Raw genomic sequence first — 144,179 nt, 5'->3', positions numbered from 1 at the left:
CCTGCCTTTTTCGTCGGGTTCTTCATGAATGTGGAGAGCGCTGCAAATGTTGCATTTAATTTACACCTCCAAAGTTGGCGGTCATGCTGTATAGCTGTCATCAATAATTTATCCTTCCCCCCATACCCTCCCCCCCTTCCCAAAGGCATGAGCTGAGATCATTAGGCTGAATCCAGCAGACCTTCTTTGGAGACCGCAAACAGATAAATTTCGAAATCATTCACATTTCTTTTAGAAATCACGTGCTCAAGGTGTTGGGCAGAAAACGCGCGTGCACTACGAGTACTGGCTGACATGGGCACCTCGCTTTAACGTGTGCCATGGTCTCTTGTCAGTGCATGAAAGGTGAACATGCCTATTCATTACAGAATCCCTAAAACATTGATTTCATAAAATTTTGATTCAACGCAATCTTAGAGGCGTGCGTGTATTTTTTTTTATCTCCTCTCTCATCTACAGGCTGTTTTTCAGAAAATTCGGGCGTAAAAATTAGTATAAGTAAGCGAGTGAACAGAGTGCCAAGGAACTTTTCACAGAGGTTTTTTTAAGTTGTGCTTTGATCATACTCGACACCTGTAATTGTAAATGTAGAAACAAATGAAATTAAAAATAAATATAAAAAAAGAAAACTTCATTTGTTTTGTTTTTTTATGCGCGGTAGAAAAATGGAAGGAAACCGTCGCGTTGACGCTGCTACTTACATAGGGCACGACATGATACAAAAATTTTAAATATTTTTAGAGATTAACACTTTAAAGCAGATTCAGAAGATCCGAGCGTGGGTGGTATCATACACGAGTAGCAGCGTCAACCCGACGGTTTGCTTATGTTTCTCCCCCGCGCATAGTGAAAAAAAAAAATAAAAAAATAAAAAAAAAACAGGTTTTTGCTTACTTGAACGTTTTCCCAACAACCTGCACTCACGAACTTTTAGTATGATAAAAGCACCACCCAAAGGCCCCTTTGTGAAAAATTTAATTGCGCTCTGTTCATTGGCTTATTTAAGCGATTTCGTTCGCGACACCCTGTGGTGTAAAATAAAACTCAGTTTATGATCTGTTCTTCTTTCCATTCATCTTAAGGGGTGCTTAGATTGTAGTGTCGCTCATTCAATGAAATCGCGTTAAATAATTTGGAAAAAGCAAATTCTTTATAAACAATCTGCGCGACTGCTGTGCGCTCATCACTGTGCTGCCCTCTCTGGATATAAAACCAGTCGCGGAACATTTTGATCACATCTCGTATAGGTAGTGATCAAATTATCATATACTGAATTGAAATGTATAAGAAATTGTGGGTTTTCGTGGCGCTCTTATGTTGGCACTATAGCTAACCACCTGTCACGTGGTCCCGTGACGTCATAGAGTCGACATTCTGTCAAGTGATGTCACGTCACGTGGCCCCGTGACGTAGTCACGTGCCTCACCGCGTCAAGTAGACTTAAATTGAGAGCGTCACTAGACGTATTAGCGTTGTTAACACCGTGACGTCACATGGCATCACATTTTATCACCGCGAGTCACGTGGCATCGTGACGTACTAGATTGTCATGAGCCTGAGTCGAGTGCTCGGATTCATGACAGTTAGCATCGCCAAACGGTTGGGTAATGGCTCGTGTTCAATCAAAGATGAGAACAGCCGAACTCTAACAACTTCTAAAGCTCTACCCATGGTTGATTTTTTGCCAACCACAGCGCATGACTATGGTAAACTCTGACGGCATACAATTGAGTCAGATCATATCACCGCTTGCTCTAATAGCGAGTTGAGGAGGGGAAAGCTGCTTCTTTCCTTTATTTTTTTTCTGCGTCTGCCATTGAGCGTAGAGGAGAACTAAAGGGTGTTTTTGCAAGTTATCAACGTCAGGGATTAGCTCTTAAGGGTATTTACTGAAAGTACAAAAATTGTTGCACGACCGATTCGACATATACACATCATTGTTTCTGAACTGTCTCGGACAGTTACCCCAAGAATAGAAGAATTTAAAGGACTAAATATGGCTTATTAATGTGACGATAAATAGAAGTACAAGCGTATACGACAGGGATACCTGAAAAGAAAGATTCTAGTGGCCTCAGAGGGGAACGTTGGCAGCCGCTCTAAACCTCGCAGGAGTGTCGCTCTCAAGTTCTTCCCCAAAATTTGACCACCTCCGTATTTTGTTTAAACTTTACAACTTTAGGGTGCAAGAAAAGAAAAGTACGATTATTGTTAAGAAATCACAGAAATACAATTGTCGAATTTACACCTCCAAACGGGGGGAGCGAGTCTTGCAGGGAAGTGTTATCTGGGGAGATGCTTTTAAGAGAATACCTCTGAGATGCTCCCCAAAGAAAAATAGAAAAAAAAAAGAAAAAGGGGGAGAGGGGGGGGGGGAGGGGAGGGTAAAACATACTGCTTTGTAAAGGTTCCTCTGCTCCGCATGTTCGGCACAGACCAAAAACCGTGGCCAAGGAAACTACTCTGTTTGCAAAAACACTCTTGCCAGAGGGCGCGTTTTCGTGGTGCCAGACGCTCGCGCCGTTTCTCACGACGCTGCACCAAGTAAGAACAATGTGTGCCGCTCGAATACATGTCGATCTTGCACTGAGCGTGAACCTTCTGCAGCGTGCATTTTGCACAACCGGATTTGATTTTCTGAGCAAGAACAACTCGCAATGACCATGCGCTAGCTTATAGTGCGATGACGTGAGGTGCAAACCATGCTAGTCCAGCTTTCTACTGCAATACGATGCTCTCAACTCGAGCAAAAGCGGATGTCCAAGTTCTAAAGTAATGCAATATATATACAGTCTCGGGATGATACGCGGCAGCCTAATATAATGATATATAAAGCATTTTTTCATGAGAAAAGTGGCGCCATTCGTTGTTGTGGAAATGCTCGAGACACGTGCCGCGCGCAACTTCTGGGAAGCACATGGCGTCTGAAATCTAGCTCAGTTGATCTTCCCAAGGGCTGCACGTTGCACGTGCCTCGTGCACTGACGCACATTGCGCTGCTTTAAAAGCACGAAGGTGCTTTAATGATAAAGCGCGCACGACTGATAAAGCTCAAAGTATAAAGTGAGGGCCCAATACAAGTGCACGAGGAACCGAATATAGCATTAGCCTCCCGAGACAGTATTTTGCAAAGCTTCGAGCTCGTGCAATCCGATGTCCAAATTTGATCTTTATTAAAATTATATTGTCTGTCCTTCGCGCTATCTACGTGTAATTAGGAATACCAATGCGTGCATCTCTATGTACTTATGTTTGCAGTAAGACGTTGTGCATGGGATTATTTCGAAGAATACCATTTATAATTTCTCTTTCTGCACATTTCGTGTATTTGCCTTCAGATCTTTCATGTGAGCACACACTCCTTTCTGGAATATCCCACGACCAGGTGTTTCACACTGCCAAACAGCGAACAAAAAAAGCACGTTTGCGCAGACTCAACAGCTGGCATTTTCGAGTGTCGTCCTCCCGCGTCGGTTTCAAGCGGTTATGTGAACTTCATACAGTCAAATTTATTGATGGCAATAAAAATATAATGAGTATTTAATTACTGACTGAAGATTTGATAACATCAAAGCGCCGATTACCTCAAAGATATACGTCATAAGTAAAGGCACCCCCAAATTATCTGAAATATATGCTCTGCAAATCTTTTCCGGCGTTTTTATCCTCGATAGACACGTCTATAAGTGATTTGGGAAAGCCTTAAATTTTTTTTTTTATATATTGAAGCTGTTTAAAATTGCTGTGTCCCTGACACATATTTAACTTCTCAAACATATAAAAGTTAGTCATTGCATCTTTTATCTGATGAACCACAATTGTGTGCGTCTTTGGGCCAGTCAAAAACAAAGTATCACAGGGGCGCATGGCGGAACTATGAAGATTGCGCACGCAGACTGCCAGAAAGTGATCAAATAAGTAGCTGCAATGTCGAGTACAGGATGTAATACTGATTTGTTCTTTTTAACAAGAAATCACCAATTAGCAAGGGTGATGCTTATTTGAGAATTAAATTGTTCGGAATTTTGTCAAGAACAAACCTCAAAAGCCAAGTTATGCCGAAAATGTTCACTTGGGTATGCGCTGTTTTAGGCTAGATTCGATCTGAGTACAAGGGTACGTATGGATTAGGGTGAACAATTTTGATCACTCTTTTGTGCATGATTATTCGGCTGCATCACGGTGCTGAGTGTAAACAATGTTGGCCGGGAAGACAAGCGTTGTGATTGCCGCTCAGTGTTTCTATAAAAGCTAGACTGCAAGGAATTGTCACAAAACTTTCGTGACATTTTGAAAATATTATTGCTTTTAGCTCAGTTGCGTCGTCATTATATATATTGGGAAACGTATTTCGTAAACTAGATTTCACGACATATACGGCGAGGAGGTGACCATTCCGTGATTTATGCGCTGTTATCAATTCCTAAGATCAAGAGCACAACTAGGATTCAAATTTCAATACTGCGACGTTAGGTTGTACCACTCACGGGTATTTTAGGTGACCTACCAGACTGATAACCTTTCGATTCAGGTAAAATATATGCGACTGAGGTAAACAAATGTATGATGAGTCGTATAGACACGACGTTTTGTATGTTAATCAATGTATTCTTGTACTGCTTCGTTGCACTTAAATAACGCAATTTTTCTTTTTTTGGTACCTGAAAATAAAAGTGGATTGTACGAATAAAAAAGCTATAAAGTTTCTCGTTTCACGGTTAAAATAGTGCCTATTGTCAAAACAACGCTGAAAATACTATGTTCTCAATTTAGCGGTTCAAATCGGTTCGAACCGTTTCGAACCATTATTTTTGCTCCCCCGAACTGAACCGGAACTGAACTGAAAAACCGTAAACCCGAATCGAAAAAAAAAAAAAAAAATCTCTTCGACACTTTGCCGGGAGGCACTGGTCTAGTGACGATAAACGCGAATCTGGTAGCCTATAAACTGAAGGGGTCTATCGCTCCCAGAGAATCAGAACTCAAGGCTATCCTTATGGCCATGGACAACTCCGATACGCGACCAAATCCGCATTCGAGAAGTGCAGAAACCCATCCACCTGCAATCAAACAGTCAAGGCCATCCAGGCTAAGGCCACGAACAGACAAAGCAAAGTACAGGTGAGGTGGGCCCCGGGCCATTAAGGAATACCTGGGAACGAGGTAGCACACACCGCAGCACGAGGTATCCTTTGCATAACCTCGGCCACAGTGGCCCTTTCCCGCGCTCCTCAGAAAAAAACAAGACACAGCTGCACTCAAGGACGCTGAGCGGACAGCGCACCGGGAGAGACTGCAAGCACTCCGCGAGAACGACTGGCAACCTGTGCCAGAAAGGCACCTACTCCCGCTGGGATAGGGTCTGCCTCAGGAGGCTACGCACAGGGACCGCCGTGGTTCCGAAAAGGATTGCTAAGTACGAGCGCTCCAAGAGAAAAAGAGCGGCTCTCGGGGCAACTGTGTTCAGACAAGAACAGATAAGAGAATCCATATATATGACACAGATGCAGGTCTATGCGAACACTGCAAAGTAGACGCCACAGAAGAACACATCTTGAAATGCAGGCACAACTGCGCCAAGAGAACCGAAGTCCTCGGGCGAATCGAAGAGTTGGAGGACTGGGCAGGACTCTCCGGGCCCTTCAAGCACCGCAAGGAAAGTCTTGACGCCCTCCTTCGCTTCGTGAAGAAGGCTTATCTCACACACCTTATCTAGATCTCATCTCCTACCACAGAATGACCTTCACGTCACGGCTAGACTACAATGAGGCGGAGCAATGACGGTCACGTCAGCTGCCACTGCTCCGTACCATGTTCCTGTGCCCGCACCTTTGGCAGCTTGGTAGAATCGAATCTGTTCTTCTCGACAAGGCTTGCCTAAAAGAACAAATCCGATTGTGCGAAATGTATGCTGCAGAAGGGACGGGCACAGAAGCGTGGTACGGAGCGATGGCGGCTGGTACGGTGCCCATATGACGTCACATGCAAAACCATGTATATACTTTCTTCTCCCTATAAACGCTTTGTTTACACGAGTTCTCGTGCAAGAAAAAGTAAAAATACTTTTGTTTTTCCAAACCGCGCGTTCGCTTTTTATGAACTCCCTTAATCACGTTGTAACACAACTCTTAACTTAGACGGCTAGAATTCCCATAGAAACAGGGCTAAAGGGAGAAAGAGAAAAAGGAAGTAGGTACAATTAGGGAAAGGGGAATACCGCGGGACTCCAGGGAAGTTTGCTCCGTGCCGCAGCGGCATTACATGAACGAGGCAGAGGCGAGCACCGCGAGTGCAGCGCGTTTCAGAGCGTGGCGTCCTGGCACGATCGATTTTCAAGAAGCCCGAACCAGCCTTGAAACGGCGCCAAGTGGCGGGCGTTTCGAGAGAGAGAGAAGGCGGGGGCGAAGGAAAGATGAAACATCCCGAGATTGCGGGAACGCCAAAAAGAAAGACAACGATAAAATGACATAAGTGATGAGGAAGATGCTTTGGGAGGAGACTTCTAATGCACGTGCAAGGAACGACGAATGTACCGCGGCAGGACGGATAGACAGACTGACGGGGTCACAGTCTGAAAACGAAGAATATCTGTGCTTTGCTACAGATATTCTTTGTGTCTTTTTGATAACATACTTTGTGTCTTTTTAATGATGATTTTTTTTTTTTTTTTTTTATGCTGTACCTTAAGTTTGACCTCGTTCTACAGCTGCCATTATGTTTCGGGCGCGGCACCGTTCTCTGCAGTCTAGTGAAGTAGGTTCCTGAAAACGAGGTAAAATAAATTTAAGAAAAAGGGATTTGAAATCAGCGTTCTTTGTCTGACCTTTTTTTTTTTTTTTTTTTTAAGTTTGAACCAAGTTGTGTTCGCTCTTTCGAAGAGTTCCTTCAAATTAAACTATAAATCAAGCCGCATTAGGGGTTTCGACTATAGTGGACCATTTGGGTCCCGTTTCCGTTCCATATACGCGGGTTGCTGGAACAAAGATTTAAGGAAGAAAAGAAAAAAAAAGTACAAAAAAAAAATGAGTCGGATAGTTCTAGAATAGAAGAAATGAAATCGCAAGAAATAAAACGACGAAGCGTCGAGTTGGCCGCCGTCGTCGCAGACACGTACCCTCGAACGGGGAAGATGCGGAGTCTAAATATTGCTTGTTCTTTTTTTTAAGCGATGTCGCTTTGTCGCAGCGGTTAACGAACTCACTCCACAACAACGCTATGCTGGGCGAGTTTTTTTTTATTTATTTATTTATTAACTTTTTTTTTAAATTATAAAACACTGTGTTTGTCTGTGTGTGTGTGAATTGTTGTTTACGGTTTTAATGGTACAAGAGCAACAATGGCAATACTACGCCAAGTCTCTGTGTGTGTCTGTGTGAGAGAGAGAGAGGGTGCGTAGATATAGCTTCTAGGAGAGAGGCAGCAACGAATCATCCCAGCCAATCGAGCATTGAAGAGGGTACCGTCTGACCTATCCGGTCATGCACGGCTACGCGCAAAGATTCAAGTCACGTGGCATCGCTCGCAATATTGAATGGGCTAGAAGCCTAGGGCTGCCCTTCGCGTCCATTACTGCACTTGTTTTATTTGTTTGTTTTTTTTCTTCTTTTTTTTTTATGTGTGCATGAGCAGGCGTCGCAGTGTGGTTCCGTCTTTCTCCATTTTGCGACATAGATGTTGACCGGTGTTGACACTTTTACGACGTGCTTTGCCAGCACGTCGTTCGTTGTTACGATGTCGATACACACACACACTGATTCACACACGTATATTCACATACATCCGTATTTTCTTCTTTTATTTTTACTCATTTTATGTGTTGTTTCTTTAGTCATCGTCGTCGTCGTGCTTTGTATTTTGTTAGGGGCACGTTTGGCGGTTGTTTGTCGTCAGCCTGTTTGCTCACTGCTGACGGAAGTCAAATGATTAGTCTTTCCGCCTCGTTGGACTCACACCTCGAACGCCTTAGCAGTTTGGATAAGACGACGTACCTTATTATTGATTCCTTGATATTATTTGATTAAAATGTACGATCATGACGTAGAGAGGCACGTGTCAAAACATCACAGTACTGTGGATTGGCGATTCGCTGTCACGCGCCTCTCTAGAAGGCTCTGATTGGCTTGCCGAGGCCGTAGCTTTCGGCTTTTGCCAAGTTACACTGAAACCAAGTAAGAAGCCCTACAACCCGTTGGAAGGAAGAGCATATGCCATATAAGGTCGGGTCTTTAAGGGCTATGTTATATATCACCAACAGGTGTAAGAATAAGATTTTATTACAAAAATGGTCAGAAATTATGTTAGATTAAAATCATTGTCGGTTTTTTTAACATTAACGCTTTACGAATTCTTTGAAAAGTCGCTCCTTCAAGATTAATTCATATTTAAAGTGCTACAAGAAAACCACACGTTTTCTGTGTTTTTTTTTCATGCTCACCTTTTAAAGTGCTTTCCTAGGATTTTCTTGTGTTTCAGCACTTTTTCCTCGGAGATAGTGATTATCTCTGCCACTGTATCCCCAACAAAAATGGAGCAATAAGTTGCGCGTGTGCCGTGGAAATCCGTCTTTTTGACCACTGGGCGAAATTTGGAATTCATCTGAAAACGTCGAACTCAAGTTACAAAGGTCGAATCAAATCTTAACACTTTTATTTTTCAATTTCTTTCTTCCCTCGTGCCAGCGCCGGCCATGTTGGTGCTCCACTCGCGTCCCAGCCGTCTGCTGGGCGCCGGCTTCTCCAAAGTGCTGCGCAACTCGATCACCATCAAGATGGTGCTGGGCATCGTGCTCTTCTTCGCCGGTATGAGCAGCCTCTACGTCAACCACCGGCTGGGCCTGTCGCTCGCCGGCGCCGGGCTCGTGCTCGTTTTTGTGCCGGCAGAGTTCCTCTTCGGCCTCTGCATCGACTTCAAGGGTGAGCAATCGACAATTTGAGTCGCATTCCTTCATGCGTGTTCCGAGCTTCGTCATGTGCTAGTATCCTTCTGTTCGCCGTGATTGGCAGCATCCGTGTTCTCAGGCAAGTCAACTCACACTTAATTCTTCTTAGATGGTGTGCCTTCAGAATGATTGGTTCGCAACGGGATTGGGTAAAAAATAGACGCGCTATGTCCCTGACATGATGAGAACGACAGGGAGGGGATTCGGTTGTCCTGCCTCTAGCGAAAGCTACTGACTTTCGACAACGCTCCGGCATATGGTGAGCTTCGAGCGTGCACGTGCAATCAAAGCATGACGAAAGGCAACGAGCACGTGCTGCAGGCCGGACGTTTAAAAAAGACGCCGTTCTTACCTGGTTGGTGGATGAGTACAGAGTTTTCTTAGATCGTAACAGACCTCGCCGTGGGCCTTTTTTCTAATTTTACGCTACAGGCCACAAGGAAACAAGGTCCAGGTCCAACAGTACCAAGTCTGACAGCCAGCTCACCGACGTGACCGTCAAGACCGATAAGACCGGCAGCGTCACCGTCGTCCCTGCCGTCGAAACTGTCGTATCAGACGTCTTGACGGAGGACGACCAGCTGTCTTCAAGCCCCGACATCTTCGAGACCATGTCCACGAGCCGTTACTTCACCAGGAAGGTGTCTCCGCCGGCCACCTCCTCGCCTCAGGAAGACCCCAAGTTCTATCGGACTCGAAGCGCGGTGCTCCGTCTTCAAGACGGCAACGGCGACGACGTGAAGGGCGTTAAGACGGTCGTTTTCAAAGGCCAGTGCAACCAGAGGACGGACCAGGCGTGCAAGTTCCACCGGACTCGGTCCGCCGTGATTCGCAGTGAAGAAGTCGCCAAGGCGGCGGCAGCCCAGATCGTCCGGTTCAACCTTGGCACAGACGCGGATGACCTGCCGGACAGTCCGCCGCGACAGACGACGGTGAGGGGTTATCGTGTCTTCCTATATGGCCCTTTACCATTTCCGAGGAGAGCCAAACGATCCAACCAAACAAAATGAGGGTTCAGATCACACTGAAAGAATAAAAACACAGAAAATACACGAGGGACAGACACACACAGTTCTTTCAACGAGCAACTACATTTAAATGATGCCCATTACACTATGACGAACCACCTTGGATACGGAGAAAATTAAGGTGGTTTATCATAAAGTAATGGGCATCATTTAAATGTAGTTGCTCATTGAAAGAACTGTGTGTGTCTGTCCCTCGTGTATTTTTTGTGTTTTTATTCTTTCAGTGTGATCTGTACTCTATCCAACGCGCTCTGCTATGTGTACAAAATGAGGGTTTTGTCCACTCCAGCAATCTTCCACAGTTTTCACACAAGACTTTTGCGGTCAACCTGTTGCCAGTCGAGCAGAACGGAAGCGGCTAACAAACTACATATTTTACAAGCCTGCAAGCACTTTGCTCTTTGTCATTTTGTAGTAACTGAAAACTCTCAGTGGCTGTGTGGAGCGCAAGTTCGTCTGCTTCTGCGCAGAAGATGCGGTGACGTCAGAACGCCGAGCTCTGATTGGCTCCGATTGGAAGTATAGCGGGTAGACTTCAAGGCAGCTACCTTTGAGGACTACCCACTATTCTTTCAATCAGATCCAATCAGAGCCTGCCGTGCTGACGTCAATGCAATCCCCGCGCAAATAGAAGCAGACGAACTTGAGCTCCGCATAGTCGGACCCACTGAAACCTCCTCACCGGCCGTGATCGCGAAAAAGGGCGCTGGGACACGCTCCATTCTCTAGGGGCAACTACCGAGGCAACATTTTTGTGGCGTACTTCATTAGGGTCTAAGAAAGTTTCTTATACCTTAGTTTTGACTCTTTTTGTGGACGGTGTACCAACTGACTTTAGGATACGGCTTGATGACGTGATTGCGTGATCTGAAAACGGGGCATGAAAGAAACATGCATGATGCTGAAAGAAACCAATAGTATAACTGAAAGAATAAAACACTAAAGATGAAGTATACATCCTTGTCAGAAAAGTCAGAATCAGTGGAACCTTGGGAAAAACAGAGAACAATCTTGACCACGAAGACAGTTATTGGTAATATGCAGGGTTCCGTGTTTTCGGATAAATCGCAAAAGAATCCGAAAGAGACTTCCTTGTAAAATATTGCTCAATTCTGATTTAGCCTAAAATCTCCGGATTTCAATGTCCCGATGCGAAAAGAGAAAAAAAAGAAAAGAAAAGATGGTATTCTACAATTAAGTTTGATCAGATAGTATCTATGTCATGGTCATGGGAAAATCCCGCCCAGATTTCTTTTCAAATCTCGAATCATTGCCATGCAAAAAGGTCTTACCTTTCATCTCGTCAAGGTTTATTCAGGAAGACAGGTCATATGTACTTCTGGATCACGACAAATGCCACTTTTCCGGTGTCTTTGTGCTTTTTAGACGAAGGAGAGGTTCTGTTTTTTATAACTGCGAAGGCTATGAACGATAGGGATTTCATAGAAGGGAAAGGGGGTTGGGCAGTTCTACGCGCACTACCCCACGCAGTCGCGGGGGAGGGTGATGGCATAGGATGGAATGAAAGCGAGTTTTCCAGTGACTAACTCCAGCAGTTTAGTGATTTTAAGGTATCGACGTTGATCAAAGCAACACGTGCAAGTTTTGTCGTGGAACAGATTAGTATTACCAGTGGCATTGACACACGTTTATACACGGATATTATTTATTTTTATTTCGGAAAAATAAGAAACACTCTAAAACTAAACTCTGAATTTCAAATAATTGGCGTTCTAACAAAAATACATTCAGAAAAACTAAAAATTGTACGAAAAATAATCGTCGAAAATTGCTATTACCTATATATAAAATTCCGTGTTTTCTGAGTTTTTTCTGGTGATATTTGGTAGGGTGTTTCTCGAACTTATTTTATTCGCTCAAATTCGGGATTTATCATCTATTTTTGTTAGATTCCCAATTCATTGAAATTCGGACTTCAAAGGGGCGATGCAACTATTCTTGTACTTAGACGAATCCCTGGCGTTTATGACCAATAAAACACGCGTTTGTCTTTCACCCCACGCAAAAAAAAAAAAAAAAAGTAACGAGCAGCTTTACTTTTTTTTACTTCGCAGCCAGAAGCCGATGGGGATCATAGCTAGGGTGCTAATCATAGCCACCCGCTGGGGTTGGCAAAGCACAGGACACGCGCTGAGTTCCAGACATCGTTAGGGTTCGGCTATTGTCGTCATTGCAGCGAATGGACACGAGCCACTACCCGAGTGCTTGCCGGTCTATCGATTATCACGAGCCGAAATCGAGTGCTTACTAGTCTTGTGCGAATAGTGGATTCTGAGTTCGAAGCGAATTGGAAGCGAATAGTGGTTTTGGCCGAATATTTTCGAATCGAATATCCAATAGATTTTCCACGCCTTTCACTACCATAACATAATGCTTAGACAAAACCCCAGCGAAACTGGCGAAGGTTGTTCCACCTGTTCATTTATAAGCCAAGTTTAATCTATCTATGTTTATAAACTGTGACCTCAGAAGGTCTGATGTCTTGGGATCGTAAGTAAACAACAAGTTTGACATAAAATGAATCCAATGGAAAAGGCCAGCTATACCCAATTGAGTGAATTTACAAATCTTAAATATTCTTTCTTTAATTTCGAGTTAAAAAAGAATGACTCGCGCATGATGAACGCAGGCTGTAAGGGCATGTCTGCCCAACATATACTCTTGCAAAACAGTCGGTTTAATTTTAAAACTTTAACTACAATGTAGATACTGTAAAACCCCCAATGTTCGCGAGCCCTTAATTTTCGCAAATATAGCGAATTAAAAAATTCGCGAAACTTAATGGTACGCGAAAATTTCGGTCTTCAAGAATTTCAATGCAGGTCTCTGGAATTCGCGAACTTTAGTGGCCGTAATATGTCCCGTGACCGATCCGCGAAAAATAGGGGCCCCGAAAATAAAGGGCTTTACAGTATACACATTCACAAAGTTTCCATTTATTTTCATATGCAGCTGGCACACGTGCACCATCCCGCTTTTAAAGGAGCTGTGCAACGATATTCAATTGGAATGTTTTTCTCTCTACACGAGCTTACTGGCACACCTGGGACTCAAGGATACTCACACGCAACGCCATTGGCCAAGAAACTCCTTTGTTGCGGTGTAATTTCAAGGACAAAAGCGATCATTTTCATTCAATCTCTCCTTTGCAAAATTTGATGACGTAACTCGGGGATCGCAGTACACCCAAGTGACGATATTTGAATGCGGTTCATAGATTGGACCCGAGCATTGCGTGGGCACTCGACTTGGGCTCGTGAAAATTGCTAGCTCGAGAAGCATTCGGATTGTGACCCGTGTCCAATCGCTGCAACGACGACAACAGCCGAGCCATAACAATGTCTGGAACTCAGCGCGTGTCCTGTGCTTTGCCAACCCCAGCGCGTGGCTATGATCAACACTGGCGGCATATAATCGGCTCCAGATCACGTGGCCGCTTGTTCTGGCTGCGAGTTGAGGGAGTGAACGCTGCTCGTTTTTGTTAAATTTTTTTCTGGGACTTCTATTGCGTGGGGTGAAAAACGAACGCGTGTTTCATAGGTCATTAACGTTAGGAATCCGTTTTAAGCGGTATTTGTGCACAGTACAAAAATTGTTGCATCGCTCCTTTAATGTATGGTTTTCGTCTAAGCACGCAACTGCGATATTCATACTTTTCCAAATGTTTATCGCGGCGGGTTACTCCGTTGAGTGCGCTTCTACCGGGCACCGATGTAATGCGGAGAAGCAACACCCGCGGAGCTGGCTTTTGCGGGTATTGCTTCTCCGCAGTGCACCGGTGCTCGGTAAGAAGCGCTCTCAACAGGGCTAACCCACCGCTATCAACACTTCGAAAAACGCGAACAGTGAAGTTCTTCTCGAAGCGAATATCGAATAGTGTATTATTCGGAACTACTATTCGAAATTTCGAATATTCGCACAACCCTAGTTGCTTACGCAATGCTCGGGTTCAATCTATGAGCCACATTCAAGTATCATCACTGGGGGACTATGCTGACACTGCGACCCTTACACTACGTCATCAAGTTTTGCGAAGGAGAGATTGAAAGAAAACGCCCTCTTTTGTCCTTGAAATTATAGCGCAACAAAGGAGTTTCTTGGACCGTGGCGTTGCGTGCAAGTATACTAAGGTTTCATAGTGCGAGTAAGCTCGCGTAAAGTGAAAAAAAAGAACATTCCAAGCGAATATTGTTTCACGGTCCCTTTAATTTTACTTTGTTCCCAATTTTTATCAAAATTGAGCAGTTCGAGATTCTAAAGGAAACTGAAGCGGTCTCTTTTCAGGGCCACTGACCCTCTGTTCTTATAAAATTTAGATGTGAAACACCGTATTTTTTATTTCTATTTTTCCGTCGTGGCCTCAAAATTCGGAGTTTTTCGGATAACTTTGAATTGAAGGAAATGTTACCGGCGAGTGTTTTTCGTAATTTTTTAGATTTATCCGAAAACAGGGAACCGATATATAGTCATTGAATTCTACCGCTTTGAGCACTGCGGTGAACAACGGAAATAACCTTTCAGGGATGAAACAGAGCGAAGGTTACGGCGCACTGTCAAAGCTTTCAGTGGTCCCGCGTGCTATGTCGTGGGTTGCAAGCGGCTTTTAGTGCTAAGAGCTCACACTCCTGGCACTCGCAGTGTACCATTCCAATAATGTTTTCATTTACTCTATGATCGCAATATAACCCCCCCGTGACCTACCGGATCCAGCGGCCAAACAAGCCCACGTGTGTCTACACGATTTACTGCGGTGGTTGAACCCCGCAGAAGAGATGAAATAGAAACCACGTCGTTATTGAGCACTAAAGGGCAGACAACAAGAACAGAATTAGGGTTCAGATACTTTGTGTAAGAACGGAGTGGCGCGACATGCTTTTGATGTTTCCGACATCGCAGGCAAGTCCAAGCAAACCCAAAAGCGCATCCATTCCGTCCGGTCCTCCAGCCGCACGAAGCGGTTCAGCGTCTGGCGCAGTGCTAGCAAGGGGAGCGAGCGTCGACGCCAGTCAGCAGTCCAACTTCCACCGGAGCAAGTCGGCGGTGATGCACCGTAGCAGCGTGTCCAACGAAGAGGCCTCGTCGACAAAGTCTTCACCGACCAGGACCGCAAAGGCGACGTCGCAGAGTGCCAACACGTCTCCGTACAGAGAGCGCTCGACGGTGACCTACACGACGACGGCGCGTGTTCAGCAAATTCAGCAGATTCAGCAGCAGCAGCAGCAAGTCCCCGCGCCTCGTGGTGCGAGGGCGTGGGGCTCCGACGGTCGGCCTGGAGTCGCGACGCAGATTCAGCAAGAACCCGCGATGGTGAAGACCTCCTTTTCTGACCTGTCCAACGAGCACTACACGCGCTTCCATCGGATCCGGGCCGCGGCCCAACTCCAGCAGGCCGCTGCGACCGCCACCTCCAACCCGGCGCTGGCCAATCGGAAGAAGGAACTTACGGTGACGCCAACGACACTGACCAGGTGGGAGTTATCCTCAACCTTGTGGGATTATTTTAGCTGTGAAGTCATTGTGAAGTTACTGTCTACGTTTTTGTTTAAAATATTCATTGTTTTATTTAGGTTTAGGTGGGAGGAGGGAGGGAGGGGGAGGAAAAGGTAGGAGGAGTGGACGAAAATGAGGGGAGGTAGGAGGAGAAGGAGAGGATGAGGGAGAAGAAGAAAAGGGGGGAGGAGGAGGGAAGACATACCCTTCTCTCCGTACCATCCCCTCCTCCTCCTCAAGAGCTGCGTTCTAATTCGGCGTCACAGGGAGTTGTAAACGGCTTTCATTTTTTTAATTTAAGCCGTTATTGATTGTTAACTTGAAAATCATAGCTTTTTTTTTAATTTTTCACAGGACAAGATCTATGACGTCGAGGTCGTCGGGTAACTCGAGCCAGCAGCAAGACAACGCCAAATCGAGTCGGAAATCCGACAAGGACAAAAAGTCGAGTTCTATCAGCGGCGCCAAAGAGAACTCGGCGACCACAGGTTCTTCCGATCAAGAGCTCGATGAGACGAGCCCCAAGCTTCGGCGGACTTCGTCGGGACCTTCGCGAAGACCTGCAAGGACCCCGAAAGAACTCACTCCCTGGACCTCCCTCGCTGTGCAGACGACGACCGGTGTGATTGCCATCCTGTGCAGAGCTCGGGGTTCCGATCTAGAGGCTTCTTCGTCCACGTCACTGCGAGAGAGTCGGATTGTGGAACGCTCAGAAACTGCCCTGGTACGCGACGAGGGACCGTGTCTGGGCGCAGAAATGGGACTGCCATGACAGGGTGGCTCTTGAAGCGTATAGCTCAATCTTCGTCCAAGCCAAAGCGGTACGGAGAACAGGGAAGGAGGCAATTCCAGCTCGGTTTCAATAAGCCTAGACACTTACTATTCCATTGCTTTTCTGGAGGAAGCTCCTTGACCAGACCAGACCCTAAAGCGCCGTTCACATATTTGCGACTGAGTAAGACCGAGAAAGACCAAACCGGTTTTTAAGCCCCTTGCGACGCCTTAGGACCGGATGCGCTGCAGCGGAGCTGGTCCTAAGACGTCGCAAGACTTAAAAACCGGTCTGGTCTCTCTCGGTCTTACTCGGTCGCAAGAGTGTGAGCGGGCCTTAAGCGTTATAGATGTGTTGCTAGCGCAAACAGCTGAAGTGAAAAAAAAAGTTGGCTAACAAAAGCGAATGACTTGTCGTTAAGAAGGTAAGTTTCTCTTCGGATCAAATCAAGCTGCGTTCTGCTGACTGCAGCCGCGTTAGCCGGCTAGTAAGGCAAGGCAGCACCATCTTCCAAGATCTTGGATGATGCAAAAGTCTACACAGTCCTGCAAGGAAAATATTGTATTTCTGCGATCAAGGATGAAAAAAAAAAAAAAAAAAAAGATTCCGAATGAGTTTACAACTTACGTGAGCTTCGGTACAGCGGTTCAGCTTACAGTAAACCCAAAGTCCAGAACAACGACGTTCTAAAAAAACAGATTCTTTTTTTTTTCTTTTGACAACGTGCAGTCTTTGTAGCCAATGGAGCATAAGCTTCCTGACAAATGCTTTGAAATTTAAGTGCGTCCGTTACAAAAAAAAAAAAAAGAAAAAAAAAAGAAAAGAAAGTACGGACAGATAAAAAAGTGCTTTACAAAGAGGTTTAGGAAGCCTTAAAAATAACAGTCGACTGATCCAAACAGGCACTTTAGACTACAGCATTTCTGTATTATCTACGGGAAAGTAGTGCTCGCTGCGCGAGGGCTGAACGACGTGCATCTTTTTACACTACAAAACATTGTAGGTGGACATCTGGCTGCCCCTCTTTCGGACCCTTTTTTGGGTCTCACTTTAGGTCTCACATGAACCTTCAGAGAGCAAGAGAGTTGTGAACTCTTTTATGCCTTAGAAGAAGCTAGTCTTGATGTGTCCTTTAGAAACAACAACGTTCCTTAGGTGTCGATGCAAACTTGTCTATCTTTAAGACTGTTCTGTACAGCAACAAAATATTTTCGCTATTTTTGCTCCCGCAAGAGTTTGGAGATCTAAAAAAAAAGTTCAAGCAGCGGAAAAAGAAAAAAGAGGAGACGAAGTTGTACCCTTTTCTAGAGTGTAGGCGTAGAATTTTTGCACCGCAATATGGCTAGTTCAAAACAATTACGGGCGCGAAAAGCATCGAGGCTTCAGTCCCTCGTGTACGTGTACAGTTTGAAGCCATGCGGTGAAGCACTCACCAACTTCACTATGCATTTTAGGGTGATCGCCAAGTGTTTTGCATGCGTCGGGTATTCGTGCATGTGGGAACAATGATGTCATGTATGGTTTGTGTATGTTTGAGCAAACCTTTCACCTCCTCCGAGATAACTGTAGCCACTGAGAACTTAACGCTAGACGTTTTTAAACTAAATGATGTATATACCGGCCAAAGGCTATTGTAACGGTCTATATACGTAACGGATCCTTATACGTAACGGTCTATAAACCTGCAGATCATAAATAAAATGAAATTCGAAAGCGGATGCTTGAATACTGAGAAAAAAAAAAAAAAAGACGGTGAAACCTGGAATGTTATTCACCGTCTGATTTGTTTCATAGTTTTGGTTGAGCATTACATATGAGTTAACGATATTCATCGCGCATGTAATGGTTGTCGTTTTTACCCACCCGCACAAGACGCACGTCCGCACCGCTAATATACATCATTCAAAAGACGGTCTGCATTTATAACGAAGTCAACGTGACGGCAAAAAACATTCGATATAAGCAGTAATTCGATATAAGTGATAAAGCCAGTGACTGCCTGAGGCAATTTTGTTTTCTTGTATGGCATTCGTGTTACATTGGTTGCACAAAAAAAAAAAAAAAACGTCTGCCGACATGTTTGCAGCACGTACAAATGCAAGAAGCCAACTACGCACTAGTTGGGGCGTATCGGTGCCCGCAGCGCACACCGTGGCTTTCGTACAATATACATGAGCAGTAAGTATGACTAAGCGGCCTATAACAAAACGCAGTTCACGCTTCTTACTTCAAGATTCGTCTTTCGGCGAAATCACTCATTGGCTATATATACGAGCAAGCTCACGGAGTCGCCACGCCCCGCGTTTCTTAAATTGACAGCGAATATATTATATACGCCGAAAAGTAGCTATGACGTCACGCCGCCGTGGTGGCGCTGTCGTCGGCACTGCGCACGCGCAGACGCTTGACTCCACTCGAATCTGATTTCGACGCATGCGCAGTGGCCATACCTCACGTGGGAAAACGCAGGCTTGTTTGTAAACAGCGTGTTGGTCTATATGCGGAGCGCAAGTTGGTCTGCTTCTTTTGCGAGGGGTTGTGGTGACGTCAGAACGCCGAGCTCTGATTGAAAGATAGTGGGCAGACCTCGAAGCAAGCTGCCTCGAGGTCTATACCCACTATCCTTCATGACAGCCAATCAAAGCTATAGGCGTTCTGACGACACCACAACCCCCCGCATACGAAGCGGACAAACTTGCCCTCCACGTAGAAGTTGAATGAAAACTGTTGCCACTGAATGACTTGTACGCGCTAGTGCGAAAGATCTCAAATCAGCTAAGGGTAAGTCTCGGTATATATACGTACGCGCAAAGAGCCGCGCACGCCGTACATCGCTCAAATAAAGGCTACCTCTCGACGCCTCAAGGATTCGTAGATGTATATCCAGCGCTTCACGTGAGTCTCAAGAGACACTCCGCGAGCAATAAAATACAAATATGCAACAAGATTCGTTCATCGGGTATTTTTTATAAGCAGCGAGTAATATTTTTTTAAGCCTTGGCAACAGACCCGTTACAAGCAATCTATAACGTTGAGAATGCAATGTTTGGAGTTTACACAAGTACTATTAATTCTTTTTCGGAATACAAAGCAGCCAATCACTGCGAACATTGGAGCATTGTGTTACATTTTTCAGATGCTCATGATATGCTGTGCTTGGTCAACGGTCGTGATCATGCAGTGGCGGAGACCGGAGAGGGGGTTTGGCATATGGGGCTTCAGCCCCCCTTTCCTCTCCACACCCCAAGTCATGGTCATTCCTTGCACCTCAGCGCCTCAGCACCCCCCCCCCTCCCCCCCCCCCCCCCTTCCCCCGGAAAATATTCCTGGCTACGCCACTGATTGGGATACGTCCATTGATCACAGTAATTGTCTGCTTAAATATTTAAAAAATATACATTGAGTTTTTTTTTTTTTTTTTGTCATGTAGAGAATAGTTTTTCGTTCTTGTTTTCAACATAGGAAACGTTCATAAAAAAAAGTACAAATTGTGGAGCCCTTGAATTCTGAAAGAAGCAGAGAAAACCGCCGATTGCTTGTTGTTCGTGCTAGCATTGCTGTGCTGCTTATCATACTCGTTTAATTATGAGTAGTGCTTGTGTAAAATGTTTCGCTTATGCTGGGCAACCAAACTTCTGTGCTGACATGTCCTGACATGCACTTTAATAAAAGAAATTGGCAGCGGTATTTATCTTCAAACTCTTATAATATATGATATGCAGTATTTGAGGAGCGGTCGTTTAAAATCATTTAAAAGACATTAAACCGACGTTTTGGGGAAGTGAAAATCCTTTTTTTTTTTTTATCAAGTACCCCCGGTACCTTAACGAGGAAACTGGGTGTACAAGTCACGTGGCGTCAATGTCCCCGCTAAATTTAGCGAAAAAACTGGGGGTATTCAGGTAACGTGAAATTTATTTCCCCGCCAAATATAACTGGGAAACTGAATTGATGTAAAGGTCACGTGACGTCAGGTCATGCGACATAAATTTCCCGCTACATTTAGCGGGGAAAGTGAATTGACGTCAAGTAACCTAAACACCAATATAGTTTCCCCGCCAAGTTCAGCGTCTAGAGGAACGGGCGGAAGGACGAAAAATATTTTGGGATTGGTGGTTCCGTTAAAAAGCATTTCATGCCTTCAAAAGTTTAGTTCAGTTTTGTGCAGAACACGCAGACAGCCAATCACGGCGAACGATAGAGGGATCCCAACGAATGAGAAAGCCAAGAGTGTCTATTTCCGCCTGATGACGTCATAGAAATGTCACGCTGTCGCCGGCCGCGATCCTGGCGGTGTTTCAGCAGCGGTGGTGGACGCGGCGGAGGCCTATTCTGCTGCAGGTTGCTTTCCAGCTTGACAGTCCTTGGAAGCTTCGGCAGCCAGGAGTCGGGACGCCGCGACGACAACGACCCTCACGTTTGCTCGTGCTTTTCGCCAGAACTTGTACGACCAACCGCCAGGATCGCGACGTTCGACAGCATGACACTTCGACTTCTGTGACCTCATCTGTTGCCACAATAAGCCTGTATATGTCAGCCAAAGGGGGCGTCGTAGTGTCCACGAGATGCGAGACACGACCATGTAATACTGACGTGAAGCGGCGTCTACCGAGTCCCATCATGCAGGATCCACGGGAGTAATGTAACGTCAGTCCAAGGGCACTAACAGCGTTTTAAAATGATACAACGCGACCGAAAAATATCTTGCCAGGGGTGCTGCTCAAAACTTGAGGGCTAGAGGTCTTTCGATGGGTGGGCGGTTTATGACGCTAAACAGTCGGAGACCCGTTCCAGGCGCGCGCGCGCACGCGCACACACACACACGCACACGTACGCACTCACACGCACACACACGCACACACACACACACGCACACATACATATAACTGAGAAGAAAAAAAAACCTTGGTGAAAACAGCAACAACGGACGATTTATTCTTTCACGTTTCGGCCGGAGTCCGGCCGGAGTCAGGAAATGTAACAAAAAATGTACGGCAGTTTGCACGACACCTGGAACGCCCAGAATGCAGCGCAACTTGTATGGCCTTAAGTTATTAAAAATGAAAACAAGGACAAAAACAGGTGAAATACATGCGACCGCGCAGTTCAGGGATTGGTCTCGAGCCCCACACATAAACACATCGCGGCAATCAAAAGAAAGAAAAAAAAAAAAAAAAACGCATACGAGAAACAGCAGCGACGAACAATGGCCAGGCAGCGAAGCTACGCGGTAAGGAATTGGAAGCCAATTAGCCGGACAGGCTGGGAAGGCATGTCGGAAGGAAGGTATGGGGCGTTCAAGGCGAAGCGCATGCCGGAAATTCCAGACTTCGTGTCTCGCTTGGATGCCATCCGGCGCGACCTTCTTTCGAGTATACGCAGCCAGTCGAGACGCGCTGGTGTATATGCCCTTTCTACGAGCGCTCTCTCGGAAGCGACAACTCAGGAAACGCCCAGTCCCGATCGAGCACCTTGATTGCGTTCCGCAGCCAGCGAAACTGCGGCAATAGAGAGTTACCGTGTTTGCACCTCCGATACGGGCCCCTCCGGTACGAAGTGCGCATGCGCAGTTCATACCGGAGGGCCCATCGTTACCGTACGGGATGTGCAAACACGGTTCCCTAAAACTTTCTATTAACGACTGTTAGCAAATTGTTATCGTGTTCCGCGTACCGCATTACCGGATCTTTTGAAGCACGTTCAAAGGCTGATACCGTGACACGAAAAGCATGCTTCAAAGGCTCCGGTAGTGCGGTACGCGGAACACGGAAACGGTTTGCTAAAAGTCCCTAACAGTATACGGTGCCTGCGACGTCTCTACCGATGCCTGCAACGTGTCTCTCTCTCTCTCTCTCTCGCTATATATATATATATATATATATATATATATATATATATATATATATATACAGGGTGCTTTTTTTTAAGCTTAACAGATTTGTTTAAAAAAAGCAATGAAAGTTACACTTTTGCCGCTTCTGGGGGTGAGTTATACGGCCAGGGTCTACATATTATAGGCGGCTAATCGCAACGATCAGTCGACTAATTAATTAAAATATGTTAATTAACTTTTTAAATAATGAAAATAGACATATGGTTCCAATTAGAATTTTGCTCAGTGTCATCTTAAACCACTAAATCAGTCATTTTCAGAAAGACTTTCGGTGCGTAAGTAGTGTAGTATTGTACTAAAGTTGCCACTCGTGGAGCAGGTACAAGGCTGGGGCTAGATAAGAGACGGAAAAATCGCGCAAACCACTAGCTTCGTACCTGCTCCACGGGTGGTAACTTTAGTGCACTACTACGCTTCTCACGCGCTCAAAGTCTTCTTGAAAATTACTGATTTAGTGGTTTTCGATGACGCTGAGCAAGTTTCTAATTGAAACCATATGTCTATTTTCATTAATTAAAAAGTTAATTAACGATTTCTAATTATTTAGTCGACTGATCGCTACGATTAGCCCCCTATAATATGTCCCCCTGGCCGTATAACTCACCTCCACAAGCGGCATAACTGTAACTTTCACTGCTTTTTTAAACAAATCTGTTAAGCCAAAAAAAAAAAAACAACAAAAAAAACCTGTATATAAATATATATATTTATATATATATATCTTCAGATCTAAAAGAAATCAGTCTATGCGATGACGTCAGACTTGTGCGGTACGCAAGTAATCCAACATTGTTGGATTTAGAAGATAAATAGTTCAAAATTTGATGTTTGGTTACATGCTAGTTTTATTGTTATTTGAATCCTTTTTTTTTTAAGGATTGCTGAGCACGTTCTACATATGCACAACCATTTCACTGTGCCACCATTGCAGACCATTAATGAATAACGGTGAGGAGTTGAGCGTGTTAATACATACTTGAAAAAAAAAAAAAAAAAAAAAAAAACGCCTGAGATTGGGGAAGAAACGTAGAGAGAAAACAGGAGCAATCTCTCCTGTTTTCTCCCTACGTTTCTTTTCCAAGTTCGGCGGTTTTTTCGGACCGTTATCAGTTGTTTATTCGCACAAATAAAGGCTTGATGATGATGATGATGATGATGATGATGATTTAATAATCCTAATCCGATAAAATGGACACTACGAACAAGCCGTTTTCAAAATTGGCAGAAACATCTGTCCTTTCGAAAATCTGAAGTTAATCAGAAAAGTAAAAGCTACTTTTCCTCAAGTAACGGCCAATTACTATATTTTTTGCAGGTAATCGAGTGATCTTATTGAATACTTTTTTTAAAGTATAATTGCAACTGTAATCGATTTCTTTCTTCGGGTAACGTGAATACAAGACTTGGTGACATTGAGCAATGTCGTTTACATGGTGGACAATAAAGATCAACGCGACTTAAATTAAATCGGACCAGTTTTATTACGTACAATAAACTCAGTCAAACTCTTCCCGCAAAAAAAAGAAAAAAAAAATCTCGGGAAGGTGTTTTTCTGAGTAAATCGGAGCGCGTTGAGCTACATTCCTACCTTGCACTCCGTTCGTCAGCTACGTAACCTCGAATTGCAACAAAAATCAGAACGAAGAAAGAAGAAACAAAAACTAGAAATGTAATGCCTTATTGTAATCAAGTCTAAAAACTAATTGAGCTTATTTTTCATTTACCTAAAAAAACTTCAAGCTGTTTTTGTACTAATATGGCCGGGATTACAGCAACAAAAAGTTGGTCACCGCAACGCACAGGGTTTGCGGTGACGTCAGAACGACCCCGAGCTCTGATTGGCTAGAAAGGATAGTGGGTAGACCTCAAGGCTACATGCCTCGAGGTCTACCCACTATTTTTTTCAATCAGCCAATAAGAGCTCGGCGTTCTGACATCATCGCAACCCCTGTGCAAGAAGCTGACGAACTTGCGTTCCGCGTCGCTTACCTCGAAAAAATAGGCTCAGCTGTCCAACTACACGCTTATTATGTTATAAGGAAAACATATTTAAAACTAAAATACACGTTGCTCCTTTCGACTGTTCGTAGGGTAGGAACTGAATTCGTATACCATTAGACAATAATGCGGAGCCTCCCCCTAGCGTTGCTACGCGAGCGACGAGCAGCAGTAATAGCGACGTTGTGGGCGCCCTACATTGCAGAGGGTGGCGTTCTTTCGGGCGAGATTAAACGCTCCAATGAGCGGCCAGGACTGGATCTCCGGCGGCCCGGAGATTTCGTGCCGTGCCCTGCTCATGCCTGCTCTGCGTGCAGGGAGCGCTCTCGTGAAATCTCCTCAAATAAACCGTAATGTCGTTTTTTTTTTTTTCTGGTTGAAATAAGAAAGAAAATAACTAGAAAGCGATGGAACCAAAAAAAAAGAAAGAAAAAAAAAAGGAAAATGATATGAAGGGAATACACAAGAGCAAGAAAGAAAGACAAGGCCCATTCGAGCGCAATCAACATTCAAGAGGCTCGTGAGTTGGTATTTTTACGGCGAACACTCAGTCTACGTACTCCAAGGCCGCGTGTCGCACTGCTCAAATACTTTCATCAGACAACAGAGCGTTTTAGGGAACCGTGTTTACACATCCGATAGCGCATGCCCAGTTCATACCGTAGGGCCCTGAGAACCAGATTGGACCATCTCAACTTAACAACTGTTTATTGAAGGTACACACTGAAAGTTACATTGCTATGAAAACAATTTCAAGCTGAAGACCCGTTAGCCGCGTCCTTCCTTTAAGAGGACCCCTGTTTCTCTCTCTCTCCTGGTCAGAAAGAATTAACACCCCACCGACCACGTAGACTAAACCCGCTCCGAAAAACTCTCCGTCCCTGAGTCGAGTTTCCAAACTCCGTTGCCCCCTGGCCCCAGCTCAAGTGATTTGTGGTACACGAGCCAGTAGACCGAGGTGGCGCGTGAAACTCTATCCGCAGCAGGCCCATCCGCAGCAGGCCCATGCCATGGGCCTGCAATCCGCAGCAGGCCCATGGCAGGCCACGAAAACGGTTCCCTAAATCTATTTGTGCGACGATCATGACAGGACCTACAAACAGGGGAGAAACAAACTTAAGAAAGTGCGTTCAAATTGTCTCTTGTACAGTTGTGGTGCGACCGAGGCTTAATTAAGCGTTCTCTCCACAATTGCGACCCTGTGCGACTATGTTATATTAACAAACGTAACTAACAAATCGTATCACGGCCTCTTTCATTCAAGAAAAAAAAAGTTGTTTATAGGATTCGTGTTTTTAGAAAAGAAAAAAAAAAATGGAAGCGACCTTTAAAGTCCTATGACGTATGAAATGCATTATAGGACCTTCAAATTTTCGATTTTTCCCGGCGAATTTAGCGAGGAAACTGAATCGGTGTGTAGGTCGAGCGGCGTCAATCTTTTCGCTAAATTTAGCGGAGAAACTGAACTGGTCTGTTGTTCCCGTGACGTGAGGTCATGTGACATCAATTTCCCCTCCAAATTTAGCGGGTAATGCACGGACGGAAGGACGGACACAACTTTGGGATTGGGGGCGGCGCTAAGAAGAATTCCACGCTGTAATGAGTTTCGATCAATCTCTGTCGACACCAAAACCAAACTTCATAAAATGAACAAACAATGAAGGACGAAGAGAGAGAGAAAGCGAAATACTGAAGGGCCTACAAATTATATACTCGTTAATTTTGTCGCGGGTCAGTATCAAAACGCAATGCAAGTTCGTCAGTTCCTTGAGCAGGGGGTTGCACTGAAGTCAGAACGCCGAGCCCCGATTGGCTCTGATAAAAGTATAGTGGGTAGACCTCAATGCTACCTCCCTCGATGTTTGCCCACTATCCTAAATAGAAATTTAAGAAATGGCAGCCTGCAAACAAGAATTAAAGGGAGAAAAGATTTAAAAAAAAATCTTGGCAGCTTACTGTAAAACTGGGTGTCTACCTCGACTGTTTCTAATCCCGACCAAGAGCGGCGCCGTAACCGTCCAACGTCGGGAGCCTCAAGGTCTGTCCGTCTCATCGCGGATACTACATCCTTGGTTGCGTCAAGTGCCGTCAGTCAGTCGTGTCGAAGCCGCTATGTAAATGGGCTTCGGGCGACAAGCTCGCACCGAGACGCGCAGAAACAAAAACACCGATGAGGCGACAAAATGGCCGAGTTGTCACTGTACCCTGCAGAATGAGCGCTGGGGTGAATTGATCAACATCGAAGAGGAAGACGCGTAGAATTACCAGCAGAAAGGAGCTTGGCGACGAAATAAATTCGAAAAAAGAGCTCTACATTTTTTTGTTCTTAAATATTACGCGAACCTTAGCAGAATACGAGTATTATTTGTTCATTCAATTTAAGATGTAGTGCCAAAGGGGCGATGCAGAGTCCAAAGGAACGCTACAGGAAAGTGACAAAGACGCAGATGTTAAAATGCACACGAATATACGCAGAAATGTGAGCGGCAATATGCGTATACACAAATTTACACAGAAATACATACACAGAAGTATACACAAAAGTATACACAAAAATACACAAACAAATATGCATTCATTTATATAAAAAAAAAAAAAGCTTTGGACAGAAAAGAGGGACGCTTGTTCAGTCGTTGTATCGAATTCCTGCGATACCGTAAAATATAACGCAGACACACACACAAAAAAAGAAAAGAGAAAAAAAGTTCAATATGGTTATAATTTATGACTATCGAAAACAAACTCAGCTTTGTCAATAGAAACCCATCATGCTTGAAGTGCACCATCCTCCCTCGCAAAACACAAATACCGAAAGAAAATAAAAATGAACAAAAAAAAATATCCGTCTCTCGTCCCGGTAGTTCCCGTCTCCACACCCACGAACAGTGAGCAGGAAACAAAATAATGGCTGACGCCTAGAAAAATTACACGCACATACGAAAATAGAAACCACGACAAACAAAACAGCGGTGGCAAGGGGAAAAAAAAAACAGGAGCGGATATCCGGTTGCTTCGTCGACCGTCCCGCCCCTAGCGTCCGTCACCGCAACTCAGTTACAGCGCGACACGCTTGAGTGAAAGCGCGCGCGCTGTAGCGGACGAGAAGTCGGCAGACGCCAAAAAGGCGTTGTCTGCTTCGCAGCCTCTCGGCCGTTTCATTGAATTGCAGTGGTCCGAGTGGCCGACATGTCACGCGCATTCGAGACGCTTCACTGGATCCCATTTCTATCGTTCTGAGACTTGTCATTTGGTCATTTGTTGGGGATTTCCCAAGAGGAGGAACCCCGGCGTGTCTGGATTTGGATGTCACCCATCTCGAGTCGCCTTCACTTCTTCTGGGAGGTGAGTCACACTTCATGCTTCTACCTTTCGGCATTAAAAATAGGCGAAAAAAAAAGTAACTAAAAAAATCGCAGTGCACTAGAAAGCCCGTAGAACGCAGCTCTCTGCATACGGATATCTAGCAGCTGCTAGCATGATCGCTGGTGTCTACATTGCATGGACTATAGTGTGAACACTGGCGCCAAGCAGGTCTCTACATACTAAATACGTAGCAGCATATTGTATGAGCGCAGGAGTCTACATATATAGTACGAATCGCCATGAACACAGGTGTCTGCATGCATGCGACATATATACTATGAACACAGGTGCCTGCATATTACGTACATAGCAGGAAGTATACGAACACGGGTGTCTACTAGCTCTACTATAGCATACCGGTGTTTATATAAGCACCGGCCCTGTAAATGCCACACACAATTAATCACGGATATAAAATATTATTGAAGGCCCAAAATGGTTAGCAAATATCAAATGCATATGATTTAATAAATACCTGGAAACCACCGTTGTTGCGAATGATTCCCGGACACTGTTGACCTTGTCGGAACGCGTCATCTCAAAATAGTATTACAGAAATTAAAAAAAAAACAAAAAAACTTGGGGTGTGTGTATGTTTATACAGCCTAGAACTTAGTCTGCCTCAACGGGCGACTTGTCTCCCAGCTGTAGATGAGCAATTTAGCCAGTGCAGTACAACCGCTAGCCGTGGGATCTTTAACGTGCATCACGCAGTAGTGATCCACGACCGCACGCCGGTACGATGCTTATCCAGATCGAAACGGGCAGGGGTGGGACATTGCACCCAGGATGCTGGGTTCTGCAACGCGAGCTTTCGCTCCACGTGCTCCGAGCTGGTCTGCGCTAGACCATTCTGCCAGACGCTTGCGTGAGAAGCAGGCTGCGTTATGTGCACTCACTTGCTGTTCAAGAGCAGAAGATCGAGAAACTTTCGCTACCCCAAGCTTCTCAGGACGTCTTATAATGCATGGATTCGGAATACAGTATGTAAGGAGCGGTTGCTTTATTTGTTTAGACGACATTAAACGTCAGATGTGGCGTCACGTGCCGTGGGGCATGGACGCGGACACACGGGCGGATACATATCTGGGGCGGGCTGTTCCCGCTATAAAGCGTTTCATGCTTTCAAAATGTTCCTATTCTAAACTGACACCGATTAGCACGGCTTCAACGTTAGACGTTAAAGATCGACAGGGAACTTCACGTCATACAGGGTGGATCTGGGGCGGGATCCCTCCAGAAATTCGACTGGAATAAACACGGAAAGCTGAATTCTCTTCCTTCAAATGCTGTACAGCACGGCCCACTTGAAACCACATAGTATACACCTTATCGTTGTCGAGTTTATAAAATAAGGTTGCACCACTTTCATCTCCCTGCCATATACTCAGGAAAGCAACAATACACAAAAAAGGTTCAGGGAACGCTAGAGAACCACATATCGTATTGCTCGCACTGCCAAGTGTGGAATTCATAAAAGTGACTCAGATCCTTGCAGGTTTTGACTCAAACGGTTGTTCCAGTGGCTCGCTTTTTTAATTTTTTTATAATTGCTGCTTGTAAAAAGCAAAAAAGAAAAAAAGTCAGCTCTTTCATTTTGGTGAAGAAGCAATAAAAGTGAAGCTGTACTATGGTGGGTATGAAGTAATGGCCGGCCGCAAGTCGGCAAGACAGAGTGGAAAGGCTCGAAAAGTTCCCGCCATCTATAAGCGACGGCAGCAACCAGACAACAGGCAATCCAGTTGTCTGGTTGCCGCCGTCGCTCAGAGATGGCGGTAGCTGTCCGGAGTGTTGTGTCGACATGTATTTGCCGGCGGACACGATCCTGGGAAAACTGGCCTTTAACAACTCCGCTGTATAAAAAAAAAAACAAAAAAAAAACAGAAACAGTTAGGTGGTTGAATCGCGGGTTGCCACTTTTTGGCCGAGCAAAATCCGTCGCTAATAAGGGATTCACATGGTGCACCCTTGGGATTTATCAATTGCAACGTCGCTCGTACGACAAAAAAAAAAAAAAAAAAAAGAAGAAGAAGCGTAATAGAAGCATGTAACGCTCGACGTCGCCACTGGTGGGCGGCAGTCGCAGTATACAGGGAGAGCGCGTGTCATGTCTTCTACTGTAATCACATGTTCACTGCCATAAATTACCGCGATGGTAATATATGGCAGTGGCATTTCTCGACTGGCTTGCGACTGCCGTTTGGAACTGGACGAATATCGCTTTCGCGTGCTCATCAAAAAGCCCTCTTTCACGTCAGAGCGGAGGACGCAGCTGGTCACGGAAGAATGTGCGATGCAAATATTGGTCAAGCAACCTTCCGCCGTGTTTTGGCTGCACGCTCGAAGCTCACGAGACGCTAAAGTGTCATCGAAGGTGTCATTGACAACTAAAGAAGAACGGGGCGTGGCGAGTCTAAGGCATCTCATTATCGCTCCATGGCCAATCAGATTGCGGCATTAGCCGGTACGAACGCCGAAGAGCCAATCAAGGAGCAAGATAGGCGTCAACATAATAGGCCACGCCCAGATAAATCTGTCGTTTGTTTACTGCTGTGGCCTCTTGAAGCGCCACTTTTGCTTGCTGCTCGCAACACTTCCTTTTGCTGAAGAATGTGCTCGTAAAAGTCGCAATCATGCGGAAGTTCAGCTTTACCTGCAACTCTGCCTGGACAAGTTCAACACGCATACGATTTCTTTCGTCTCTCCACAAACTCTTTATAACCAATAATACCCTCTCCACAGGGACGTTGTTAACGGGAATAGAAAAAGAAAAAAAAAATCTAGGAACTTGAGGAGGGTCGATGCGCTACAATTTTCTCGGAAAACTCTCACCACTTTAGGTCAGCCGCGGTTGATCTTGCACTAATAACTTTAACATTGCAGTGTGGATAATGCCAAACTCGTCATAGAGATTGACACCACCGAGTTCCAGTCTTGTCGCATCAACAGCACGCATGAGCTCGTCAAAACTGAACTCCCGTTTTGAGCCGAGCCCCAAAAGTGCCCTCAACGAAGAAATCCCAAATGGAAACCGTGCCTCGAGATACTGCACACTTCGCTCATTTACACCCTTGGAACCTCAGTGCAGGATACGTCTCGCTTGTGCTGCGTCAGCCATTTTAGAATCTGGTGCACCTTGCAACCATAAAATTTACCACTGGCTCTCGTCTTCAGGCTTGTTCTGATGGAATCCATGATTTCATAAGGGTCAGAGGAATGAGTGAACTGGCTCTCAAGCCTCTTGATGTTCCTCAGGAACAAATGCATGAAATGATGCAAGAAGTGCATGTAGTATTGCGGCAGAGAGATATCATCGTCACTGGAGAGGTCGTTTTCTTGGTTAAAGATGAACTTTGAAATGAGGTGATTTATCTCATGCTCTTCATGTTACAGGAAATAAACGCGTACAGCCTTTCAGTTTTTGTTCAGCATGTCAAGAGCAGGAAATAGTGACAACCACCTGATTGGAAAGTGCCACAAAAGATTGCTGTATACTTTTCTTCGTCAATTAGCTCAAAATAACTCTTTTTGAGTTCTTCTACGTTCTTTGCTGTTGAGGGAAACTTGTTGTAGACTTTGATGACCAGAATTTCCACGTCATATCTTAAAAGCCTGCATGAAAACTTGGCCATGTTTTGCAGAACGTGGCATTCACAGTTGGCTTGGATCAGATCAGGGTTTGACGACTTCAGGTTCTCAGAAACCGAGCGGTATCTTCCGTAGTTTACTGATGCATCGTCAGCTGAATATGCAGAGACGTCCTCAATGCACAATGAGTTCTTGACAAGGCTATAGAAATCACCCGATTTGTGATTCTATCAGCTGCTCGTAATAATCAGCATAGAAGTCAAGCAGACCTTCTCACAAGCCACGCTCTTTTGAGAAGTATCTCAGTTAGAACTTGATGTTGCCTTTGTTTAAGGCGTCAGTGGCAATTGAAAACGTCTTGTCACGGATGTCATACCAGAGCATATCGACGGAATGTAGAGCGAGCACATTTTCCACAATGCTCTCGCACTTCGTGCGGCCACAGTGTAATTCACTGCTGAGCTCTGAGTCTGCAAAACGCTTGCTTGCCAGCTTCTGTGAACAGGTAGCATGGTAGTGAACAACTTTGCGGCAAGAAAAGTTTCTTCAGCAGCTATATCTCCTGTTGTCTTGAGAGGAATTCTTAGCAACAAAAAAGTTCGCGATGCACTCATTTTTGTTCTTCGCGTGAACAGACCCCTTGCGCTTGCTCGACTGTATATGCCTTCTCATGGCGCCAATTGTCTTCACGTTGTTGGGAGTACGTTGGATCACATATAGCACTGCTTACTGGACAGTCATGGACCGAATTTGGGAAATACATAGCTGTCCCGACAGGGGCGATGCGGGACTCGGGACGTTTGATCAGAAGTCGGGACAGTCCCGCAAAGTCCGGGACCGTTGGTAACCGTATTCATTGCTGTCACTGACCTTGGAGCACAAGCCACAGCAAGACAGCTCCAAACACCGGGGCGAATTCTCTTCCGTCGTTCGCGTTAAACGACTAGGACGGCGCACTTTTTTTTCTTTTTTGCTCCCCCGGGGAGATTATCAACCATTCTGTCCGGTATAATCCGGATGTAACCCAATAAATCAGAGCGATCCTCCAACGCGAGACAGCCAAAAAAAGATAGAATACCCGCTGGGGTTCACGCATCACTCCCCCGTCACGAGCCGGCTTTTCATCGTTCAGCGGCGACCGCCGCTGACACGAAGGGACGTCCCCCGCCCCTTCCATCGAACAAAGAGAAAACCGCCCAACAATAGCGAGACAAACAGCGCGACGACGACAGCAAGCTACACAACTAACGAGTGCCACACACTGGTCTTTGTGAGCGGGAGCCCGACCGCTGCCGGCGACAACGACGACGCATTCAAATGAAGCAGTCGGTCGGAGACCTGCTGCGACCGTCCTTAGCAGTCCCACAGGCCGTCGAGGGGGAAAACGAGCCATGGCTGGTGTGTACGCGCGCGACGCCGGTAGGCATGGCAGGCTGCCGGGTGCATAGCCTTTGTGAGTATCGGACAATGGAATTCCGCTGGAGTACCGCCGACCAGGCGGGTTGTTGTCCCTTGCGGAGCGCTGCGGGCCCTGAGTGTGTGTGCCGAGTGTGCGTGATGGCGCACGCGAGATCGCGCGGCGCCACGCGTGGGCAGCGTAACGGTACAACAACGACACGCAGGCACTGGTTAAAAAACCACGCGATAGCGATGTGTGTTTCTAGCGTGCCGTGTAGATTCGGTAGATGTCGGGGCAGGGGGTCGCTTTTTTGTGTGTGTGTCTTGTATCGTTTAAAGTTGTTTCGGCTTCCTTTCAGCGCAATGGAGTGTCGCAGGGTGGTGCAAGGACTTGCGCTGTCGGGTGTTCCTGCGCACAGTGCGAAGTCGTCGTTGTAATAGATCAATGGGTGCTCCGTCAACTTCGGTCTTAACATTGTGTTTGACGTGTTTACAGGCCCAGATCTTTTTATTCCGGATCTCCCGAAGAATCATCTGTGTCTGCACGCCTTCGGTCGCTCTTTTTGACTCTTGCGTTTTTTAGCAGTTTTAACATGTGGTGGTCTTAAGTCGGCAAGATGTGCTAGTTAGTTGTATACATTCTAGAAGTAAAACGCCTTAAAGGTGCTCTGAGGAGGTTTCTGAGATCGCCTAAATATGTGATTCTGCTGGCCCTAAGCATCCTAGAAATCCCTAAATCTTGATGATACGCAGCCGATTTCCCTATTAAAAAAGCATTCAAAGATCGCAACACACCGATTTCATCTCGAGCGATGTCCGGGCTGGGCAACGAGCCGCGCGTTACCGGTCGGAAGCGCGAGGATACTTCGCTTCTCATTTACTGACAATGGTCCTGGATCCTGAACATGAAGCATGTTCCGAAATAAGGACTGCTGTCTCTATTAGTCAATAAAAAGTGAAAGATCGTCCCGTCTCCGACCAGTAGAAGCGCGCAGCAATATCTCGAATGCGAGCGGCTCGTTGCCCCTACAGCCTGGAGTGTATACAATTCAACCCAGCGAGCGCAGGCTTTAGCGCTTGAGAGCTGACAAACAAACACATCAATCCCGAAAAAAAAAAAAAAAAAAACAGATACGATTATTGCAGTATTATGTTTCCTTTCCGCGAAAATTTAGCATTGTTCGACTACTCTTGCTTGCTTTTATTACCTACAAAAGCATACACATTGTGTAATAACAGCGTTTGAAGTCTCAACGAAATGTCGCGTTTTCATTGGTCACATGCCCTCCTGCATGGCTTTAAGCCTAATGCTCATCCCATCGCCGGAGAAAATTTCGATCTTTGATTGATTTTTTTTTAAATAGGGAAATCGGCCGCGCATCGTTATGATTTATAGATTTCTAGGATGTTTAGAGCCCGCAGAATGATTTATCGAGATCTCAGAAACCTGCTCAGGGAACCTTTAGGGTAGGAAGAGAAGAAAATAGATACCAAAAGGAGACGGCGTACTTTCAACTCAATTTCTATTTTGATACCACACAAGCGAAACAACAAAAACCGTAAAACATACGCGCTAAAAACAGTATGCAAATAAAAAGGCTACGCCCCTAGCGCATGACTTGCTAATTGTGGATATACGCAAACTTCTTATCAGAAAGCGCCAGCGAATGTGCACTGACACAGACATCGTTGCCAAAAGATTTGATAAGGAAAACTTACTTTCGCGCGCGCAATTTTTGTTTTCAATTTCCTCACCACTTTAGTTGTTTTTTAATCTGTTTTGCATTCACAGCGGTAAATGAGGTCTTCCTTATGTCTGTGTCAGCGCCCCTTCGCTAGCGCTCTGATAAGCAAGTCGTGCGCTATGGGGCGTATCCTTATCTTTAGTGTTTTTAGCCCATATGTTTAATGTTTTCTTTTTAGCATGTGGTGTGTTTTCAAAATAAAAATTCAGTTTAAAGTACGCCGCGTTTTGTTATCCTCTATAGGATGATTGAAATAACCGGGCTCGATCTAAAATGGGCCGTGAAAATCGGCACCTTCACGTAGCAATCTAAACTTTTTTGTCAAAGGTGTACATCACAGGTCGGTTTTATCCTCTAAAATAACAAAGCCTAGCTCCTTTTCTGTAAAAAACAAAAAAAACAGGACCAAAAAACTTGCCAGGGTCAACGGCGGGCGGTGACACAGACGACAGAGTCGAGTTGCGGGTAAACCGACCTGTGGAATACACTAATGTCACTAAATAAAGCTTAGCTTATTTAGTGACTGCAGAATACACCTTTGAGGAAAAGATTAAAGTCCTACATGCAGGCGCCGATTTTGAGTCCATTTTAGATCGAGCCTGGTTATTTCAGTCACCCTGTATTTTTTTGTCCCTGTCTTTAAGCGTCTTCAAGCATGTGATGGTGACTTCGTTTAGTGTGACCACGCCGATGGGCGTTACTTCCAAAATAAACAGTTGACAGTGAGCGCTCCGTCTGTGTACGCTTCTCTGTCCTTAGGCATAATTTTGGGATGAAATTAAGTGGTGTATACGTGCGGCTTATATTTCTAAAATGGCGGAGCTACGTAAAAACTATGACAGCGTCTTTGTTTTTCTTTGTAATTCGTCCCAGTTAAGATGTTGCTAGAACATCAGCCTGACAAAATAATTGCTATAAAATTGCATTTTATTTGTTTTTAACGTATAAAAATATTTATACATTTGGAGTGAAAAATCTACATTTTAAGTTGTTATTTTTACAATTGTAGGTGACTTAACAAGAGTATATTGATAGTCTGCTTCGTAGATTTCAGTAAGATGTGCCTTTAACCCGGGCACATTTTCGGAGTAGTCCCTCTTACAATCTCGATGACTTTTCTGTAAGAGAATAGTTTTTGCAGTGCTTCATTCCTTGACTCAGTAGCGTGCCTGTAGGTTTATAAGAGACCATACCCAATCTTTTCTGTCAGCTATTTGACGCAAAAAGACCTCACAAGGCATTCGATCATGGACGATCCAAATGCACTGATGAAGGATTGAACAAAATCTCATGAACTATTTTTCCCCCTTCCTCCATCTCCACAAAAGGGACGTCGCTCGGGCGGAAGTGACGACGTCACGACTGCGGTGGTGACGTCAGGCGTGACGTCCGCCGTGGCGTGACGCGTCACCGCAGCGTGGCGGACCCCGTGGGCCGGCAGACGGTGCTGGGACTCGTCATCCCAGGTACTACCAAACGGCACAACTTTGATATTTTATCATCAGTTTTAAACACTGCCCGTCTCTTTGGAATACCCCAAATGCGCACAGCATTTATAGGTCCAATGTGACGTCATGATGTCACCTTACGTCACTGTGTAATAGAACGTTACGTCCACTGGCCGCGTGAAAGCATGACGTCACCGTGTCACGTGACAACAGTCGCGTTGATGACGTCACGTGAACACCATGACGTTGGTACGGTATTTCTTTGATGATGTCACGATGGCACCGACACGTAACCATCGAGACTACATACCACGGGCGCAGAAGAGCTAATACCCTAGTTTCACTAGCGCCCTCAACTGTCATTAAGCCAACGATCGTTGACATCTCTCAACCGTCATTGAGCTCAACTAAGTTGTCCAATGTTTCAAGGTACATAGGCCTCACAACCCCAGTTGAGATGCGGGGGACACAGTTGAAACCGAAACGAAACCAAAACTGATGTCACATTATCTCCTTAAATAGTTATGAAAATGAATTATATGCACCCTTTTCATTCATTATAAACACTTAAAATAAAATGAAAATAAAATAATATATTTTTAATTTTTTTAGAGTGAAGAAACGACAACCAGAACGTTTCACACGAATTCAAGCAGGAGAGAGACAATTAACGACAGTCTTATCGGTACCTACCTCGTTGATCGGCACCGACATTACAATGGCCACCCCCCTAATCTCTAGGACAATTCGCTGGGTCGTGCATGTAGCTGCAGCGCGAGTGCGGCCACCGGACGGCCAGCTTGGGACACGGAAAATCGACCTTTCTGAGCGTTGTGGAGGCTGGGCGGAAGCGTGCTGAAGGCACGTTTTCCGCTCGTTTGTCATCACTCGGTGAAGAAGTTTGTTAAAACCCCATGTAAACGGTGAGAATTGCCTTTGAGAACAAAGGGAATTCTCACCGAACAAAGGCGCACAGCAATTGAGAACAACTGCTGAGCGCGCTCCAGCAATTGTCATGGGGATCAGTCGTCGAGCTGGCTTCCGCGACGTGCCGTGATCGTTCTAGCAGCAGTTCTGGCTCCGTGCTACGATACTTTCTTGAAACCTCAACCGATCTTCCGCAATAGTAAGTGCTTTGCTGGCGCTGGCCATGGTCGGCGATGCGGCGGACGCCGCCATCTTTATGGGGCAAATCCCCATCAGGTATACTCCATTTCACCTTATGTTGTACATCAGCGAAAGCTAGAGATGTGAACTAGACCAAGGAGCTCGTGCTTGTAGGTTTTCCTGCGGTACATCATAAGGTGAAATAAAGAATAACTGAGGTATGCCAGCTCAGTTGAACTCAATGATCGTTAGCGGCTAAATGTCTAGTTGGCGCCGCCGTTTAACTCCGGCCGACCATGATTGAGTCAACTGTCGTTGGCTCAATAACAGTTAAATCTCTGGTGTGACATCGATACAAGAGCCTGTCCTATAAATGCTCTGTGCTTAGGAACCTATAGATGGCGCGAACCGCCGCCCGATTAAAAGAGTTTAGCTTTATACATCCATCCGTCCATCTAGGGGCCCTTTGCCTGCTGGCCGGCCTGGTGTGCAGCCTGTTCGCTTTCCTGGTGGGCGTGGCCCTGATCGCCTTCGGCACCCTGCTTCTCATTCTGCCGGCTGCCGCGTGGCGAATCCTTCGATCCTTGCCCCAACAGCCATTTCCGGAAGGACAGCCGTACAGGTGGGTCAAGGTTCAAGGAATACATCTCCTACAGCCACTGGTGAGAACGGCAGGGAGGAGCCTCAGTTGCCTTCAGCTATCGTTGTCTTCAGCGCGAGCTCCCCGCCTTCGACAACGCCCTGGCTCCTGGTGCAGCCAAGGCACGGCAAAAGGCATGAAGCGCGTGCTGGAGGCCAGACGTTCGAAAAACACGTCCTGCCGTTCTCATTTTGTCAGCAACTATAGTAAAAGGTGCCGGTACAGAATTATTCGAAGTAGTCGCTAATACCACCTCCGCTAGAGCTGTTTGAATTAGGTATGTTGTCGCTCTTCCGCACACCGGAGCTCTCTTTTACAGCCTTTTACTTCCATCGAACTAAGGGAGCTGAAAGGGCGTGCCATGTGCGCAAGTACATACAATGCACCATGTGCTTCATTTCTTTAAACACAATCCTTCCCATACAGCAAAACGACAACTACCAGGGGGCCCACTCTTGAGGACCCGAGGACCCGTCGAGCCCGTCTGGCTGCTTACTCCAACCCGGCGTTCGAGCCCAAAGAACTCGAAGACTTCGAGGACAACCACCATTCGGCGACGACGACTGCGACACCACGCGTCACCCCGAAGCAACGACCAAATCCTCCTCCAAGTCGGACGTGCAGCATGTGCTCCAGATGCAGACCTGCAGCGCCACAGCCGTGTTTCGATGACCACCGCGGAGCGCTCCGGAGGGCACTGGAGGCGTACCAGAGCGGTGTGCCCGGAAGTGTCCTGGCGCCGGGAGTCGAGATGGACGTCGTTGTCATCGGGGACCGACCGCCTCGCTATTCGACAGTGGTTCGGGAGAGTCCACTCATATGAACTTGTGGCGGGGAAGACTGAAGGAAGGGCGTGCATGAACTAACAAGTTCATTTAAAGCACAACTCGTGCGTCGCGAGCTAACTGGGTAGAAGGCAGGAAAAACAGTCGCAAAGAGCCGTAAAGCAAGTGTCCCAAGAAGGGTTTGGAAAATTTGAGTTTGCTTTCTTTGCGCATAATTTATCACACGAGTTGTGCCTACTACCATGCACCTAGAGCTTGGTTGCATGGTCCTACACCAACGCTTGGTTCGAACTTCGCACTAGTTCTGTCGCAAGGGAAAAAGCAGTCGCAAGCCACCCGCAACACTGGAGAACTTTTGAAATAAAATATACTATACATAAAACAATAGTCAACACAAACAACACAAGCTCTTGAAAGCCTCTTTTAGACTTTGTCTACGGGGCGAAACTGTACATATGCGTGCACATAATCACAATCTTGTCCTCAGTGCCTGCGCCAAAAGCTCCCAGACCTCTAGGTGGTTGGCGCCACCCATCTCCGCTCCCTCCCTGTTTGCTACTACTACTATTATGGGCAAGCTGGTGATACGAAGAAACCGGAGACGCAGAACCAAGTGCCACGTTGTCCTTCTGTGGTCATTCGTCCAGTAGGGCAAGAATCGGTGACCTATTGCTGCCGTGGGCCACACTGTAGCCTTGTGGAGCCACACAGTTCAGATTCAAAAGTCCAATGACCAAGACAAACTGAAAATCACTGAGTGCAGTGATGGAAGGGGCATTTGACGTTTGTAGTAGGTTCTGTAGCAGGCAAAATATTGGCTTGGAGCAGTCACTGGCGTTTTAAAGCAGATGCCAACATCTGGTAATTAGCACATTACTTGAAAATGAAAACGTGATTGCATTACAATGAGTTCATTTATGATAGTGACCAAGCGTTCCTCTACGATACTCGAGCATATTACTTATTACCGTTTGTGATAATTATAGATAGGACATAAAAGGAACACAGCGTTCTTAAATGAAGCTCTAGCCAGAGTAGGTTTCATTTACAAATGGGTATTAAAAAATGGTCGAAAAGTGAATTGTAGCCCAACACTTCATTAAAATAAATCCTCCCTCCTCTTTACATTTTACACAGTAGTTTGTTTAGCCTGTAAATATACTTTCTGTAAAATGACAACAAGAACCAACACACCCGTTAACACGTCTAATATTAACAATCCACCCAGTAAGTTTGATGACGCTGCCAAACTCAATACTCTAATATCATAAACTACGAAAAAAAAAACACCCAAAATACTGTATTATAAAAAAAAAAAAAAAAATCGCGCTAAGTCAGCCGTTCTTCCAGGTCGGCCGCTGCTCCTAGCACTCCGGTGCAAAGCGGTGAAGCTCGACGCCCGCACGCTGGTGAGGGGCCAAGGTTGACGCGAGCGGCGCAAGTGCCACGGTACTCCGCAGCCACGGAACGAGGGCACCTGGCAGACGCGACGATCGAGTGGTCTTATCAGGAGTACAAGACCCTGGTTCTGTTTTATCGCGGTAGCTGCAATCGGTATTCCTATTATTTCGCGAAGTTTTCTCGGGACCCTTAGTTCCTGACATCGCCGACATCGTCTGGAAATTTAGACGATGTCGGCGATCAACCAGCCAGGGCATCAACCGGCCAGAGCGGTTGACGCTCAGCGTCAAAGGCTCTGTCCGGAAGATTCGCAGCATCAAAGCGTGATATCATATGGCATTCGTCATCTCCTGTGTACGAGCTCTTTTATCGGCTAAACTAACCAAATGCACTTAACGTCCCGCGACTTGCGCTTTTAGTATATGTGTTTGTGGTTGTGTGTGTTCGAGCCTTCGACTGTGCTCTGACCTAAGACGAAACGAACTACACGGTGAGTAGAGACACGGTGAAATTCATTTTTGCACCATTTCTCTTTCCTTCTGTTTCTCTGAATATTAGTGAATAAAACACTAATTTTTTTTTTTACTTTAAGCCCATCTCGTCGCAGGTGTGGCGCAATCCTTAGCAAAAATGGCATTTTGGCACAAGATGTAGCTGACTTTCGTTCATGGCGCAAATGGCGCAGCACTTCCATCACTGCTGAGTTTTACCGTCCGATTTCTCTTTCTAATATGGACTATAAGATTTTTGCTAAACTTCTGACCAGTCGCTTGGTCAGAATCCTCATAGCGAGCCCCCGGAGTGTGACAAAAAACTGTTGAAATTGACAATGTTGTGAAGAGATTCTGAACAAAAAGCATGCTAAATTATCGATTTCCAACGGATCACTTTAGTGCACAATTGCTCATGGATAATAAACTGCTGCTAGGCCACAACCGACAATAATTCTTGCTCTATTTGTCCTGGATTGTGTGTGTGTGTTTTGGGAAAGGGGGGGGGGGGGGGGGGGGGGGCTTGTCTGGTAGCGTCCCGGGGGCCGCATTATAGTTCTTCGCGGGCTGAGAGTATCTAAACACGAACGCCAATTTTCTTTTAATCCTCATTATTATTATTTTTTTGTGGCGGTGAATATCACTGCTGCTTGCTTCAATATACCACTATAGCTACTTGTACCGTGGAGGGAACGTCGTGTTAATATATACATCTGGAACGTGCTCTCAATCCTGCAGACAAGCTGAGAGCAAATCCTCCTGAAATTGGTCTATTGTGACAGCCAAACAGGTGGTAAAGATGCTCAAAACACGGTTTTCTCGACAAGCTTGGACCTCGGAGCTTTTTTCTTCCCTTCATACGCGGTAGGCATACATCATACTGTAATCGATAAAGCGCGCGAAGAGAAGCAGTGTAATGCACGCAATGTTCGATACTGTATGCATTCTGCTTACAGTATTCGACGTTCACGCATTAGTGTTTCTCTCCATGCAATGGCACTCCCAAAATAAATAGAACAAGATACGAGCAAGCATCATTCATTGGTCCATAGTATAGTGTTAGTGTAAAGTGAGAAAAATTCCTAGCTAACACTGTTGCACGGCCCCTTTAGCCTGTCTAGAAGAGTCCTGTCTACATAGTTGCTGGGTTTACACATCTAGCCATCCATGCGACCGCCTTCAAGTACTCTTTCCGCTTCAGCACTCCACTCCACTCCACTCCACTCCACTCCACTACCCGCCCCCCCTTCCCCCCACTTGTTCCGCGGGAGGGCATCAAGGGTATACATACGGATCAGAGTCCGGAACGAACTCGAGGTTCGTCGACGTCGCTCACACCACAGCTGTCATCGGAGAGACAAAGAAGCGGTAAGTGGACACAAAGTGATCCCTCCCGGAACTGTCAACTTGGAGAGTGTCTGCGAGACAGCTGCTCCGAGCTTAAGAGCGTCGCTACAGTGGCATTCATTCAGCCCAGCGTTCTGTGGGGCGATGGATCTTGAGTGACGTCCGAAAAACAGATGTCAAGCAAGTTCCCCTGTGAACAAAAAGGGGAGACGAAAACGTGCGAAGGCGGTAACCTCTTGCAAAGGGACCTGTGCCCAAGAGGTATTTCGCACGTATTTAAAGAGTACGGTGGTGTAAAGTAAGGTACCGTATTAATAGTGCATTAGGCGTATTATCTCCCTAGCTACGCGCGTCGTTATCAAGAGTATGACAGCATATCAAAAGCACAGTCAACAAGAGCGTAGCTTTTCGTGACATGCTTTGTCTGCCCCAGTACTTGCGCAAAGAAAACGATTTCTAAAATCACGCACCGGTTTCCGTGGATTCGCGGCCAGTGAACACAGGGGATTGTAGACGAGGTGCAGATGGTGTAATGTTGAACGGCAAAGCGATAGGCTGCATTCCAATGTCTGCCCTTCAAGTACCGTTTTACCGCAGTGTTTCGGCGTTTAGTAGGAAGCGCGCTCAACGGCGCTAGCTCGCGCCCGAGAAATATTGCGTAACTTGACAGTATACTGTCACCGTTCGACACTAAGATTAAACAGTATCGTTCGCTCTACAAAGCCGTAATCGAGTTCCGAAAATTCACACGAGTCTACTGTATTCACCACTCGGCGTAATAAGGTGGAGAACTGGGCCAGTTGGTTGGCGTTATACATGATGGGGAAAACAGCTCAGAAAACACGGACAACGAAGAGGAACAAACACGACAGGACAATGCTGTACTCGCAACTGAAGAATTTTAATAAAAGAAACAAAGACAGAAAAAAACATACACAGTATCTTAAAAGATTGCACAAAAAACAAAGAACCACCCTCGCCAACCGTGAAACGTGTCAATAAACTACCCGTTTACTACGTGACTCATGTTTTGCCGCAGGAAGGAAATTTCTTTGGCTGACAGCGCCAATGACGGTTCACTAACACACGAATGACCATGATACAGAATGTGGAAGGCCTCAATGATCTCTCTCGCCACCCTATCCTTGTGCGCTCCCAGAACGGTGACTCTGCCAAAGTCAGGCCGACACTGGCAATCTCTGCAATGAACGGGCAAAAGCCCCCCAACCGTATAGCTGCGAGCGAATATGAGTGCTCACGTAATCTATCATTCAGACATCTTCCTGTTTGCCCCACGTAGCACCTGTTACACGACAAAGGTATTTTATATACCACACACGAAACACAAGGGACAAAAGGTTTTCTGTGCGCCTTAGTGCACTTCGCGCTGGAACGACCAACTAGCCCCGCACTAATCCTGGAACATATCTGGCCTATTTTTTGGGGCGCCGAAAACACTACCGGAATTCCATATCTTCCACCAACTTGTTTCAGGTTATGGGAAACGCGGTGGAGGTAGGAGACCACTACCACACGCAAAAAATCATGTACCAACGAGATGACCGACAGTTTTAGAAAACAAATTAGTAGATTGCAGGAGTCGGGGTTCCCGTCGACACTCTTGGCGGAAGTAGCCAGTTCACTTCTTAAGAAAGCTTAGGGGGTGGAGAGGTCGAGGCCGGAAAGAGAAAAAGAAGCGTGTGGTAGTGGTTCCCTACCTCCACCGCGTTTCCCATAACCTGAAACAAGTTGGTGGCAGATATAGAATTCCGGTAGTGTTTTCGGCGCCCCAAAAAATAGGCCAGATATGTTCCAGGACTAGTGCGGGGCTAGTTGGTCGTTCCAGCGCGAAGTGCACTAAGGCGCACAGAAAACCTTTTGTCCCTTGTGTTTCGTGTGTGGTATATAAAATACCTTTGTCGTGTAACAGGTGCTACGTGGGGCAAACAGGAAGATGTCTGAATGATAGATTACGTGAGCACTCATATTCGCTCGCAGCTACGGTTGGGGGGCTTTTGCCCGTTCATTGCAGAGATTGCCAGTGTCGGCCTGGGGACTTTGGCAGAGTCATCGTTCTGGGGGCGCACAAGGATAGGGTGACGAGAGAGATCATTGAGGCCTTCCACATTCTGTGTCATGGTAATTCGTGTGTTAGTGAACCGTCATTGGCGCTGTCAGCCAAAGAAATTTCCTTCCTGCGGCAAAACATGAGTCACGTAGTAAACGGGTAGTTTATTGACACGCTTCACGGTTGGCGAGGGTGGTTTTGTTTTTTGTGCAATCTTTTAAGATACTGTGTATGGTTTTCCTGTCTTTGTTTCTTTTTTATTAAAATTCTTCAGTTGCGAGTACAGCATTGTCCTGTCGTGTTTGTTCCTCTTCGTTGTCCGTGTTTTCTCAGCTGTTTTCCCCATCATGTATACCACCCGGTGTGTGTAGTCCGTCGCCGCCGTTCACGGAGAGAGCTTAGCAAATAATAAAACCAAAAATCCGTAAAAAAAAAAAAGTTCTGGTCTTTGACATGGAGCAGGACGTTTCATGTGCTTACGTCATTGTTACGGAGCAGAATATTTTTTCTTTCCATGTCTGAACATATTGAGCTACGGTGCCTCGAACGCGTCTCCTACCAGAGGCTCCGGAAGTCTTTCTTTGGAGGGGGGGCTCGACATCTCCAAAATCCTCAAGGTTGGGTTTGTTTCAGGTTGACATTGATTGCCATATTTTAATCAAAACATATTAATGCAACACGTTCACGTATTCACGCACTTATCCATGGAAAACAAAGTAAATCAATGGTTCAGTAAAATAACAGCTTGCCACTGACGACTCATACAACGATTGGATAACCACAGAAATCAGCGGCGCCATGTGTTTATCTTTGTTTTTTTCCTATATCAACTTTTACATACCGACCGCAGCTGTGCCTATGCCCAATTGGCTTTGTCTAAAAATGACAATGTCCCTTCATTTAGGGATTCTCGATGATCGAGAATCGAGATCGGGGATCCATGATGTATTAACGCAGACAAACTGTTAAAAGTGACTGGTATACAATGTCAAAGGCAGTATTGTACAGCCATATTCTTTTAGGTTAACTATGGTTTCGGGAGGAGAACTCATTGCGACTGTAAAGCGTTAACAGATAACGGACGGATCAGAACATAACTATCTCCAGTTATGTGAACGTGGTTATATCCTGTTCCTGCTCTCATATTCTAAACCTTAAATAATGACCTATCTTACCAAAACGATCGTACTTAGTTTCGTTAAGGTGTGGTACAGATAATTATAATTAACCTTTCCAAGGAAAAGATACGCTGACGCGTTTCGATACATTCTACATGCTTGCTCCGTTTATTCAACAGGGTGGATACATATACTGTTCAACAAGAAAACTGTTTCATTAAAAAAACATGACGATGCCAAAAACATGACACCCCCCCCCCCCCCCCCCCCCCCCAAACAAGCCAACAAGCCGGTGGAGGGGGAAGGGAGGGGGGGGGGGGGGTTGTCGCCGCGGGCCACCCACCGCCCCGGGTGCCGCTGACCCTATAGTGACGCCACTGGCCGTACGTCACGTGCAAGGAACATAAACAATTAGATATAAGAAATCCAAACCGCAATAGGAGAATCATGCAAGGGAAACGCCATGCTCAGTGTCGCAGCGTACAAGGCATTGTGAAGTTTAAATTGAATTCCAATTTTAGTAATTCGCTAAATTGTTCGGTTGTTCGCGGTGATTTTCTATGTAACCATCATCATCGTAATACGTTTATTTGAGACCTGCCTCCTCGTCAGTGAAACGTTCTGGTTTTTATATTCATTGCCTCTTATTTCATTCCTATTCCTTCCTAGTAAGTTGTGTTGAAACACGTAGTGCTTGGAGAGAATAATCAAAGGAAGGTCGTCTTCTACAAAACAAAAACTAAGTTGCAGCGCGACGTGTGCAGCGCTTTTGAATCTGAAGGTTAATTGCTACGAGAGAATGGGTCATTCCAACCATTTAACTAATTACTCATTTTCGCATCAAATGCATTTTTCTAGTAGGATGCTGAACTGAGGTTATAGAGGCGAAGAACAAAATACTAGAAAATCATGAACTCGCGTAGCCACTGCCCAGTGGCACGCACATAAGATTTTTTATCAACGCCGCGCAGAGACGACTTGTGATAGCGCTAGACTTGGATAGTGACTGTAAAGGCCGATCATCATATACTCGTGGGCCACAGTTGTTAACTCTTTGCGTCCTCGTCTGGCTTATATAAATTAGTAATTATCTTTCTCGTGGGCATCGAGTCGGCTCAACACGCTAAGATTTTGGCATTGCGCAGCAGCGGCTAAGTGCGGCTGAAAAATGTCATTTCCATGCATACACCGAAATAGTACACGACCGAGTAAAAGCGATGGATGCGTTTTATGTGAGATTAACACACATCACAATGACCTCCCGAAATAATAGCCTCTCAGTTACGCAAACACAGAGCTTCAAACCAGCTACCGAATTCCCCTTACCTGTCGGCTTTTCTTAATCCTGAGTTTGTAAACATGTGTCACCTCACACCTCATTACCCTGGCGGCTCGGCGCCACATGCGCGCAAAGCTTTCGCCATCGAAGGCGCCTTGTCAAATTTGGGAGCTCGTAGACTTTCGCCTCTTCTAAGCACAGCCAAATCCCCGTTCAAGCTCACCGCCCGGCACTCCCCCCCTTCCCCCTTAAGCCTGTTTTGCCCGTGGGCCAGCTTCTTGCTTCCACACGGGGGAAGCAGACAAACGCTCGCCGACGCTTTGCTCGCTCTAAACTTGTCGTCAGTGGCTCATCAGTTCTACTCCTGCCTGTCATTTTCTTTTGGTTTTGACTTTTCAAGCAAGCCTCTCCGACGCCCCGGTGCTTTTTGGGCTTGGCGGAGGAGGGTCATTTCATTTTAATTTCATTTATTTCGGCTCAGGAGAGACGAGGGTACAGCAGATTGGCCGAAGGCCCACACCAGGTAACCCGCAAACATCCAGACTATAAAAAAAAAAAAAAAAAAAAAAAAATGATGGGGACTCGACAGTTTAAGGACAGGAGGGGCTCAAGCCCACCCTGTCCCCCGCTTCCGGAGCCTCTGTCTCCTACTGGTGTGTTTAGCGTCCTATTCCACCAATGCATCGAAAATAGTCCCGAAGGGGCAACGAATTGCGTAACAAAAGCTGCAGTGTAAAGGCCGGGTCTCACATGCAGCGAAGCGCTGATATAGCGCTGCTCACCTGCCGTCAGCTACTTTTCGTTTGCCACGATGAGTAACAGTTTTGACGGCGCGATACAAAGCTGGTGAACGCTCCCGTCAGCACGCGCTTAGCGCGAGGTCAGCGCTGTTTGTAGCGCTCCGCTGCATGTGTGAAAACCGGCCTTCATGCTGTCGGATGTCGGTGCCAGAAGTTCCGGAAAAGCACGAGAGGACGGGAGTGTCGCTCTCGTCACGGCGTTTTGCGCCGACTTACTGATTGCCAAAGCTAGCGTGGGCTGCCAAGCTGGAGAGCGACATGCAGCAGAACAGGCGTCTGTCATATCCATGCACACTGCTGCTGCGCGACACCGCCAGGATCGCGACCGGCGACAGCGTGAAACTTCTATGACGTCACCAGGCAAAACAATTACGTGACTGCTGTAAAAAAAAAAAAAAAAAAAAGGCCTCCTAAGACTGTGTGCCTCGAGCTGAAGCATTCTTCGTTGCATCCGAAACTGCGAACTCAAGACGGGCCACCGAGAGATACCGGTGAAAGAAGCCGCGATGAAAATTACTACAATGCGGAGGCTAATGATACGCGCGAGCCAATGGCGATCGACGGGCTTCGATTCCGGCTGCGAGGTTCAAAGACCGAAGTACCTTCGATGGTTATGCACATAAAAATAATTTGCCGTTTTTCATAAATACATTATTAAAGGACGTTCAGATAAAGGAGGGGCAATGTACACAAAAACTTGACGAAAAAAAACAAAAAAATTTTTTTTTGTCATTTGAAGCATACAACGGTTTGTGCACGGCTCGCCCAAAGACAAACCCTTCGAACAAACTGAAAATAAGCAGCCGAGTTGTATTCCCTCTTCCGAGGACCGATAACACACACACACAAAAAGCAGACAAAAAATGTCAAACGAGAAGAAAGCAAGAATACCCAGGCGCCCAGATCACCGCTAACCAAGAAGATAAACGACCGACAACCCTAATCGTCCTTTCATTCGTTGCCAGGATCGCTCGAACGAAACGATACAAAATCCGAAGTAGAGCAAACAATAGAAACAAAATGGACGAAAAATATAAAACAAAAACAAAGAAGTGTCCTAAACCGAGAGGAACTTTCCTTCCGTCCTGGCTGGCGTAGCGCGCGACTGAACCGCGAGGGAAACCGAAGAGCTAACCGACATCGAAGGATTGGATGGATGGTCAAAATCAGCAAAAGGGGAATAGATAGATCGCGGTTGCTAGCTGCCCGCCTGAATCGGGACACGAGAGGGATGAGAGGACAGCGGAAATGCCGGAGCGAAGGACACCTCGTTGGTGACGTCGTGACAATCGGGCAACAAAAGATGCAAGACGGAACAGCAACGGCCACATCAAGGACATGAACGAAAAGCGTTGATGTACGATGCACATATCGTTGTTTGTATTGATGTAACGGTTAAGAGTTGAGCTTGTTGGTGCTTTGTATTGATGCTTTTTTTTTCTTATTTATTAAAGGCCAGCCTATAGAATCGTCTTCTGCCGGGCAGAAAACCGGTTTTCCTCCTCTCCCTTCCCTCTCGCGCGCGTCTCCTCCCCACAGGCGCGGGTCTCTGAGCTACTCCCTGCTGCAGAACGGAGCAATTGAGGGCGAGTTTCCTCCTTTCTGCTTGCTGGTCGGCCTTTAACCATAGCACAGTGCAGTAACCTTGGAACTTTGTTTTGAAGACCTCTCGGAAACGGTGTAAATACCATGTCGTGTCGTTCCTGCAAGGATGCAGAACTTTCTCGAAAGATCGGTCATCTCCGAGGATTTGCGACATCACGGCTTTCTCTCCCCCATACACGCGAAAATACCCCTATTTAGAGCAAATCCAAAATATGATGCATGCCTGATGGGTGGCTACTAAAGAAACCAATATGGCCCATTAATAGCAGAAAAGCAGTGCTGTGCTGCCAGGACACACGGCTCATGCTGGCGCAGTGCTGCGGTCATAGACGAATTTCACAATTTACAGATATGTCATATCCTCTAGGTGTACGGTGTTCAGTTCTTCATGCAATGCAATAGTATAAAAAATTTAGTTAAATCCGTTTCAGGGAACAGGGTCGGTGGGGGGCTGCTTGGTAAAAAAGGCTAGAATCAGGTAGACTCGTTTGCTAGGCCAAATCCAGAGATCTGCACCAAAAGCATTCAGAATTCACACCACATTACCAGAAAAGCTGTGGTGGAATGAGAGCCCAATATACACCTAAAGCATGAACACAATGGCATTGCCGTGTCTTATTTTTCTAGCAAGACGGCAACCAAACTAGATCTCCACACATTTTTATATACAAAACTTTACATAGAAGGTACAAACAACAAAACGAGTATGTAGATGACTTTCATGGCAAACTTGGGTTCTTTACAGCTAGAAAAGGATATCGCATGAAAAAAGATCCACAAAAGATTTTTGGCAATAGGCCTACTGATGGAAAGACTCCCATTAACACAGGGACCGTGGCACACCCACATCACGCCTGCAGACTTACTTAGGATTCCGCCGCTCCCTTGAGGCAGGAAGCTCCCTGAGCATCGCATTCATCAAGCGTAGGTGCCAATGCAGCCTCAAGCGACTGAACAGGCCCACAAACACTCCTTTACATACCGGAGAACAAAATAGGTTGTCAGGGACCCTCATGAGGTGAGTACAAAGCTGCTTGGAGACATTTTCAAGTTCCAGGACGATCGCAACATACTTTCCGAAGTACTCCTCCAACCCTACCACAAACTGGAAGCAGCTGCTCGCCGGGACGGTGACGCCTGAAGAATGTTCTCCGAAGATCTGAGTACTCAGGGACTCGAGTAACCGGTGCTCGGACGTTGACTTGTGGTCCCTGGACATGAGGTTCGGGCAGCACGTTCCGCACGGGAACCTGTTCTGGAAAAGGTGAACGATGCGTCCCGCAAACACATATCTGACGTTAGCCTGAACGAGTTGGTGATGATCGCCTGACTGCACCTCCGTCGTAATGCCAGTGTCGTACAGAGGATCCTCGCTCTGCTCTTCTGAGTCCATGCGTGCAGCAGACGACACAGGCACTCGCTTCAACTCTGCCAGAAGGACGGAAATGTCGGCTTCGCCGTCGGATCGACCAGGAATGACGAAGAGCTCATCTACCAAAATGCTCTTGAACGCAACGATGAACTGAGAGGCGGTAGGCGTGTCTTTGCTCCAGTGCTGCTGCCTACATTTCCGAAGGAAGGCCCCCAACCGCTCCAGACTAAGACGCCGGGTGAAGAGCTGCTTAAAACCGAAGTTCTGACACAGGTCGTTCCATAGCCAGAGGACGGCTGTTATGGTCAACTGCCAGCCCCTGATGGTGTTGGGTGGGTGCTTGCTGTCGAACTTCCACTGTGAAATCCAGGAGGCCGTAGACTTGAGGAAGTCCAGCTGATCCTGGCATTTCCTTGCCTTTTTCGGATCCGGATCAGCCGACAATGCAAATCCGAAACTGCCCGGCTTCGAAGGCGAGACAGTCTTGCTGTTCAGGACGTCGAACAGTTGGTCCATCCTGTCACAGAACGTTGCGGTCTGCGCCGCATCCGGGTCCAACTGCAGGAGCGACACGAAAACGAGGATGGCAAGGGACATCGTACCACTGAAGACCTGTGCTGCAAATTTCGTAACCTTGTTCCCGTGAAGGCTCTGGTAGATGTGACGGTCCGTGATTCGCCGCAGAAGCCGTCCTCTGAGGGGGTGCGGAAGCTCGTACAGACTTTGCATGTGGGACCACCTCACAGTGTGTTCGCCGATGCGGAGAGCACTGACATTGCGGAGGTTGTTTCTCGTGCACCTCAGCAGGTGCGGCACATCAAAGAGGAAATATACCCTTTCACCCTTCACAATGAAGAACGGCTCTTTGAGCGTCACACCCAGCTTCCTTGAGAGATCCCAGTTGCACCCACCTTGGTCACAGACCACCGCTTTTACCAAGACCCCCGCAGGCTGGAGCTCTTCAATCAAGGTAAGGAGCAGTTTCTCCAGTGCTGCCACATCAATTTTCGTCCGCGAGAGTACAAAGGCAATCGGCTGGGTCCATCGTTTCGAAAGTCCCGAGATGGTCACGACCAGAGCCGTGTTGGCGACCTTGTCCGATCTCTTGGTGCCGATGTCCTCAAACCCAATCACTTTGTCTCTTTTGAAATCGTAGCACAGACTCTCGGTCAGCGGTATTTCGTCGAAATGCAAGACGCACGTGCAGTCTTCGAGAGACCAGTGGGCCATCTTTTTCTGCAAGGCTTCTAGTATCTCGGGCACCACGCCTGGCTCAAGGTCCATGCTGCGGAAGCTGTCTCGCAGGACCCTTACGGGAGGTATTGACAAGAGCTTTGACAGGTTCATGTAGGCTGTTGGGCCGAGGAAAAACAGGCTCGAGACGCAAGCCGTGAGGTGACTGGGCCACTTTTTCCTGTAGCCTCTGAGGGGGTTCAGGTACAACTCCACCCTGAACATCTCCAAGCCCTGCTTTGAAAGAAAACGTGAAGCATACTTTACGAGCTCTGCTCTTGAGATCTCGCAGCTTCTCAAGTTCTTCTGTGACCGGTAAGCGTTTAGGAGTGTCCGCGGCCTGGATGTCTGTAGCCGCTTAAGCCTCCTGCTCCTTGCAACTGGGGGAAGCTCCTGGCTGTCTTGGCTACTTAACTGACTGTCGGACTGGCTTGGCGTACTTGGTGGGATTGGATCTGGCTCACATGGCTCCCCTGGTCCGTCGAAATCTGTAACTAAATAATTCCCCCTTTTTTAAAAAAGTGGAAAGCTTCGTTGTTGGTACTAGTCGACACCCAGCGGTTTTGAGACTCATTCTTTTTCTGAGATTTTAGCCTCACTCTGTAGCTCACACTCTCTATCAATAGGCTCTGCATGTCAATGCGCTTTGCAAACTAGGACAGCAACTATTGCAGACATGTACAAAGCCATTTCCTATTTCCCTGCCTTCTACTTGTATGCATATGCAAGTAGTGATCATATTATGTCATTTTAGAGATATGTCTTCTGCAGAGTTGGGTAGAGTACATCTAGAAAGCACCTGAAGTACAAAGTAAATGACAGGTTATGTACGTCAAGTAAAGTATTAAGTACACTGAACACATTTTACTTGCAATAAAGTACTATAAGTACAATATACTTTTAAAGTGAAGTACAAATATTTTTTAACATAATTTTTCATGATGCTATTTCACTCCCCTATACAATGTTCTTTTTTTATTTTAATCTGGTATGCACTGCCTTAGGGGTAATTTGGGGTGCATCAGTTATGTTCGAAAATGACGGCAAATATTAAATGAAGTCAAGTGGCCACAAAGCTGTTTTACTCTCGCTGATAAACTATTTAACACAATCAACTTAGAAGGCACTGATTCGTTGAAAAACCATAATTTTGTAATACAAATTTAAAAAGACCAAATTTGGGGAATGTACTTTGAACTTGGGAGTTGTGCTTTCTACGAGAAGTACCAGAAAAAATACATTAAGTACAAGTTCTTAAACATTCTCAGAATATGTACTTCAAGTACTTCCCAACACCAGTCTTCTACCCATTAGTGTGTCTTTTACTGTCTTCTTTATGCAATGGCATATCAGTAGACTACTACAAATTAATAAATACATTAGTGAATGTATTCCCACCTAAGATTGACAGAGACATTAGCGAATGAATCCGTAATTAACTTCATAAAAACACTAGTGAATGAATACATAAATAACATCCAACATGGCATAATGCAAATGTTAAGGGAAATTAATGCATTTGTAGGTACTGCAAGCAAGAAACCCACCGAGTAAGACTTACTCAGAGCTATGTCATCATCAGATGCAGCGGAGGAGGATGAGGAGGAATTTGACGGATTCGAAGCCAGGACAGCTGCGATTGCAAAGTAAAACGGTAGATTACACAACAGTCACACCAGAAAGCGATGAAAACTATAGTTCAAAAGCTGCTTCGTTTAGAGTAAAAACTAGTTTTTAAAGATGTAATCCCAGATGATGTATCCACCAAAACGTTAATAAATTGTATCGGTTCAAATAAGTACCACAACTAGAACTGTTTTTTTATACCAGATTTCTAACTCTTTAAAACTACCGTAAAGTTCCGAAAGAACACCCACCCAAAATGAAGAGATAAATAGGGAAAAACAAGGTGTGGGCTATCTTTGAGGATGCCAATGCAAAACTTAATAAAAAAAATTATTGATAAACACCGGGGCACCCACTACGACCCACGTGACGCGGGAACTGGTGCCACAGATAGCGGACATCACAAATTCCAGTTTTATCATGCGATAAACATGTGGGAATTCGCTACAAACTCCTGCGTCACGGGAAAGGAAGTTGCGGACACAGCAGATTCCAGTTTCACTGTGCGAAGGACTTGCGGAAACCCGCCGAAACTCGCATCTCAGGGGAACGAATATCGCAAATCGCGGACGCAGCAGATTCACGTTTTATGGCGCAATCAGCATGCGGAAACTCACTACAGACTTGGCTGTTACAGGAACCGATATCGCGCGCGCAGATCGTTGACAAAAATGCGGGAATCCGCTACAAACTTGTGTGTCACGGGAACGAATACCGCAGATCGCGGATGCACCGGAATCATATTTCATGATGCAATATACACGCGGGAGCAACTCGTGTGTTACGGGAATCGGTATCGCGCGTGCAGGTTGCAGATAAAAACGTGGGAATCTGCAAAAAACTCTCGTCTCGGGAACAAATACCGCAGATCGCGGACGCAGCACATGTGCATTTCGCAATGAAATATACACGCGGGAACAACTCGTGTGTTACGGGAGCCGATACTGCATGCACAGATTGCAGACAAAAACGTGAGAACCCGCTATGTACTCGCTTATCAGACGTACCGGTACAGCAGATTGCACGCAAATGCGATTCCTGACGGACATCGCGTGACGTCCGACGGAAACCCGGGGGTGGGCGAAGTTTCGGAATTTTTGTCTTTCAGACATTTAGTCAGAAAAACGGGATGGGCAATCTCTCTGGGGCGGGCGTTCTCTCAGAATTTCACGGTATGCCCTGGTGTACATCAATACAATAATCACTATCGCCTTTATTATAACCTAAAGTAGTATTTAACCAAACTCACAACGCAGCATTCCTTCGCTAAGGACGCTGGGATTTCCGACGGACCGGTCCCTTGGGCGCTTACGCCGCATGGTCTTTTCCCCGGGTGTCTCGGAATTTCGCACAGAAACCAGCTTTGTGCGCACTGCAAGAAAAATGTTTTAGACCATGACCACAAAGCCGCAGCACAACTCGCCATCACATCGCTCTTCGGGCCTGCACATGCTTCATCCGTCTCTGCAGTAGAACCTAACCATAGAAATGTCAAGTTCATCGGGGACAATCTCCATGTCAGATCGCTCGCTACGTTGTACCTCAAATGCACTTATGTATTAGTATTACGAGCACAAAGCTACGCTTCACTTTATCTGTGTCTTTTTATATTGGTCGTTACAAGGGACGGTTCGGCTGCATCGAATTGCTCGAGCTATTTAGATCTCTTGCTCATCCTTCCGGTTGAAGGGCAACGCTACAAGCCAACTGCCATCCATATTACTCCTATCTAGTACTTTCGAATGCCAGACTTCACCGTCAAAGCCATTGCCCTGGACAAGCCCACCCCACTGCACATAGTCACTGACAAGGTGAGTATGGCAGGGAATAGGTTCAATTGTCCCTTCTCCAGTGTGCTTTCTACCTTGGACAATGCTTCGGCATCTCGTCTCGTGCTCCTCGAGCTTGCGCAAGTAGTTGAAGCAAGGCAGAAGGCACGGAGTGCGCGCTGGAGGCTGGGCGTTAAAAAAAGGCACACCCTGCCATTGTCACTCTGTGAGCAACCATAGTGGTTTTGATAACATTTTTCAAAACCTAAAAGAAAAGAAAAAAAAAACCAGCAACGACTTTTTTGTGCTAATTGCGTTGCACCCTGTATTTGAGATAACTCAAAATAAAAGTCTTGAAAAAAAAAAAAAAAGTGTCCAGGGGGGAAGTTGAAACAAAGCGAGGCACTAAAGTTGCACGTTACCCGCATTTTTGTCTGGCAAACACTTGTTGAAGAACAATAACTGCACCGACGTTGCAAGGTTTCATGTTACGCTTAGCCACCGATGATGGAGGACGGTGTGGCTTTTGCCAGCTGCAAGGTGTTGGCAAATTCGTAAAGTTTCTCGAAGCCGTCGCCAGCCGGTCCGCCTAGCGCATGCAAGACACCACTCGCGTATACACGTTAAAAAGTGTGCTTCAGGCACATCCGCTTCCATCACCCAGCAGCTTTGGTGTGCTACGTGTTCAGAGCCCTGCTTCTACTAGTGTAGGAGAAGTACTGATCATGTCATGGCTGTGTCATTCGCAACTTAATCGAAGCATTTTGTTTCTGAAAGGTGGGAAGGCCGAAGGAATCGACGGACGAAATTTGGCAGATATTGCAATAATGTCAACCACTCACTGTACACAGCAGTCGCAGCGCTGTTCCTGGGTGCTTTCTGTACAATCTGCTCTTAAGCTGTTAAATTTTCGTTTTTTTATCTTATTTCGGACAATACGTTCGTGCGACACCCTTCTGGCAGCTCGATGGCTGCTTTTGCGTGCTGCAAATTGGTGTTTTCGGAGAAGTAGGCTGCCGGACACTGTCAAATCAAGTACTTGGACTGCACGAGCTTAGCAGCACATGCCAACACAACGGTGACCAAAATGACACCCGTAGGTATCTACAGGGAGTTTCCGAAGAACGAGAACAGCATTCTTCGGCTCGATTAAATAAACCAGGCATCGCAGGAAGCTCAAACTTTGTGAGAATGTGACGCTAGCGGTTGGGATAAAACGCAAACGTTTGAGAACATGACGTCACCTGGATCAAAAGGTAATTGAGAAAAATTAAATTTCTCTATAAGCCAATGTCCACCTAAGCTCAATATCATCAACTTTTAACAAATGACAATGTGGGCCCCTGCAGTATCTATTTTAGTAGAAAAAAACAACAAAAAAACTTGTCAGCGAGTAAAAAAACATCATCTTCCTTGCCAAGATGTCTTTTTTTGCTGAAATGAATGCTATATGCACCCACAGTGTTATTTCTTTTTATAAAAGCAATGTCATCTTCTCTAACTTTTGCATTCTATCCAGCTTCCTGCAATGTACAGGTTATTTACCCGGGCCAAAAAAACAACACGGTTCTCTTTTCTCGGGAACTCCCTGCACTATACAGAAATAGCTAACGACTCATGGGAACTACACTACACTGCAGCAGGAAAGTACTACCCATAGCTCATTTTCACCTTTTGCACGCGTTTCTGGAACCGCATTTGGTGCTCCTGGAGTCGCGGCTGAAACATCTGGAACCGCAGTCGACACTTCCAGGGACGTCGTCGGTACTTCTCGAGGAACGGTTAGCATTATCAGGGCCGTAGATGGCACTCCCGGAGACACAACCTCTGCATTTGTAGATACGGCTGGTAGATTTGGGGCGACAACTGGTATTTCTGAAGTCACAGTTGACACCCCTGGGACGACGGACGAAGCCTTCGAATCCACAGCAGCCACTTCTGTAGGTGCAGCTTGTGCTTCTTCTGGTAAAACGCCCAACGATTCCGGAGTCACGGCTGACACTTCTGGAGGTCCGGGAGGAACTGCCCGGGCTGTAGTTGCTACTTCATCTGGCTTGGATGCAGACCCCGAGGAGCAAAAAAACTCTGCAAAGACAGCATTTGTTTTTAGGGGCAGCTAAGCTGCAACATACGTTGGACGTGAAACCCACGAGATACGAGCTAATTCACGCATCTATGTTTGACTGTGCCGCGAGTTTTGTGATCTTTCGTCACCGCTGGCACACCGGTGCCATCCATCAGGTAGGCCTAACACTTCCAACCTGCAGATAACCAGACTGAAGGTTTCGCCCTATTTGTGAGATCAAATCTACAGACTATTTACGAGAAATAATTGCTTAAACACTCTAAAAATTATTTCAAGTCCACAGGGAAAAAATTATGCATAAAAAGCTGTAGAAATATGTACACGGGTTAGAACTTTTTCCGGTCCATCGGACAGACAGCGCCAGTGTCCCTGCAGTTACAAGAGATCACAACTTTAGAAAGGCGGACCACTTTCCATGATATTTATGAAGGAGAGGACGGTGCATAATGGGACATCCAGTCAAGGAGTGTGGTGATGTCATCTTCGTCGTCTATATGGAGTGCAAGTTTGTCTGCTCTTTGTGCACCTTGTGCATTTGTTTACTCTCCAGAGCGTTTGTTTACTCTCCAGATGCGTGCACCTGCTTTTGTTTACTCCCAACATCAACCAACGATAGAGCGCGCTTGACTGCCTCGTCATCGCGTGCACTCTGCACAATCTCTGTTTCCCCGTCGACTGGCGTGCCCCTCCTTGCATTCCAATGCGCCAAAGGCGCTTTTTCGAACGCTCGCCATCCCTATAGTTCTCCTTTGGCGCCAGTGCTAACACACAGTCTTTCCTCGCACTTGACTGGACTGCTCTGAATATTCCTCGTCCTTGTCTAAGGTCTAGAAATTGGACATAGCATTTCAGGACTCCTTAGGTGTGGCATGCTCACGACTGTTTAGAGTCCCTAACTCGTAGGTTTTAGGCAGAGCATTCAGAATGAAATAATGCAAACTTAGCTGCATTTCACAAATACAAGAAAACATGAAACAATAGTAGTTTTAATTTGAGCATCTGCACACCACTTAGCAAGACAAAATAAAACTGCACACAAGGGCAGACAGTTATAAACCTGTTTTTCGCTGTCAAAAGTTGAAAGTAAAAAGCAAACTATATTTTCATTCCTCCCCTATGGAAAGCTTCCTACCTTTTCAGCGAGACGTATCCGCGGTTCTCAACCATGTTGGCTACGTCCAGTTCCTGAGTTGGACATGAGTGCTATGCCGCTAGTCGACTGCTCGGTAAGAATCAATGTTTGTGGAAAATGTTCGGGTTGGCATTCGAGGCCAATTAGCGCAGTGATGAACACTGTCCAACTCTCACCCCGGGCAGGCGGGGCCCCTCAGTCAAGACCTGAATCGCAGCTGAATTGTAGACACCGCAGCAACTTTGCAGCCCTTGCGTTCTAAGCACATCACCACCACTTTGCACAATGGTGATCACCACAACTGTCAGTTATTGGATGGACCCACTGGTAAGGACGCAGATGCCTGCCGACTGAGACCATCCAACCATTACGACAGTCTCGGCAGTCACCCATGCACCTTCTTACGAGGTGGGAGCTAGAGCTCTGCATGGGGCCGGGCCAACCCAAAAGCCGAAAACAATCTGTTCTACCCAGGACAGCCTGCAGGCCAGGCCGGGTAGCACAGATTGTTTCCAGGCCCACGCTGGGCCTGGGCAGAGTAGCAGGGATTATTTTTGGGGTCCGGGCCGGGCTTGGGCAATGATGTACCACACTTTCTAAAACATTAAGAAAACGATAATGCAACCATCGTCTAAATTTGAAAGAAACAAAAAAGACAAAGTGCCAACTCGCTACCACGTCGCTAAAAAATCTTAGAAACAAGGAAAGCTGTCTTGGACTAAGAAAGCCCACAAGAAGATACAGAGAAGAATCCTAGGGATCTCATCAGCACAGTGGCACAGCTGTCAGCAGGCATGACGACGAAGGCAATCCGGTCACAGGGGACGGCAGGATTGTCTTTCCCTTTCTTTTTGAGACCCTTGAAGAAAGAAAAAAAATGCCCTCTGCCTACAAAATATAAGCTATGTTTTTTTATATTTGTGTAAGCTTCGAAGGTTCACCACGTGATTGCGATATGACAGTGTCTGCCATACAAACTAGGCTAAATGAGTCAAATGCACCAACATCTTTCCAGGGCATCTTTATATTTAAAGGGGCCCTACAACAAGCTTTTGACTGGTTTTTAATTTGCACCGAACCTGAGTGCGCCGAACGTAGTAAGTTAAAGAAACTTTTCTTTTCTCAAATTTCGCTTTATTTTAAAAGTTATAGGCAAATTAGAATGACAAAAACAAGCAAAAAATAACTTCCTTCATGACGTCTTAGGTCCTGGCTTGAGTGGCCGTGAACTAGAGGAGGAGTAGTGAGCTCATCGAGCATTCACGGCTGCCGCACTCCGTGCCGACGGCTCGAGAGGGCGCCACTAAAGCACGTGTTGGATAGGCCGTATGAAGCGGGCGGCCACGGCGGTTCGCATTGCATTTGATCCACGATTAAAGACTAATTCGGCATAACACTTCATTGACCACAAACGACAGCAAATATGGGGTAAAGATCAGTTCAGAATGGGAGCCACTTCGCGCTGCCATACCACCAAATGGCCAAATCGCTAGCCAAGCCCGCGCCGAAAGCCTTCGGAACGCTCAGATCCCCGAGCCGGTATACGACCGCAGCGCCGCCGCGTACATCCGTGACCTTTCTACACTCACCGTTCGTCGGAGCCTTATTCCACTAGCCCTTTCTGGTATGCGCCGTTTTTTCCGCCGCTTGGTGGCGGGTTTGTCGATGGATCTTTTCTTGTTTCCGTACTTTATAAACCGCATTTGTTTCTTTTCTGATCAAAAATACCGAACAAAAACTACTTTCATACACTATTGAAACGGTTCGTGACACTTATATTTTGTATTTCGACTACGAAAAAGCTTTTAGCGGCTCTGACCAGTAGTAAGCCCAGGACCAGACGTCACATATTGCGCGCTTTCGGCAACGCGGGTCGCCCTCGTCGATGGAGGAGGTTTCCGCGTCGTTTGGTTAAAATATGACACACTGATACTTAGTTACTCTCTCCGTGTCCACTGGCTTGCCCGAACCCCAAAAGACGTGGAAACCGCAAAAAAGGTAGACACTTAAATATGATTGCAGGGCCCCTTTAAGTGATGAGGCTCACGCCTTGGACCCGGGCCGGGCCTGATCAAGTAGGCATCCTATTGGGCCGGGTCCGGGCTGACCCTAAAAACGTAGGCTCGTGCAATGCTCTAGCAGGGGCTATAAGCGATGATCGACAAGCCGACGAAGTTACTTCGGTGTCCACAATCCAGCTGCAATTTCTACCTAGAGTGAACAGCCTCCCTCACTTCAACCAATCAGTTTATTTTTTTTCTTTCAAGGGGTACTTGAAATAATACCTTGGGGCAAAAGGCGATTGTGTCGCCTGACTGGGCACCACTGGACTGTTCCACTGAGCATTGTGCGATGCATACATCTTTTGCTTGCAGCCAGGATGGCACTGACGTTGGACAAGACAGCTTGTGCTGCACGAGCACCATACCTTTAGTTTTGAATAATTTGCAGGACATAAACGAGTGGAACGCAAAGCATCAAGCGGTGTAGAAGTTGGAATTTCCACCCACGAATTCAAATTTTGCCCACTTGAATAGGTGTCGATTAAAAATACATGGCGAGATATTTGTTTCATTACACACCACCGACACAGCTTTCGACTGAAACTTGCAATGACGACACTTTTAATCAATCCATAAATCCCAGAGGGACCGCAGCCAGCCACGGTCTGCATTTACCGGTCTCGCAAGAAAAACACACCCTGTAAAAGACAAGCTGTTTCCGCTTTTTTCATAGGCCTCAATCTTGCAACATCATCACTGACAGTGAACCTCATCGAACTCGCTTGCATCAGAGTTCAATTTCTTTGCACTACGGATGGAGCCAGACACAAACATACCTGGTGGCACAAGCTGCCGCAGTCTGGGATTGGTGACGGGAACTGAAGGCACTGCATTACGAAGCAGCCGTCTCTTTCCTCCAGACAAAGAGAAAAAAGCGGAGTCTTCAAAGTGGTCGGAACAAAGAAAACGCCCCTTGGCTCGTTTCGTGGGGGTGTCTTTCTGCAGGTTGGCGTAGGCCACCCACTTTGGGTACCTGCAGCGAACAGAAACGCCACTTGGTAAGTTTTGTTACTTACCCTACACGTGGGGAGCTATACTCTACTCACCCCTAAGCTGACAGTGCGGTGGAAGCTACGTGCCCCATTTGCACACGTCGCGCGTCAATCTTTCTCCCTGTGATCCCGCTCCTGCTCATACTTGTGTGCGGAGAGTGCGGTCAGGTGATGAAAGGGAGGCACTTAATTGGTCCGGCAAGTGCGCACCTCCCACAGCACAATCAGATTAGGGGGTGAACAGAGTACAGCAAGATTTAAAATGAAACTAATAGCCCGCTTCCCTTGCAAATGGCGAGCGCTCACAGATTTTGGACTTGGTGCATCAGGTCTCGGTGGTGGAGCGATCAAGCAATGCAGCCGACGGGGCTGCTCTGCTCGCTGACCTTTCCGCTGTGAGGCTGTCAGTGCTCCTGCTACAGCAATGCTCCAACTGTTCTCTCCACCACCACCGCCCCTACAATGCCCACGTTCAGCCCAAAAGTCGGCGTGCTGGTTGAGCGCAGCTCGCATGTACTGCCTTATCTTATGAGGCAACTGATCGACGTGCCCTTCCGAGGGAATAATAAGCATACCCCTGAGCAAGAGCGACTTTTTACGCATCTTGATTGCTACTCCGGCTGTTTGGCGAGAACACGGACACCTCAGTGCCGCGTCGTACCACTTCGCCGACCTTCGAACAACACGTAACTGACCTTGTAATAGTAACACATCCCTCCAATATTCTCACAACTTTCTATCATCAAGTGCCGCTGGTGCAATTGCTTTCGTGGCTGTGATACCAACACTGACACAAATATTGAAACCGAAATGCTGCAAGCGACTACAGATCAAACTTCTCCTGAGCAAGTAGTGCAGAGAACTTCACCGGATCGCCCGACACGGCCCGCCACTTTCCTGCGGATCGGTTGGAGATGCTCGGCGAGTGCTCCACCTGCTCCGGATGTACAAGCGGCACATGGAGAGATCGCTTGCATTCTGTGAGGGGTGCAGGAAACCGCTCTGCGAGTGTGCACTGAGCACACAATATTTGCTAAGGGGAAGGGGCTATAACAGGAGAAGTGCTTTTGGTTCCCATAAAAAGCGATGTGGAAAGGTAACCTGAGAGCTTTATTTTCATACACTGTTAACTTCAAATCAAATCAAGATGAGGTCCTCTGAGCACTAAAACTTTAAATAAAACTTCCAGCAACAGCAAGATACTTCCCAGTCATAATGTTCATATTGTTCCTCTAAAACACAGTTCATATACATTCCTCAAAATACTGCGTGAGGATGAACTCATCTTGCTAGAGGAATTGTTCCTTACAGTTTGATGTTCTTAGGTGCCCCAGAACCAAGCAACTGTATACAACGTAACTGTTATGTATTTAGACTTTATATACATTATCTACATAGCAAGCATAGCGGTCCATAGCCGACGTGGCTGGGCTGGATCAGCGAGAGTCTACTCGAGAGCACGAACACATCCCGCTTCGTGGCAGTCTTCACCATTGCCAGCACATAACATCCCTCCCCCCAGGTCACATAGTTAGGACGTTGCTGCTGTTGCTGGGAATAACTCGACCGTTCTTGCACGGGCGCTGAGGTTGGCAACACTGCCTGGCGTCTTGGTTCTGAAGCAGGCGAAAGTTGTGGGGAAGGTGTTGCCACTGGCGTTTCCTCTGAAGTGGCTGGCTGCGCGGAAAAGTCCGCCTTACTCGTTGAGAGCGGACAATTTTCCACTGGCTCATCCAAAAGTCGTGGCTCGCATGATAAGGGACACTGCTGTTGTTGCAGCTCCTCCACCATATGCATGCTCCACTCCCAACTCTGGATTTGGTCTATGTGTCGCTTCCAAAACGACCGTCGATAATGCGAACCTTGTACAACACCGGACCTGTGATCTCAGTGACAACACCAGGTAGCCACTTGCGGCCTGCTGGATAATTGCAGACGAGACGGTTTCTTGCGGTTCAAATTCGCTTACACCTTGTCTTCCCCGCAGCGCTAGTATTTCTTGCTTGTATAACATCTCTGTTCGTAGGTCTGGGTGAAGCCAGTCCAGCGCAGTACAGTCTTCGATTCATAACAATTCTGCAGGACTCTTTCCTGTCCTAGAGTGCGGCAGAATATGTTCACTCAAAAAGTTCGAGCCCAGCCAGCCCAGCCAGGTCTGCTATGAACAGTTATGCCTACTATATACATAATGTATATAAAGTCTAAATACATAACATAACAGTAATCGATACTGGGATTAGATGGGGAGAGATTGCAGATTGTTGACTGCGCTTCACTATGCGGCCGTATAGGTCAAGAATTTGTTGTTTTTGAAACATGTAGGTTCAATCCAGGAGAAGGAAGATGCCGAGAATCACACAGAATAATACACGGTCAAACAGAGTCCAGTGAGACATTGTTTGAGAACATTCTTGGGGGGTTGGCGCGCGCTGCGTTTCTTTTTGGCACAGGTTTGAATGGGCTTCTGAATACCCTCCACCACAACTTGTGGGCAACCACTGACCCCCAACAGCGTAGCCGGTGGCCCCGCGCGGTTGTATTAATTGCGACAGATAATCAGGCACGGAGGAAGAAAACTAAACCGTATTTATTACCTGCTGTCTTGGGGGAAGAGATGGAAGGACTTGTCCGTCAAGGTGCTCGGGCGGCTCGAGTTGTTACACCACTTCGCGGAACAGTATCGGCCGGGCATGATTAAGCATGAGTCTAGAAACTCAAAAGGAACACAAGATGAAAGGTATCATACAATCCACGATCACATTTTTGGCAAACTTTACGGCTTTACCTGGCTTTACGCGCGACAAGCGGAACCACATTGAACCTGACGTTGGTCACGTGATCGAAACTGTGGCGGAAGTGGTCTTTTTTACTTCCTCTTCCACGCTATGAGCTCTACGCATCGTTTTTCTTTCACTTGTTCTGAATGGGACCGCACTTTCTCCAGATGAAAGCAATCGAGGTAATGGAGTCAGAAGAACGAGAAAACAAGATAATCAGCACGGGAAAGACGCTATCTTTTGGCTCCTTTCGATAGATGGCGGTAGTCATCTATCGAAAGGAAAGCACGATTTTTTTTTCATGCCTTATTTTACCTTTAACACCTGATGTGTATTTTATGTACTTTGTTACGACTGTTTTATTATGCTGACTGTTCTAATATGACTATTGTGGTTTTCATATGTTTGCATGTTTCATAGGAATCTGACTTCTGTGCACCATAGAGTTATTATAATGTACGCTAGAGGTTCAACTGGCGCTAGTGTCTATGCGACTTCCGTGACGCAAATTGAAGCAGACAGCAACCAGTCTACTTTTCCAGTCTTCCCGTGTATTCCTATGGGAAAGCGCGCGTGCATTTTGTCTCTTCGCCGGAAAATAACACGGAACACTTTGGTTATTTGGGTCGTACCGAATAGAATGTACATTGATTAACACTGTAAAAGTGTAATTGCTTTAGTTAGCGCATTTTTCTTCATCAGTGACCGATGTTTAACTTCGCTACATTTCAGTCCCAAACGTGTGTTCCGCAGCAGGTGTGTAAAAACAAGCGACGATTCGAAGCAAAATTACAATCGAAAGGAATGTATATAGAGTGTGTTCAAGGCTCGCCAGCAATCCGCTGACGCTTATATATTGATAATATGCCAGTCCTGTCACTATATAAAAATGACCCCGTCGTGCGTCGTGCATGAGCGGATAAAAACGTTCAAAACGTAGAGAATGAAGTCTGTGGGCTATAAAAGTTGTCTCTTCGTATTGTTTTCTCTGCCGGACAGCTTTTATCGGGCACTTGTTCTCAGAGATTTCGAGCGTGCGAGTGATATTTTGAACGTAGAACAAGCAGCTTCGCTCAGAGCAGAAAGAATAAAACGGTACTTACTTATTTAAAATAGGAATAGACTACGTGGCCTTCAATTAATTTTGATCGTATATGCACGTGTAGTTACTGATCCGGTGTTACTGCGTAGTTCTTGCCGTCTTTCTTAATTTCCAGATGTTCTTCGTTCGTTTGGCACGTATATCCCCCACGCTGAAAAGCGCCGACGTCGTGTTCGCGCTAACAGTGTCCGACAGTGCACATAAATACACGTACGAAGCTGTTTTAGCACCGTTTTTAATGCGATGAATTTGAAAGAAAAACACCGTAACTGACCAATTATTTCGTCAGCCTGACTGAGAAATGTTCCAAGCTACCTAGTACGTACGAATTATTCGGGATATTTGCTCTTATGATCGAGCGCAGAGAGAAAATGCACTCACTTTTTCCCATAGAAATGCATTACCGGAAGTCAATTTTAGACTGGTTGCTGTCTGCTTCAATTTGCGTCAGCACACTAGCGCCACTTGAACCTCTAGCGTACATTATAATAACTCTATGCTGTGCACCCACTGATCTCTATGACAATTGTCATTGAGATCAGTGTGTGCACCAATGTCAAAACTAGAGCACTATATAGCTCCTACGGAGCAGAGTAGCGCAATCCTTTGAACCTCGTGTTTTGCCGACAACATGGCCGACAGAGCGGCTCGGCCACTGATCTCTATGTCTATTTGCTGGATCGCGTTTGACCAGCTCCTCCTATGGACCGGAATGCGGTCACTGGCGGCCATCTTTAGGTAGAGTTATATCATCTCTAGCCATCATAGTAATATGGCGGACAGCGCAATGGCGGCAGGCTGCCATAAAAATAGCCGTAGATCTAGTACACTGTACCGTGGGTGACATTTCGTGCTTGATTGAAGTTGTTCGATGAAGCAGATTCTTGAAACCCGGCGTGAACGGTAGCCTCATCTTTGAGGACCCGGCAAAAGTTCTACGAAAGCGCAGCACCGGGGGAAAGCAGCGCAGCTCGCATCAAAAGCAGACTCCGTACCGTCGTCTGCTTTCGATGCTTCTTTCGATGCGACTTTCGATACGCGCTGTGCTGCTTTTCTCCCGGTGCTGCGATTTTGTGAAACTTTTACCAGGTCCTCAAAAACCGGACTACTGTTCACGCCGGGTTTCAAAAACATGTTTCGTCAAATAATTTTTATCAAGCACGCAATATCACCCACGCTATTTTGACCGCAGCCTGCCAACCCACCTGCCAAAACGCTATATGCCATGGATGGATGATAGCGGCTGCAGCAGCTTACAGTGGCTAGAGGTGATATAACTCTACCTAAAGATGGCCGCCAGTGACCGCATTCGCGGAGCGGGCAAACGCGATCCAGCAATTGTCATAGAGATCAGTGGGCTCGGCGCGAGTCACGTGGTACTCAGGGTTCCAGGAGGCGGCCCGTTCTATGGGAGAATACATGGAGATCGACACAACACGGCTGATTAAAAAATGAACGGCGAGTTCACACTTTTCAAAACTAGTCTGTCGTGAAGTTAGTAAAGCACTAAACACTTTATCAAAGTTTTAATAATATCGGATGCGTGTGCAAATTTTGAGAAGGCAATTTCCAAGGCAATGGCGTTTGAAGCAGACGAGTTTTGCTCGCAGCGGAGATGGGCTTTCTGGGTTGGCCGGAGCGGGTCACGTGAATGGTGTGACGTCGCCGTGTCGTCTGCTGCATGATGCCGCTCAGGCAATTTTTTAAAAAAAAGTCAGGTCTTTGCGGGGCACAAAACTTAGCGCAAATTATTCTAAAGTGTTCCATTATTATGTCAAAAACAATTGTGATTCCGTACATTCCCACAATACTGAAGAAACAACGATTTTCTCACGTTCTCCATGCATTTCTGACCGCAGTTGGAACCTCCGGGCGTTCGCCGCTAGTCGCCGAGAGGCGGCGTTCTAGATTGCGCTACTCTGCTCCGAAGGAGCTATATAGTGCTCTAGTCAAAACCATTATGGTGTTTTTGGGCACGCAATAAATAAATATCAATATCAATATCAATATCAATCTCTTCTCTGCATCTTGTGGATCATTCTGGATCTTATGTGCAGAGAGCCTAGATTTAAAAGAGGGTTCATCTCAAACCATGGGGACCGTTTGCAATCTAATGACGGACGCCTCCAGTCGTTGTCGTCGTAGCGTCCCAACTTCTGGCTGCCAAAACTTCTGTGATCTGCCACACTGGAGAGCGATCTGCAGCGGGTTTACTACGGTTGATCGAATGCCATTTCATCGAAGCACGTTTTAGAGAATGGGCACGTTTTATCGAAGCACGGTTTAGAGAAAGCAGAGCCTCAGTGTAGAGAAACGCCGTTTATCGAAAAGGGGACGCTTTTTAAAAAAAGGCTTTCCTACTTCTCGCGTGTACCACTGGTGCGCGTGCTAAGCCATGCCCCCCGCTGCGCATGCCATTTCGTCGAAGCACGTTTTAGAGAACGGGCACGTTTTATCGAAGCACAGTTTAGAGAAAGCAGAGCCTCAGTTTAGAGAAATGCCGTTTATCGAAAAGGGGACGCTATTGTAAAAAAGCCTGGCGGCGCCTCAACACCACAGCTGTTGAGGCTCCGCCAGGATCGCGAGTGGCGACAGCATGACACTTTTATGACGTGATCAGGAGGAACTCAAGAAACCACTTAAAAAAAAAAAAAAAAACTTTTATTTTTTTTTTATTTTTAGAGATTTGTTTTAAAAAAGCCATGAAAGCTAACTCATGCGGTTTGTGCGAGTGAGTTATACGCCCAAGGGGACATTATGGGGTGGCTAATCTTTGCGATCAACAGTCGGCTAATTAATTAAAATTCGTTAATTAACTTTATAATTAGTAAAAAATAGGCATATGGTTTCAATTAAAACTTGTTGGGCGTCATCGAAAACCACTAAATCAGTCATTCTCAAAACGACTTTGAGCGCGTGAGAAGCGTAGTAGCGCACTAAAGTTACCACTCGTGGAGCAGGTACAAGGCTAGCGGTTGCGTTAAGGCATGCGTTAAGGCGACATTAACTAAAATCATGGATGCCTTCACGTCTTACTCGTCTGGACCCAGCTTTACCGAAGAGGATCCTTCACATGAGGGCCTACAGTATTTAAAGCTTCGCCTCCACCTTTCCTCTCCGGGTCTATGCTGGTCCCTCCAGCAGAGGACAAGAAAGCCCGTGCTTCCTTTCTCTAGCAATCATTCTAAATCAGTTAAACACGGTATCGTAAAAACCCTCTTTTCGTCGCCCTTTTCAAAGCCATGCCCACAGTGTTTGAAAACAAGTTTTCATTTTCAGCAACTTAGGCTCGTCAACGCCGGAGGACCTCATCCGGAGGACCTTTTGCGGAACACCTCGAAGAAGTTCATTCTTGGCGCTAATCGTCCTTGTGTGACAACCAAGAACAGAAGGCCGGAACGATTTGCCGTCGTCCCATGGGTGTAGGACAAAATGGTCCCGGTCAGAATGGTCCCGGTCAAAATGGTTCCGGACAAAATGGTCCCAAATGCCAACCCGGACAAAATGGTCCCAGCTGAATTTATCAATACTTTGAGACCCCTCAATAAGACAAAAAGGTTTGGTACTTTGAAATTTATTTCGACAATCGTTCAAGGATAATATTAACGTTTTCATTATAATCATTTGAAAAAAATTTTTAATCCCTTCTATCTATACCATGTACCTCCATTTCTCAAAGGTTCTTGATTTCTACCGATACATTCCACGTGTGTAATAAATATCTTTCTATCGCCAGAACCTGTTTTCAAATTAGCGCTATCGAGCTTCAAAACAATATCCGGAATGAAAATTATTATGATACACGTATTACAGGATCTTGACGTGGTTTTCTGAAATGAACCGGTCGTACCACCGTGTTCCGTTTATCAGAAACAACATCGCTCTGTCATTGATTTCGCAAGTATGAGCGTATTTATTACATGGACCACTTAAGAGACAAGAAGTCGACGCTGCTGAAGCGGAGGTCTAATACAAAAATGTATTGATATGACCCACATCCCTCAAAAAGTCGTTCAAGGGACGTAGCCCTTGCACGTACTGTGTGCACAGAGTTACAAGCCGCTGCTGCAACTCTTAGGAGATTCTTTTTGTCCTCTCCTTTGGTGGATGTACATGTCTGACCCTTTCCTATGTCATAACCGTAGTGACAGAGGATTGTTGAGACTGCAGAGCGTCAATCGCCCTCCAAATGGTGGGATGGCAGTGCCCAACCATGCTTGAAAAGTTCTTGCTCCAGGCTTCCGCGAGGTTGTTAGTCCTGTGGTCGCCGGTCATCGTTGCAACGTGCAGAGTTCATAGCAGGAGTCTCGAAATCAGTGATGACAAGACCTGGATTTGGTGATGTTCAGGTGGTGGCTTCCGCAGCTGCAACCACGGCGTTCAATAATTCCTCGTATGAAAAAAAAAAAAAAAAAAAAGAAGCGCAAAAAATGAGGGCCTACAAGGGGAATACAGTGCCCTGTTTATTATTCGACTACGCCAACGATGTCTCTCTGTATCCCTCGTGCTTGTTCCACGCTTTTTTCGTGCCGTTTTTTTATTGGATATAAGTATTGATTTATTGAACATTGGCCCAACCACTTGACTGCAATTTAGTTAAAATAGAAAAGGGCTAGCGTTGTGTTTCACGAGTATTTTCCAAACTATTTTCTAAGTCTTTAATATCCATCAAGAGTAGAAAATATAAAAACCTAAAAACAGCAAATAAATAATGCCACGCTGGGACCATTTTGCCCGGTTGGCAGTTAAGACCATTTTGTCCGGGACCATTATCCGGGACCATTTTGTCCGGGACCATTTTGACCGGGACCATTTTGACCGGATCCCCATCCCATACACCGCACCGTTATAGGGCTCTTGCATCCCGCTTCAACACAAATGTTGTTTTTTCTTGTAAAATGCGACTTAAGCAGCTCTGTCTACGAGTCAACAATCAGGAAAAACCGCGGGGGTGCAATGTTAAGCACGTTGAGAAGTTCGTCCCTTGCGAGGAGGAAAAAGTTTATTTCATTCCTTTGTCTTGCGGGAGACAGTATATTGGGCAGACAGGAAGCATGGTTCTGTATTTCTGAAAGCACATATATTTTATAAGATGCTCTAGAATTATAACTTCATGGGCATTATAGGATTATTAATGTTTAATGCCTGTTCAAAATATAGTTTATACAAAGTACGGCTGTAAATAGTTGTTTTTATAATTTGAAATACCGAAGCGCTTCCTACAAAGATAAGAGACCAAAAGCCGAAACAACAAAAACAACTTTCGTTAAAAAAAAAAAAAAACGCTTTTTGCTTGTTTGGAATGGAACATTAACCACAAGCAGATATTTATTCACATTAAAATTGATATTAAAAAAAATATATTGTAGTCAGGCCAGGAACACAGTCCTCAAATGATTGCAAAAGTCAGTTTATTCAAGGTATATGTTCAATCATTGTTGGAACTAGTCAAAAACCTTTGAATGAGCAGTTTCTGTCGAACAGAATGACGTTAACCCCGTCATGAACACTCTCAGAACTAGGGATGTCGTGAACCACTTTAGGCTCGAATTCGAAAGATTCAATATTTTCGACCGAACTGAGGTTCGAATTCGAAAGATTTCGATATTTTCGACCGTACCGAGGTTCGAAATCGAAAAGTTCGCAACTTTCGAACACCGTGGAGTTTCGAATTCGGAAAGTTCGAAGCTTTAATGGTTTCTAAAAGTTCGGGCTCGAATATTTCGAATACTTTTTTACTTAAGGTTTGAGAAATTTGAAGATTTCAAACTTTCCTAACTTGAAATTCGAGTGATTCGAAAATTTGCAATTTCTTGAGATCTGAACTTCGAAGAATTCGAAGATTTCGAATTTCTTTGAATCTGAAGTTCGAAAATCGAAGATTTCGAATTTCTTTGGATCTGCATGGCAGATTTGCGTACCGGGGGAACGAGGGATAAGTAGGGAAACCAGACGGCAAGAACTACGCAGTAACGCTGGATCAGTAGGGAGTTTTCGTAGATCGTTCTGGCGTCTCCGCTACGCCTCCGCAACTACTGCGCATGCGTCAATCTAGCGCAGACCTTGCGGAGTTGCGGACGTGGTTGCGGAGGCGCCTGACGAAATAGCGGATCTCGAGTTACGCTGGCCGTTCGATTGTGTGCCTTTTTATCTGTCTTATTTTAACAACGTTGAGAGGATGACACACCGGGCGACGGCGGTGTGTCATTCCACGCGGTTCCCATGAAAACGTTCGCGAAACTCGAAAGCATCCGTTTGCCGTAACTGTCGCTCTTCGAGTTCGGACCGTGACGACAAAGTGACGTATGACACGTCCGACCTACGTAGCACAGAGCGGAAGTCGCGTCACTAGATTAACTGCGGTATTACTCGACACACCCTACTCTCTGTTTCACTATGAGTGCGAGCTAGTGCGGGTGTAGGAGCTACAAGAACGTGCTTCGGGCTTTCAACGTCCCTGTCGAGCAGGCGCACTTGCGCAGTGCAAGCCAACGTTCGTGCAAGATCGTTCGGGGTGATGCGCTCGTGCTTTTAACCTCTCTTTCTATTGCACGAAGGGGAACAAGCTTTGGGCAGGATTCTAGAGCGTAGAAAATAGCGGCGATGCTTGTTGCTCAACGATGGCTCGACCAACGCGTACAATGACGGGTTTTCCGCGAGCACCCGGTTGTTTTCGCGATGCACGACGACTGTTTCTGACGACAATACCGCTTGTCGAAAAGCACCGTGTGATCGCAGTGTGACAACGAGAGACGGCGACGATGAAAGGTGATGACCTACAAGGGCGCGGTTGCCCCCGATGATCACGTAGCTAATGCCCAGTGGATGGTGATCAGAGCCGTGACGGCCGTCGTGAGTATCGCTGTCAACCGGCTGGGAAGAGACGGTTGGGTCGACAAAACCCCGGACCGAGGCAGCTGAGGCATGTGCGAAAGAAGGCTTTCGTCGCCACCATGACAAGCACACCGACGTCGTCTGGTGCGTTGACTAAACTTAGACTCTAACTAAACCTTCGTCACCGTCATCATCGGTCTGAAGGAAACTGTCACCATTCTGAAGGACTCCAACACTTTGCCGCAAACAGCATTTTGCCATTAACAACATGGTGGTAAGTTGACGTTTAAACTTCAGGGTTTTTAACGCTTCGAAGTTAGTGCACGCTTAGTACCTATGTCTTCAGTTGACAATTTGTTGCGGTCTGTAGCTACTGTCAATCACGCAATAAAATCTGGATGGGTTGCTGATGGCATTTTGTTGTATCAATTATATATTTTACCTTTTCACGCCAAGCGGCTGGAATTGCAAGTCAGTCATCGGAAAGTCATAAGAACACTTTTGGATGCCCTGCAATAAACTACAAACAGGTCTGTCCTAAAATGAATCGTTACTTGTCTAGACAGCAGCAGTTTAGTCTGACAAAGTATTGTAACATTGTTACCCACTGTAGACGAGAAATTTAGCCAGTGTCTTGTGGATGGTTGTCATCTTCGTGACCAAGAAAAACAATAAAAATAGAATTGTCCTACATTCAACACACGTGTGTTTAGTGTAAAGGTTATTATAGCAATTAAATAGATTGTCGTTTCAAAAGTGACAGTAACACATTGAAATTAAAGAGTAGTGTGAGCTGGATTTTTGAAATTTGCCTGTGATGCAGAGCAAATACGCACTGTTGGCTTATCACCATCAAGCATAAACGACAAGCGGAGGCAGAGTAGATGCGTGAAGGAAAAGCGAGCATATGTACTAAAGAAAGAACTGCTACGTAATGTGAAGAATGTCAGCAACTATCTTGCCATTGTGGTACGAGCTCAGTGGCTATGCATATGCTTATAGCAGCCTGTGAATGTAGGATGCTCCCCTTATGTGGCCAAGCCAAGAGGGGGGGGGGGGGGGGGGGTGAGGGGGGGGGGGTTTATGGGGCTTCGCTCCTTCCCTCCCCAAATCCGGCGGGCCCTAGAATATACACACAAATTCCGACACCATCCCCCCCGCACCCCAAGTCATGAACATCCCAGCCACCTCAACCCTCCTCTATCCTCACCCCCTTAGAAGTTCCTGGCTACGCCACCACTATCAACAGCACTCAATAGATAGTCAACATTATCAAGATAAACAAAATTTTTTTTTTATTTTGTGCATCATATAGGCAGTGTTTTTGTCTTTATAGGCATGCAGCCAAAGCACACACTGTAGAAAACACTTGTGTGAAGCCTGTGTTTACAATGCGGTCCCCGTCAAACTTTCAAGGCGTTAACGAATTCCACAAATTAAATTTTCAACGAAACGAATTCGTTTTGCAAAACGCTGGCAAACTTACGTTGCGTTTTACATCATTCACCTTTGTCGTCCAATGAATCAGTAGTCAGCGCTACACAAACCTCAATGGGCTTGTCGTTTGTTTTCTTGCCGTTGGGGCGATCGCTGGCGGTCGTGGCGGCGGCACAATTCTTTCTCAGACCGTTGGCTGCTGCCTCCGTGCTCGCGGAAACCTGGTTCCCTTTGTGTCAAGGTGAGGTTTTGAATCTTAATGCACGGCAACGCTGAATAAAGGTCTATTACCGTCTTCATAATCTCAGCAACGCTACCGTACGAGCCACACCACCACCACCACTTTCAAGCTTCATAACACCGGCACAAATAGAAGCCAAGTCTTGCATCTCGCCAAGCGTTACATCGGAGACGTTAAACGCCAGCTCACTGTGCTCTTCGACCCGGTCCTGCCGCCGAATGGGCTCATCCAACAGCACGAAAAGAGCATTCGTGTGCGCGTATATCAAGTAACCGATCGCATGTCAAACTCCAGCCGCGGACGATTCGACGAGCATCTCGGCCATGTTCTTTCGAGTTTAACTCGCCAAGGGTACGGTTGTCGAGTTAAAACAATGCAAATAGTCCCGTGCATTCTTGTTCTTACGTCATTTTGTCGTCACAACCCGAACTCGAAAAATGACTGTTAGCGGCAAACAGAGGCTTTCTAGTTTCACGAACGTTTCCATGGCAAATGGCGTTGAATCGTCACGCGCAATGAAGCCAATGGGAAAGCGAGGTACCTATGTAGGGACGTGTAAAAACGTAAAAGCCGTTTTTTTTTTTTTTTTGCACGAGCTATTCTGCAAATAAAAATAAGTAAAAAGGACTGCCCGAGATTTTGCCGTTGCGTGCATTTCTTCAGCGCCGAAAGAGAAGAGCATGGCTTATGGAGATTATACCGGCATAATCACTGCAGTGCGCAAAGGAGCAAAGCATTATTAAAACTGCCCGAAGAAACTTTCCTGCATCATCCACAGAATGCTCACAACCGTTGCACTCTGGGTCGATCTCATGACTTGTCATATACTCCCACAGAGTCGTCGTCAGCTCTGTATCTATTTGGAGTCTCCTTCACAGGCAAACAGGAAATTTCATTTGCAGCTTAGGTTCACGGCGGCTTCACAAAGGATGATCGGTGTCGCAGCGCACCTTCACGTAATATTTTTTTTCTCGTAATGCCATCCGTATCGTGCAGAAGCAGGGAAAGCAACGGCGCAAACGAGACACAAACACCACAAGGTCGTTACCGCGGTTTTCGCCATGTTTGTTTTCAAATACCGTAGCAAAAGACTTCGAGAAGACAAGGTGAGATATCTTAGCTAAATTTACTTTACGTCATAATTATTGAAATAATCTTTCGTATTTTATCAAAGGATAATATTATTTTTCTCTGTTTCCTTCCATTTTCCGGAAGGTAGCCTTTTCTCCGTTATTCGTTCGTTTTAACTCCCGGAGGAAAGAAAGAAGAAAACAAAAAGAACAGGGGGAAATGCGGGGATTTCTGCGCCCCAACTGCGTGGACACGTCATCGCGACGTATAGGGGATCGTCAGATTTTAGCTGACCGCGTGCGTGAACCCGAACGTTGGGGCGGAGCCTCAAACAAGAATCATTCTAGTTTGAGGCTCCGCCCCTTCCTTCTCGATACGTCACAACTCGAAAGGTACCCGTTTGCGACCAGAATAGCACCCCTGGGAGTCCAAAACGTGCAATATAGACGCTTTACACACGCGCCAAATTACAGCCGCCATTGCTGACCTTCTCTTGTCTTATCGAGATGCCGAGCAACTGAAACGGTCGTTGGCGATTCTCTACAAAGGCCGATGCTTTAGAAAAGGACACAGTTGAATCTAATATGGCAACAACCTGGCGTGCTATGGTAATGATGAAGTGAAATAAACGAAATAAGAGGAAGCAAAACTGAAGGTCAGTTATGGCGGCGTCCATGCACAGCTGCTGCAAAGCGTCTATAGCCCCCCTGGTGCCTTGGTGGTGGCAGCTTCTACTTTGACTGGCCTACCTCTTTGGAGCCTGATGCTTCGACCGCAGTGGACCCAACTGGGCAACAGCGCCATAATGTTCCGGAGGCTGCTTCATGCACCGATCGAACGGCGTGCCAGGGGTGCTATGTTGCGCTTTTTGGACTCCCAGGAGACAAGGGAGAGGGAAGTGACGTCAACGACACAGCAAGCGCAGATTGGGTGTTGATTTCGTTTTCTTCTGTCAACATCCAATCTGCGTTTGCTCTAGTCGTTGACGTCACTTCCCTCTTCCAAGTCTCCTGGGAGTCCAAAAAGCGCAACATAGCACCCCTGATTCCCCAGCTCGCTTCTCACCCGCCCAACCTGTCTCCACGAAATCTGGACTTCTGCGAACCGGACTGCCATCCTCCCCAATACCAACAATCCATGTCGTCGTCATAATGCATGTACAGGGTGTCACAAAAGAAAATTTACACGGTCTTTTTTACCACAAAAGTAAACTAGGCATCGCCGAACGCTCATTCTCCGCCCAAAGGACACAACCAGATGCCAAAATTTCAGCCCGATCCGATAACTTAATCAAAAGTTATAAGTGATTTTCTGAAAATTTCAATGGGAAAATGGAGCCCGTTTTTGCCCGTTTTCGGTTTCTGGTGCCATAGAGCCATCTTGGGTGAAACCAGCTGAACAAAGGAAGGAAAGTGACGAGGAGAAAAGATTGGCGAACCGACCGCTGGACTACCAACTGTTGGTAGTCCAGCGGTCGGTTCGCCAATCTTTTCTCCTCGTCACTTTCCTTCCTTTGTTCAGCTGGTTTCACCCAAGATGTCTCAGAACCAACTAGCTCAGCTTTTACCCTTAGTAAGCCATAGAGCCGTTTGAAAACTCGGTCGACCGCCATTTTCTCATTGAAATTTTCAGAAAATCACTTATAACTTTTGATTAAGTTATCGGATCGGGCTGAAACTTTGGCATCTGGTTGTGACCTCTAGCGCTACCTTTGGGCGGAGAATGAGCGTTCGGTGATGCCCAGTTTATTTTTGCGGTAAAAAAGACCGTGTAAATTTTCTTTTGTGACACCCTGTATATACTTATGACATTATCATGTTCACTATACTCTGTTTCATACTTAGCGTGCAACGCTGTGAAAGCTACTGGCGCGAGCGTGGGGCTTGATCTCGCTGATCATTTGCACGCGTTCTCGCGCAAACGAAACCATAGATGAAGCCACGCGCTCGCGCCAGTAGCTTTGACAGCGTTGCACGCTAAGTATGAAACAGAGTATAGACGCGGCACCGCGGGCCTCCATGGTACGTGCTGGTGCCTTTCCGCGGGGCCGCGGCTCTCCATAGCCAAATAAATAAAGTCTAAAGACTAAACACAGACTTCTTTGCTGATCAACAGTCGGTAGCGCCTTAAAAAAAATAACAATAGTGTTCCCCCGTTTATAGAATAAAAATTCCAAAGCTACACCATACCAGTGGCGCACATCAGTGAAATAACATAAACAAAACAGAAAATGAGATGGTCTGTTGAACGCACGTGCACGTGCGTTCAACAGACCATGGAGGCCAGATGTGCTACGAAGAATTTATCCAGAAAAAAGATTAACATTCATAATCGTAAATTAACCATGTGTTGTGTTTGAAAAGGGACTAATGTTTTATATAGTGCTTTTTACGACCGCTAGTGGCGCTGTCATAATCGCAGTACCGTAGCACGCAGAGAACGGTCTACGAAAGCGCTTTTTTGAATCTCCGCTATACCTCTGTTAGCGGGTCTCGTAGCGGGTAGCGGATATTGTTGCGGAAAGGCCAAAACGATGTACGAAAAGTCCCTAGTAACTCCCTGTGCATGTAGACGATCAAAATAATAGTGATATTAATTTCATTTCCACGTTTGACATTGGAACAAAGGGTAAAAGCCTCAACGGAGGCTTGACTAGCCCTTAACACCACACATTAAGCTTTGCAGCAAAAAAAAAAAAAAAAAGAAGAAAAAGTTATACGTTAACATTATTAAATACGAGCACTGTTGTTTCAAGCAACAAAAAAAAATATCCGAAAAATACGGAAAAAAATACACCTTATCTAACAGACAGTTCTAGCACAAACAAACCATGCACAAAAAGTTGAAATGAGTAGCCAAAGTCAATAATACAGAAAAAAACGCAGGTCTTTGTAGGAGATATTGTCTAAGCAAGGTTCTTTTTTTTCATAAGGAAGTTTAACAGTTTAGGTATAGTGTATTGTAGCATTTGATTACCATATTCAGTACGACAAGGTACGACTCTGCAATATTCCATGCGTCTGGTAAAGTGAACGAGTTGATTTGGTGTAACTACTGCAAGTTTTGAGAGGGATTTATATCGTTTTCTTATTTCTAGTTTTAAACTCGGGCATAACCTGCATCCGCAGAGGTAATGCATTTTCAGCACTTCAAATTTCTCAAACTGACTATCGCTGTATGAAAATCATAAGTCATATTATATATTATTATTACTGTTGTTATATTTTTTAAAGTCCGATTTGCAATAAGTATTGCATTACCTTCTCTCCTCATGCACATGTGCGAAGATGCTTGTTTCGCGATCAAAACACCACCCGCTAGGTCGAAATTTTTGAAAATGGAAGCGAGAAAACGGTTGCCCGATAAAGACTGCCGGCATAGAAAATAATAAAAAGATACACCCTTTCATAACCCAGGTATTTTATTCTTTACGTTTTGAATGTTTTAACCACTCGTGAAGATACACGACGGGGTCATTTTCGTATGTATGTGACTATGTTGGCATATTATATGGGCGTCACCGGAAAGCTGGCGAACCTTGAACGCACACTACATTTCCTTTGATTATTATTTTGCTGCGATTCGTCACTCGTGTTCACACACATTCTGTGGAACACAGGTATGGTCCTGAAATAAAGCCAAGTTTCACAACGTTCATTCATGAAGAAAAAATGCCGCAACTAAAGCAATTACACTTCCACAATGTTAATAAAGGTACATATTATCCGGTACGCTTTTTTCGCTTCTAAGTAGTGGAGGAACGTTAAAAAGAAAGAAGTTAAAAATAGTAAAGCAAAAAATAAAATTAGAGATTAGTTTTTTATACAGCGGGAGGCTATCCTGCCAGAACATGGCGACATTGTTACCCACTGTAGATGAGAAATTTTGCCATTGCAGTACGACTGCTAGCCTGGGGTCTTGTCCCTAAAAAAAAAAACAAAAAAAAAACAGTAACAAATAAGTCGTTAGTTGTTAATGCAGGGGAAGTTTAATCTGCCAGAACATGGCGACACTGTTACCCTATGTATATGAGAAATTTACCCAGTGCAGAACGACTGCTAGCGTGGGCTCTTTAACGTGCATCACGCTGTAGTGATACACAACCGCACGCCGGCAGGATTCTCATCCAGATCGAGACGGGCAAGGGTGGGTATTGAAACCAGGGCCCCTGGGTTCTGCAGCGCGTGCTTTCGTTTCACGTGCTCCAAGCTGGTGTGCGCTTTGGTGTGCACTAAACCACTCTGACTTAAAATTAACTGTTGAGCTAGTAAACATCTCAAATACAAAAGCGCAAAGGACAAAGACAGAACAGGAAAAGCGCTCGTCCTCTTCGTATCTTTGTTCTGTCCTTGTCCTTTACGATTTTTGCACTGAAGACCACACGGACGCCGATCCCGCCTCCCTCAAAAGAATATGTTTGAAGGTTACGATGAACGAAGAAAAAGAAGTGCTGAAGGTCATCAGAGATGGAGTCCATCATCCTCAACAACGGAATCGCTATGCCGACGCTTGGGTTTGGAACTCGACAGGTATGCGTAATGACGACGATAAGTCGGCGAAATGCTTGCTCGATAACTGGGCATTGGTAGTATAAGTTATAGAGTAGCAAAGAAAAGGCGAATCAAGTTTCAGCTGATTTGTGTCCCTCGAAGGAGGGGTCGGGAACGCTATAACACACAGGTAAGAATGCCAGAGGTCTGAATTTGCAACTTCTAACTAAAGAGGCAAGTGAAGTGCAGGCACTGCACGCGAGTGGCTACGTTAGCGCTCACTGTTCAGCGGACGCTCGTCTTTAGTTAGTGAGAACACGAGTGAACGTTCACGCAGCATTTGTGTCCAGACCGCTATTCCCACTTTAGTTGACGTTGAAAATTCAGCCCTCCGGCCTGGAAGTTGGCTGACTTAAAGAAATGATTTAGGGAATGGCAGACGAGGGGGTAAAAATGTCCCCGGGAAAGATGTACCCGGAAAAAAAAAAAAAAAAAAAGTCCCCAGGTGGGAAGTAGGAAAAAAATGTCCCCACAGAATCCTCTATATCTGGATTTCCCGGATCCTCATGGCCTTCGGGCGGTCCGGTCATATGTTCTTGGGTAAGCTTGGGAAAGCAGGAAAAAACGGCCCGTTTCAAATAAGGGAATATACGATTCCCCGAGGTACACATCGCGACGCTGTTAGCGCAAACACGACGTCAGCGCACTTTCACATTTACTTAGAAAGAGTATTGGTAGGAACGAAATTTTGCCGTCTGCATTGTATCCCCAAATAAGCACTTTCAGTACCTATGATAACTTTGATGACAACCTTTCGTTTCTACAAGCAAAAAGAGAAAAAAAAAAAAAAAACTAGCGATCGCTTGTTTTTGCTAACAGTGTCGCTCTTTTTACCCATTTTGAAATGGTATAGACAAGTACCTCTCAAATTTCCCTAGACACAATAATTTGGTTTTGGTTAAAAGTGTTTTAAATGTTTATTTCACAATGAAAAAGAAAACAAAAAAAAAAACCACACACACAGACAAAAACAGTAATTTGTTTTTTTGCAAACACAATAATTTGGTTTCCAAAATACCCCACAATAGATTACTTCGGTTGCTTTGTGTGACTTCCAGTCTACCTTTTTACCCCTAGGTGGGCCAGGTCATTTGTGACCAGACAATGACAGGACCGCCCGAAGGCCATGAGAATCAGGGAAAACCCCAGCGAAGCACCATTTTTCCTACTTTCCACCTAAGGCATTTTTTTCCGAAAACATATTTTCCGGGGAGTTTTTTTTTTTTTTTTTTTCGGGGGATTTTTTTTTTGGGGATTGTTTTTACGGGACTTTTTTTCCGGGGACATTTTTTGGGGCGTTTTTTTTCAGGGACATTTCTTACGAAACCCCAAACAAGTTAATGGACGAAGTATTTGACTCGTAGGGGTTCACCATATGTGAGTATGTTTACGAAGTTTGGGCATAAGAAGAAGTGGACTTACGCTGCATTCACACTGACGTTCAAGTCGCATCCGCAACGAGGACCTGCTCTTTTTCATTATCCAACTCGCGTTTATTTGTGCTGCTTCTTTAAGCAAGCGCGTTGCGTTGCTTGGGTTGTCAACTTTTCTTCGCGGGGTCGGTGGCAGTTCGAGGAGGATCTCGCCAAGCTCGAACTTTCGGTCGAGACGGCGGTCCGGGCTGGTTACCGGCACATCGACACCGCCTACTCGTACCACTGCGAGGCCAACGTTGGAGCGGCGCTGAAGAGGCTCTTCGCCAGCGGAGTCGTCAAGCGACAGGAGCTCTTCATCACCTCCAAGGTACACCCAAATACTTCACTTTGGTACACCTAACCTGTGTCATAAAATGGCAGCTTATAAGACCGAACCCTCTGCAGCTTACAAACAAGGGCGCGTTTCAGCGTTTGCCTGCACGAGGTGTGGGCACTGCGCCTGCGCGGAAACCAGAATCGCGTGAAGTGAAGTGTCTGTACATGGCCCGTTCTGACAACAGCGCCACCACAGTAACGCGACGTCATGGCCGTGTGTTGGTGTATACTCGTGTTTACCTCAAGAACCGTAAGAAAAAAAAAAATTGAAAGCCGTTCACAAATCTCTGTAATGCGAAATTAGAGCGCAGCTCTTGAGGTATTATGATTGTGCGATACACCGTGACGGGAAGGTACGCAGGAGGAGGGGTAGGGGAGGGTACGAAAGACGAAAGGAGGGTAAGGGTAAGGAATAGGGGTGGGTACGGAGGAGGAGGAAGGGGAGGAGGAGAAGTGGAGGGTACGGAGGACCCTCCCTCCTTCTCAGAGGCACCTTTGTACAACACTACGCACATACAGCTAGACTGCTTTCTGACGCATAGATGTGTCCGGTGACCCTGTTTCCTTTACTGTCCTAAAAAGAATTTCGTACCTGTTACGCGTAACGGGCGTCAGGGGCAGTGCCAGACTTGTACGTAACGTGTTACAAGTAATGGATTACTTGTAAGAGATTACATTTTTCTGTCAATTTGTAACGCTTCAATTACTTCCTTTAAGGAGTAACGATCCTTGTAATTGAATTACTTTTCTGCTGTTATAGATTACAAAATTACCCATTACAATTTTTCTCAATTTCAATTTTTTTTTCTCTTTTTTAGGGAAGGGGGGGGGGGGGGGGGGAGGGGTTAGATGTGCTGGATTCATTGAGCTCTGGGCAACGGTCAATTTTTTTTTCTTTTTCTCTTTCGAAATTACATAGCACGGGACCTCGAGCATTAGTAGGCCACTTGACTATGCTTCGTTTCCGGGTACAATATTTTTTTTGGTACACCGGAGACTACGTCCAGGTATGAAAAATTACCTCAGCGATTGGGTGTGTTTGCGTCACACACTCAGCACTAAGCAAAAACAAGTAGGCTTTTTTTTTTTTTTTCGGACCAACTGAGCGTTAGATTCCAAGGATTATGCTACCATAATAAAGAAAGTTAAATGATAAGTAACGTGAGAAGTAATCGATTACTTTAGAGTACTTTTTCAATTACTTTTTTGAGGCTGTAATTGTAATTGTAATCGGTTACTTTTTACAGTGAAGTAATTGTAATTGTGATTGGTTTCTTTTTTCAGTAACGTGTACAAGTCTGGCAGTGGCTGACAAGCGAACCGTGCATTCATTTTTGCTTAGCGGTTGAAGAAACATTTTGCTTCCTATTGTTATTCGCTGTAATCGACAATTATACATGTTCCCTCTGGAAGGGGCTATTCCCTCCATATCGTTTCTAGCACAAAGTTAGCCCCCCTCTTTTTTCTTTTTTTTTTCCTGCGGCTCCCGGAACTTTTGTAGTTTTGCGTGCGACTCTTACCCCTGGTCTCTCTTGCGCCACTCCCTTACGCGATATATTCGGTGCCTTTTCTCACACACAAAAAACAAACAAAACAAAAACGGTACTCAAATGAACCTACTTGAACGTGACACATTTAGCCTCAAATAGTAGCCAAGATAGTTCCGCGCAAACAGGAACAATGTGAACTCACGAGCGCCTTTTTGGACCGCCCCAGCTTCCGAGGATAGCTCACTCCAGGGACAAGGTGTGGTATTATCTGCACAAGTCCCTGGAAGACCTCATGCTCGACTACATCGACCTGTACCTAATTGAATTTCCGGTTCCTGGCCAGGTACGTAAATAAGGATATTCGAGTTGTGTGTTTGTTTGGACAGCGGGAAGGGCAATCAGCCCCAATGGGTGTATGTTTTTCGGCCCTCATGAAAGGTTAGTTGCCTGACCGGTGAATAGAGGGCGCTGGCGCGCCGGACGCCATTAGGTCGCTTCAGTTTTGTTGGTTTCGGTTTCAACGTGAACGCGAAACACACACACAAAAAAAAGCTCAACCAATGCACTAAGATAATTACCATTGTCTACGGCTGTACTCGCTAGCACTAACTTCCCGCAAAAAAAAACAACAAAACGAAAAAAAAAAAAAAACGAATGATGCATCGTGAACAAGTGTGTCCACAACCTGGATTAACAATGTATTGAATCGCGAAAAACAGATGAACTGGTTCTGCTTACTGTATGGTTCTCGTGGACGCTAACGTTTTGTGAACTGCGCAGACTAAAAAAGATCTCCATAAGGCAGAGAATGTAAAAAGAAGTGATATTGTAGAGGCTTGCTCTCTTCGAATAAATTACTCGAGAAATATTGGGTAGTCTAACATAGGCCGAGTAGAAAATTTGTTTAACAATCTGCTCCGCCATAAGAGCATTTCGCAATATTGGCCCTATGAAATAAACTATTTGTTGTATGGGCATTTGCTTACAACGTACTGAAGACGTTCTGAAGATAGAAGTGACAGGCCCGTCAAAGGAAGTCTGACACTTCCGTAGAATTTGTGAAATAAAATTGAAGGGCGCAAGAGAAGCGACCTTCGGCAAGTTCGGCTGAAATCGAACTCCAGGCGCCACTCCGTGGACCTGTGTAGACAGATTTATTTGTCTGAACAGGTGCGCTTTGTAGAAATCGGCGTCGCCAACAAGTAAAAGCAAATACCTATTAGCTATTGACGACGCTGTGATCGGGTAGTTTTTATGCAGAGGGCTTCTAGTCGGCGCCATACTGCAGATCCCCAGGCACTTCAGCTGTTCGCGATGGTACCTTACGCGGGGAGCCCCAACTTTTGTGTTGAAATAATTAATTGAATTGAACTGGTTATCTTGAAAAAATTTAAAGCACTCGGAATATTTCAGACATATATGGAACCGAGCACAGTATGCAGTATCTTGAAATTCATAAATAAACCGATCAAACGAATTTTAGTACCGAAAAAAAACAACGATCAGGGTGTCAAAACATGTATAGATGTGATATTATGAATAAATATTTGCCTGAAGTGGGCGTGCTGTTATTTTTAGCGTGAGATACTGTTTTATATAAAAATGCAAGTTAAACGTTTGTCAGTCATCTTCACGAGTTACCCAATGCAATCAAAAGCAACTGTTTTCGACCCGTTATTATTACAAAGCACAATGGCTTCAAGAAACACGGATAGTGACAGCTTAGCCCAATTATATGCGAGATCGAAAATACTATGCCGTAAACGAATTTTCGCGTTCTAAGTAATTTGCGAATCTGGGGGTGGGGTGCGGGATGGAAAAGCGGAGCGACGAGCTGAAGCAACCTAATGGCGGTCGCATTTCACGTGAATCTCAGATGGCAGCAAATCTGACATTCTGTGTGATCACGTAACGCCAGCGTTGGTTATAAAATGCAGATGATTGAGGACATGACGTTACCTGAGACCAGGAATCTCCAATACGCGGCCCGCAAGCGGCCCGCTGCTCCCAGCCCCCATTCCCATGCCTCGAGATTATAGTTTCCTATCTTTGATTCACTTCCGCTTGAAAAGGAGCTCTGCTCGTGTAACGTGTTCGCAGATTTTTCACTGTTTTGTTTTGTTTTAGATCGAGTATTACATCGCCTAAATATTTGCTTCTTTTTCACACGGAAATCAACTGGAGCGGCAATACTAGTGCTAGGTTACGAGCGCGAGCTCTTTTCTCAAGGAGGTTCTTCGGTTGCACGAACTCTCGCTCAGCAGGAACAACTGCAAAAGATAAAGCTATGAGCTGGGGCTTCTAGCTGTCAAAAAATACCTTTTAAAATACAAGTGTTTTCTTATAATGCGGTTATAGAAATCATTAGGAAATAAAAAAAAAAAACTTTATGACGAGATTTTTCTTTGTGATGCCTGTTGGGTCTAGTGAAGTATGCGACTGGACAAGGACGTTGTGCTTGCTCTTGTTCTATTGAAAATTGACAGCACTTTAGTGTTTTAAAACATTGTTATAACATCGGGTGTGGGCCCAAATTAGTCGTATACGCAAATAAAAGCTCAAGTTGTCAAGACTGTGAGCTTACGAAAGGCAGAGAGCACAAGGTTCCTTCTTTAGAACATATGTGGAGTGTCACTGGGACAGTCGGCTGCTTTCAAGGTAAAACACCATTGCTGCTCTTTTTTTTTGTGCAAAAATAGCAAACTATCCCCGTTGGCCCTTGACCTTTCGCAGGTGAGCTATCCGGACCGCACACTGGAATGCCCGCAGCCTTAAATAAAAAATAAAAAAAGAGAAGTTTTTATGAGCAGACGTGCACCTAGACCCAATATATTCGTCTATCCGAACAGTGGCGTTGCTGTAGTCTGTAACATTTAATATAAAAATATCTTATCACTAGGACAAAATACAATATTGTCTCTTTTCCCGACAAGGTTCATGTTCTCAAACTTTCGCGTTCTATCATCATCGCTATATCATAGATTCGCACGGAGTTTCAGCTTTCTGCGACCGTCCGTATAGTTTCTTCATGCAAGCCAAAAAAAAAACGGGTTTTCTTTTTTTTTTTTTTTGTGTGTGCCGGGCCTTGTAAGATGGAGACGATCGCCAAATGTGATTTTCAACTCATGGTATTTCCTCTTTTTGCCTCAGCCTGGTTTCCTCAAGCGAGGCTCCCAACTGGTAGGCTGCCTTCAACCTTTAGATCTGAATTTACCTCGCAGGTGATGATCGTGGTCTCTTGGGTTTGTGCCGTTCAAACGAACCCTTTAAAAGAGCGCGCGCCATATATACGTCGTCTCATCCTTCGATGGACTAAAGGCCAAAGCCACGGACCGCCAGGTCCACTCACGTTCCACGCTAAACTATGACGCAATTAGCATTGACTAGGTTTGAACGAATAATGCTCCGAATTCAAAAACGCTGCGTCATTTTTATAGCTTCGACACTGCAAAGGGCCAGTACGTCGTGGCTTTCTTTACAGTGTAAAATCGTTGAGTCACTCATTGCTCAATCCGAACCAATGTCCGCCAATTCCCATCAGTGATCCGAGACGCGGGCACCGCGATGCGTGTATCGAAGCGAAATCCCACGCAATGTCTAAGTGGCTCGTGACTGGATCTGGCAATTTGTAGCTTCTTTAGTCCATCGTAGGGTGAAACGAAGTACAGTGGCTGCAGCGCCAATTGTCCGAGTTCGGTATTGTTTGGGCATGTCCTTATTGGACACGAGGGCCTCGTCAGCGTTCGGCGAGGATCCAATCACAGGCTTCGTGCACAAAAAAATGGCGACCGCTAATGTTGCTTGACGGGGTTTCGAGAAGGGTCTAAATGTTGATGAGATTTGGTGCAATAAATTCAGTGATTAGGGTGAGATAAAGGCGGCATTTATCGGGGTGATATATTCACTGACAGCTTAAAAAAGTGAAGAGCGTGGCGTGTCCGGCGCATCTCATTATCGCTCGCAGCCAATGAGATTTAGCCGATAAAAACGCGGGAGAGCCAATCACAGAGCGCGAACATTTTAAGCTACGCCCTCCGTTTCTTAAGCCGTCCATGACAACCGGGCGCGCAAACCGCGGCAAATAGAGGCGGGCAAAAACGACTGAATAGAAAACATACAAAAAAGTAACATTCTAATAAAAAGAAAGAAGAAACCAACGCATTGCAAGTTGCAACAAATACCGAGAATCGTCATTCTCTGAAAACAACAATTGTTGAGGTCCACTTACTATAAATTAGGTCATATATATATATATATATATAAAGGAACAAATGCAGATGAATGAACCGTACTTAATCCAATGAATCAAAGAATCAAAGTATTCAGGGACCCGCCGAAAGCCATTGGATTAAGTACGGTTCATTCATCTGCGTATACACTCTAATAAGAAGCCCGTGAGTCTGCTTTCCCGCACAACACTCAGAGAGCCAATCAGCGCAACTTACGGAGGCAGCTCAGCGAATGGCGATGCCGAAACATCTGTTTAGACCAAAAAACGCAGTCTGAGTTGTGACATTAAACAATGCAAAACGTCACGCTTGCATTGCTTAATGTCACAGTCTGTGTTTTTTGGTCTAAACAGATATTTCGGCATCGTCATTCGCTGAGCTGCCTCCGTAAGTTGCGCTGATTGGTTCTCCGAGTGTTGTGCGTGAAACCAGACGCACAGATTTTTTTAGAGTATATATGTTCGTTTATATCCTCCTCGGAGACCACGTACGATGGCGTGAAGTGCCCGTGTTGTATATATATATATATATATATATATATATATATATATATATATATATATATATATATATATATATATATATATATATATATATATATATATATATATACAGGCCTAGGTGTTTCAGAGAACGCAGGCCAAATCGCTCCTGAGAAAACTACTCATCACAACGAAAAAAGGCTTGCGGCGTTTTGGTGATGGGCCAGGGGCCCTTTAAGGAAAAATATTAAAGTCCAGGATATTAAGTTGTTAATTATATTTGCGTAATTAACGTTTTTAATATTGTGTTTAAGGGCATTGTTTAAATTAGAAAAATTGCTCAGCATCATCGAAAAGTACTGAATCAACAAATTGCAGAACGACAGAAGGCACACGAAGCATTTTACGGCTTTCTGAAAAACCGCACAAATTCGACAAGTTTTTAAGTTTTGGTTTGCTATCGGAGCGCATCTCAGCCCCGGCGGCACCGCGCCCCGTGGAGAGATAGTGCAACCAACCTCTGCTGCGCTGTCATCGCGCAGCAAAGCTTGGTTGCACTATCTCTCCACGGTATTCCACGGTTCGTTTATAGACACACGCGCCAGAATACAGCCGCCATTGCTGACCTTCTCTTGTCTTACCGAGATACCAAGCCACTAAAACTGGTGTGGACGAGCCTCCACAAAGGCCAATGCTGGGGAGAAAGACAGAATACAATCTAAAATGGCAATAACCTGGCCTGCTATGGTAATAATCAGGTGAAGTAAACGTAATAAGGGGAGACAAAACTGAAGGTCAGTTATGGCGGCGCCCATGCACAGCTGCTGCAAAGCGTCTATATATATATATATATATATATATATATATATATATATATATATATATATATATATATATATATATATAGACGCTTTCGCGGTAAAGTGTATATATATATATATATTGGGGCGCGTTTGGCGCGCGTATCGATAGATGGCGTCGGGAGCAGCGTCGGAAGGTCTAGCCGACCAGCGAAATAAAGCAGACGACACGCAGACGAAATCCGTCGGTAGCAAAAACGCCATCGTTAAGCAACCTCGTTTTTTTTAACTTTAAAGTTCTGTTTTTATTTTCCGCATTTATTTTTAAACCAAAGATGCATAGAATAAAATATTCTGTTGATTTTAATAGACCACGGTCGTCGTGAGCAGTTTCTATAAGGAGGCAGCGCCATCTATCAATATGTGCGCCACACGCTCCCCGCCACTCGACTCGGTTGTCCGCGTCGCCGTCCGCCGTTGACCCTGGCAAGAGTTTTGGACTTACTTTTTTTACAGAAAGGAAGCTACGCTTTGTAATTTTACATTATAAAACCGACCTCTGAAATATAGGCTTGACGAGAAGTTCAGATTGCTACGTGCAGGCGACGATTTTTACGGTGCACTTTAGATCGAGCCTGGTTATTTCAGCCACCCTATATGTTAGGGTCTGATAAGGTGTCACAGCTATATCACTGTGACTATACCGTTGATTCACACACGATTGCTCTTATTTTTTTTTTAAGTGTATACGGAGCGCAAGTTCGTCTGCTTCTTTTGCAGGAGTTGTGGTGACGTCAGAATGCCGAGCTCTAGTTGGCTCTGATCAATGGATAATAGGTAGGCCTCAAAGGGCCTTGAGGTCTACCCACTTTATTTCAATCAGCGCCAATCACAGCTCGGCGTTCTGACGTCACCCCAACCCCTGCAAGAAAAGCAGACGAACTTGCGCTCCGCATACAGTTTTAGATTTCCCTATACTTTTTCACAGCAGACTCGCCATCACATAGTGGGCGCAAATGTTCAACAAGGGTGTTCCGCAGATCCTGAACGAAAGGGACGCCGATCCTGCCATGACGACCTCCGTCGACCTCATGGAGACGTGGTCGGTGAGCGTGCTGGACCAATACGCCACTGCGGCGATGCTGACGCGAGCTGGTGCTTCGTGTATGCGGAGCGCAAGTTTGTCTGCTTCTTGCACAGGGGTTGCGATGGTGTGAGAACGCCGAGCTCTTATTGGCTGCTTAAAAAAAAAATAGTGGGTGGACCTCAAGGCATTTAGCACTTAGGTCTACTCACTATCCTTTCAATCAAAGCCAATCAGAGTCCGGCGTCGTTCTCACGTCACCACAACCCCTGCGCAAGAAGAAGACGACTTGCTTTGTTTTGTTTCGGGGGGGGGGGGGGGGGGGGGGGGGGGGGCGCCTATGATAAAATGCTGTATGAGGGGGAGGGGGAAAGGAGGTCCCACCAAAATGGAAGATTCCGGGGGGGGGGGGGAAACCCGGGCCCCATGCCCTCCCTCCCCCCCCCCCCCCCCCCCCCCCCGCCCCCTGCCCCCTGGCTACGTGCCTGCTCGTCATACACTAATGATGGCGTTTGAGGGGAAAGGGAGGAGGTCTTGTCTTCAAGGTAGCACTGTCTGAACCGTACGGTAAACGGTCGTAGTTCATAAACTCACGAGAGTTATTTTTAGGGCATGGAAGACGTGTTCAACGGTCGCATTACCCGAGCCATTGGACTGTCCAACTGCAACTGCAAGCAGCTCAAAAGGATCTACGACTGTTCTAAAATCAAGCCTTGCAACCTCCAGGTTCGACGCCGCATTCAGTGTCCTTTCCCTAGCACGCGGGAACGGAGACAATGCAAAGAGCAAGTCTTCTGCTTCTTGCACAGGAGTTGCGGTGACGTCAGGAGGACGGCGAGATCCGATTGTTTCTGACAGAAAAGATAGTGTGTAGACCTTAATGCCATATGCCCTGAGGGGTATACCCACTATATTTTTTTTTATCAATCAGCCAATAAGAGCTCGGTGTTCTGACATCATCGCAAGCCCCGAGCAAGAAGCAGACAGACGTGCTCTGCGCATAGTGAACAAAGTGCATTAGAAGACGAACCAATTAAAACCAACAAGCAGACTCTTCGCGTTGTCGTTTGCACGTGTCCTTTGCCTCTGTCTAGTGTAGTCATAAACCTAAGTCCCGTTCACACACTTGCGTTTCACTACGACCGAATGAGACGAGACCATTTTTTTTTAAGCCTCTTGAGACGGCTTGCGACCGCCTGCATCGCTGCGCTGCCTGTCATAAGCCTTCACAAAAGGCTTAATAACCGGTCTCATTCGGTCGTAGTCGAAGGCAAATGACATGTGAACGGACCTTTACGACTGCATGTTGGCAGCTTGTACTCCTACCATGCATACAAAAGGAAGTGTTCTAAATATGGTCCTCTCCAGAAGAGACATTCTACCAGAGCGTGGTGCTAGAGGATTTTTGTTTTTTGTCGCAAATACAATATATACTCCCAATTTTCGAACTTCCTTTATCATTTCAAGATGCTCTTGTCTCTCAGTGAAAACTTCTAAAAAAAGTATAGGAGCGTAAGCACCCCCTTGGAGACATATGTTCCTTTAAAATAACTGAGAAGAAAAAGACAGCACCGCTTCTATCTTTGCTTTTGCGGAGTGCAACCGATTCTGATAGAATAGCCTTCTAGATACGCAAGGTACGCAGCTTGTCTAGCTTATCTTCTATTCTGTGACCTCCACAGTGGGGCGCGCACTCTTTTAGTCAGAAATGTAGAATCGCAAGCGTCAGCAAGACGACTCGTAATTATTTTGTTGCGTAATTACAGGTGCAATGGATAGATGTTCGCCCCACAAGAGTGGCAAAAAATATACTATTCCCATCCGCTCCAAATACGCATTTGTAGCAACTCATTCCTACGTCTTGAGCGTTGCCAGTTGCTCACATACGAACATTTTAGTAAAATACGCGAATCAATGGAAGGGTGTTAGAAAAAAAAAAAGACATTTTGTTTGGTTGGGAAACAAGCATTGGCGCCTGTCCCGCTATAGGATTAAAGTTGTGACGACAGTTTGCTCCAAAGTACATTATGCGAAGCTGAAGTTCGCCTGCTTCGTTTGCAGGGGTTGTGGTGACGTCAGAAAGATGCCGCGCTGTGATTGGTTCAGCGCCAAATTGCATCGTCAGGACACCCGTCGCTTTTGTGGGTGTGTCATCACCGACGAAGCCATTTACGCACAGCGAATACGTCGCGAACCGGCAGTTTTTTTTTTCTTTGTGTGATTGGCTTAGCCATTGATGTGACATACCCACAAACACAACAATCACCTTTATGATAAACTTTCTGGCGCCACCCAATTTGATTCACCGGGTTGTTGCGTCAGTTATGGTCAGACTTAAATTGAAACAGATACCAACGAGACACACGGGACCTTGTTACTTTTAATGAAAAAACAACAACAAAAACCCGCCCTCCTAAAGTTTGTTGTTCCGAACCAGTGTTTATGAGGAGAACGCATACACATAAAAATAAGAAGGGAACCATCCAGCGTTCAGAATGTCACATGACGCGACTCGTGCAGATCGAGTGCCACTTGTACATGGCCCAGAACAAGACGGTCAGCTTCTGCAAGAACCACGGCGTCGCGGTCACTGCCTACGCTCCGCTTGGGAAGACCAGCGGCGTGCCCGGATTGTGAGACACTTTGTGAGACGTATATGGGCGGATAAGGCGCTATCGGTGAACATGCTTAATGGGTAGCATGTTTGTTAACACGCTGTAGTTGGCTACGCGTTTCGACTGCTGTGTTTACATAGTCGTTTAGCCCACTGCCCTTTCGAAAGTCACATGCCGATTATTAGAAGGTCGGAAACACTGCCCAATGGCGGAACGACTGATATCGTGGAACCTGCGAGTCATTCCATAAGAGAGTGAACGTCGGAGCGCGGTCAACGATGGAAGCCGACGTGCCCATCAAACAGCTTCGAAAGTGCAACGTCACTGCACTCGTCACCTTTCTCTGTGAACTGTGAATGTTCTTTTCTAGCTTCTAACCTAACCTAACACATAAAGTGTGCCGGGACGTAGCGTCCATCGTACAGGGATTCCATAGCTACCAACAGAGGGCAGTCTCACGAAAGGGTTCTATACGCTCCGTGCGGGAACTATAGGGGGCGCTTTGAAAAACGCGCGCAGCGCCGCTAGCCGAGGAGCTGGCGTTCGACAGTGAGGCGCGTTCAGCAGCCTGCGGCGCCTTTTCGCATGCCAAGCTGTGGCGGCGGAAGCGCGCACGGACGAAACTTTTGCTTTTTGAGTCGATACGTTGAGGGTGACGTTGCATGAGTGCTGGGGCAGAAGGGCATTTAGCTGTGCTCCACTTCTTATATATTGAGTTTGAGTCGTTATTAGGGGTAATTTTTCTAGTTGCGGCCGAAAAAGGAGTTGGAGCAATTTTCCGAAAAACAAGACGGCTGCCACCATAATTGGTCTGAGTGGGAAATTTATTTCGCTCGTCGCTGTAAACGTAGGACCGTTGGAACGATTATATTTGGAGGCGAGTGAGATGTTCACAAAGTTTGTGCACGAAGTGTGCCAAGTTTCATTAAGACAGCAGGTGTGAAAGTTATGTTTCTAACGAATAAAGCTGTACGGCATATCCAATATTGGACACAAAATGTTGTGTTATAGCGGGCTGTGCAAATGGAAGATTTGGGCACACAGGTGCTTGGACTTGACAGTAACATGACACAGTCCTTATTATGCCAAAAAGAGGCGGCATAGGAAAACCAGGTCGAAATTTGGTTTAGGCGGCGTAACTCAATGGGAACCGGTTTTGACCATGAAAGGGCTGTCAAGAGAATAACACTGGTCGTGGGAGGTGGAGACGTTTGATGTAGGAAGGGAATAGTGGACTGTACTTGCAATCGAAACAACTTTACGAAAGGTGGTTCCAAAGCTGAGAAAAAAAAGTTGCCGGCCAACACACGGTTTGGCCGTCAAGGGCTTTGCGGTCAGCTGAGGTGCTGATTTTCGGCGCACAGGTACTTTGACATGACCCTAACTTGACACAACACTTATTATACCAAAAAGAGTTGGCATAGCGAAACCAGGTGGAAATTTAGTTTGGCGGCGTAACTAAGTGGGAACTGGTTTTGACCGTCAAAGGCTGTCAAGATAATATTACTCATCGTGGGAGCTGCACACTTTACAGGTGGGGAGGGACCAGTGAACGGTACTTCCAGTTCGAACCACTTCGCGATAGGTGGCTCTAAAGCCGAGAAAAAAAATGTTGTCTAAGAACTCGGGGTGGTCAGCGTTTCCACATCCAAAAGGAGGCTGATCAAGAAAAAAAGCACACCACATAAACCTCAATACTCAAACGTCGATTCCCCATGATTCCGAGTTTCACTGTTGTTTCTTTAGATTTATATTTGTCACTTTTTTTTTACCATTTGAACCTTTCTACATGAAGTACAGATTGCGTGCCATACTTGTCCGGAAATATCATCGACACGTACAATGGGAACAAAACTTCTTTGGAGGGCATTCCTCCAACGAAATTGGCAATGCATACCCGCGAGTGTGGGATGGCATTTCAGTTCGTCCCATCGGCGCTCACACATGTAGGCGTCACTGGTACGAAAACAAACGAAGAGCACAAAGCGGCAGTCTAGAATATGTCAGGCGTGCCGACACAATGGCAGTCATGATCGGGAGACCAAATTTCTCGCGTCGTACGGCACGGGTCCGTCGTTGTCGCTTTCCCACAAAACATCCGCGAGGTGAAAAACTGTGAAACTTTGTCCCCACGAGATAAGACGCATAACTATTGAAGCACTCAATGACGCAGCACAGGCAGCACTTCATGCTGTGAACCCAGCGCAACCGCACCGCTCCGACTTCAATGCGTACCAACGTACGCGGCGCGGTTTCGGTTTCGTTTTCTGTGGGGTTCCCACTGCCTACCTTCGGTACCGGCCGCGCGGCGGCGCGCCAGTCGCTGAAAGAGGGCGAGAGAGAAAAGGGGAAAGGGCTACCGGCGTTTTCCCCCTTTCTGATTGTGTAGAAAGAGTGAAAGTCCCGGATGAGAGGCTTGGCCGGTGTTGGGTGTCTGCTGTGCCCCCCAACTTCGTTCGCGCTTTCTTTTCGGTTTTAAACTCGCAAACTTAGTTAGAGCCAGAGGCTTCGATGGCAACAGTCCCCCGGTCATCGGGACACCATTGCTGGGTCATAGGGTGCACGAATAAAAACAAAGCTTAGAATACTGTTCGAGGACATATGTAGCTGGCAAGGAATCCGGCAAGGCGAGAGCGGCTGCAATGTCTTTGAGCTCCATCGCTTTCCACATGACCCCTGTCTCCGGCGGCAGTGGATTGCGTCCGTAAACCGAAAAGGCGTTTCCTCAACGCCATCTTCTCGACTTCGCTCGGAACATTTCGTGAATGGAGCGCGCACCAAACGCTGTACCGCCGATGAACATGGGGTACGCTCGCAATGTGCGTGCGAGTTTTCTCATGATAACTGAAGTTTCAGCTCGTAAAATTTTGTAACTGAATTTGTCTTAATAGTGATAATTTGCAGTGGTGACTGACTCGATTTTATCATCTACAACACTTAGTTGAAGGCTCATTTCCGCCCCCGGGTGAGGCTGGAAATTGTTGAAAACGTATTTCTATTGTTTTTTTTTAGTCTTTTTTTTTTTTTTTAATCGCGATCTTCTGCGCGATACCAGCGAGCCGGCAAAAGCGTCCTTGGAGTGCCGCTGGTGGCTTGTTTCCTTTGACTAAGGCGCTTTGAGGTGCTTGATAGTCGCTGCAGGGAACGTCTCGTGTGTTGCGATCTGCGTTTTCGAGCCCAGTGTGCACGCTTCTTTGTTTGGGTCATGGCAACCGCCAGTGTGGCGACGGGGGGGGGGAACAGCGGCAGCGAACGTGCCAGCTATAGAAATTGGAGGTGAGTACCCAAAATATTGCATCAAATAGTAAGATAATTCGTGGCTGCTTCGAGGCTTTCTGCGGTTCGATAAAAGTACATCTGGAGCGTCTTCGTCGTTCATTCACAAGGAAATATAAGAACAGGGACACGAAGATAAAAACAGCAGAGCAAGAAGTTATGTAGCAGCTCAGGGCGTTTACAAAGTTAATTGAGTTTCCCGTTTCGTGTATAACTTGTTGATTACAACTAAAAGCGGCTACGTTGAAATAGGCCCATTGCAAGCAAAAATGTATAAATGGTTCATCATTTCCAGCCATGCGGAAAGCAATGGAGCTTAAAAACCTTCCGGCCATACTTGCCTTGCCGGATTCCATGCAAGCTACATAGGTCCTCGGACAGTATTCGACGCTTTCTGTCGTTATTCGTGCGCCCTATCACCCAGCAATGTTGTCCCGATGACCGGGGGACTGTCGCCATCGAAGACCATGACTCTAATTAAGTTAGGGAGTTTGAAACGTAGAAAAAAGCGCGAACGAAGTTGGGGCACTGCAGACGCCCAACACCGGCTAGGCCTCTCATCCGGGACTTCCACTCTTTCTACACAATCAGAAAGGAGGAAAGCGCCGGTAGCCCTTTCCCCTTTTCTCTCTCGCTCTCAAAATGGCGCTACCCACGATACAACGGTCTATAGACCTTTGCAATCGCTTATCACCCGGGTGAAAAATGATGAGTCACTGAGCTGTGGACGCGTGCGCAGCGTTCAATATACCGCACAGCAAATCAACAGCGCATACTCAGAAGGCGTTTCACAGCCCAGAAGAAAAAAATGGAAGCGCGCAGATGACGATTTTTGCAAAGGTCTAGAGTGCTGACTGTTGGGCGGGTTGGTGCTGAATTTGAGACTACAAGGTAGCGCTCTAAGACAAGGACAACATGAAGAGAACTGGCCCCCGCTGTGCGCACAGTGGCGTCCAGTTATTCCCCTTTTGTTATTTTCTTCGAGCGGCACCATGTATTCTAAAAGTAGTCGTTACGCACTCCGCTCGATAACCACCACGCTGATTTCACAGCCGGGGACCGGTGCAGATCGTTGCGATCCTGGAGGTGATAGTATGCGGTAGCGGAGGTAGAGACGGCAAGCATTTCTTTTGCCTTATCTCGCTGTGCAACCGATAAGTCGAAGGTAACTACAGTCCACAATTAACCACCAGGGTCATGGTGATCTACTGTGTTCCCTGAGGTGCCCAACGTTTTATTAGTTTCATGGACGCTTCAATACACAACGTGTTGGAGACGCGTTCCAGTCATCGTATATGCACGAAGTCGCTCACAGGCAGTCTTGTAGGCGTTACTGAGAAAAAAAAAGTAACCGATTACCATTACAATTACTTTATTGAAGAATGTAACTAATTAGAGTAATCAATTACTGCATAACAAATGTAATCGAAAAATTTCCAGAAAGTAATTGCTTCTCGTGTTACTTTTATTAACTTTTTATTACGACTTCGAAAATGCATACATATCTTAAAACGGTTGCATTTTGTTTCGTTTTGTCATTTGTCGTCCCAAGTTTTCGTCAGTCATTTTCCCAGGTTTCCTGCTGCGACACTGAAGACCCTCTCGACTGATGCACTTGAGGGAAGATAGGTGTTGTAGCGCACAAACACTGCGTACCAGTTCGTGGTTGTGTTTTGCTTTGACCGGCCGCTTCCGAGTCCCCTAGGAAGGGAATCTCTTCATTGTTGAGACCGCCTGTTGAAAGCGTTTCTAGGGGGAGGTGGGGGGGGGGGGGGGGGGGGGGGGGAAGGGGGCGAGGCGAGATGTCGTGGCTAGATGGGGTCAGTGCAGAACACAGTCCTCTTTGCCGCGGCCAACGCGGATCGTAACAACCAGTACACGAGGCCCTTTGGACAGCTTGACAGTCAAAAGGTCGCTTAGCATGTTGACACTTTAATCGTTCTGGTATCTTTTTATTTTAGTTGCTTCGGGGTAAAAAAATGAAAAAAGTCCAACGTTGGTGCAACATAGACGAGTGACGCACGGGCAGAGAGAGAGAGAGAGCGATTTTTTACATAAAAGAACGACTCAATAATTTTAGCTATTTTGGAAACAGTATTGATTAACCCTAATTAATGATAATAAAAAAACAGTAATTGATTTACAGGGAACGTTACCAAAGACAAAAAAGTAATTGAACCGTTACAAAGTTACACTAACATGTAATTGATTACAAGGAATCAGTTACCTGTAACTCGTTACGTACACGTTTGCTGACAGGCAATACATGAGCCGTGGCACATGGCACATGAAGTAGCTTGCCGTGCCCCAAGCGCGATACATGCTCCTTTATAAATGTTACGGTGGTGACGTCAGGTTAACTTGCCCCACGATGTTTCTTTTACATCTTTCCACTGGAGCACATGATAAAGTGTCTCTCATTTAGAGCGCGCATCAAGGTCATCTGGTGGGCTAGTTGGTAGATCATAATATGAATTAGATAGCGCAACACGACAAGGAAAAGTAGAAGAGGGACACGCTCTCTCCTGTGTCGCCCTGTCCTGTGTCCCTCTTCTACTTTTCCTGTTATGTTACGCTACCGAATTAATGGAGTGCGTATCTTTGACCTCCATGACGGCGTCATATTGGTCGATGCCATTTCTTTGCATATTGCCTGTGATCGCGCGCTACAGCAGTATGGAGTATTCACAGTGGCTATAGCTGAGCCCGCGGCTCCTGAGCGTCTGCTGACGGCGATCTTCCACTGTTCTTTCGTAACGTGCATTCCACACCATCATGGTTGCCGGTCTTGGCGGCCTATAAATGTGAGCTCGTTCTGGGCATGCGCAGTGAACAGCGAACCCAAATATTGGATCGAGTGAATACCCCTACCAAGTACCACGAAGAGCGGCACCGCCTTGACAAGAACATTGAAGCGCTATATGTAATCGTGCATATATATCTGAGGCGACTGATTGATCAAGTAACAGTTTCTTTGGCATGTAGGAGCGAACGCTGAAGGTATACATACCTGTCCCTCCTTTCCCTAGTATATCACTGATATTTGGATGGGTAATATAGTAAACAGGAATGATAAAGAAAGGTTCCTCAGTCCGTCTCCCTTCTGCGGAGGCGCAAGTCGTATGAGGCCATACCAAAGCTCATAAATGAGAGAGCTCTGGACGCGCGCAGTTCGATGGCCAGTCATCCACTGATAGACCCGGCGGTGGTGGACTTGGCTCGGCGCCTTCATCGCACTCCAGCGCAAGTGCTTCTGCGGTACCAGGTTCAGCGGGGACTCGCCGTGCTCACGAGGAGCGAGAATCCCGACCACATCCACGAGAACTTCAAGGTGGGCGAACAGTTCTGTGTTATTTGTTTCGTTTAAAGCACGAAATCCACTCACCCCGGAAATGTGTCCGACCGCCCGTCCGTGTAGTTCGAAACTAAATTTAGCGGGGAAGTGAGCGTCACATGACGTCAGGGCAACGCGCGACATGTTTTCACACCGCGACGTCCCGTCACGTGACCGAGTCGTGCGACCTCTGGTCATGTAGCACCACGACTTGAATCTGCGATGTCAATTTCCTCTTCTAGATTCAGCGGGGAAATTGACGTCACTTAACGTCGGGGCATCGTGTGACACAACGACCTGACGTCACGTCACGTGACCGGGTCATCTCGGGTCACGTAACACCGCAAATCGACTTTGTGACGTCAGTTTTCCCGCAAAACATTTGTCGGGGCAGTTGATGTCACGTGACACCGTAACGTCACGTCGCAGGATGTCGATTTCGCCCTAAATGTAGCGGTGGGGAAATTGACGTCATGTGACGTCATAGCATCACGTGACACCACAACTTGACCCCGCCGACACGACTGTATAATGTAAGCGATTTGCCTGCTGGGCTATGCAACGCCTTTTGAGCATGCGCTGTTGCTCTGTTGTGCGGTATATCGGACGCTGCGCATCCGTCTACAGCTCAGTGACTAAGCACTTTTCGCCCGAGTTATAAGCGATCGAAAGAAGACCTTAGTATCGCTTATCACCCGGGCGAAAAATGCCGAGTCACTAAGCTGTGGACGCCATCTGCAGTGTCCGACATACCGCTCGGCAGATCGACAGCGCATGCTCAGAAGGCGTTCCACAGCCCAGGAGACAAAGATTGCAGCACACAGAAGGCGATTTTTCCAAACGCTACGTGCATCTATGACGTTCGGGAAGGGAGGGGGGATGGGGGGAGAGCAGGTTTTGTTTTTCAGGCTGTATCCCTTTGGCAGGCTTCGAATCACTAGTGCTCATGGTCACCGTGAGATTGCAAACCTGCCAAATATACTTTCGCGGTCGTGCTGTATGGTCCTTGTCCTTGTTGGTCCTTGTTGGTCCTTGTTGGTCCTTGTCGGTTGTTGCGTTTTTGTCGCTCAAGTTGTTGCTCTTTTTTTTTTCCCCGCTCAAAGAGGCGGGACTTGGAAGTTTCTCAGGTGACGCCTTGTTTACGTGATGCAGATTTTCGATTTTCAACTGACTCCGGACCAGATGAGCATGCTGCAGGGGCTGGACAGAAACCTAAGGCTTTTCAAGCACGACCGCTACGACAAGTGAGTATTCTATAGCGATGCAGTTCCCACGAGATCGGAACTCGCTGTACGTTTCGAACCCCTAAACACTGGCGCTTCGGCCACGCCGTGCCGATTATCAAAATCCCACTCGTAAAAAAATCTGGTTTTAAGGTGATCAGCTTTCTTATGATCTTCAGGCGACTTGGAGGTATGTTTCTGGCCGTTTATTTTGCCCGCTAAAATTGACAAAATAAATGATGTCACATGACGATGTCACGTGACCTATAAACAAATTCAGTTTCCCCGCTAAATTTAGCGGGAAAACCGATTGCAATTGAAAGAAAAAAAAAATCTGCCCCCTCCCATAAAAAAAAAGGACAAAAACGCATGGCACTGAGATTTGCTTATTTTTAGCTGTTTTTTTTTATGCCAAAGGGGACGCGGCAATTTTCTTATGTTTGGGACATCTACGAAAACTTGAATTGGGATAAAGAAACCCCTGACCTTCGAAAAAAGTTCTTTAAAAAAAAATCAGTTGTATTTTTGGTGATGTCGTGCTGTAAATTTCTGGAATCGGCGTAAGACCCATGTAGTAAAAAAGAAAAAAAAATGTAAAAAAACTGTTGCGTACCATACGAATATAGGTGAGCACCTAATTACTTAATAACATGCCATATCCTACACTAAAATACAATCATTCAAAGACGTCATTTTGAGTCCAAATAGGTGCTCCAAAGAAGAGAAACTTCATATTATTTTTTTAATCATCTTGGATCTGGGTGTTTGGTGCAATACTTTTTTTTTTTGTTATCTTAAAACTAAGAAATGAATTGCTTGTATTAAATTTTCAGCGTCGTTTGGTTGCCTTTTAAATGACAAAATCTCCCGTTTATGCAGGAACAAATTGAAAGCCAGAAAAAGTATGGCCAGCGGTGCCCGGAACTTTCGAAATAGCCAAACGTTTAAACCACCTCCTCTCTTCAAGCTATATAAAAAGAGAAAACTACTTTTATTATTGCTGAGAAATTATCTTTTAAAGATGAGCCTCTCTAACCATGCCTCTAGGTGTCCGCCTCGTAGGCGAAACACGTTCCACCTAGGGAGCCTTCATGTGCGCTTTGCTAGGGTGATGCCACCCTTTGTAATACCACTCGCCGACAAACCAGCAGCCATTTTGATTCTCGGCGATAATCCGTGGGGTTTAAGTTATAACCCTCCCCGAAACAAGCACCTTATCTCACAAGTTCGAAGCAGCGTTGTGGAACCCACGGAGGGAGGATTAGCATTTTCCCCCTCGGATGGGAGGACCGACGGACACAAAGGCCACTTTCCGGCGCACGGGGAAACAATGAGAGAAACAAAATGGCGGTGGAAGAGGGTGTGGGAAAGGGAAACAGGCAGTTGGCATCACTCTAAGCGAAGCGCACATGCTCCACCTAGCTCCACCGAGGCTTCAACGGTGTGAGACGCTGCCGCAAGAGCGCAACTCAAGTCGGCTAGTTCTCGATCGGCGGTTTTCGGGCGGAAAGAAAACGAATTTCGAGTCTCAAATTACGTTCTGGGTAGTTGGGCTTTCATGTGTCACGTACAAATAAAAACCTCGGCGAGCATAAATACCTTACCAGTGTCCCTTTAGCTACATGGGTTATATGCAAATTCCAAAAATCCAGAGAATATCAGCAAAAATAAGACTTAGTTTTTTGTTTTTTTTTTTCACAAAAAATAGTTTTTTTGGAGTTTCAGAGGCTTTATTCAAATTAATTGTTTCGTATATGTCCCAGGCATACAAAATTGGGAGCCATTCCACTTTGTAAAGGTGGATGACCAGCGAAGCTATTCAGCGCACGACACAGACGTGACACAGAATTTTGAACAAAGGTACGAACACATTTATTGTCTTGATCGGTAGTCATCGTGACGAAAGCTACGCGCACACACGTGCCGCCCGTCGCCGCCGTTGACATTCTCGTTGCCGTTCACGCCGTTGCCCTTCGTAGGCGCGTTGCTCTTCGGGAGTTCGGACTATACACCAACTTATGTTTACAAACCGGAGCGCCCTGCCTAACGCCACCGGCGCCGTGCATGCGCGATGGAGCGTGGGCAAGAAGCTCGCCGTCGCCCGTATACAGTCCATTGAAATGCGATGTTGTCGGCGTCGGTGTGAGTCCCAGTGCTCTTTCTCGTGTTGGAATTGTTGATTCTACTTCTTCCTGGGCAATGTCTGACTACTTGAGCGGCGTCAGCGAAATTACCGAGGCTCGTTACACTGCAAAACTTCGCCTGAATACTGTGGCATGCGCCGATTCATTCCGCGTGGACGCCGCAGAATGGAGGCTAAAGTCTGATTTGCATGATAAGATTCCGCTCGCAATTTTCGGTCGCGACGTCGCTCGGGCTGCGAAAGCGTGAACCGTATCTGAGATGGTCGACTGGCAATACTCAAAATTGCAAACAGTATTGGACCAAGTGAATCAGGCATAACAAGTCGGTGATGGCCACTTGTAACAATGATCAACATTTCCTTGTTTTTGCAGTTTACACCAAGCCTGCTTACCCCAACCAACCTTGCAACTTAAAAGTATTTTGAGGCCTGCACTTACATCTTATCGCAATTACCGGGTCAACGTTTGGGCTAAAAGCCGGTGTCGTCTGAAAGAGCAGACGACAAGCAAAAACTTTTGAAAGAGCAGACGACAGTTCGAACGATCAGGCGGCTGTTTGAACTTGAAGACGCACTGAACGTAGTCCGCAGTTGGTCCATATACAACTTCACGATTTTCCTGCTTTTGTGTTGGAACAAAACAAATAAATCTAATGATCACAAGTATCCGTGAATTCGACTCAAAGTGCTTTCCGCCTAAGCAATCGTGATCCGACGGCGTCTGGGATTCCCTTTTCACGGCGCATATCCATGTTCTCGGACGAACCGCAATCACATGAAAACTGACCTTCAAACCTTCCCCGACTTTTTTTTCTACAGCCTCAGTCGCGGCGTTTTGACGAGAAGGCAGGTTTTTGTCTGGTCTCTTTCAAAACAACGCAGAAATGCACGTCCCGCATGGTGACTTCCGCCCACAGCCCCAGACCGGAAGTGCGCTCGACGCGCCACCACTGCGCCGTGACGTAACAGAGTTAAGTTGTTGTATACGCGGCCTCGCCGGTTACGACCAGAGAAGTGAAATTAAAAATGGAAACGACAACCCAAGCTTCAGTTGTAATGCAGGGAATGGTGTTCTACGCGCCGCACGCGCACGCCTTCCCTGTATAAAAGATGCGAAGTAAATAACCAAAATACAGCGTTGACGAATGCGCGTGCAAAATGTGATTTGTGGTTGCGGTTGTAGTTGCGGTGCGGATGTAGAGTTTTTGGTAACGCACGCGAAAAATCAATGGAATCCTAGCCATAAACAGCTTCGGTGTAAAATATTGCCGCCTCGCCTTTGTAATGGAATAGCTGAGCTCTAAATATATCTTAAGCCTAGTCGTTCGCCGAGCGATCGGCTCTTTCAAATGCCTTACGGCAAAGTAGACGCTACTGCATTTTTTTAGATTGCAGCCCCCCTTTTTCTCGGCGTCTATAGTCCCTGACAGCTTAGGGGGTAACTCCGGTCAATATTTATGAATTTGGGATTACGACTGTTCTCAGCTAAAACTGTCCCTGAATAACAAGGTGTAATTTTTTTTCTCGACGTTATGTGCAGTTTTATAAATATCACGGGGCTGAAAGTTTGCTTTCGGGCGTCTACGGCAGAACCAAATCTACTAAAGGAATGGCAACACTGATCGTCAGCCGTACGGCCTTGACATGACGTCACAAGGGTGCTGCGCCAGTGTTCCTTGACTAAAAGCTAACCTGCTTGCTGGCAGGTAAAAAGCAGCTGGTCGCATCTTTAAAATCGGTTTCAAAGGAATACGCGGCTTCACTTTGACCTCATATTTGGGCTGTGATCCTATTTCGTGCCACTAAGCGACAGCAGTCGTTTATTTTGGTTTCGTTTTCGACCGGAGCTGCCCCTTTAAAAGAGGCAGGGCGTGGTTTTTTACGTCATGTCCATGCCTCTCAAATCCTGATTGGTTCTTCGACGCTCTTCTTTGCTAATGCCGCACTCTTATTGGCTGCGGTGCGATAATGAGATGCCGAGGACTTGCCACGCACTGCGTTTCTTAGGTTGTTCGTGATTATAAACAAAAAGAAAGCTAATAAACTCTGCTTGCCGGAAAGGAGGTAAAAGACGTAATATTTATGTCCTACGCAACACCACTTAACATGAGGCTACCAAAATCATTTCACTGCACCATCAAATTAATGGGATTGTTGTGAAATCCGTCGTCAAGTGATAAAGTGTACAATGCAAACGTTTTTTGTTATCGGTATTTTGATATAAGAAACACCATCTTACTGGCAAATATTGTCATGAATGACAAGAAGGTAAACGAGAAATAACGAAAGAAACTAAACTTCTAGTACAACATACCTGCGAAAAAAAAAAAAAAAACGAGCTATGAAATAACGGCAGCAAGCGTCGCGGTGTCGGCGTGACAGCTGGCTCGAGCGAGATTTACGCGGCAAGGCAACGCAGGACTCCTTGTGCAGTCCACACTATACTTCGGTTCACCTGATGTTGTACCGCAGCGAAGGCTAGAAGCGCGAGCTCATAGCGTTGGCAGCCGCTCTTAAGTCACGAGAGCTTGTGCCTCCGAGGTGTGCCCCAGAGCACGGAGGTCGTGCTTGTAGCCTTTCCTGCGGTACATCATAAGGTGAAACAGAGTATGGAGGAGTTTCAGCGGATATAGGGGGCGCTCCGATTGATTCAACATGGTGGACAAAACGGGGATAGATTTGCGACGCCCGTAGACCGGTAGCGTATAAATTAAACAAAGCGTGTCGTTCTCTGTTTGTTGCCGTGTGCGAGACGATCATCACTTCAATGAAGACCTACCGTGATGCTACAAATGAAGTGTTCAAGCCAGTCGAAGGCAAGAAATCTTGCCATAGTCAATGTGTGCAAGTGTTCGACGTGAGCTCTCACGTTGGTGCAGCTGTCGTCAAGTTGAACTGAGTGTACGCGGGTCCAAAGAAAGGTACTTATCAACAATGTTCGCGCATTGAAACTATGACGCGTACTTTATCTGAAACTAAACTTATCGGTCTGCGGCTACACAGATTTTCGTTGACGTTGCTTAGATGATGTAACCATTCAGGCCTCGTATTAAACGGTGTTGCGAACTCTTCGGTTGTTCTAGTTAATTGTGCTAAAAAGCGGTTGGACGGAAAGTATGACAGCTGCAGCATACAGGGGACGATTGAAGTCTTTATCCTGCGTTCTATGTATCGAAACATCGGTATCCTTGGTGTTATATTGCGATCAGCTGTTCGCCGATCGTCCTGTTTTTACGCAAAATATAAACAACCCCCGGAAGCGCCAATCTCATTTCGATGTGCTTGTGCACCCCTACAAGCCTACTTTTGGCTCTTGTGGAAAGCTTTATTGTAATAGCAATAGTCTGATCGGTCGTTCGAGTTGTATGTGCCACAGTGATATCTGCTGTGTGTGATCTGCTGACAAACAAGTCTGTATTAAATGCCTTGAAGGAGAACACAGGTAAAGCTTTTTCTTTTTTTCTTTTCACGAAACTGGGCAAAGATTCTAAAACAAGAGCAACCTAAGCTGATATTTGAGTGTGCTCAAGAATGAATGGCAAAAGGTGCTTATGCTAATTGGTAGATGTACACAGATTTTATTTTTGCCTCTGCATTGTAAATTGGACGATATGTATCAGCAGAAGACATGTGTCCTTTTTACAGTGTTTTTTATTAGGGCAAAAATAGGTTTTCATACACAACCGAAGAGTTCGCAACACCATTTAATGCGAGGCCTGAATGGTTACATAATCTAAGCAACGTCAACGGAAAGGTTTGTAGCCGCAGACCAATAAATTTAGGTTTAGATAAAGTATGCGTCATAGTTTCAGCCTCAAACACGCAAACATTGTTGATATGTACCTTTTTTGATGACAACTGCACCAACGTGAGAGAGCCCACGTCATCCAACACTTGCACACATATCTTGACTATGGTATGGCAAGATTTCTTGCTTGAAGTGAAGATCATATCGCTACAACTAGCTACGACCTCAGCGATGCAGGCGTCGAAGGGGCGCAACGCAGTCAGTCGCTGTCACCCGACGCTGCTCGTTTGGCATTCACAGCATTCCGCCCAGGTGCTTCATTTGTACTTGGCACCGAGTGTTATTTTCTGTGCTTGTGTGTGCGCTCAGTGGCTGGATGTGGGCCTCAGGAGCAGTTCTTCAGGCTCAATAGCGTTCGCCGAAGAACTTCTGAAGAAAATGTCCCCCCGTAAAAAAAGCACGAAGACAGAACGCACCAGCTTGGCGGACTACGCACTGGGCGTGGAAATCAGACCCTGCGGATTATACACCAAATGAAAACTATCTAAACAAAACAAAAACATTTTTAGGCTGAAATTGGCTTCTGCGGACTATACGCCTGGACACTGGTGCCTGTTATGCATTGTATATTCACTGTTGTTCGTTGTGGCTTGAGACTGCCTTCCTTTAATGATGCAGAGGGGTGAACTGAACCTAGAAATAAACATATTTAAGCACATCTAGATGCGATGTCCCTTGAAGCCGGATGGTCAGGGAAAAGGTGTGCCATTACCTAATTTGCCAACAGCAGACCAACGGTCACGATCAAAACTCACCGAGCCAGTGCGCAGTTTTTCACCACAATATTTATTGTCGTGTAATCACCAATTTGGTTCATTAAAAAACCTTGAGGCTGTAGCCTATAGCACACCCATTCTGGATCTGCAAAGCTTATGCTGTAGACATGCATCATCACATGAGCATGTTTCTTATCAACCTTAGACGTAAAACGCTAGTTATGCCACGAAATTACCATATCATCACATTTTTAGCAAACTGAATGGTCCCACCTGTTACACTTTTAGCTTTGGAAGTAAACCGGTTCACAATACCACCTGTGGCATACATCGTGCCAAGCATTAGTGCCGTATGTGGCAGCAAGATGTCTTAACTAGGGAAGCAAACCTAATCGACCGTGTCGATTAAAGCACCTATATACGGGAGAAATTATCAAAGGTTACTCGAAAGGGAAGTTTTCTCGCTGAACGAACATGGCTTTTGATTGGGCGTTCCGCAAAGTAAGGCCGAAGACATTCACTCCGTGATCTGTACCGAAGTATTTGCTCCTTAGTCGGTCGTGCGTGATAAGAACAACAAAAACAAAGGTGGATTAGAAACGCGATAGATTCGCCTTTGCACAGAGTACTTCCATTTAAAATCGTGTCAACAGGAAGCGACTATGGCCTACCTTGCTAGCAGCAATCTTAAAATTTATCCGTGTAGTCGTCACACCCGTGCACCAACCGAAAGCGTTGCTGCAAGCCCCTCCGCCGTCAACTTTGAGTCGCTGTTGAGTCTGAAGAACTGCTCTATGAGGTCCATATCCAGCCACTGAGCACATACACAAGCACAGGAAATAACACTGGGTTCCAAGTACAGACGAAGAACCCGGGGCGGTAAGCCCTGAATGCTAAACGATCTGCGTCGGGCGACGGCGACTGACTGCGTAGTACACAGGTTGCGCCCCTTCGACGCGTGCATCACTGCGGCGGGTGGTCGGGTGGTCGTAGCTAGTCGTAGCTAGTCGTAGCAGATTGTGTCACCTCTGTTGCTCGTACCGGAACACTAGAGACGCGTAATATTCTTGCTGCCGAAGATTTATAGACCTTTCTGCGTACTCTTGTCCCCAGCCACTTGATAGGCGTATCCGGTATGGGCGACGAAAAAAATACTAAAATCTTTCAACCTGTAGCTAGTAAAAATATAAGGGGGAGGCAAAACGATAATGTGTGACAGTTACGCTTATATCCTAGGTGTCTTCTACTGGTGTGACGACGGCAAAACAATGTTTTCGCCCATACTGGAAGTGACGACAATTCAAGGTGGTGGCGCCCTTGAAAAAATGGTCTATAAGTCTACGTTCGCGGCCAACGCATTTACACAAAGCCAACGCTCAGCAACCTATCCCCCTCGTTCTCTTTCGGCGACCGGCCGCCAGGGCGGTGACACCGTCGCTGGAATATTCGGCCTTGAATGTTCGAGCGTCGAACATTCGGGGCAAGAGTAAACACGACACTTCTAGAAAAACGCGGTAGTTATTTGATAAACGTTAGCTCAGATGCCGGGCATCGAACCCCGGACGCCTGCGTGGCCTCTGGGCCACGCACGCGGCAATACACTCGTTTATACACGTTTTATTCTCATGGCGATCTTCAAATACATTAATTAAAAAGAAAAGATTGAAAGTGTATGTAGTGTTTGCTTAAAACAACCAAAAGTGCATTATTGCGACGCTCTCTTCTGCAGGGTAGTCCAGCACCCAGAGTACCCTTTCCGGTCTCTCTTCTGAGGCCCGACCAAGAGTGGCATCGAGCGAGGATCAAACCCTCGGCGCCTCCCGACTCGTCAATTATAAATACTTCGAATGACATGAACGCTGTTTTATAGGCTGACGCAGCTTTTGATCAGACAACAGTGGCTTGCAATTTAGATAGTGCTTGCAAGATTACTTTGTGACGACCCACCTGAGTCGGGTGCGAACATGGACAGCGGCATGTTCAAGAACGAATCATCCGCTGCTGCCATTGAATCTCTCTCTCTATATTCTACTTATCAAGATCTTAGGAGTCTCATTAAAAATATAAAATGGTCAGGATAAAATCATAGTGTTGCGAGCGCAGATTGGGCTCGATGGAGCCGAAGCTAATGCTTTACTTTTTTTATCTTATTAAAACGTTTTACAAACACACATTTAGTAATAAATGTTATTTATGTCACCATCGCTACTACCACTGTTTTCATCTTTTTTTTTTTATCATGTGATATGATGTCAAATATAGGAGGCATCAAGGTTCGCTGCCAGTCAGCGCGGATGGGGTCTGTATAGTAGAGGCAAACATAAGCAGTTCCTGCCACGAAACGATTGAATACGAGGGCCGTGGCAACGGTTTGGCAGATCGCCCGATCTGAGATGAAATGAATTCGCCCTTAGAACCTTCTGTCGTTGGGAGAATCGTGGCACTAGATGACGCTACCTTTGAATGACCGCATTTCACCACTCTACTTCACCAAATGATGCAGAGTGGCAGAAACGTGCCCCTCAATACTTAAGTAGGGAGGTGCGGATTAATTCCGTAACCTCAAACTTCCTCTCAGCTTTAAAAAAAAAAAAAAAAGTGTCTCAATGCTATTTTTTATGGGAAGATGGAGGAAAGACATATTCATTAAACTAATCAATTATTTTGCAATCACTCCTTCCAAGCAATATTTATATTTTTTTATTTATTTATTTATATTCTTTGTGTACGCTCTTTTTAAGCAGAGTGTCGCAGACACGTAGAACGATCACGTAATCGCGATTACTTTTCCAGCGACGCGAAGTGTCTCGGGAAGGCTGATCCTTGTTAATATAAACACAATGAAACAGATAATCATAAAATGACATCCACCGCGTATTGTGACCCGAAGATATCTTTGTACAAAGACAACCGAACAACTAAAAAAGTGCTATTTGTCTTTTTTTTTTTTTTTATGCTTGATTTTATGATGTACAATGAATCCATGGATTATGAATCGGATGTGGCTCTAAATTTTATGAATAAGGTTCGTATATGGATAATAGCGAGTTTTGGAATAGGGGGCCCCAGAGCTTTGGGGGCCCCAAACAGCTTGGGGCGTCCCAGTGCGCATGCTCAGAACTTCTGGGCATGCGCACTGGGACGCCCCAAGCTGTTTGGGGCACCCAAAGCTCTGGGGCCTCCTATTCTAAAACTCGCTATTGAGACTGCGGATGGCGATCGGATGCGGATAACCGAACTGTTATCCGCGCAAGGCTCTAGAAATGGCGACCCGAACGCTCTTCTCAAGCCTGTTATTTTTAGCGCGAGGTGCCGAAACTTATCACGATGACGACTGATATTCTGAAATGGAACCGGTTTAATTATTCCCAGTTATTCGCGAATTCTCAGTAAACAAAGCACGGATTATACTCGGCGGGAACGCCGTGAAGGACGAACAACGAGCTGTTTTATTACGAGCAAGCTCACGCCGCTTTCCTCCCACCAGGTGTGCGTAGCCAGTGTTGCGGAATGGGCACCCCCATTCCATTCCAATTCTATTCCCGGGAATCGGAGTTTTCGATACTTCCATTCCTTTCAACTCCTAGGAATGGGGACACTGGGCCCATTCCCACTCCTGGAATGGCTGAATCGCTCCATTCCATTCCTCTAATTCCTAAACGTAAAAATTGATACTTGACAGCTGCATTGCGTTGCAAGGTTTGGCAGAAATATTCAAAAATGTATTCGGAAATCCAAATACTGGGATAGATGAAAATAGTAGCTAAAATGCTGATACTCAAATATATCTGTAAAAATGTATCGCGATACGTATCGGAAAGGCAATTTAAAAAGTGGCAAAAAGTCTTTGGAAATACAAATACCAGAGAACATTTTAGGGAGGGCAGAAATATAAATCTGATAATGCAATACATTTTTCAAATTTCTTTGAGGCGCCAACTGAAATTAGGTTTTAAGTTTTAAGTTGAAGTTTTTGTGTTTTTTTTTTTGGTCCCGAAATTACTTTTCGCCTTGAAGGTAGAGGTTCCGGACGAAGAGTCCTCAATGGGTTTAAAAAACGTTCCATCAAGGATTGACTGTAATACCTTCCCTGGCATCCTGTCCGACTGACCAGTGATGCGAAAAGACTTCGACCTCTAAAAAAATTCCATCAAAACATCACTTCCCTGTCCAATAAGGGCGCCCCTGTCAGCACTGATCACATGACGTCACAAATCAAAAATTTGGGGGTTTTACGTGCCAAACCTACGACGGGCATCTGGCACGCCCCAGCGGAGGACTGAGGATTAATTTCGACCACCTGGGGATCTTTTGACGTGCAACCGAAAGCTCGGTTACACGGCGCCTTCTCCGCAATAAGCCTCCGTCATATTGCGGGCACCTCGGTCGGGATTCGAACCCGCCACCTGGGGATCCGTAGGCCAGCGCTCTCGCCTCGGAGCCACCGAGGCGGCTACATGACGTCACGGTGGGATGAACTAGTATTCTTAAATCTGTAGTTGTTGCCTTGAACATGAAACTTTGCCCAGGCTGCTGTATGAAAGGACAGTACGTACTTTCGTCGTAGGTGACCTCGTTGAAGACAATGCAGGCAGTTGCATTTTAAATTTTCGAGAAGTAGAGCACCTGAAGCATCCTGAAGCACACGTCTTATCTTCTGTTACGGTTGAAAAATCGATACGGTGGCATTCCTGTTGTGACGGTCCTTCCTGCCGACTCTCCGCCTCCAACGCATGAATGGCAGTCTTTAAGTTTCGCCTAGCATCATTCAAACGGAGACCTCGTGGATTGCGATCTGAGATGGCCTGCACAGGTGCGAGATCTCTCTCTCTCTCTCTCTCTCTCTCTCTCTCTCTCTCTCTCTCTCTCTCTCTATATATATATATATATATATATATATATATATATATATATATATATATATATATATATATATATAAAGAACTTGGCCCATTCCATTCCCATTCCATTCCGAGCAAAAGGCACCTAATTCCATTCCCATTCCATTCCCCTCAACGTTGCCGCCATTCCATTCCCATTCCATTCCGGGGTCGCAAAAATGCGGAATGATTCCGGAATCATTCCAACTCCGGAGTGGTAACTCCGCAACATTGGTGCATACATGGGCGCCCCGTGTGAGCAGAAATATAATTCGCACGAAGAACGTGCGTTTGTGCATGGATGGATGGATGAATCCGGCTGAGCCCTTTGGATCGGGCGGCAGCTTACGCCACCCTGCCATTTTGTTTGTTGCCCCACATAAAGCCCCTCGATATGTTTTCGTTTGTCTTTGCAAGTAGCGCCAAATGCGCGAGCGCACGTGGCCCAGGTCTCGAGCGGCCCTTGGAAGCAAATGGCGGCGCAGCACTGAAATGAGCGGCCCTTGGAAGCGAATGGCGGCGGAGCTCCCGCTCGTGGCACGTGTCTTGCGCATTTCCACAACAATGGTTGGCGGTGCGCACACCCAGCTCGACGCGCGTGGAGCGAAAGCTCGCGCTGCAGAACCCAGGAATCCTGGGTTCGAGCCCCACCCCTGCCCGTTTCGATCTGGATGAGCATCGTACCGGCGTGCGGTCGTGTATCACTACTGCGTGGTGCACGTTAAAGACCCCAGGCTAGCGGTTGTACTGCACTGGCTAAATTGCTCATCTACAGTGTAAACCAGTGTCGCCCCTACCGGCAGACCAACCTTACGCTGTATAAATCACTCAAACGTCCAATTTGATTTGTTGGCGGTACTTGTGAAAACACCTTTATCAAGAGGCTTTAGCCCCACATAAAGCCCCTTGATAAAAGCGTTTTTTACAAGTACCGCCAACCATTGTTGTGGAAGCGCGCGAGACACGTGCCATGAGCGGGTGCTCCGCCGCCATTCGCTTCCAAGGCCCGCTCATTTCAGTGCTGCGCCGCCATTTGCTTCCAAGGGTTGCTCGAGACATGGGCCTCGTGCACTCGCGCATTTGACGCTACTTGCAAGACAAACGTAGACACATCGAGGGGCTTTAGCCCCACACGGACAGCAGCGCCACCACTGAGGCGTGACGTCACTGCCGAGCGTTCGTTTTATATGTCCTAAAAAAAACAAGAAAAAAAAATACACAGCGCGAAGTTGAATTTTTTTTATTCCGTGCACACTTCTTCATTCTCTCGTTTGCAGGGGACGCAGAAATACGCGTGAGTCGGTGTTCGCCAAGTTCAATTAACACAGAGTCTCTCGCATTGATCCTTGGACTCGTGAACGTTTTTGGAATTACACATGTCGTCGTCCCATAATAGTATGCATCCTCTTCCCTCAAAGTGCCAGTAGTAGCGTGCATGATCCCTGCAGCGCTTCTTTGTCCATTCAAGAGAGCAGCGGGGGTCTTTTTCCTCTGGAACATGAACGAGTCCGGAGCGTTAGTTCATCTTGCACAGGGGAGGCGGTGGCGTCCAGAACGCCGGGCTCCGATTGGCGCTTCGATTGGATGGACGCTGGGTAGACTTCGAGGCAGCTGTAGTATCGAGGTCTACCCACTATCCTTTTAATCGGAGCCAATGGGAGTTCGGCGTTCTGACGTCACCGAAACCCCCTGCAAAAAAAAAAAAAAAATGCAGACGATCTTGCGTTTTCTATAAACTCTGCTACACTACACAGTCCGACCGCAGTCGACCGTATACGATCGATTTCATAAAGCCGATCAAGCAAAACCAAGAACGCACCGTCATGGCGCTCGTCATCTTTGTGCGTTTTGTACATAACCGGTTAAACACCTCAAGAACAGCGACTGCACCATTATTCCACGTTTCGTCCTTAGCGTGATTGCTTTAGCCGGCGACGGTAAGCGCAGAAAGACGACGACGAGCGCCATGACGGTGCAGTTTCTGGCCCCGATCGATTGGCTTTATCGGGTCGTATACGCCTTTCGCATCGATTATCACTCGGGTGAGAAATGCTGAGTCACTGAGCTGTGTGGACGCAGGGTATGGTAAACCGCAATGCAGAGCAACAGCGCACGCTCAGAAGGCGTTCCACAGCCTAGCAGACGAGATGGCAGCGCTCAGGCGGCGACTTTTTCAAAGGTCTGTACAGTCAGCTGTGATTGGACTTGGCGAAAAACTGCAGCGCTCTGTCTGTCGACGTCTCCTTTTGTCCTTCGTCTTGTTCGCGATGTTTTTAATTCTTCAATATTCAACGGAGAGTTTTAGATTAAGGGACCCCATTGGCTGTGTGTCACCCGAGAAACTTGGGACGTCGGACTGTTCGTGCCCCGAAGTTCTACGCATCCATGGTGACAACGCTTCAGTCTGCTCGAGGAACCTAAACTCTTGTTGTTTTTATAAGTCTCAAGTAACCAGCTTTGCCGCTAAGCCATAAACACTCGTAGCGGGGTGAAAACAGCGCAAAAAAGGCGGGGGGACAAGAACACAAAAGACACAAACAAAACAATAATTCACACCTTCGTCTTTTTTTTTTTTTTTGAGACATAACGGCATTAAAAAAGAAAAAAAAGACACGAAGTCATGAGTGAACGCTGTGCTTTTGCCTTTTATGTTCTTTTCCTGTGTATCTTTTGCGTTGTTTTCTCTCACTCTAAAAAAAAGCCCGTGAGTCTGCTTTCCCGCACAACGCTCGGAGGGCCAATCACCGCAACTTACGGAGGCAGCTCAGCGAATGACAATGCCGAAACATATGTTTAGACCAAAAAACGCAGTCTGAGTTGTGACATTAAGCAATACAAAACGTCACTCTTGCATTGCTTAATGTCACAACTCGGACTGCGTTTTCTGGTCTAAACATATGTTTCCGTATCGTCATTCGCTGAGCTGCCTCCGTAAGTTGCGGTGATTGGCCTTCCGAGTGTTGTGCGGGAAAGCAGACTTACGGGTTTTTTTTAGAGTGCAATATGCACCGACTAACCCAACCTCAAACCATACTATATTCGAGGCTGTGGCTTCCTGCGTAAAATATAGCAAACATATTTATATTCCAATTGAGTTTCATAAAAAAAAAAAAATATATATATATATATATATATATATATATATATTCTCAGGTGCGTGGTTTAAAAAGGAAAGAGTTATTAGTATTTAAAACTCTAAAGCGGATTTCTTCATAGAAAATGCACTCACCGTAGTCCCTGATAGTTCTGCCCGAAACCACAACGAGCACCACCAAAAGCAGAGCGAAGCCAAAGAACGTGTTCATGGTTTGCTTCTCACGGGAGGAACTACGGATTGAAAAAAAAAAAACATTCACGATTTATAGATAATTAATGAACATCCGAGGGGGCTACCATTAAGTCCAAAAATGCTGCAGACGGACTGATGTATTCCTACAATTGGCGTGATATAGACGCGATTTCGACGATATATTTTTTATTACCCCACGTAATAATTAGAAATTTGTGGTTTTTACTGCCTCCCAATTATAAATACGATAGAACTATCAAAAGTTTCTCAGCCGCGCTCTCGAAGTTGTTATTGTCGTGACCAGCTCAAAAAGAAGACTCGTACATAACCACTAAGAATTTGAGCCATAAAATTGAATTGCCGCATAATTGCTTTTACGCCTTAAGGTAATAAATCATATACCTTGAGCAGGTTTTCCCCATTTATACATTCCGTTTCACATTAACCGCAGTCAGCCATAAAACCCGATGGAGACATTCGAGCAATGCCATTTGGCGCTCGTCGTCTTTTGTGAGTTTGTGCATTTGAAACTCTGCGTTGTTGCGTTTTATTTTTTATTGTGCGTGATTTGTCGATTCGTTGGTGGCAAAGGTACAAAAATAAGGAACGCCCTCACGAGGCACCTTCTCACGCAGCTTCATTGAATTCACGAGTTGGCTGCGGTGTTAATCGCAGTGTGAGCAATCATATCACGTGAATCGGATTTATTTTAAGCTTACTTATGTAGCCTAGTCACGCAAAGGAAAAAGAAGGAAAAAAGGGTAGCAACGGCGCGGTTTCCTTCGTTCTACTGACGCGCCCCCAAGCGGATACTAGAAGAAGGGAGGAACGAGTTTTTATTAAAATGCAATTGAGTGCAAAGTTGCAAGCCAGCTGGACAAGAATGACGAAAATAATCCCTGTAGAAGGGGAACAAGAGGGACAAAGGAGAAACACAAATCTTCAAACGCAGCTAGGTGACTGGTGCGCGACCGAAAAAATCCGCCTGGTCCAGGTATCGAACCCAGAACCTTCCCATTTTCAGTGGAGCTTATAACCAAACCAGAAACAGAATCGCCTCAAAGCACGCTGTCAAGTGTGAACCCGCGGGACGAAGTTTGCATTTTCATTATTCTCATCATCAGAATAGAGACGATTTAGTCGATCTTTCTTAATTCGTAATTTTTAGAAGGATCGCTGGCCCAGTGGGCTAGTGTGGCTGGCGCACACCTCTTCACGTGAGTGAATTCGGCGAATATCGGCACCTCCATTTCGAGGCGCGCGGCGCACTCAAAAGCAGGGGAACGTACGCCGGGGCGCGTGCAACGTCTACTTTCCTGCACGGCATTTGATCCGGCTCCTCAGAATCTTAAGGATCCTTGAACCGGCAGATCGGCAACCGACAGCGGCGCGGCGTCTCTTAGAAATCAACCACGAGCTGCCGGTTGAAGGATTTAAGATCCGTAGATCTCCGACTGGTGGAGCCACCCCACCAGGTTTGCTCGCTCTATGAACCCAGGGGGAAAAACCCACTCCTCCCCTTCAACTCCGAGCACTCAAAACTTGTCAAGAGAGGCATAGTGCGGTTATGTCTTATAAACTAACTCACAAAATCATGCTCACATTCAATACAAAAGAGCTTCGACAGGCAAATTGCAGTCCGCAGAGTATCCTGTTTTTTTTTATTGGTGTCAGTGGTTGAAACTATCCTTAAAGAAGTGAAGCAAGGGAGCTGCGTCAAGCAAACGCACAGCGACCGGACAAGAAGACCGGTCATCAAACCGCACATGCACAATTTCTCTCACGGCCTTAAAAAAACAGCGAACAGAGTGAATGTTGACATCGTGTTTTCAGCTCTCAACCAACTTTCCAGCCTGTGTAAAAACGTGACCACACTCTCTCAAATCGAGCTATTTACTGCTGCAAGAAGCATTGAACCAACTTTGTGTCTTGCATTGAGGGGGTTGTTTATTCATTCCCCCTTTCCTGCGGAAGACAATACGCAAGACGAACTGGGCGGTGTCTTAATGACCACCTTCGTGAACACAGCAACACCATCGTCAACGCGAACTTTGGAGGGCTATGTTGCACGTTTTGACTCCCAGGAGACTAGGGAGAAGGAAGTGACGTCAACAACGCTCTTTGGATGTTGACTGGTGGAGTCGCTGATTACGCGTTGCGTGGTGCTGCTAAGATACGTTCATTCACACCTACGTCACTTCCTTCCCCCTTGTCGCCTGGGAGTCCGAAACGTGCAACATAGCCCCCCTGGTCACTTAAGGGGTATTCACACGAGGGAGAAATCCCGGGGATTTCTCCCCGCCACGCGCATTCCACGACGAAAACGTCAAGCTTTGCGATGTGCAAAAGCCTCGCGTTTTCATCTCGTGATGCGCGCGTGCTGGGGAGAAATCCCCGGGATTTCTCCCTCGTGTGAATACCCCTTTAGGAACGCACTGTCGGGGCCCATTTCAACAACAGCACCGTGTTGGGCAAAAGTGTCAACCAATTAACGAGGGAGATTATCGAAGCCGAGAAGATCATACGACTCGAGGACAAATATGTTAGTACGCCGTCTATATTATTATCACAAAAAGAGAATGATTATTTAGCCGGAAAGTTTGCCTAATTGTTAGAAGGAATTTTTCTGCCGTTTTATTTGTATTATTTTTTTTTTCCATTTGAAAATCATCTCAAATTAAAGTAGAAGTAGAAGCAGAAGTTAATCACGCAATACAAAGTTGTTATACTTCGTTTCAGCTTCGGTCCAGACGCAGCCGATGCTACAAGCGCGAGCATGTGGCCCAGAACAGTGCTTGCACTGCACGAGCGCGCGTGCTTGGCAGATATGCTGAAAGCCCGGAGCTCGCGCTTGTAGCTTTGGCTGCGTCTGGACCGAAGCTGAAACGAAGTATAATGAACGCTGTGTGAGAGTTTCGTGTGAGAGTTTCCGGCTTGAGTGGCGTCGCCGGCGGCGTAACCGCGAGGTCACGTGACCCCTCCCCCGAGGTCACGTGACCCCCTGGGGTCACGTAACCCCCAGAAGTCACGTGACCCCCTGAAGTCACGTGACTTCTGGGGGTCACGTGACCTCAGGGGGTCACGTCACGTGACACCCCTAGGTCACGTGACCCCCAGAAGTCACGTGACCCCCAGAAGTCACGTGACCCCCTGAGGTCACGTGACCCCAGAAGTCACGTGACCCCCTTGAGGTCACGTGACCCCCCTAAGGTCATGTGACCCCCCTAAGGTCAAGTGACCCCCTTGAGGTCACGTGACCTCAAGGAGTCACCTATCCCTCAATACGCTTCCATCTTCCTCCTCAGGAGCTGTGCTCTAACCGGCGTTACAGGGAATTGTAAACGGCTTTCATTTTTTGTGTCTGTGAAAGCTTGAGTGAAAGTTTTTTTTAGTGTGCTGCAACATCGACCAACATGAACAACCAACTCCCTCAATCTGAGGTTCTAACCCCACCCCTGCCCGTTTTGACCTGGATAAGCATCGTACCAGCGTGTGGTCGCGTATCACTACTGCGTAGTGCACGTTAAAGACTCCACGCTAGAAGACGCGTACTGCACTGATCAAATTTCTCATCTACACTGGGTAATAAGGTCGCCATGTTCTGGTCCAGTTGGTCTTGTTTTAACGCGACAGCATTTACGAGCTTGTATCTCAGAAAATCCGGCGGCGGCGTCGCTGTCGGCGTCGGTGGGACTGGAAAATCCTGATTGTTTAATAAATCATTCATTTGCCTTAAAAAAATGGAAGAATTTTAGGCGGAGCGAGATCGAACCGATGACCCTTCGGTTGCGAGCCGGACACGCTACCCACTGCCACGCACACTGTAAACCACGCAAACACGTTTTCTTGTTTTTCTTTTTTTGCAAGTCCACGCAGGCACGTTTGAAGGGCTTGGAAACAAGCGGGGGTTTACATTTAGTTATCAAATTCCACTGTTAAAGGCGGAGCTTATAAGCGTCGTCCTGTAATTTTTGCTTTTCTGCTGTTTTTGGCTTTTGCGCCGTTTCGCTGGATGATACCTCACAATGCAAGATTTAGTGCGAACCAATATTTGTCCTCTGCGGATACTGTCTAAACCGGCGAAACAGGCATAGAATTATTTTTTTTTTTTTGTGTGTGTGTGTCAAAATGAACAAGAACAACTTTTTAAACTTCACTTACTTGCACCTTCCGCGCTTTTCGCCTTTCGCGCTGTTTTTCACCTTTCGCACTTTGAAAAGATGACCCTTCAAATTTCTATCAACTTCTTCCTTGCCAAAGGTCTGTGCGTTGCGGCGAGCACATTTCGCGCCGCTCCCAAGTTCTGTAGCCCGACGATAATGGTGATCATGATAATTCGCGGCTATCTGTTTGCATTGTTTGGTTTACCGCCTCTTGATAACGGCGTTTTTTTTTACAAGTACCGCCAACCATTGTTGTGGAAACGCGCAAGACGCGTGCCACGAGCGGGTGCTCCGCCGCCATTCGCTTCCAAGGGCCGCTCGAGACACGGGCCTCGTGCAGTGGCACCCATTTTACGTTACTTGAAAAACCACCGCAGAAACATGGAGGGGCTTTAGTTTGGTTTGGGTGCGAGCTCCACCAAGCGCCCCGCAGTAACAGCCTCTACCACGTGAATGCAAAAGCCTGATGAGCGCAGCAATGCGTGAGAAAAATCTCGAAGGCCATGCACTCACGGCCGCCGGACGGCAGACCTTCCCATTCTAATACACCCTATCCTGGGCGTTGCCCTGGGCTATCTCTGGGTTGTGCAGCGCGAGCTTTCGCCCTACGCGCGGTCCGTTTTCCGACAATCGCACAAGAAACACAGACTGTAACGGCCTGGAGCTGAGCCGGTTGGTTTGACATGATTCCATGACATGTACGGTTAGTGTCGAGGAAAATGAAGTTTTTCATTCAAAGGTTGATAGTCCAGCAGCGTGGTTCTGTGTTTTCTCCTCTCCTTCGCTTTTCTTCTACGTTCAGCTGGTATTCAAGAAAAAAAAAAAAAAAACAGAACCCGAGGCACGTGCCGAGAGGGCCTCCAGGGAGAAAAAGAGGAGAGCGAAGAAGAAAAGCGCGATGATGCGAGCAAGCGGCCGGCCACCGGCGTCGGCGCAGAAGGCGCCCCAGCCATCGGCGGCCTCTCCTCAGCCGCACGACTTCGTGCAAAGGAGAAAGCGCAACTGCGTCCTTATGAACAACGGTGTCTGGATACCCATGCTCGGTCTGGCCACTTGTCAGGTATGTGCAACGGGGATGAGCCGTCTTCTCCACCGGTTTTATTTTATCCGCGCAATAACATCGCATCGTCAGTAGGCGCGGAACCGCCGGCCTCCATGGTGTACGAGCGACTTGCCGTTTTGCGCCGCCGCGGCTCTCCTGAGCGAAAATAAACACCACTTTCATTATTGTCAACGTCGGTGGGGTTCGATGAAGCCTTTAAAGGGACCATATAATTTGGCGTGGTAGCGTATCGCGCTACGATTACCACCTTCGGGCACCTCTGTGGTAGAAACTTCGAATGAAAATAATAATAATAAAAAGATTACCTCAGTAAAAAAAATAAAATAAAAACATGGCAGAAATGTTATTGGCGATAACAACAACTAACAATTTTACAATTTTACAGCTCGTTAGTTTGATCCAAGAAAACACTGAGAAGTTCTCAAAACTTAGGGGCGTTAATTTCTATCACAATGTCGTTGGGTAATGATTTCCAATTGTCAATAGCAACAGGTAGCATAAAATTTGCAAAAAAAAAAAAAAACGAGGATAAAGTGTGGATGAATTTGATTTTACACACGTTGTCAACCCTAGCAGAAACTCGGTCTGGGCGCTGAGGAGGAGGACAAGTCGGGAGGGTAAGTCGGGAGGGCCTTCAAACAAAAGCCCGATTACGAAGTGAAGTGAAACTGGTATAGGAGAGTAGTCGGAGTGTAGCTGAAATTTATTGACGAACCTTCGGTTTTGTTCGTTTTGTGTCCAAGTAACGCGTTTTATTGAGCGCGTGCCGTTTTAGAGCCCAGCTCTTAAGCGCGAAACACATGTACGACGAAACCGTCCGATCTGACGTCCGACCCACGCAAATACGACGGTCGGAGGCGAGGGTTTTCAACGCTCTCCGATGCTGCGAAAACCCTCGCGCCCCCCCCCCCCCCCCCCCCCCCCCCCCCCCCCAAGGTCATTCCGGCAGTCCGCACGTCGGATCGGAAAGTTTCGTCGTACATGTGTTTCGCGCTTTAGGGGCCCGTTTCCGGCATGAGCGGCGTCGGCGTCGCCGTCACCGTCGGCGTAACCGCGAGATCACGTGCCCCCCCCCCCTGACGTCACACGACCCCCCCCCCCTCTCCTGTGGTCACGTGACCTCGAGGAGTCACCTATCCCTCAGTACGGTTCCATCCTCCTCCTCAAGAGCTGCGCTCTAATCCGGCTTTCATTTTTTTTTTTATTAAAAAACATCGTCGGCTTTTGGCGCGACCACGTGGTAGGCTTGAACCGGGGCCCCTGCCGCGATCTGTTGGTTGATGCGACAGTCAACGGATGCGTGGATAGTGGACGGGTGCTGTAGGTAGGAAAAATCAATTGTAGCTTTTCTAATTTTTATTGAGGTAAGTTTTTTTTTCATTTTAATTTTGACGGGATGCTTTTATCACCTTAGGGCGCTTCTGTGGTAAATTGTAGTGCAATAAGTTACCAAGCCTATTTATGCGGTTACTTTAAAGGGATACTACAACAAAATTTCGGCGCTCATTTTTTGGTCTATATGTGTTCAAAAAAGCACCATCAAATCGAACATACCAATATCTTGTTAAAAAAGTCACGAAAAGGAATTTAAAACGAATTAAACGATTAGCAAAGAGCACCTGGTGGATGTCGCTAACGACGTCGCTTCTAATGCCCGTCTAGCAACCTTGGCAGCTAGTGACGGAGGTTGTCTCGCCTCCGGCCACGACGAGAGAAGAGGGGCTGGAGGAACTCCCCTCTTCCCGAGAATGCCTTCTGTGTGTCACAGAAGTCGCTATTGTTCCCCCTACAAGATTATAGAAGATTAACCCGTCATTCAAAATTTGTACAAAAGCAGCCGCTTCGGTGGCTGGAACGACTAGGCCATCCTCTCGACGTCAGCCTCGCCGTAGCTTTGCTCGTCTTGAGACGACCTACGTCACGATTGCGTTGGATGTCACGTGGTCTCCGCTGGGCCTTCTCCGAGCGCTTGCCAGAGTGGGCCGTTTTTAAACGAAAAATACTCAAAATACAAACGTGCGATTGTCATTTACGGATATTGTGGATCATATTCAACCTATTTTTGAACACGACGGGAATATTGCAAATTTCGTTGAAGTATCCCTTTAAGGGCTCATCCGAATTCGTTGGAACGCTGTACATTGTGAAAGACACGTGTTTTATTTAGCGGGGGGGGGGGGGGGGGGGGGGGAGTATGACTCATTAGAGGGTGTGTTACTTCTTGAAGAGGGCGAGAGGGACGATTGCACAAAACAGTTTCGCCTGTATGTTTTGCTCGTTAGGATCCTATTTTTGTTCAAAGTCAAGGATACGATACGGCTAGTACGAACGAGCTATCAGAAGTCTTTCTTGTTCTCTTATCAAATCTAAAACGATGTCATCAAGGCTTATACATGGCTGGCCAAGACTTCGTACCAGCGGCCATTGTAAAGGCCTTGCTGTTGCGTGCATTGCCTTCCGCAGCATATATTTCCTACCACAGAATTTGTTTCTCTCGGCAGCAGGTATAACAATGACCATTTATATGGTGCCATGACGTCAGGAGCAAGCTATGGAATGGTTGAACGCTCATGGTGGGTACTAAAGTCATTAGAACCTAGGAAAAAGACGCCAAGCTCTCTGTATGGTCGCCATTTTGGTTCATGGAATGAAGTTTTTTTTTTGACCTCTCCTTTCTTGGTGAGCCGATCCAAATTCACGGTGAGAGGTTTCAAAGACATTTCTAGTATACCCAGATATTGTTATCCTCAACCGGCGAAATAAATGCACATCTTCGCAACCAACCACCATATGCGGCGTGGTTGCTTGGCGGCATTGAAAAATAATTTTCCTGCCTTAAAAGAGGCATGAATAACATTATAATTATTTGTAAGAGATCCACGGAGATAAGCATGGATGATAATTTGATTGCATACACCGTGACAAAGACGCTTATATTGGCAAGGGACGCTCTCAGTACGATGGCGCTCCATAGCGATCTTGGTGCAGCTGGTTTAAAATAACCCCTTCGAAGCTTCGAAGATTTGAACGGACCGAAATGGTCCGTTCCATGGCAACTGAAACCAAACCTCTCCAGTTGTCCAGTCGACAGGTCCTTGATTGCCCGAAACGATACGGATGATATTAAGGTTAGTACGTCACGATTTTTACACAGGGTGAGCCCTCGGTGATCGAGAAGGCGGTGGAGACAGCTATCACCGCGGGCTACCGGCACATCGACACTGCTTACAATACTCGCAACGAAGCGGCCATTGGCAACGCCCTGCGCAAGCTTATCGCTTCCGGAAGGGTGAAACGTGAAGAGCTCTTCATCGTCACCAAGGTCAGTTCACTTCGGCTCACGCGGAAGGCCCAATGTTCCTCGTAACGGCGGTCTTGACTACGTAGCCCGAGGCAGAGAGGGACTCGATTTCCACAAGGAATCACCGGTCATTTTCAAGAGACTTTAGTGGGCGCCCGTACTCAAGCAGAAGACAAGTACCAGAACAAGTTCTCTGGATCGCTTTTCCCTGCTTAGCCCAGATGGAGACATGAATGTATGCATACAGACGAGCCCTGTAAAATGGGCGGTGACTTCCGCCACCTGGCCTGTGTTTCCCGAATCCCAGCCACCTCTCGGCCATCTTATTGCTTTATAATATCGGCCGGATGAAAGGTTATACAAGCTAGCTGGCTACGCGCTGCAGGGCACGTTGTTCGCACAATCAGCTTTGTTTGCCTGGCATGTTCTTGGAACCCTAGCTTAAACGCTAGCCGCTATTTCGAAGACATAGCCAAAGTTTTAAGAAGTCGCACTACCGCATGAAAATAACACAGCGAGCTTCAAAAGCAGACACAATGCAATCAGTCAGCGTGCTCAACGTGTGTCATGCGATGGACCCATTGAGAACGTCGTTTCACATCTCTCATTCACCCATTCAAAATACTTTTTTTTTTTAATTTAAAAGTATATTCTCGGTCTCGTAGTTCGCCGAGGATTGCAGCCATTGGCTTTCCGTGTGCTCCGCAGGAAAGTAGAACCCACAATCTTAGCGAGTAAGATGCTTGCTTGCTGCATAGAACCTGTTGTCACAGGCAAGGGCGCCACCACTTTTAACCGAGCACGCGACTTTTCGGGGAAAGTAACGACCTCTTCCAGGCACTTGCGGCTGCTTTTAAAACGCTTTCTAGCGTTCGAGCTAGTTCTTCTTCCCTCGCAAACTTTTCCACTTCCCTCGCAAACGGACTATAACAAAAAACGCCAAAAGACTCGTGCACAATGAAAAAAAACCGAGGCACGTGTCTTTAACATGGCGCTGTCTGCATGCAAACTCACGCTCGATGCAGCTTCCCCGCGGAGGCAACCGACGCGAGAAGGTCAAGAAGTGTCTGCTGGCGTCGCTGAAGAAGCTCCAGGTGAACTTCGTGGACCTGTACCTGATCCACTTCCCGGTGTACCAGGGGGCGCTCAAGACGCGACCCCATCCGAGGCCGACCAAACACCGCGGGGGAGAGCAGCACCACAGGCATTCGCTGTCCGAAGAGTTGGACAGCGGTCCGACGCAGGAGCACAAGCAGGCGTACCAGACGGACATCCTGGACACCTGGAAGGTCTGTCTTCCTTATGGTCGTGTGGCGACTCTGGCGAGTCTCCGGCATGTCATTATCATACCGCAGCCCAAAAAGAATGGGGAATTGGCAGACAAGGAAGCCAAAGAACCAGTCACGAAGCAAGAATCATTGACATATAGTCACGCAATGCGTTTTTTTATGTTGTCAGTTTTTATGCGGAGCGCAAGTTCGTCTGCTTCTTGCAGACGAACTCTCTGGGACGCGGCCCACAGACATCTCGCGGCTGCGATCTCTCGTTCCCATGCCTCGAGCGCCAAATGCGCCATAAATAAGTTTTATATTGTCGATTCGTTTCCGTTCGAAAACGAGCTCTGCTTTGTTCACGCATTTTGCACCATTTTTTTTTTTTTTGTTAGACAAAGTATTGCTTGTCAAAATATGTGCTTCTCAGCCTTTTCTCATATATATCAACCGGAATGGCAAACCATTTCTAGGGTGTACAAGACGAGCGAGCTTTTTGCTCTAAGAGGCCCTTCGGCTGAGCTTACCGTTGTACAGAAGCAGCAACGGCCAGAGATAAAGCTATGCGCTCGGGCTTCTAGTTGTCAGGAAATACCTTTAAACTGAAAGTATTTTCTTATAATGCTACTATAAAACTCGTCAGGAAAGCAAAAACGGCCGCATGAATAAATATTCCTTTTTCTACCCGTTGAGCCTCGTGAAACTGTGCGACAGGGAAAGGAGAGTGTGCTTGGTCTTGTTCTATCGAAAAGTGCCAGTACTGCGGTATGGTGGTGTTTTAAATCTTTTCTTATAACATATGGCGCGGTCCCAAAGCAGTCGTATATGGAGATAAAAGCTAAAAAGGGCAAAACAATTAGCTTACAAATCGCAGAAGAGGCTTTTCCTCTGAACTCATGGATGAAGATGAAGAGCAACAAAGGATCATGTAACCCTAGGTTAGGCGTCTGGAACAATACACATGTTGGCTTATTCACTGGCTGTCTACTGCTACTGGGACGACGCATTCTTTACCAGACAAGGGAAGAAAACAGTACCGATACTGGTTTGCCACAGCCGACGTCCATCCTACCCGCAGGGCATGGAAGACGCAGCCAACCAGGGTCTGACACGGTCCATCGGACTCTGCAACTTCAACCGGGAGCAGATCAGTAGAATCCTGGCCGTCGCTGCCATCAAACCGGCCAATCTTCAGGTAAAGGACGGCGCATATAAAGCTAATCAGTACGGAAGCGGTAATGGAGTGGCCGCGGTAAGGCCGTAACTCCATAGCAGCTGCGATAAGGACAAAAAAGTTTATATCTAAGTGCTCCGCTAGGTCGTCGGCCGGCAATGAAGTGAAATATATTGAGTTTTGCTGAAATTCATCATAAAACAGTGTTCCTGACGTCGAGGCACAAAAGGCGTGTCAAGTTCCCTCCGTGCAACATCACCCGCGAAGCAACATATAATACATTCGGTGTTTTCACTGACTTTGCAACGGTGGTGCGGGAAAGGGGTGAATTCTGCGTAATAATAAAATGATAATGTGTGTAAGTTTATACAGCCGGGAGCTAGTCATCCTCAATGGGCGTCTGGTGACTCAGCAGAAGATAAGAAATTGAGCCAGTGCAGTACAACCGCTAGCCTGGGGTCTTTAAAATGCATCACGCAATAGCGATACACGACTGCACGCCGGTGCGATGCTCATCCAAATCGAAACGAGCAGGGACGGGGATTGAAAAAAATTTGAGTATGTAAGCGATTCATCGCGCGCCTAATTTTGGTGTTCACCGGTGACTACACGAAAGGAGCTTTCAGCAAAGAGCGTTTCAGCAAGCCTCAGAAGGCGGTCAAGTTAATTTTTTTTTTGTAATAACCTTATACGTCTAACTTGATTAGGTAAGCCTCCATCTTAACATGAACGGCGAATAACGGCGTAAATATTGCACGTAAATGTTTTTTTTTTATAAAAAAAGTTAAAAAAATAGCAAAACATGTTTCATTATGCGATTAACAAACCTTTTTTTTTTCATTTTTCACAAGTGAGAATAAAATCCCCTAATTCACTATATATATACATCTTGAAGATCAATTGCGCCGGTCTCCGTTCCACAAGCCTTTGTGGCTTTGGCGAGCTCGATATTACGTATCTACGAATGAACTAATAAAGCAAAATAATGAAACGTTACAAATAAGAAAATATTTTTTACAGGCGGAAAAAAAAAAAAAAAAAACGCTTTTCTAGTTTATCCCAACAGGTTCACCGAATTTATATAAAATTTGGTTACATTTAGTAGCATTTAAAACTAGTTTGTTTTTGTCTCGCGATTTCTTCAAGTGGTTTTGATGGTTAGGTGGGCTTCACCCCCCACGATGTTTGACACGCCTGTGATCTGCGTTTGTCGTTTCCCGCTTTATTGTCAATTGCTTCTTTAAAAAAAAAATGACGGTTGTTGAGTTTGAGGTTACTTCATGAGGCTTTTCTTGAACCATAAGTCCCTGAAGCCTTTGAGAATGATCGCTGATCTGTACGATGACAACCTCGGAAGCCATAATCCTGATGTCCGATCACCTCGGCAGGTCGAGTGCCACGCGTACCTGAACCAGAAGGACTTGCAGCAGTTCTGTTCGACTCACAGCATCTCGTTCACGGCCTACGCTCCGCTAGGAAGCCCCGCGGCACACCACGCCTCTCCCACCACCTCATCGCCCTCAGGCTCGAGGTAAAGGTGACCCCTTCGACGAGCACGGTTTTCAAGTGTTAGCGCCTAACGTTTCGGTGGCACCCTCTCATACGGTATCCGCTCGTGACGTCATGATCACGATTTGCCTCGCCCCGGGTGCCACGAGTCGTAATCCTGGCTACTTCATCATCATCATCGGTTGCGAACTGAACCGACACCACCAAGAATAATCAAAGCCTGTGCCTTACTACAGAATTTCGACGTCATCAGAGTGAGATCGAGCGAAGTCACCGATTGGATACGAGTGCAGCGTCAGTGCTCGGCTGGAGGCTCGTGTCCAATGAACGCGTGGAAGGACGTTCGGCGTCCGGCTCGGGTCCAATTACTGAGTTGGCGCCATTCGATTGCGTGACGACGTTTTATGAAAGGAAGAGTGGCGCGTTCGAATGCCTTCACTATCTTATTCTCTGTTGACCAAACTCGGTTTCGCTCGAGGTCCGACCGCTGCTAACGTTATGCGGAGCTCTAGTTCGTCTGCCTGTTGCACAGGGGTTGCGATAATGTTAGAATGCCAAACTTTTACTCGATTATTTATAAAAAAGAAATAGTGTGTAAACCTCGATGCTAGATGAATCGAGTTCTACCCACTATCCTTTCAATCATAGCCAATCAGAGCTCCGCGTTGCACTGACGTCACCACAACTCCTGCGCAAGAAGCAGACGACTTGCTCTCCGCAGACGATTCGATGGAGGCCATTTCAAACGATGCAAAAAGTGCATCGTCACGGTGTCAGCTTGTCTTCACTTTGCGTGATTGGTTGAGTCGGGGATACGGCAAACGGACTATAGGGAGTTTCAGGGAACCGTTTTTGCACATCCGATTCGGTACTATGGGCCTTCCGGTACGAACTGCGCATGCGCGAGCCCTATGGGGTAGCGCATGCGCAGTTCGAACCGGAGGGCCCATCGTATATGGGACGTGCAAAAACGGTTCCCTAAAACTCCCTAATGACGACGAGCCTGATGACAATGCGCTCTTGACGCTGCTTGATTGGGTCCATTAGCTTCGGACGCGGTCGGACATGACATCAAACGGAGTGTAGTGGACGAATGTATGAATCCTCGACGGTTGTCGCCGTACATGTGCCAGGCTGATTAGGCATCTGAAAATGCTCGCGCCTAAACTCGAAACTGCGCGCACGGCGGGAGGTGTTACTATTTGGTCGTGTCTCTGGCAAACTATAAACGCTATATTTGCCCGGTGTTTCGCGTTTATGGGTTATATTTATAGTTTTTTTTTTTAAATTATACCCCGGTTAGACGGGCTAATAGGCGGCTTCTTCCTTAAGAACACACTCGGCTTCAAGTGAGTTTGACGAACTCACTTCACTCGATGGAGAGCACCCATTCTCTATAGCAGTGTTTCAAGAGTAAAACGTCACAACATAGAAACTAAAAACGAAGGGTACATACTTTTCTAAAAAGAATTCGAAATTTGTGAATGAGGAAAGAAAGAGAAAGGAGTGTCATTGAAAATAAAAAAATATAAAATAGTTTAGCGGATTTAGCCTTACAGTTTAGGATGATTTGTACCTAGATTAGTGCCGCGGCCAAAGACGACGACAACGTAAATCATTCCAATGCTATCTTAGTTAGCATAAAAAGATAGAGCCTACTTCAGTTTCAGAACGTAGCTGTACGAGACAACACGATGATCATGTTTTAATAAGGCAGTGTCAGGGCTTCCTCGCAGACCCCCGTGGGAAAGAGTGGAACGTCAACGTTGGATCTCCTCCTTCTTTATCTTTAGGATGATCGATCAGAATCATCCAATTGGCGTAAATATCGCCAATTAGCGTAACGTATTGTCGCGTAACGTGTCTTTATTAAACAGACAAAATATCGCTGATGCTTTTATTTTTTTACTTAATAATTTCTGCGTGTCTAATACGAACGTATCGTTATTGGCATCTTTCCGAATGACACTAATTTATCCCGTGTGACACCGTAACACTCGAAGTGGCATTCGGTGAGCCGAAAGGCACTCGGCTGAAGTGCGCTAAATTAGCCCGTCTGACAGGGGTATTAGATGTTTCGCGTACACGTGATCCCTCACCTCGCATACCAGCCTTTCTGGCGGTAGCGCTTTTCGGAATTAGATTCAGAGGATGAGTTCATTAACCGACGGAGAAGCTGTGTAAAGTAGCCCCGTAAGAAATCCAAATCCGCCGGAGTGTCGCGGAGACAGGTGCGCCAAAATAAAAACTGAGTGGAAGAGAGGTGACACATTTTCGCCTTCAATCTTTTCACTCGATGCTTCTATATACTTAAACAGCTTACCTGCTGCAAGCACTGTACGTGCTCCCGCTAGATAATTAGGAACAAACCCGCGGATTCACCCTTGATTTTATATTGCTTTAAAAACAAAACCCGCCTTCTAAAAAAAAAAAAAGAAATAAAAATAAACTCGACCGTCGAAGGGTGAAGAAACGTTTGCTGTCTACAACTAAACCAATCAAGCTCAGTGAGTGCTGGTGAGAGCAAATTTACGAAAGAAATTTAGTGCCTTGGATGACGCACTTTTTAGCGCTGCTTGGTTGGCAACGTCGAATCGCCTAGCCTCGGAAACGGAGTATACGATTTCGACGGTGTGTGTAAAAAACACAATGGAGTCACCGAGTTCCTGAACAGTAGCACCGTCAAAGTCGACAGTGTGACATTGTTTTTGTAAGCGTCGATGAAAGCGGCATTAATCGGAGCGGCCTTTTTGGTAGCGCGCACGTGGCCAATGCCCATGCACTAGAAAACGAACGCGAAAGTACGCGTGCGTTCTTCTCGTACTGCTAAAAAAAAAAGTTTTTTTTTCTTTTTTCTAATTAGGAAGCACGAGAGCTCGAAACTTCTCCAGGACTCGGTACTCAAGGCTATCGCCGAACGCCACGGCAAATCTCCGGCGCAAGTGAGTGTTGAGTGTTGCAACGACCCTGGGTAGTAAATGTACGAAAGGTCTCTTCCCTCCCCCCCCCCCCCCTTTTACACACACACACAAACACACAAAAAGTTTTTTTTTTTTATGGCAAAAATAAACTAAGCAACACCGAACGCTCATTTTCTGTCCAAAAGTAGCCTTAGGGATCCGGACCAGATGCCAAAGTTCCAGAACTAACCGTTATCTTATCGAAAAGTTATAAAGTCAAATTTGGGGGTTTTACGTGCCAAACCTACGACGGGCATCTGGCACGCCCCAGCGGAGGACTGAGGATTAATTTCGACCACCTGGGGATCTTTTGACGTGCAACCGAAATCTCGGTTACACGGCGCCTTCTCCGCAATAAGCCTCCGTCATATTGCGGGCACCTCGGTCGGGATTCGAACCCGCCACCTGGATCGAAAAGTTATAAACGATTTTCTGGAATTTTCAATGACAAAATGGCACTGGACGAAAGTTCTCGAATACATTGAGCTGAACGGGCGCCAGTTACCGAAAACGGGAGCCATTTTCTCGTTGAAATTTTCATAAGATCACCCGTAACTTTTGACCGAGATGACGCTTTGTAGCGCCAAAGCGCGAGACTTAGAGCGGTGGGGCCAAAGCGCGAGACTTAGAGCGGTGGCGCCAAAGCGCGAGACTTAGAGCGGTGGCGCCAAAGCGCGAGACTTACAGCGGTGGCGCCAAAGCGCGAGAACTTAGAGCAGTGACTCACGCAACGTCAGCAGCTAATGACGTATCAACGCCATTCCCACCGCTGTGGATTTCGCCGCTCTAGCAGCAGCACAGCAAGGCGACCAAGATATCCCAAGGCTACGATCAGCATCTAGCAACCTTGACCTGCGTGACGTGTTGCTGCCAGGCTGCAACACAACAATAATTTGTGACATGTCCACGGGATCTCCCCGACCGGTGGTACCTCCAACGTTTCGGCGATCCATCTTCAACTCACTGCAGAACCTTTCTCATCCCGGCATTCGGGCGACCCAACATCTCATCGCCCAACGCTTCGTTTGGCAAGGGATGAACAAAGATGTGCGTGAATGGGCTCGCACGTGTCTGCAGTGTCAGCTGTCTAAGGTTCATCGACATACCTTTGCACCTTTCGCCACAGTACAGACACCCACCGCTCGCTTCGACAACATCCACGTGGACATCGTCGGTCCTTTGCCACCATCCGCCGGATTTATCTACATGCTCACTTGCATAGACAGATTCACCCGCTGGCCAGAAGTTTTTCCCTATCGCAGACATCCGCGCGGAAACCATTGCGAAGACAATCGTCAGTGGTTGGATTTCACGATTTGGAGTTCCGTCATCTATTTCCACCGACAGAGGCGCTCAATTCGAATCTCGTTTGTTTAACGAGATCATGACTCTTATTGGGTCCTCCCGAATTCGAACAACAGCGTACCATCCCGCTGCTAACGGCCTTGTGGAAAGATTTCATCGTACCCTAAAGGCCGCACTAAGAGCACACAACGACCCGAACAACTGGAGCACACTTCTTCCCATCGTGCTTCTAGGCCTCCGCACAACACTAAAACCAGACTTGGGATGCACTGCCGCAGACCTAGTCTACGGACAGTCACTTCGTCTCCCAGGAGAAATGTTCGTGACGTCTCCTACTTCTACCGTACCCGATCCTTTCAGCTATGCCACCCAGCTTCGAGAAGTTATGCGGAACCTGCGTGCCACACCAACAAGGCAGCAAGACCGTCATCCGACGTACGTATGCGACGAGTTAACCTCGGCCACACACGTTTTCTTGCGTCGAGACACAGTCCGGAAGCCTCTGCAACAACCTTACGATGGCCCTTTCAAGGTCCTCGAAAGGCGCGACAAGTATTTCGTTCTGGATTGGAACGGGCGGCATGACACCATCTGCGTCGACCGCCTGAAGCCTGCTCACATTGAACTATCGTCCGCATCCAGCCTACACCCTCTACATTGGCCGCCTTCATGCCAGCCGACGGCACCATCCTCACAAGCCACCGAGCCTCAGCATCATCGCTCCGTCTCTTGGGCACAACATCGCCCTAGCGACTCCTCTAGGGGGGGAGCCCTTCTAGCGCCAAAGCGCGAGACTTAGAGCGGTGGCGCCAAAGCGCGAGACTTACAGCGGTGGCGCCAAAGCGCGAGAACTTAGAGCAGTGACTCACGCAACGTCAGCAGCTAATGACGTATCAAGCGCGCGGCACGAGCAGCACCGACGGCACCGAGCTCCGGGTTCGAAGAGAACAGCACGAGCCTGGCAGCGTTCGACGATGTAGCAGGGCGGTCTCAACGGAGCCATTTTTTATGTTCTTTTCAGTTTTTGTGTGGTGATAAAGATAAGTTTGTTGATTTGCATCGACGGACGTCTTTCCTGACCCCCACAGCTTTAGTTCGGAAACTTCGGCCTCTGGTTTGAATCGCTAGCGTTACATGTGCGGGCTGAAAATGAACATTCGAGAATGAGTAATATATTTTTCCGGAAAAAAAAAGGAAACGCGCACACTTACTGTAATTTATTTATTTATTTATTTATTTTGGGGGAGGGGACACGTTGTATTTGCTGTAATTATTATGCTACTCTCATTTTCACTAATGATCACTGACAGCTGTAAAAAAACAAACAAAAAAACGGAGTGGTGTAGCATGTTAATTCTTTATGATTCGTTCTTTTGACGTTTCTTATCGGCCAAGTTTCGTGATCTCATTGGTTACGGAGCGGTAATTAGATTCTCGAAACTGGCCACGTCTGGCGTGTCTTAACTTGTCGATCCCTATAGCCGGCATTTAGTACCGTGAAACTTCTCAAGTAGGGCACCTCTACGATTCAATCTTAAAATTAAAATAATATATAATAAAATGCGAACAAACCTTTAATCAAAAATTGTCTCCTTTATCGATTTTTTTTTTAATGATCAGATAGTTTGTTTTAAGGAGACCCCCAAAGATAGGGTCCAAAAATGACCGACACAAATATTACGAATAAATTTACGGTAGCTTAAGGGGAAAAAAGCATAAAAAACTGCGACTTTCATTCGAATTCTTACAGACAAAAAACAAAAGGTCAACGCTAAACAATCGCAAAAAGATTTTGTTACAAAAAGAAAAAAAACAACAACATAAAAATATTGCCAGAAAAGTAGAATGTTGGATACTGACTTCTTAATCCGTCGGCGGTCGGCTTCCAATTTTAACTGTCCCTGAGGAAGCGACCCGTAATTGCAATATTCATGTGCCTGAAGTAAAATTAATACTCGTTTCTTATATTTGTTCTCTAATTTTTCCCCAAAAAGATTGAAAAAAAATGTCCAGTGATATTTTTTTTTTTAGTTTTGATAGATCTTGATGACGAGCCATATTTGACCTCGTCGTTTCTACAACTATGTATTTGAAAGCCTTCCCTTCGAAGTTGTTTTCTTTTTTTATCAACAAGGTATTTAATGTAAAACCACGTCGCCGGTCAATTCATAAGTGTGTGACTCAATAAATATAATCGGGATAATAAAAAAAGAACAGTAACCGCACACAAAGAGTAACAAAATGAGCTACTAGCAAAATTGCAGTCTTGGCACACGAAGCGATGCCATGGAATCAATACTCCAAAGGAAAACGCGTTCGCGTGAGTATTTGGAGCGAGGATTAGCGCAGTACGTGTTTCCAATAAGCCGATTATGAAAGGATAATCTGGCCCGAGACAGGGCAGCGACATGAATTTGACCGGCATACACGCCGTTCTGCGCCTCGCGGAGAAGCAGCCTTCTCCGTGTCTACGAAGGACTCTTCTGCAAATCTTCGCGAACGAGGAAACAGGAAATTAGTGACGCGAAACTCGTTCGGACATCTGCGTTTGTGCGGGATTGATTCCGTTGCAGCACGGACGTAACCGCTAACGACAACGAGAGAACACACGGACACCACCTATCGGCTAGCACTGGAACCCTTTCCGATCTGCGTATTAAAGCACGAAATTCTTTTTAACGAATCTCCCACTTCAAGAATAGCGTCCGTCTGTCCGTCCGTCCGTGTAGTTCCCGCTAAATTTAGCGGGTAAATCGACGTCACGAGAACCTAAGCGCAACTTCAGTTTCGCCGCTGAATTTAGCGGGAAAACTGATGTCCTGTGACCTGAGGTCACGAGACCTATACACCGATTCACTTTTCGCGCTAAATTTAGCGGAGAAGTCGATGCCACGTGACACAACGTCACGTGATCTATACATCAATTCAGTTTCCCCGCTAAATCTAGCGGTAAAATTGGCGCCAAGCGACACGACGTCACTTGACCCGCATATAAATTCAGTTTCCTCGCGTAATTTAGCAATAAAACTATACGTCATGGGACTAATGCACCAAGTTCGTTTCCCCTCAAAATGAATAGACATACAGGTTCTCTACCCACTGAAATTGTTAATACTGTCTTACAAACAAAAAAATTCTAACGTTAACTCGTGCATTATATACAAATAATTTTGGAGATTTAGTTCACTGGCAATTTTATATGTTACGCGTTATTCTTTCGCCGTGTACTCGAAATAATTCTCACAATATTATAAGCCATACTTTTTTTGTAGGTAGTGCGTATAGATTTGGACCTCGCTTCGCAAATATTGTAAAACCTCCAGTCTAGTTACATACACGCAAATCGTACGCGTTCTAGGACTAGCTGTTAAATGGCGTCGACGCATTTTCTCTCATAATCGGTTACAAGCCGATCAAACTCAAACGCCAGTATTTCATATCGTCGATGCAACATGAGACAAGGGCGAGCAAACAAATCGAAACAACGTGGCACAACAAAGTACGACTCAAATGAATGCGGCGCGGTACACTATGTGACGATAAAAGAAAGTATACAATGGGACAAAATCGAGTACTCAGTACAACTAGAAACAAACGAATGGGTCGTGACACAGTGCAGTACAAAATACGGTGTGACACACGGTACAATTTAAAAATAAACTAATGAATACAACGTGAGAAAACGATCCAAGAAAGTACGCCGCGATAGAATCCAGCGCGGTAGTATACGTGACGTAATAGACGTAGAAACATATTATCACACGATGCAATAAAGCGAGATAGGGGACAGTATAATACGTTGTAAACAGGTACAAATGATAAAGCGAACGCCTGAAAAAAGAAAATAGTACCTTTCAAATGCAATCTAGCAGAAGAGAAAAAAAAGAGCATAATAATTAGAAAACGCGAAACGCGATTGACTGATTTTGTTTTTTTAATTTTTGTGAGTTGTATTTTTTATTGCTTGGCTGACGTAGCGCGTAGCTTTTTTATTTGTTGGAATGAATAAAAAACATGGTTAATCTATTTCGGTCCGAGGTCTTGAAAGAATGGGAACCGGCGGCGGAGGCGTGCATTTGATGTTACGCGTCAGTTATAATTTGTTTGACAATGACTTTAAAAAAAAATGTTATAAGCGCGACTGCGATTTCTCTTGGAAATGAACCGTGTAAGAAGAAAAATCGACCAAAATATTAGCGTGTCAGAGAGACGATTTTGAGTTTCGAGCTAGATTGCTCGCCATTTTCATAAATCTAAATTTAACGACGATCTATAGAAACACATTTATTTTAGGAACATAAAAGACAGCGCTTAAAACAAGAAAACAAGTTAGAAAAAGTTAATCTTTTCAAGTTTTTCTTTTTTTTTTATATATGATTGCCCAACATGTGTACTTACAAAACATTGTAAATAAAAAAAAACGATTTCTTTTTTGTTTTTTAAAATATCTATGAAACTTGGCTATCGAATTCAACCATCCGCCGTTTTAAAAATGGGCTCTTTTTTTTCTAGTGTTTATGTTTCGTTTTTTTTATATTTCGAGCAAACGATAAAGCTCGCCAGAACGGCGAAGGAAAACAATTTAAAGCAAGACTAAGTTGGGATCATAAGGAAATAAATCGCGGTCTTACTTTCGGCACTTATAATGCTTGAATAGCTTCCTAAGGAAACAAACAATAACAATAAAAAGAAATCTCGAGACAAAAATGGCGCAAAGGAAGCACAGAAGATATATATATATATATATCTATATATATATATATATATATATATATATATATATATATATATTATGACAATTGAAGAGGGGCGTAGGAACAAAATGAACAGGAAACAAAATAAAAATAAGCGAATAAATAATTTATAGTTATCTCTCTTTCCCTAGCAGAAGAAGAAAGTAGATTAGAAAAGTGAAGCAACCGAGAAAAAAAGGGAGATAAAAACGAATAAACAATGCACCAACGTAGAAAGTTGCCGGGGTATATTTTAAAGATGAAATAAATATACGCATACAATATTGTCGTTACGTCGGCAAAACTGAAACGTTGTAAAAAAGAAAAAGAGCTTTGTCTGGTTGCAGGTGTGATCGTTTCCAAATAAATTCTTTATAATATCAACTCTGGTAACAATAGGTGCATGGTACGTCTTTGGGAACAATGCACTTCGCTCATAAAGGCGGGAACTGACAAAAAAACAATAAAAATACAAATAGAGATATGTACTCAGTCAGAAAAAAAAAATACATGGATGGAGAAAAAAAGTTAAAAAGACAAAAATACGAGCAAAAACTTAAGGAAGGCCAAATGGATAGGGCTCCTATACTCCGCGCCATGTCAACATCCTGGCTTATTGGAAACTCAACTCTGACGTCACGGCACCGTGGTGGCGCTGCTGTCGGCATTGCGCATGCGCAGATGCTTTTTCTCACGCGAATCTGGTTTCTGCGCACGTGCGAGAGAACAAAAATAATGTGAACGAGGAACGACAGTCAGTACATATAGTCTAACCCAATCTCAGACTAAGTTAGGTTTAACCTTGAGAACTAACAAATTATTTCTGCTTTTTCCCGATAAAAACAAAGTATCATAAAGTAGAGCACACACACACATACACAAACACGGCATGAATAGAAAGAATCGAAACACGTAAACGGCATTTGCCGTGATTCGCGTTGTGCCAATTTCTCCATCTCAACAATTAGCCGGCATTCGTCTTAATTAGCATCGTCCTTGGGCGAAGCGCGCGCCGCCGCGCGACGTCGTTAATCCTCTCCCGTCGTTAAGGCGCGTCCCGTCGTTAATCCCGTCGCGGGTCGTTAATCCGGTCCCGGTCTCTGTCGCAGGTCCTCATCCGCTGGCTGCTGCAGCGCGGCGTCGTGGTGCTTCCGAGGAGCACCAACGCGGCCCACATCCACGAGAACTTCCAGGTACTATCAACGCACATTACCCAAAGCACAGCTGATCTTTAGAACAGCGCGACGAGCGAACGTTCGCCACACATTGCACTTCTTTAAGCTGTCCCCGTCGTGGTACAAACAATTTAAGAAGTATTGTGACCAGAAGGTTTTTCCTGACTCTGGGGTTTCAATTATTCCTTGTGTGACTCTCTTCAGGCAGCCAAGTCGAAGTCTGTTTCACTATCATCATCATCATCATCATCATCATCATCATCATCGCTACGCAGCCAGTGAGAACGAGCCATTAGTTGACAAGAACCCCGATGAACGAATGGCGAAACAAGATGCGCGAATGTGATAAGCCCCACCCTGCGTTCTTTTTTAAGATGTCCGCGACTGTAGCAGGTAGGAACGCCGGAAAACGGGTCCCAGAGCACGAACCGTGAACGTGACAAGCAATTCGCCACGCGTTTTTTAAGCTGTAGGCGACTGTAACAACAAAATCGGCGTTTATCGATATCTAATCCGAGCGGGTGGCCAAATCGGCAAATTAAATCGTTAAAAAAGAAGAGTGCTTGTGCGTGCGAGTCTTGTGCACGTCGTGTTGTGTGTGCGTGTGTTGTGGTATGTATGATGTGTGTGTATATTAACGTGGAAAGCAATCTAAGTTGACGCATACCTAAAAAAATCCTGACATAAAGCAGCGACATTAAAAGCGACACGTAAGTGACGTCATCCGCTAAATTTGGCGGACAATGTATCGCCCGCCAAATTGGTCACGTGATGACAATGTCACCATGTGACTACGTCCCCGTGACCACCCGGTACCATAGTCTATTTACATAAATTAGTTCGTGGATGACTTAAAGGCTGCACGGTTTTGAGTTCCTTTTTGTTCGACACTACTCGGCGTGTTACGTCGGCGTCTATTTCGCCTACGTTAAAATCGGCGCCTATCGCTATCTATTCCGCACGGGCGGGAGCCGGCGGAAAAGTGAGTGTGCGTCTGGGCATCTGTGCACTGTGCATGCACCATGTGTGCTTTTTCTGCATGCTGTGTTGTTTACCATGTTTCTTAAGCTGACAGCTACAATGATCAACAAGAAATGATCAGTTTTGTTCCTTGTTTTCTTGCCGTACCCGTTAACATACACTTACGTAACGCGGTCGGCGGCGATGGCGGTGGAAGTAACGGCCACATTATTCGCTGCTCGTCTGACGTCAAAATGAGACACCGCCGCAGAACCTTCTCTTTCTTCTCGCAGGTGTTCGACTTCGAGTTGACCGAGGCCGACATGAGGCTGGTGTCAGGTCTGAACAAGAACATCAGGCTCTTCACCTTTGATAAGCCAGGGTTTGTTTCATCCTGCAACGTTTGACCGCGCTCAGTGTCAGAGCGCCGACTGTTCTTTTATATATCTAACCGTGACGTCTTTGATCGTCACTTCGGGATTACTTTGGATTCACGGGCGAGATCATAGAGTTACTATAAACTGAAGTCCCTCGATATTTCTTTTTACAAGTAACCACAACGGATACAAATGACAAAGCACATTCCGCTGGAACGAAATGGCGTCCTTCTTGTTCAGTCTTCTGCAGTGCGCCGCCAATCACTTCCCATAAAACCTGCACCGTCACGCAGTCGGCGCTTCAAAGAATCTCGCTACTTGTAGGAAGCTCTTATCTAGGGTCTTTATTATAGACCAGAGTCCGAAATGCTAGCCCCTAGAGATAGAAATGGGAAATAATAATCTCAAACGCGGGTTCTTGTGCAGAGAGGGGCTGCACATAAAATCAACCAAGATTTCTTTTTATTTTAAGGCCAAAAGCTTATATGTCCCATTACGCGAAAAGGCGTCGGTGTTGTGCCCGAAAGTTGGCCAGAAAAATATGTCATCAAGCACGCGCCGCTCAAGGTCGAACCGCACGCGCCTCAGAAATAAAACACAAAGAAAAGCGCAGCAACGCAAATTTGCTTCGTCACGGAAGGCTTGAAGTTGGCGGGGGCGCCACGCCAACGCAGTGTGGGAGAATGATGTCACCGCCGGAGTGCCGTGTGCAAAAGGTGCGCTTTGAACTTCATCTGTGCTCGGTGAGTGCTTCGCGCGATGGACTGTGAGGCGATCGCGGGGGACTATAATGATTTCGCACTCCTGCACGTAAGCAGTCTTAAACGTCTTCCTGTAATGTTTATGGTACTCTTGGCATCGGTGTAGTTCTTGGACCTTCGAGCCTTTGTACTTCTGACGTTCTTGCACCATAATATGTGCAAAAGTTCCCAACAAAAACAAACACACAAAAACACGGAGTCCTGCAAAAAGTCCGGCCCCAATTCTGTGTCATGGTGTCAGCATAGAGAAACATGGCGGCGCCCACCGAACAGAGCAGACACTGGTCTATAATGTAGGCTAGAAGTTGAACAGATAATAGTGTGGTGTTACAATTGAAAAAAAAACAAAAAAAAAACAGTCCAAACTTAAATTCCGGTAATGCATTCGGAAGGGGAAAAGAGGGTGCACTTTTTTCTCAGCGCTTGATTATAAGAGCAAGTGTTACAAATAATTCTTCCGCAATAAACAGCTTGAAACATTTATCATTCACGTAGACGAAAATATTGATCAGTTACAGTGTTACTTTTCAACTCATGGCATCAAACACTGTGTTAAAATAGCTTCTTATATGCATCTATGCTCAGTGTTGGACACTGTTAGAGCGAAGGCGGGGTCGGTACCTCCTTGTACATGTAGACGATCAAAATGAAGTTAAGGCCAAGTAATTATAGGCAGATTTGCAATAAATAAGTTTCGCTTTGTTCTCTCCGCTCATGCATATGTGCGAAGCTACTTGCTCTAGCGTTCAAAACGTCACTCGCACGCTCGAAATCTTTATAAATAGGGAGACGCCAGAAAACGGGCGCTCCATAAAAGCTGGCCGGCAAATAAATAACACTAAAAGACACCTCTTATAGCCCACTTACTGTATTCTTTACGTATTGGGTGTTTTAGCCACTACGGGGTCATTTTTATATAGTGACGGGGCTGGCATATTAGCAATATGTAAGCGTTATCGGAATGCTGGAACACCTGGAACGCACTCCATATTCCTTTCAAATAACAGATAACCCAAATGAAAAATCCGATCCCTGTTATTCTCCGGCGAATAGACGAAATACAGCGCAAAAATAGACTGGTTCCTGTCTGCTTCATTTACAGGAAGTTGGGTGAACACTAGTGCCAGTTGAACCTCTAGCGTTCATTATAATAACTCTACGTGAGGGATAGGTAGCTGAACACGCAAGTCGAAAACCCGTTCTTTGTGGTGTACCAATGCAACGCGGCCGCAATCGCGTTATTTTGTAGGCAGTCGGTGAATCTCAAGCACGGGAAAGTTTGCCAAAAAGCTGCATTATTTTGTACATGAACAAAGTTTTGTTTTACTTTTTGTTCGTCGACTTAACTCAACATACAATTGTTCGTGCACACCGTCAAAAAAGAAAAGAAAAACAAAAGACACTCAGCAACTTGATCAATCAATCGTTTATTGTATGTGCTCATGAACAGCTAACTGCCTGGATTATGAGGCACAAAAACAGCACCGTAACGTTCATTGTTGAAGATGTTTTGCTGGCGGTCAGGGACATTCTAGCGTCGAAGGAATTTCCAACAACGCATACGTCACACGATTGCGAACAGTGTTTTTCTTGTCGGTCTTTAGCTTTAAACACGTAAGGAAAAAGAAAAAAAAAAGTAGCGTGCGCTTATTCTGGGGTTTACGTCTGCGTTTAAAAAGTAAGGTTAAAAAAAAGTAAACCTGCACGCGTGTTTGAAATTACTTTTTTTTGTTGATGTATATAATTTAATAGGTGACGTATACTTTAAGCTACCGGTTCCCCAGTCGGTCTCATTAAAATGTTCGAATTACTTTTCTTGTTCACTGACAAAAACTTCTACGACGAAGGAAAAGAAAAAGACAAACATCGATATTTATCATCTTTGTTTATTGTTTTTATTCTTGCTTTCAGATTAGTGGAAGATCCTGAGTATCCATTCCGCTAGACGGCGACTCGGATATGATTCCTGTACATATGCCTGAAATAAAACCACATTTTCTTGGAGCAAATTTCAGCAAAAGTATGCATATTCTTCGTTTTCGCTCGACCAGCACTGCCGCGCTCCACAGAAACCGGAATTCTTAGTTGCTCTATTTTATTTATTTATGTAAATGTATATCTGCTGCGCCGTGAGGCATTATGGATGAGGTGAAAGGGGGACATTAGTGCAAATATATATAAAAACACATATACGTAAGAAGGCAAGAAAAAAAAAAACACCTTACCTTACAATAATCGTCCCTAATACATCGTAGCAACAAGCGTTATCGGCGACAGTAATAACTTCCAGCAGAACAATCCAAACGTGAATGGTTCGAACAAAAAGCGATAAAAAAATGAGACGTTTACAAATCTCTGTAACGCGAAATTTGAGCGCAGCTCTTGAGAAGCAGATGGAAAAGGTGCGGAGGGGAGGGTATGCCCCTCCTCCACCCTATTCTCCCCTCCTCTCCTGTGCCTCCCCTCTCCCTCCTCCCCTCCTTCCCCCCTCCTCCTCTCGCTAAATTTCCCCGCTCAATTTTGCGGGGAAATTGACGTCACGTGACCTCAACACCCCCCAATCCAGTTTCCCCGATAAATATAGCGGGACAGTTACGCCGACGGCGACGCCGCGAAACGCGGAAACGGGCGCCTAAGAGCTGCGCTCTAAAAACGAATCTCGGTGTAACACAGTTGTAGGATTAGTTTGGAGGGGACGCAAGATAAAACACACGTGGGCAGTCTCTGAAGATAAATGACAAGTAGTTTGATATTCATAAGGCAAGTTGAATAGGGAGTTTCAGAATAGGGGGCGCCCCAACGCGTTGACTCTCCTATGCAGCTTATCGCGTTGCACTGCGCGCGGGCAGAGGTTTTGCGAGTGCCCTGTGCGATGCCCCAACTTGCTCGGGGGACTGTAACATTGCGGTGCTATGGTACGCTTCGCTTCCGATAAGATTAGTTGGTGCGGCGCGATATTGTATTTCTTTCTCTTTGTCCGTTCCTGATTGGATGCAGGATCGTTAAAAGCGAGCTTGCTTTTGTAATAAAGACAGATCGTTCTTCCGGCAGAGAGAGAGTCTATCTGTTCCTTCGGCAGCCGTTCCGTCGTCGAACCGCCGGAAACGTAACAGGACCCAAGTCGCCAGGAAAATTCCAACTCTCCAATGCTCTACGTCGAAGAAAGGCACTCGTTGCCTGGGTTGCGCCACGGAGAGAGTTCAAGGCCCGGAAGCTGCCTTTGTGGTCTCTTCCAGAAACTCGCCTGGATAGGTGGGGGTGGGGAAATGTTTGTTTTATTAATATCGATTCCATTTGTTCCTATGCTTCTCCAGTCGGGTCAAGGGCGAAAGGGGGGGGGGGGGAGGGGGGGGGGGAGGAGAAATAAAAGAAAAGAGAGGGAGAGTTGAGAAGAGTCATTCGATGCTGGCAGATCGCATAAAGGCAATCGTATAAGAGTATGACTTCGTCCTCCCTGTGTGACCAGTGCAACGTGCGTGCACTTTGACATCGCTGGATCCCGGGCATTATATTCTCCATTTCCTTTCCACTTTATTTCTTTCTTACCTTTCGCATTATAATGTGTAGCTAATCAGGACAACCTTTCCATGTTAACCTTTTTTTTTTGTATTCGTTTTTTTTTATTATTCCTCAGACGAATTTGTTTTGTTTGCATTGCAAACCAAGGATCCCTGGGTTACAGAACCCAGGGATCCTTGGTTTGGATCCTCATTCCAGCCCATTTTGACCTGGACGAGCACCGTGCCGGCGTGCGGTTGTTTATCACTTCTGCCTGATGCACATTAAAGAAAAAAAAATCCAGGCTACGAGTCGTACTGCACTGGGTATATTTATCGTCTACAGTGTGTAACAATGCCGTCATACCCCAAAGGCAGACTAAACTTACGCTCTCTTGCGCTTTTTTTTTTTTTAATTTTAGTAAGACATAGGAGGTGAACTCAGGAGAAAGATTAATAGCTTAACTTTGTTTATATTTTACCGTCTTGTATTTGTAAATTTTATTTGTAATGTTTTAACAGTACACCATTACCATAAACAGGCCGCATGCCAGCAGCATTCTCTTTCCACTCCGGTTTTACTCCCCCGGAGAGCTCCTGAACAGCGGGCTTCTCCCAATGCATTGGCGTTAAGTGGAAAAGTAACATTGCCGGTTCCGTTCACGCCGGAATCCGACGTCTGCGAAGCGATAAGTGGCAATTAGCCCAAATCGGCTAACGATCCCGACCACAGGAAACAAAGGCAACGCGAAGACTCCACGGGAAGACAACGGCGATAAACAGGAAGCAGTTTATATCTTAATTACAAGATAGGCAACGTCCCCCCGTTCCCGCTGTCTTCCGAATTAGAAATTCGCATTCGGAACGAGGACTCGGGTGGCATTCGGGGAAAAAAGAACAAAAAAGAAAGAAGGTACTCGAAGCAGCCGTCTCGTGAGGTGAATAGAAAACGGCTCATAATGGCTGAGCTACCTGTCGAGGCGTAAGCGTGTTTCCTTCCAAGTGGCTCTTCTCGCACGAGGGCTCGCGCGAACGAAGAAGGGATGATCGACCTGTAGGGGCGCTTTGACTAGCTTTACTTTTTTCAAAAAACTTGATGTCAACTTCGATAATCGTAAACATTCGCAGCGTTCCATTAAGAATGTTGCTAGGCGACTGTGTTGAATACATGAAAAGTTCTATCATCACAAACGTTTAGCCATATTCTCTCCATAAGATAGTTTAACGCATACCAAGTGTACACTTGATAGGTGTTCCTAGAATGTGGCGATACCAACGCCAATGGGGCCGATGAACCTGGCAGTTATTTCAGAGCCTTCCACACTCTCGAGCTCCATTTCCTCAGTGCACACAGGTGGTCGAGATCTTCATCGCCTACCCCCCTCCTCCTCACCTACCCCTCTGATCCCACGACCTCCCCGTTAAGCAATCTGCATCGAACACCTCGCTCCTCCTTTCCAACCCGTCAACCAATCAGTGTCGAGCCTCGAGGCCATGCTTTTATCCGGGCTTCACTTTTGGGCCCGGGCGCGTCGCTCCGAATAGACGCTTGTTTTGAGCGCAGTCTCGTTCACGTACTCAATTTTGAGCAGCTTACAAACCTTACAAAGTGTTCTTGAAATCGTACTTTTAGAACGGAAACTTAGTATATGTGTCCATATCAATCTAAAACAATAATATATATGTGGGCCCTTTTCGCTATTAGAAGTACGACCGAACATCGCTACACGCTCTTTTCTGACATGCATCGCCCGTTCGCAAAGAGCGTCGTTGGTGCGTTCGCCCGAACCACAGGACACATATGCATCGATGATAAATATAAAGAACGACTTCCACCCACTAAACTCACAAGGACAATACATGATCAGTCGTAAATACACGGATACAGATGCATAAAGGTGCAAACTTTCAAAAAACTCGCTACACAAACGCACGCCCGCGAGAGGAATTGAAGAGGAAAACGTCCCCGCTGAAATAAAACGTGCGAAGGGCTAGAGTTGGATGCAACTCCGTGATTAAGGTGGCCTTCTGCAAACACAGGCAAACAATCCATGGAAAGGATAAGGGAAGCGAGGCGGCAGTCCGTGACAGTGACAGTAATACAACGAGCAAACCAAAAAGAAAGAAGACAGTATATGGCAACCACTAAGTACCTGTCCTTAGGCGTGACTTGGAAAAACAACCACGGGCAAGGCGACCATA

At 46.1% G+C, this 144,179-nt stretch overlaps 3 protein-coding genes across 4 annotated transcripts; 2 read left to right on the top strand and 1 right to left on the bottom strand.

Annotated features, from left to right (window-relative positions):
• Positions 1 to 48,967: 48,967 nt before the first annotated feature.
• LOC8044022 (DNA transposase THAP9) lies at positions 48,968 to 63,574 on the bottom strand. Of its 2 annotated transcripts, XM_040209061.3 has the most exons (7): positions 63,191 to 63,499; positions 60,381 to 60,577; positions 59,827 to 59,952; positions 55,995 to 56,408; positions 53,804 to 53,926; positions 52,490 to 52,561; positions 48,968 to 51,422 (listed from the first exon to the last, which is right to left on the bottom strand). In XM_040209061.3, the coding sequence occupies exons 1-7, from the start codon at positions 63,286 to 63,288 to the stop codon at positions 49,186 to 49,188; spliced, it is 3,267 nt and encodes a 1,088-aa protein (XP_040064995.2). In that variant the 5' UTR covers positions 63,289 to 63,499; the 3' UTR covers positions 48,968 to 49,185. The 2 variants fall into 2 exon arrangements, with proteins under 2 accessions (XP_040064995.2, XP_029849663.3); XM_029993803.4 differs by lacking the exon at positions 59,827 to 59,952 and having other exon boundaries at positions 63,191 to 63,574.
• Positions 63,575 to 78,487: 14,913 nt separating this feature from the next.
• Positions 78,488 to 98,816, top strand: LOC115331656 (1,5-anhydro-D-fructose reductase-like). The gene is made up of 9 exons (XM_042288566.1): positions 78,488 to 78,571; positions 80,124 to 80,351; positions 82,076 to 82,192; positions 85,000 to 85,029; positions 88,401 to 88,466; positions 89,054 to 89,170; positions 90,965 to 91,077; positions 97,533 to 97,666; positions 98,797 to 98,816. Exons 1-9 carry the CDS (start codon positions 78,488 to 78,490, stop codon positions 98,814 to 98,816), a joined length of 909 nt encoding a protein of 302 aa, XP_042144500.1.
• Positions 98,817 to 118,789: 19,973 nt separating this feature from the next.
• LOC8040519 (1,5-anhydro-D-fructose reductase) lies at positions 118,790 to 137,749 on the top strand. The gene is made up of 8 exons (XM_040209074.2): positions 118,790 to 118,951; positions 122,109 to 122,276; positions 123,281 to 123,544; positions 124,605 to 124,721; positions 126,089 to 126,231; positions 129,073 to 129,151; positions 136,317 to 136,400; positions 137,636 to 137,749. Exons 1-8 carry the CDS (start codon positions 118,790 to 118,792, stop codon positions 137,747 to 137,749), a joined length of 1,131 nt encoding a protein of 376 aa, XP_040065008.2.
• Positions 137,750 to 144,179: the final 6,430 nt, after the last annotated feature.

Source organism: Ixodes scapularis, unplaced genomic scaffold (genome assembly GCF_016920785.2).
Source record: "Ixodes scapularis isolate PalLabHiFi unplaced genomic scaffold, ASM1692078v2 PGA_scaffold10__122_contigs__length_95168666, whole genome shotgun sequence".
NCBI lineage: Eukaryota > Metazoa > Arthropoda > Arachnida > Ixodida > Ixodidae > Ixodes > Ixodes scapularis.
Note: the sequence above shows the minus strand (reverse complement) of the source record. Positions and strands in the feature narration are given on the sequence as shown.

Coding starts and splice junctions, on each gene's coding strand:
- LOC8044022 (XM_040209061.3), bottom strand. CDS start 63,288: ATGCCCGGCCGATACTGTTCCGCGAAGTGGTGTAACAACTCGAGCCGC. Junction 53,927..55,994: donor TCCAGAAACGCGTGCAAAAG/GTGAAAATGAGC, acceptor TTTTTCTTGCAG/TGCGCACAAAGCTGGTTTCT. Junction 51,423..52,489: donor TGATGATGACATAGCTCTGA/GTAAGTCTTACT, acceptor GGAATTATTTAG/TTACAGATTTCGACGGACCA.
- LOC115331656 (XM_042288566.1), top strand. CDS start 78,488: ATGAACGAAGAAAAAGAAGTGCTGAAGGTCATCAGAGATGGAGTCCAT. Junction 78,572..80,123: donor ATCGCTATGCCGACGCTTGG/GTTTGGAACTCG, acceptor TGCTTCTTTAAG/CAAGCGCGTTGCGTTGCTTG. Junction 97,667..98,796: donor ACATCCACGAGAACTTCAAG/GTGGGCGAACAG, acceptor GAAGTTTCTCAG/GTGACGCCTTGTTTACGTGA.
- LOC8040519 (XM_040209074.2), top strand. CDS start 118,790: ATGATGCGAGCAAGCGGCCGGCCACCGGCGTCGGCGCAGAAGGCGCCC. Junction 122,277..123,280: donor AGCTCTTCATCGTCACCAAG/GTCAGTTCACTT, acceptor CGCTCGATGCAG/CTTCCCCGCGGAGGCAACCG. Junction 126,232..129,072: donor TCATCGCCCTCAGGCTCGAG/GTAAAGGTGACC, acceptor TTTTCTAATTAG/GAAGCACGAGAGCTCGAAAC.